Here is a 108,307-nt window from a genome sequence, read left to right as displayed (position 1 = left end):
GGAGTTTTAGTGCTTTTTGTGTCACTTTGTGTTCATTCTGAAACATTGACAACATATATGAGAGGGTATAACGTTCTCAATGTCACTTAGATAAATATTTTAAAGTACAGAGTACCAGTTCAAAAAACCAGCATGTTTATGTCATATCCAAACCTGCCATCTTCTCATTATTCTATTCTATTCTATTTTTCAACTGTAAGCATTTTCAAAGTGACATGTGACATATAGACAGTGATATTCGCTTATAAATATAGAGGATAACCTTTCCGTACTAGATGATCATTTTAACTCACGAATGCATCCTAGGACAATGTATCCTGGATGAACTCCCGCTGCTTTCTTCCCATTGTTTGAAGGGGTTGGTGATGAAGAAGTAGCTGAAATGTTGGATAAAAACTCCATTCAGTGTTGAGATAAAACAGTTAAATAGTGTATTCTCAATCAATACTTACCATGAATCCAAAGGCAAATGGGGTCAACGTCTTATAGAAAGAAAGACACAGGAAAGTGTTATTTGATTTATAAAACCAGATACTATATATTACAATGTCAAGTACATTTTTTATGAAGATCTGACAACAAATTCACTGTGTAGATGTGTAAATCTGTTAAGGACATACAAACAGACCTGCATCTGTGGTTACTATAAAACTAATTCTACAAAAGTATTGATTCAGAAGGGCTGAACACAAATGCACATTTTCTTTTGGATCATTTGTGAAAATCTTTAATCCACTTTACTTGTGAAATTACCTGTACATTTCTCTGTTGAAATGTATTTGCTCTCCTCCTCAAATTCACACTTGGTCCCTACTGGGGTGGAAACATATGCACGGCCATCATGCTGGCACACTTTATGGGGAAGCGGAGATCCTGAGCAATCGGGAAGGAGGTCATGCTGAAGGAGTGTGTCATTACAAAACACTTTTACCACATTGGCAGCACATCCTGCAAAATTGCAGTAAAAGAGCTCCAGTGAATCCTTGGCACCTGTAAAATCATGTAGAAGACGTTTCACATGAAGATGTTGGTGCATTATCATGAGATAAGTCTGAGTTATAGAGACATTTCTGACCTGTGGTGATTGGAAGACTCATTGAGACTCCAAAAGCAAGCAGCAAAAATATGCTTTTTACTATGGAAACAATAAAATGAAGCAAAAATAAAGGTTGTTAGCAAGTGGCCAATGAGTGAAGTTTAAAGTTGGAAAATTCTCAGACACTTACTTTCCACGGCAAAGGTTGCTGCAGACGACTGGGTGCAAAAACGCATTTTGGCTGAGAAATATTTTTGCTCCACTGCACCTGAAGGAGGATTTCTGTTTTAGCATATACCACAAATTATAGCTTCTCACTATCTGAATGTTAGAAGTTCAGATTATATGAACTTCTAACATTCATATAATGTTACACCTTTTTTAAAAATCTTGTAATAAATGGCAGTTTACTATAATAGCGTCTTCACAACATATTGGTAACGTATCAGTCCAGTGGGGATTCAAGTGACTCTTTTAGTTTTCCAACATCTGACTTCCCTCAAAGCACTTTATGCTTTGTCCTGGAAGGACTTGACAGGAAGTGTCTGCAGGAAGTGTACTGTATGTCTGACATGCTTTTTAGATATCAAATAAGAATTTATCATTATGAGTAACCTTTTTTCAAAATACTTTTTCACTCTTGCTTGAGAAATTTCCTGGATGGCAAAGTTTTACTTTTACTAGAGTAAATACATGTTGACATAGTGCTACTCTTAGTTTAGTTCCCATTTCTCTGATCATCAAAAGTGCACGAAGGAGAAAAGGAGAACCTGTCAGGTCTGGCTGATATGGGCATGATGAGACGTGTCTTCAGCAGCAACAACTTTGGGGGGAAAAAACAAAAAACAAATGTATAATTCGCTCTCCTTATATTTTCCTGACTCCCAGACGAAGGTTCTAATCTATCGGTAGCTGACCGCAGTGAAGTTAGTTTCAAGTTGGATATTCGATATTCGAGCTCCGCGGAGTAAGCGGCGTTTAGCTCAAGGTTGATCCGATTTATGAACGCTACTGTCGGCCAGCGGTTCTCCACCGCTCCCGGCCCGAGCTCCGCGGAGTAACCGACGTTTAGCTGAAAGTTGATCCGATTTCGGAACGCTACTCTCGGCCAGCGGTTCTCCACCGCTCCCGGCCGCAGCGCCCGAAGGTTCACTTAGGGACTATCAACAAATTACTGAACCTAACATTCCTGTCAAAGAAATATAATGTTTTCTTCAATAGCTTCCAGGTCATGTGACCTATTGACTCAAAATCACTTTGGAATAATTATACTAGTCTCTTTAGATGAGGCACAGTCATTTGTTTTCCATTTTAAATCATTTTCAATTTTTAATTAATTTTTTTCATCAAAATTGAGTGTTTTTCTTCAATAGCTTCCAGGTCATGTGACCTATTGACTCAAAATCACTTTGAAATAATTCTAATAGTCCCTTTAATTGAGGCACAGACTTTTGTTTTCCATTTTAAATCATTTTCCATTTTTTAGGAATTTTTTTCTTCAAAATTGAGGGTTTTTATTCAATAGCTTCCAGGTCATTTGACCTATTGACTCAAAATCACTTTGAAATAATTCTAATAGTCTCTTTAGATGAGGCACAGTCATTTGTTTTCCATTTTTAGCCATTTTCCATTTTTTAGGAATTTTTTTCTTCAAAATTGAGTGTTTTTCTTCAATAGCTTCCAGGTCATGTGACCTATTGAGTCAAAATCACTTTGAAATTGTTCTACCAGTCTGTATAGATGAGGCACAGACATTTGTTTGCGATCTAAATTAATTATAAATTTTAAAACACCTTCTCATTGAAAAGCAAAATTGTCAGTAAAAGTAAATACTGACATGTGGGAAAAGATTAATTGCGAGACATGTGCTTAAAGTTTGTCTTTATGTTAACATTTAATTTTTGAACATTTTTAATGCCATTTCAGGTAAACTTTGACAACTATGAAGCAGTTCTGTCATTTGTCCTTGTGAACAACAATCACTAGAAGTTGCTGGTTTGTGATTTTTTGTCTATAATCAATATTTTTTCATTTTATGGTTTGGATAGAGCATGACATATTCACATTAGTTTTAATGAAATTTTTCTTTGTTATGCCCCTTTACTTTGTTGATCTGTTTTAGTACATCAATGCAGAAGCCAGAACTGTATTCCTAATAGATCCTGCACAAGTATCATCTGAGCTTGTGGACTCCCAAAAGGCAGCTAAAAGAATACAGTAAATAAAGCTCTAATAAATTTTTAAAATGTATTAAAAATTAATAAATTTGCAAAGTGACCACATAGAGATTGAGTTAAAAATCTGAATGTATGTGACATTCAGATTTCTGAATATATTATTGAAATATATTATCCATAACATTTTTTCAAAATATATTATGTAAAAAATATTTCTATTAATTTAAATGTTTATGTAAATATTAATTTCAATAAACTTAACATTGTTGTTGTTAACAGAAACTGATAAGAGGAAAGCGTGAGTTGTCTTATGAGTGGAATTACAGAATACAATTGCTCTTACACAAATCATTTTGTTTGTTATCCAGAGAATACTTCAAAATGAGAAGGACATGCCATGGAAAAACAGACTGGGTTGGGATCCAATGGAAAGGGGGGACAATGCGCCACCCTATTCAACAAGACGGAAGCAGCTGTGGAGTTATTGTAGTCAAAGTAAATTAATGAGTTCATGTTTTTTGTTATACAAGTGTGGATACTGTGTAATTATTATAGAGAAAAGTTGTCTATCATCAAATACAGTCTCTCTGGTTAGTTAAAATGGGCTTTCGGAATTGTGGAAAGAGTGTGTATTCACTTGGAGGAATACAGACTCCCCCAACAGTAGCCCATAACTGGGGTCAGTGCAACATGCCACACAGTATTTGTAATTACAGTTCTTTCATCATCTTCTAAATGTTGAAACATTTAGATGTTTCACTACAGGTATCTGTACTAACAAACATACCTGTTTTAGTATATGTGGGTACACTATATATGTCCACATGAATGTTTTAAGTCTGATGCATTATAATGCCATAAAAAAAGTCTTTAAAAACTTTTTTTTTCTTTAGATGGCAAAAGCACTGATGGAAGCCTTCCCTCTGATGCCAGATGTAGATTTTGACACAACAAAAAAGGCAATGAAAAGTGAAAGAAGAACTCTCGCTCTTCAAATCCTTGATGCATCAGGTATACCATGTGCATTTCGACTTACAATACATAAACATACACACATATATATTGCAGAATCTCCCCAGCTCTTACATTACTGAACCAGTCTTGACTGGTGAATTTAAGGTTTTTTATTTTATTTGATTAAGATCAACCACCATCATCAAAGTCACCACAATAACCTCAATAAATGTGAAAACTAAAACATATACAAACATTGTAATACAAAACATGAACTTAACCAATAAAGATAACAAAACTAAACAGACCTCGCTGCTTTCGCTGGGGAACACTAAGTTTTGATTTCTTTGTGACAAGCACATCTTGACAGTTCAATTAATTCACTGTTTCAATGACTCTTTCAACTTATATAGAGTCTGCCCTCATTAGCTCCTGCAGCCCGTGAGGTCAATAAAAAAAAAAAAAAATTACAAAATGCAAATTCCATTTCACAAAATATAAACCACCAACAGTGCCAATCCAAACAGACAAAGATATCTAAACGATATGCAACATTGATAATTTAGAAAATTTACTTTAGTTTACAAATGTATTTTATATAATCTCCAAGTATTAATAATTTTAAATTAATTTTCTGAAATAATTAGCTATTTTGTTATATATATATATATCGATCTATCAATCTATCTTGTTTGAATATGCTGTATATTCTTCTTGATTACAGTATTTGATGACCACTGTTGGTGTGCGATGTGCGCTGCATACAAAGCCCCGGGGTCTGGCCCTGGAATGACAGACTGGGTGAGAAATCAAGAGTTGTCAATGTAAAATTCAGAATTAGACACAGGAAATGACTCTTGGGAGCCATGAAATGTTTTATATAATAAATGACAAGCAATTAAACACCAAACTGTGTGACAGGAGATGAGTAAGTTCAATACTGCTAAACATGTATATTTTCTTGTATTTGTGAACAAATCCAGTGTGACAACTGTGACCGATGGTACCATGCCCTGTGCATAAATATGAAGAGCACAGAATTTCAAAAGAAAAAAACAGGCAGTTGGAAATGTGTATTGTGTAGTTAATCTGAAAACTAGAAACTGTGTTCATTATTGTTCGAAATACGTTTTGAAAATATCTGTGGAAAATGAAAATGTAATATGTTTGTGTGGCATTGATGCTATGTGTGATGTATAAAGTGTACTGGAATCATTTCAAATTGATAAGTAATTTTATGACGTTATCTGAAAGCTATTGAGCAACAATCTTAAACTTTAAGGAAAAGATTCCTAAAAATTATAAAATAAAAACATAAAACATAAATAAATGTCTGTGCCTCATCTATAGGGACTAGTATAATTATTCCAAAGTGATTTTGAGTCAATAGGTCACATGACCTGGAAGCTATTGAAGAAAAACTCTCAATTTTGATGAAATAAATTCTTTAAAAATTGAAAATGATTTAAAATGGAAAACAAATGACTGTGCCTCATCTAAAGAGACTAGTATAATTATTTCAAAGTGATTTTGAGTCAATAGGTCAAATGACCTGGAAGCTATTGAAGAAAACATTATATTATTTAATATTAAAATTATTGAAAATATTGTATATGACTTTAAAATTTTATAGATGCTATTTTGGCTCATGTAAAAGCATGAATTAGCACTGACAATTAGTTAGTTGGTTACAATTCAAGGCATTTATTAACATTTCTTTGACAGGAATGTTTGGTTCGGTAATTTGTTGATAGTCCCTAAGTGAACCTTCGGGCGCTGCGGCCGGGAGCGGTGGAGAACCGCTGGCCGACAGTAGCGTTCATAAATCGGATCACCCTTGAGCTAAACGCCGCTTACTCCGCGGAGCTCGAATATCGAATATCCAACTTGAAACTAACTTCACTGCGGTATGGAACCGCATGGAATCAGAGCTTTTCTGTGTCTGCCTCACATCTCGGCTGACACGCTCTCCTTCGTGCATAACATCCACTGTCCTGTCCAGCTTCCCATTTCATCCTCCCACAGTCAGCTGTTAGTAGATTTTTATAACTCAACATTTCCTTTAATGTAAAATCAAGAGCCTACCTGGTTAACCTCCCGAGTCGAGAGGAGCGCGTTCACCGGCGGATCACTTTGGTCTCTGTGAAGGTAGTTTTAACTTTGATGTTCGACTAATTTTCACCTTATGTGGATAAGATAAACATTAAGAGAAGTAAGTTCAGGGATGGCTTGTCGCACCGTGCCCCGTGACAAGGACAGTGGCTAGCTCTAGTCCGTGTGGTCGCTCCTTCTGAGCTGCACTGTTATCCTTTGCTGTATTTTCTACAGTTAAATACCACAAAATGCCCAGTAAAACTACCATAAGACATCTTTACAAGTAGTTACTGTAATTTGCATTGCATTATGGGTATAGTACATAGTATTACAGTAACTTACTGTATGTTTTGAATTTGCAGTAATTTACTGTTTACACATTACAGTAGTGGTACTGTACTTATAATATACAGTAAGAATTATATTTGATTCCCAACGGTCATCATACACTGTTAGCCTTTGCTGTATTTTTTACAGTTAAATACCACAAAATGCCCAGTAAAACTACCATAAATAGGGTGACCATATTTTCAGTTGGGAAAACCAGGACACGTTGTAGCGAGGGGGGTGGGGGGGTCTGAAAGCGGGGAAACTCTTTTGTAAATAGTAGGTAAACATACATTTGCGCTTTCGTATGTTGTTTTCGTACTGACAGCCACGCTATCTATCTTCTGATTAAGAACAGGGCTGCCCGCACTGACGCGGCTCAGGGATTACGTCACACGCAGGGCCGTGCGCAGTGTCCTAGTGCCTGTAAATATAATGGTCCAATGAAGGTAATTTAAAAAACAGGACATTTCCTCACTTTCTAAAAAAAACCCGGGACGCCCGGGACAGGACGTGAAATACGGACATGTCCCGGGAAATACGGACGTTTGGTCACCCTACCATAAGACATCTTTACAAGTAGTTACTGTAGTTTGCATTGCATTATGGGTATAGTACATAGTATTACAGTAATTTACTGTATGTTTTGAATTTGCAGTAATTTACTGTTTACACATTACAGTAGTGGTACTGTACTTATAATATACAGTAAGAATTATATTTGATTTCCAACGGTCATCATAGCTGCTTCATCGTGGTTCCCTGTTTCTGTATTTTTACTCCTTTAGTGGTTAACATATTTTTAAGGCAGAAAGAGAGCATGTACTTTTGTTTTGTTCACATCCTAGCTAACATTAACATGCAGTTTATCTAGCTACGTCATCAAGCGTGGCTTCGCTTCCAACTGTTTTCTGATGACGTTTGTTTTAAACTCCGAAGCTTTTTCTCTCCAAGTGCAAGTGCAGCTCTGTCTCCGTGCTGTGGGCTCACACTGCTTCAGCTCTTCAAGACAGGTAAAAAACCACTTCTTAGAAAACTGATTGAAGCCAAAGCCTAGTCTGGAAATGTACATTTTAGATGGAGTTAACGTAGCTTATAGCATCATGCTATAATGCTAAGTTATAGAGCTCGTTTGTGCTGGTTAGCCTGGTAACATAACGTTACCTTTACGTTACTAACTCTGGTGTTTTATATATCAGGCATATTGCAACCTTATAAGTTACGTGTCTGTAAATGAGGTGAAATATAGGAAAATATGATGTTGTTATTTTTTGAGCTGGTTCGGAATTAACGTTAGCAAAGGTGCTAATTTTACCGCTGAAGGTTTTAGCTTGACTTTTACCGCTTAATCTTCCTCGGGCGGCTTTGGGTTGAGATGAGCTCAGTGCTGAGTGTCTGTTAGCATTGTTGTTACATCCTTTGTCGAACACTATAACCTTAACTGATAATTGATCCCCCCCCTTCTCTTTTTTTTTTTTTTTTACATCTAATGACTGTTCATTTGTTTAAACCCATGATCTTGCAAATGTTAAAAGTGCAGATTAGCTACGTAGGTCAGCAAGGATGAATTTCTAACTTTGTTCTTTTTTTCTTTTCTTCAGATGACCTTTCTTTTTAACTAGAAAAAGAAAGGTTACATACATTGCTTTTGTAGCAATGTATGTAATTGTTATGGTAGTCTGTACTTTTACTCACTAGCGTTAGCCTGACAAGGGTTTGTCTATTTTAGGAAATAGCTTGATGTCTGCAACCCGGTGGATGGTCAGTATGGAGGAGAAGGTATTTTTCCAGCCTGAGCAACTACATGACTTTGCCAGCGTCCTTGCTGTCTTTTTTGGGTCATATTCTGTCTTCAATCTGGAGTATCAGGAGTCAGCATCCACCACGCTGGAGATGATACAACGGTAAGTACTCTATACCAAGCCATTTATGAATTAAATTTAATGACAGTTTGACTGATGATGAAGAACCATAGCTGATTGCTGTATTGTACGTCTTCATTAACAAATACAATTAATATATTTTATTTCTGTTAAAAGATTCTTTGTGAGGATCAATCCAGATGTTGGTACCAAATGCACAGCCAAAGTCGGTACAAGCCGCAAGACGGGAAGTCTTGTCAAGAGGAAAGTAGTCAGTGTCAACTCCCAGATCACCACCTTCTTCCAACAACTTGCTGAATTTGAATGGAGGACTTCCAACTAGGTAAGTATTTTACCAAATGTAAATGTTTATTATTTTGTTGTCTTTTCCTCCTATCTTGCATGCTCTGACTTTACTTTAGCCTTTTTAATATGATTTTAATGATTATTTATAAATGGCATGTGATTCCTACACAATAGCCCTTTAGAGTAGCCTACATCTTTTCTGTGTCCGTGGTAAAAAGTGGATGTCGCTGCATCTCTTAATAAATCACAGAAATGTATAAGTGTGTAGTCGTTTAAGTGTGGTGTATTTTTATACTATGCAGTTTTCAGTTTATTAGGCACACCTTTGCAGTAATCCATCAGCACCAACAAAATGACTAAAATCTTTTGAATTACTGAAGACTGACTGACTGCTTTTGCCATAAACAATCCAAAAACCTGAAGTGAAGCCAGTCCTGCTCATTCTTTATGCAGCTTCTATTATCACTTCAGTCCAATTGATTTTTTTTTTAAACAAATTATCAACTTAATGCTGCTTTATGACAAAGATTTTATGCATGTGAACATTGTCACTTCAGCTTAATTTGTCAACTTCCTGTCGATTTGAAAATGTAGATAACTTCCTGACCATCTCATGACCTCCCACATTGTCTGTCTTATTCTTTACAGTTCAGCTTCCACAAGATGGATCCCACTGCTTTTGTTTGACGAATGGAATAAAAGTTCTTCTGATGTAGGAAATGTGTTCTATGGTTTTGTTGTTTTACAGCACATTATATTGTATTGTGACATTGTTTTTTATGACATTGCGAATATGTAAATGGATTTTATTTCTACAAATCTGCTGAAAATAAATACCTGTTATTCACAGTACTTGGACTAAAATTTCTTTTATGAAATTTTTCGGTTTATGGTAAAATATTCTTATCTTAAAGAAATGTAAACTTTAATTTGCAGTAAAACTCTGACATTATGTTGTGAAACAAGTTTACAGTAGACCAGCTTTACTATAAAATACAATTACTGTATTATACTATAAACTACATTTACAGTAATGCAGTTATAACTGTAAAGCACACTCACAGTAAAAATTAACTGTGAAATATCATAACAGTAAAGGTACTGTAGAATGGTAATTACAGTAACTTACTGGCAAGTTGCCAGTAAGTTACTGTAATTACCATTCTACAGTACCCTTACTGGCAACAGTGTTGCCAGTAAGGGTACTGTTGCCTTACTGGCAACAGTGTTGCCAGTAAGAGTACTGTAGAATGGTAATTACAGTAACTTACTGGCAACACTGTTGCCAGTAAGAGTACTGTAGAATGGTAATTGCAGTAACTTACTGGCAACACTGTTGCCAGTAAGGGTACTGTGGAATGGTAAATACAGTAACTTGCTGGCAACAGTGTTGCCAGTAAGTTACTGTAAAATTACAATAAAAGGTCTAACAGTGTGGGCTTTACAGCAGGATGGGAGCCCCGCCTCGTCCCGGTGTTATGCCCAGAAATGCATGCCTGCCGAGAATTGCATCCCCTGTCGCGGTCGCGGGAGCGCGCATCTTTCTAAACTCTCGCATTTTAATGAGGAAACGGACTGAAATATGACCGAAGACGAAACTTTTAAAGATATTCGTAACAATATCACGTTTCTTAAACATGTCAGCCTTAAAACGGTGGGTTTTATATCGCAGATTAATTGAAATAAATACGGTTTTTACACATTTATTGAGACAAATGAGTCGAACGTTTTTCAGTCCGTGTCTGAAGAAAATGCTCTCCGCATTTGGTTTGAAATTTCCCGATTTTTCTTTTAACATCATATTAGCTTAAAGTATTACAAAACAGAGGCCCATTATGTAGAACATTTTATATCATGCTTAACTGTCTAGCATATTAATGTAGAGGGGATGCATTTTAATGACTGAGCCTGCCAATATTTGTATCCCCTGTCTATTGTTGATATGAAACGTATAGCAGTTGCACAGAGAATAAGTGTCATTACGTAGAAAAGGTGAAGTCCCTCTTAACTCTTCATTTCTTCAAGTTAGCAGAGGGATGCATTTTCTGGCATAGCAAATTATTACCTTGCCAATATATGTAGGCCTTATATATTTTCCACAAATATAATTCTACTGATACAAAATGTATACCAGCAGTTCATAAAACAAGTGTGATTGTATAGAAAAAGTAATTTCACTCTTGACTCTTTATTTCTCCATGTAAGCAGGGGATGCATGTACAGCAAAGCCTATTATTAGCCTGCCAAAATATGCATGGCCTCTCCATGTTCTTCAAATATTATCCTATCGATATAAAACCCATACCAGTAATTCATAGAACATCTCTGATTATGTAGAAAAAGTTATTTCACTCTAAACTCTTTATTTATCCAAGTTAGCAGGGGATGCATTTTGTGGCAATATGGATGTCGAGCCTGCCAAAATATGCATGCCCTATCTATTTTCCTCAAATTTTATCCTATTGATTTAAAACTTATATCAGCAGTTCATAGAACAAGTGTGATTTTGTAGAAAAAGTTATTTCACTCTAAACTCTTTATTTATCCAAGTTAGCAGGGGATGCATTTTTTGGCAATATGGATGTCGAGCCTGCCAAAATATGCATGCCCTACCTATTTTCCTCAAATTTTATCCTATTGCTATGAAATTCATACCAGCAGTTCATACAACTACTCTGATTATGTAGAAAAAGTTATTTCACTCTAAACTCTTTATTTATCCAAGTTAGCAGGGGATGCATTTTTTGGCAATATGGATGTCGAGCCTGCCAAAATATGCATGCCCTACCTATTTTCCTCAAATTTTATCCTATTGCTATGAAATTCATACCAGCAGTTCATACAACTACTCTGATTATGTAGAAAAAGCTATTTCACTCTAAACTCTTTATTTATCCAAGTTAGCAGGGGATGCATTTTTTGGCAATATGGATGTCGAGCCTGCCAAAATATGCATGCCCTACCTATTTTCCTCAAATTTTATCCTATTGCTATGAAATTCATACCAGCAGTTCATACAACTACTCTGATTATGTAGAAAAAGTTATTTCACTCTAAACTCTTTATTTATCCAAGTTAGCAGGGGATGCATTTTTTGGCAATATGGATGTCGAGCCTGCCAAAATATGCATGCCCTACCTATTTTCCTCAAATTTTATCCTATTGCTATGAAATTCATACCAGCAGTTCATACAACTACTCTGATTATGTAGAAAAAGTTATTTCACTCTAAACTCTTTATTTATCCAAGTTAGCAGGGGATGCATTTTTTGGCAATATGGATGTCGAGCCTGCCAAAATATGCATGCCCTATCTATTTTCCTCAAATTTTATCCTATTGCTATGAAATTCATACCAGAAGTTCATACAACTACTCTTATTGTGTAGAAAAAGCTATTTCACTCTAAACTCTTTATTTATCCAAGTTAGCAGGGGATGCATTTTGTGGCAATATGGATGTCGAGCCTGCCAAAATATGCATGCCCTATCTATTTTCCTCAAATTTTATTCTATTGCTTTGAAATTCATACCAGTAGTTCATACAACTACTCTGATTATGTAGAAAAAGTTATTTCACTCTAAACTCTTTATTTATCCAAGTTAGCAGGGGATGCATTTTTTGGCAATATGGATGTCGAGCCTGCCAAAATATGCATGCCCTATCTATTTTCCTCAAATGTTATCCTATTGCTATGAAATTCATACCAGAAGTTCATACAACTACTCTTATTATGTAGAAAAAGCTATTTCACTCTAAACTCTTTATTTATCCAAGTTAGCAGGGGATGCATTTTTTGGAAAACCTATTATTAGTCTGCCAAAATCTCCATGCCCTACCTATTTTCCTCAAACTTTATCCTATTGATGTGAAACTCATACCAGCAGATGAGGGAACAAATGTGAACATGTAGAAAATGTTATTTCTTTATGATAACCATTAAAAGGATACTGAAGAAAATAAATCTCACATTACAACTTTGCTAAATGTAAAGCATGCACAAACAATTTTTATTTTTGTTTAAGATACAAATTAAATCAATATTTTATTATATTCAACAAAAGAATATTCATAACAGCAATTTTTGGAAAACCAGTTACGTGAAAAAAAATTGTCAAGTTTAAACTACTAATCTACTGAACTGCAGTCATTTATGATGAATATTGCTGCAAACATTAAATCTACAAACACATTTCACAGCAGTAGTCTGTGTTGGTTTGTTTGAAGTTAATGCAGTCTTGGTGGTACCACCAGTTGCATCTGTCACATGCGATCTGTAAATAAAAAAATCAAAATGGTCAAGTAATAACAAAGAATATTCAACATAAAGAATGTTTTTAGGTCCTTATCTTTTTACTGAAGCTATATTGGGTTTTGTCAACATAAAGCTTCTTCTTAATCATCTATATATGCTTGGTAGCCCAATATTTGCGGAGATGACAGCCTGTTCCTGACATGTATGGAGGTAAAGAAATTCTAGGACCATAAGCAACTGTGTTTAATGTTTTATGACTGTACTTAAAAAAAAACTTAAACAACTTTCCACTTACCTTCCTTGGGTGTTTATTTATTTTATTATGATTTTTTTTTTTTTTGTATATATAAATACTTTGCAACTATTTTAAGGATGGTATATGGTTTGCTTGAATTTATTTTTCAATGCATTACATTGTTGTCTTACCCACAAATGATCTTTGTCCTCACTGCCACAGTGTCTGCAGAGGTTCTCCACTGACTCTACAGAAAAACAAACCGCAACTTTAAACCAATGTTATAAAATAAACTTAATGGTATTTTTTTTTATTTTTTTAAATAATTACATTTGTTAGTGCTCTTTAGAAAGTTGAACAACAATAATCCTCTGTGTGTATCTCAGTCGTCTAATCATCCCTTTTTGATAATGTTTGGTCTCATAAAGTAATACAAGTAATAAAAACTGCACATCATATTGGTATATTAGGCAGGCGCACATGGTGTCTGTCTACTCATGAATTGAAACACATGTATTTAAGGTATTTCTGGGATTTATGGTAAAAGAAAGTATAACTTAGTGTTTACTTTTTTATAATTTCCTCCAACTTATGCGACTGAAAGTATAAAAATGGCATTCAGAAAATGTTAATATGTCTACATACATATATATATATATATATATATATATATATATATATATATATATATATATATATATATATATATCTTGTGAAAGTTGTCATTTTGTAAATGTTAATTTTATGAAACACAGTAATGAATATAAGGGTTCACATGATACATCTCATTCCAGTTTTGTACTTTCAAAAACTGCAAATCCTTTTTGCTTTTTATGTTACATTAAAGCTACTCAAGAAAAGTGTAATTGTATCCTAGAACAATTTTAAGTTTGTTAATTATGTTTTTTGCATCAATAGTTTTACATTGGGCATTGTTATGTGTAATTTATTTGATAGAGATCAAGGCCAGGTGTATTGAAATGTTCTTTACTAATTGAATTTGATATAAACACTAACACGATTGTACTTCACACATCTGCAAAGTTCAATATTTTAATATTTCTAGTTAGATAAAATAGCTAACCTAACAATTCTTTGGTGCATGCATGATTTTACACACAACATTTTATCCCACACACATAGGAACTGAATAAAAAAAATTCAAATAGACACCTGATTCAGAAAGAAGTGTGGAAGAAATGTTGAGTCGCATGGTTTTAACAGCTTCTGCTGTCGATGGAAAGTTCAGGTCCTTGTTTTCCAGTATGCACTCTGCAAACTGTAAAGACAAATATGATTTTTGGAAAAAAGAAAGAAGATTAACAGTAGACACACTATAAAGGACAAAATATTTGTCAAAGTATTATACTGTCATATACAGGACATGGCATTTGTGAATATTTAAATATTGTTGCTATACTTATTTCAGACTCTTTCCATTGTCGTTAACATAAATCAACCATGTAATAAAGCAATAGAATTCATTGACTACATTATATTTTAGGCAGAAATGCACAGCTTAAGTTAGCCAAAGCTGTTCATCATCTTAAAAGGTCTACTGATGCAAAATAGCATTAGTTTAATGGTAATGTGATTATTAGACCACCACTTTCATATTAATCTTTATTTCACATCAAAAACATAAACTACCATATAAACAGCACTTACTTTAAGTGCAAACACACCACAAGAAACCATGTCTTGTTGGATGGCATGGGTGACAGTTTCACATTTCCACCTGGAGACTTTCATCCCTTTGCTTCTCATAAATGCCCTTGTTGAGAGGATAAAATGTTAAATTAACATTCTAGTTATCCAGTTATGACATATTTGATTATAATAAACAATAATTGTTCTTGTTTTTTTCACCTTGTTGCTTCCAAGCACCTCTTCACATCCTTTTGGGACTCTCCAAGTGAGTTAAGGAAAACTGTCCTTTTTTCAAGTGGATAAATTACCTAAGGATGAAAAGGTAATGCCCAACTCAGGATTTTTCAGTAACAATATAAATTAAGAAGTGCCCAATTCAATTAATACTTTAAAGAATAAAAATCAGTTGTTGTGACTTTCGGTGTATTTGTGTTATAGTTTTATTGACATTTCCAATCATTTTATATTTCATTTTATAAAAGTCTTTCTTGTTCTCACACAATTACAAAGAAAGACATGTCCTTCAATAAGTAAAAAAATATTTAAAAAGCATTTGCTTCTTACCACTAGCATCCAATGGTGACTTTCATTAACAATACCCACTATTATCTTGAACTTTTCTGGATCAATCTAAGACAAAAAATTACATGGAAAAGTTGAAAAATTAATTATAACACTTCATAATATCAAATGTAATTTCAAATTTAAAAGGTTTTCCACACAAACCTTTAACCTGGAACTTTTTTTGAGCCAAATCCGTGACATTTCAAAGCTGTCAATTACTCTGGCTTTTTCCTGATGATTCCTATTGTAGTTATTAACCATCAGATGTAGGTAGGCATTAATAACCTGAAAAGAGTCATATTTAAAAAGAGCAAGTTTAATGCATAGCTTCTCTAAAAGTTTATTATAAGTGCATTTGAAAGCCTGATCTAGCAGGACAGAGACAGTGATATCCATCCATCCATTGATTTATTGAAATTAAGGTACCTCACTCTCCAGCTCCTGTCCCGGACAAATTCTGGCAAAGTCCGAGCTAAATAATTTGTAGGGTCCAATCTTCGACAGTAGGACATATGTGTCTTTATGTGTTCCTCCCCACACCTTGTTTAAAACTAAGAAATATTTCAGAAATACAAATATTAGTCATAAATACAAAAGAACATGTAAAATATGATGCCAATGTAGATTTTATGATTACTTATTTTATATAAAAATTTGAAAATATCAAAACACATTCTAACACTGATTAAATTATGCAAGGTCAATGTAATTTCCACATGACATTATACCTGTTGAAATCGTGTCAGACATGGTGGTTGGAAGGACTGTAGCAAAGGTGGTCAGAGGGGCTGGAGGAGAGGTGGTCGGAGGGACTGGAGGAGAGGTGATCGGAGGGACTGGAGGAGAGGTGATCGGAGGGGCTGGAGGAGAGGCTGGAGGAGAGGTGGTCGGAGGGGCTGGAGGAGCAGATGTTGGATTTTCTGTTTTTTGTGTGGTCATCTTATGTGGAATTCGTGGATTTTCTGGTTTGAAGTGTTTGAGATGGTCGATACTGATATTTTTAAACAGTGCTCCATTTTCTGAAATAAGGTCAGCACTCTTTCCCTGGAGGGCTGATATTTTGAAAGGTCCAAGAAAGTTGGGCTCCAACTTACCCCCTTTTCTTTGTTGACTCCTCACATTTTGCCTCAAAACCAACTCTCCTACACTGAATGACACGTTTCTGCTGGCTGAGCGCAGCCTTTTTTTTGTCATTGTTGTTGATCTGGTCACATTTGCCTCAATGACCTCTTTAATGGCATCCAAATGCTTTATGCATTCTGTCACAGTCTCTTCCTCCATAACCTGCTCAACAGTGTTGTTGATCTATAACACACATCAATGTCTGACTTGAAGAACATGTGTAATTGACGTGTTATTGTAAGACAATTGAAATTTTACTTTTAATGTTTCAAACCTCATATTTCTCTGGGATCTCAAACGGATATCGAGCTTCACGTCCAAACATAAGAAAAAAAGGGGAAAACTTTGTAGTCATCTGTTTTTTGGTCCTAAGTCCAAACATGACCGGGGGCCCCGATGACCACAGGCACCACTGTGGTCTTCACCTTCCAGGCCCTCTCCAGTTCCTCTCTGAGGCCCTGGTATTTCTCTAGTTTCTCGTGCTCCTTTTTCCTGATGTTGCAGTCGCTTGGTATTGCTACATCTATCACAACGGCTTTCCTCTGTTGTTTATCCACTACGACAATGTCTGGTTGGTTCGCCATTACCATTTTGTCTGTCTGGATCTGGAAGTCCCACAGGATCTTAGCTCTGGCGTTCTCCGCCACCTTTGGGGGTGTTTCCCACTTTGATCTCGGGGTTTCCAGTCCATATTCTGCACAGCCTGCAACTTGGTTATGTCGTTCCATGTACGCTTTCCCTGCCAGTATCTTGCACCCTGCTGTTATGTGCTGGACTGTCTCAGGGGCCTCCTTGCACAACCTACACCTTGGGTCTTGTCTGGTGTGGTATATCTGGGCCTCTATTGCTCTGGTGTTTAGGGCCTGTTCCTGGGCGGCCAGGATGAGGGCCTCTGAGGTCCTTGAGTCCAGCTTTTTCCAGCCATTGGTAGGATTTACTGATATCAGCCACTTGGGTTATTTGCTGGTGGTACATCCCATGTACCACCAGCAAATACCATCCTGCCATGATGGTATCTCTGGCAGGACAACCTCTCTGGCACCTCAACCTCCGTTCCCTGTTGTCTGTTTCGTCCTGGACTGTGGTTCTCACACTCACTAGTCCTCTGCCTCCTTCCTTGCGGCTCGTGTACAGTCTCAGGGTGCTGGATTTGGGATGGAATCCTCCATGCATTGTTAGTAGTTTTCTAGTCTTAATATCAGTGGCTTTTATCTCCTCCTTTGGCCAGCTAATTATTCCAGCAGGGTATCTGATTACTGGCAGGGCATAGCTGTTTATTGCGCGGATTTTGTTCTTCCCATTGAGCTGGCTTCTCAGGACTTGCCTTATTCGTTGCCGTTTGCGGATGTTGGAACACTGAGCTACTAGTTGTTTAGCGCTTAGTGTTGACTGGGGATGTCGAAGTAACCATTCCTTCACCAGTCTTTGCATGTAACCTCTCTGATTAGGGTTACTTGAGTAGTAGCATTCCAACAGATCCACATTTTCATCTCTCGCCCATTTCCGTCTTGTTCCAGTAGCCCATTTGTCATCAAGGTGCTCTGGTTCCCCAACACCTGACACAGGCCGGGCGACGTCTGAGCCGGCATGTTATGCATTTTTGTGTCTCTCATGGTATGAGGTAGGCAGTAGCTTGAAGGCTTGAAGGGTCTTGCCTAAGGACCCAGACTGGATTCGAACCCTGCCCTCTCGGGTGGTATACCGATGCCTTATCTATTGAGCTATCCAGCCAGCTTTCAGGGGCCAGGAGTTCGACCCGTCCATGTTTGACATCCCGCCCAGCGCCGTGCAGTTCTGAGAGGCGGCTCGGGCCGGGCAAAAGACCAACCGACTCACTTTTATCTGCAGGATGCATCGCAGGACGGTCAGACGGCGGACATACAGGATCATCAAATAAGAAGGGTGGAAGGAGAATAATGACAGAGGCGCGTCCTGATGGCAAACACCAGGTTGATGTTTTATCAGAGTGAACGTTTTTCTTTGTTCGGTTATTATTTATTGAGATCCGTTGTGCCTATTTCTTTTGTTTTCTGGTTTGATTTTGTGGAACCAGCTCCCCCTGTTGGTAAACATCTGTACAACAGGTTTCCTGCTAAAGTCTCAACCAAAGTTTCGGGAGATATATATATACATATATATATATATATATATGTATATATATATATATATATATATACATATATATATATATATATACACATTTGATTTAGGCATGTATTCAATTATTTTATATGTGTTTTTACCCATTTGTTTATGTCTGCTGTCATTCCAGGCCAGTAGAAGCGTCTAGCAATGGCATCTCGTGTTTTCTTTTGGCCAGTGTGACCTCCCGAGGCACTTGCATGGAAAGCCAAGAAGATTTCGTTGGCTTTTGTTGCACCACAGACAACTTTTAATTTTAAATCTCTTCCCTGGCCTTTCACATACAACAGTTCTTGTCCTACCACCAACAAATAAGTAACAGAAAACACTTATTTTGGAAAAATGTTATATGTAAATAAGTCTGTTCAAAAAGCTTTTGAAAAAAATTTATTTTAAACACAGAGTATATTTATATGCCATATCAAAGTAACAGTATTCAAAACAAAATATCGACTTAGACATATCCATTCCACTTTAATGCTGCAATTAATGTAAATTCAAAACTTTCATTTGGTTTGTATACTCACAACTAACAAGCCATATAATTCAGTTAAATTTCTTCCCTTAGTAAAAAATGCTTTGAGTAGTTTTAAAAACAAAGATAACACTGTAGACTGTACTGTTAACATTCTATTCACATAACAAAAACAATAAGAATGTATTGAAAGTAATACATTCAGAAAAAGAACAGATACAATTACAGAAGACTTCAGAATAATACTGACCTTCAACTTCGTAGTTTTTCGCTTTGCGACGAATTTCAGCTTTCTGTGCCTTTGAAAAACCACTCTTGTAAGAACCATGAACTTTGTATTTAAAAATGGTTTCAAAAAGCTTAGGGTCCATATTTTCTAATGAAAATAACAAGAACTCCGACCACCAGGACCAACCAGAATGAACAGAGTCAAACTGAATAGTTTGATATGCTCCACTATGGTTAACTATGCTCTTAATTGGATAATTAAGCCCCGCCTCCTTCGTGGTCTACAGATCTCTTTATGCTGAAGTTTGCATTTGTATTACATATATATATATTGTATTTATATTGAAAATGATGCAAACAGTGTGGTTTTTCAAGTCACATCTACACTTCAAAAGAAAAATTTCACTTGTAGAAAAGAAGTATCTCACTTTCTTCGCAGACTTGATTTTCAGAATATTTATATTTATTTTTCACTTGTATTGTGGAATAATGAAGTGAGTTTTGGGGTTAAAAATAGAGAGGCGGTGCAAGTATAGTGGAATATGGATGGGCAATATGGACTTATAGGTTTATCAAAATTCCTTGATTATCTATTTCTTTAACAATAAATGTAACAAAACTAACGATTTCTTAATACTTTCTGATACAATATTATGTCTGTGATATTTTGTTTCAGCAATCATAGCATGAAAAAGCAAACAGTGCTAAAGAATAACATAAATGTGTGCAATATGCATAAGTAGGACACTGGTTATATAGACAAGTGTGACTTTTAAGTGCACACAATAACTGTATCGAACAATAAATAGAAATTTGTTCATATAAAATGATGCTCTCAATAATTTAAATTTTTTAGAAAAGGAATCATTTACAATTACAAAACAGACAATTGGAATTGTAAATGGTTATTACGACATTAAATCCAAATGTTGAACATGACATTTTTAACGATATCATAACTGACCATGCTACATAATAATAAAACGTAATATGTAAATTTCATATATAGATCAAAATAAATAAGGCATGCATATTTTGGCAGGCTCGACATCCATATTGCCACAAAATGCATCCCCTGCTAACTTGGATAAATAAAGAGTTTAGAGTGAAATAACTTTTTCTACATAATCAGAGATGTTCTATGAATTACTGGTATGGGTTTTATATCGATAGGATAATATTTGAAGAACATGGAGAGGCCATGCATATTTTGGCAGGCTAATAATAGGCTTTGCTGTACATGCATCCCCTGCTTACATGGAGAAATAAAGAGTCAAGAGTGAAATTACTTTTTCTATACAATCACACTTGTTTTATGAACTGCTGGTATACATTTTGTATCAGTAGAATTATATTTGTGGAAAATATATAAGGCCTACATATATTGGCAAGGTAATAATTTGCTATGCCAGAAAATGCATCCCTCTGCTAACTTGAAGAAATGAAGAGTTAAGAGGGACTTCACCTTTTCTACGTAATGACACTTATTCTCTGTGCAACTGCTATACGTTTCATATCAACAATAGACAGGGGATACAAATATTGGCAGGCTCAGTCATTAAAATGCATCCCCTCTACATTAATATGCTAGACAGTTAAGCATGATATAAAATGTTCTACATAATGGGCCTCTGTTTTGTAATACTTTAAGCTAATATGATGTTAAAAGAAAAATCGGGAAATTTCAAACCAAATGCGGAGAGCATTTTCTTCAGACACGGACTGAAAAACGTTCGACTCATTTGTCTCAATAAATGTGTAAAAACCGTATTTATTTCAATTAATCTGCGATATAAAACCCACCGTTTTAAGGCTGACATGTTTAAGAAACGTGATATTGTTACGAATATCTTTAAAAGTTTCGTCTTCGGTCATATTTCAGTCCGTTTCCTCATTAAAATGCGAGAGTTTAGAAAGATGCGCGCTCCCGCGACCGCGACAGGGGATGCAATTCTCGGCAGGCATGCATTTCTGGGCATAACACCTGTTACAATCGTCCCGGATTGGAACCGCCAATGCACCCCCTACAGTTTCCCCATGGCGTTGGTGATAAGCAGCAAACACCTGCTTCAGCAAACCCACTGTTATCTGACTGGAGGATCACATGAGGATCATATTCTTTGATTTCTCCAGTTAAGTGTATTTAGGACAGGTGGAGGCCTCAATAAACACCTGGACTACCTGACCAACAGACCAGTTACCATTCTTTTTCTCGTTGTACATCTCAATCTTCCAGTACAAAACAGACAATCCTTTTATTTACATTGTTCAGATGTTTATGTTTTCCTTTCTGTATTAATGATAGGTGTTTGAATATTGTCACTTAACTCATTATTACACCATTATAACATTTGGTGGTACTAAACACATGGTTTTGTTATGAACACGATGTGCAATGCGTTCTAAAACTACTATTTTGTTTAGATTGGGCTGGAGATCCATGCTTTGTGCTAATGCTAATATCTCCAGATTGTCAGGTTGAATAAACGGAAACCGCCTCCGAATCCAGAGTTGGTGTCTTGTGGTTTGTCTGATCACCACACAAAATCACACAATGTAGAAGTCCACCAGGTTATCTTGTCTGATCTTTTTATGATCTTAAACGTTTATGTGACAGACTGGAAAAAATAAAATACAAAAGTCACAGCAGTGTAGGTGCTGTTTATTCGACATATATTTAATTAACGTGAAACCTAAATTACACAAACAAGTCAGTTTAAAAAAGATAAAGCCAAGTTACAAATCAGCACTAACAAATAATTTCACCAACGCAAGCACAGAGAAATGTAAGAAAAGAAGCTGCACACTGGAAAACAGTTTCTCACTATGAGCTAACTAAAAACAATAATTATAGAAAACAAAACAGCTGTCTTTTATTTTAGAGGAACATATTTAGATATTTAGCTGCAGACTGATGCGTACTTAAACTATCTGAACAAATAGTCTCTTTCTGAGGAAGTAAATAAGTTAAGAAATAAAAACATTTTTGCTGTTGTTTGAGCCATTTTTTATTTTTGCTTATGAAGGACTTGTGAAGGGCTTGATGAGACCGAGATCCATGGCTTTGACCAGACATGTGCGTGCCACGTCAATAGGATCCTGCCTCTTGGGATTGTCCTCTGCTTTGCCAATCACAGTGAGGATTTCCAGGATCTCACTCTCGATCAGTTTCTTAGCCAACTCGAAGTCGTCAGAGTTTAGCATGTTGTACAGAATCACCAGGCCTCTGTGCTGGATGCTAGGGTTGGTATGGAGACATAACCTCTGCAGGATCTCCAGCCACTGTACTGTCTGATTGGGAGAAAATGAACACTCAGTCATTGTCTGACCCTCTTCATAAATAAATAGGAGCGAAAATAGATTCTAGTAGTGCATACCACACGAGTCATTTTGGTGCAAAGCTTTTTCTCAGCAGCAGTGATCATGGCCAGACCTCCAGCTGCAGCTATCTGAAGTTTTTCATCATCTTCTCCACAGAGCAATACCAGCAGCTTCAACTTATCGTTGCCATCCTCAAGGTAACGAGCTTGGACCTACAACGCATAGGATCGATTTTCTTGTCAACCTTTGCTCATCTGCATTTGGCATGCATTATCTGTGCATAAACAACCTCAGCGTTATCCTATTTGTTCTCACCTCTTTGCATATTACAAGATTGCACATGCATTCAGTGGCGGCCAGTCTGATCTTTTCATTCTCTTCAAACATGTGGTTCTCGATCTCTGGCAAAGCTTTCTCCTTCACCAGTTTTATCCTGCAAGAGAATCAAGTGGAAACATTTAAACAAAGCAGTTGAGGCACTTTAGGGAAGTGATTTTTGTTTACGTTTTTCTGTAGTGCAACCGCAGCATCACAAGACATTAAAAATGCTACCTTAGTTTTTCACTGAAACCAGCCATGTTGGTGAGTCCTCGGAGAGCCTCGTAGTTCTCTGCTCCCTCTTTGTCTGTGTGCAGCAGGCTGATTAGAGGTCGTATCACTTCATATATCTGTTAAAAAAGAAAGAGTCCCAGAAGAACTGAAGTTTTAACAGCAGAGAACTGTTTCTACTGTGCAGGTGAAACTTAACAGGATGAAGAAAAAGAAAATAGTCGAATACAATGCTAAGTAAATAATCTAACATCTCTTGTCAAATGAACAGGAAAAAATAAAGTTCAAATTAAAATGTGAGAAGATAGGAAGTTAAGACGTAGGAATGAATCTGATGGCCACTGAATGAAGAAAACAGCTAAAGTTTAGAATTTTACCCTTTCTCCAGGGAAGGCAATCTCTGGGTTGGAAACAGCGGCTATTTTGGCGAGTGCAAAGCTTGCTTTCACCTTTCCCTTTTCTGTACCTTCAAGGGCAAGAGGTATCAGAGCCTGAGGGCGCAAGAGATTAAATTATAATATATTCAAGAACAATGAGAAGAAGGAGGGAGGCACAGTAGGCTTGCAAAAAAAGGAAACAAAACAGGTTTTTCTAAGACAGTTTCAGTTTGGAAACACTTTCCATTACAATTGACGTGTTTATCTCATGTGAGCATGACTCACCTTTCCCCCTCCATGCGCCACTATCGTGCCACGGTCTTTTGGATCCTCTGTCAGTGCCAAGAAAACCCTGCAGATTTGTTTAGAAAATAATTTCACAAGTCCCAGGAGGTGCATTGCCTTAATCACATCACTTGAACTTTTGCACATTTTGCAGCCACCAGCTTCACTTCATAATTTATATGTTAGAGGAAGCAACACACAGTACTACTATGAAGTGGAAGGAAAATGATGCATGGTTCAAAGCATGTTTGCAAATAAAAGTCTGAATGGTGTGTACACTGTGTGTGTTCAGCTGATACATGTTGCTCTATCACATAAAATCAGAACAGTATACATTGAGGTTTTACCATAACAAACTATGGAAAGTTTCAAGTAGCATTTATACTTTAACAAGGTACTGCACCACTGTAAGCACTGTAACCAAAAATAATTAGTCAAAAATGAATACAAATTACAAAACAGCAAAGAGAAGTGGGCTGATGAGAGACACAGGAAAGACAGGTTTAGCTGGGTGAGGATGGAGATGGGGGTATTATTTGTGCTACATGAAGACGTCAAGAAATTTTTAAAAGGAATTCCACATGTATTTCCTACCGTGCCAACATCTCTTTCGTCTGATCAGTCAAGATAGCGCTGTCTGCTTTGACCATGACAGCAAGAGCTGAAATGACTCCAGCCTTCAGCAGCCTTTTTACTCTCTTCTCAATAAAGTCTTTCTTGTCCTGAGGAAAGAGAACAAAAACTGTTTGCAAGGTTTGTGCAGACATGTCAGCATGCACATGGTGTTTCCTGTGACTCATGAACAGCGGGCTGAGTTTTCTCTCATGGTCTTACCTTGGGGTGTTGCTCAGGGACATGCTGCTTAGAGAACTTGGCCAGCTGAACCAGCTCAGGGATGATTTCCTTCTTATCATAGCTGTTGGTGCAGTTTACCAGAGTGCAAGCAACTGCATATACAATTGTCTTATCCCTAGACTAAAAATCAGAGAGGAAAAGCAGTGGAAATTAATTATGCTGTCAATATATTTTGCTTGCAGCTATGCTAGCTGTTTCAAATTAAAGTTTCAAACAATTTACTTCATAATTTGTGGAACATTCTGAGATAATTAATGTAATTATTACACAGTTTAAGCATAGTGGAGTGCACATACATTATAAGCAGGAAGAATTTATATCACATGCATTTTGTAATGCTTTCTTTTGGTAGAAAACAATGCATCTTCAACTATCATGTCTAAAACATGTACTTAAAATGACAAACTTGTTTATTACCAATACATACAGGAAGTATACCCCTCCCCCCCCCAACTGACACATAATGACTCATTGGGGGGTTTTGAACAGGATGCACAATATACAACAATATAATCTAACGTCTTTACCTTTGCCAGCTCAAACATGGCTTTCATTGCAAGCTCATCTTCCACGAAGTCATCTTTAACATCAGCATCATTAGTCAGATAGGCAAGACCCTCTATAGCCCACTTCCTTGTTTTGGAATCAATCTGGGGATTACAAAGCCACCTGGCAAAACAAATAATGAGATATGAGACAGTAATACTTGCAGTAGTTGCATTTCAACTGTTTATACATAATTTATGCTTAATATTATATTAAATCCAAGTGTTGAGTACTGACTTTCTGCACTGCTTGGCCAGTTTCTCAGTGGAACCTTCAGCAAACTGCCTTAAGCCGTAATCATCACCTCCAGCTGAACCCAGTTTACAGAGACCCTGCAGGGTAGATGGACATATTTAGCTTCAAAGTTTACAAGACAAAACAAAACAAAATGAGATGATGTGTTTTGCTCCATCACTTTAAAATTTTTGCTGGAATTACTATTTTTCCTGCAAAAACCCCCCCAAAAAACTGTATTCTGCAAAAGTGTGTACACCTATGGAATCTTTACCCAGTTTTGTCAAATGACAACCACAAACCTCTGTGTATTTTATATGGTACTTTGTGTGACCAACAAGTAATGCATATTTGCGAAGTGGAAGGAAAGTTATTCATGTGACAAATCATGTCAAGCTCAGTCAGATTGGATTGAGAAAACTTCAGATTATTTGTACATCTGGATTCAGCTTCTCAATTATATTTCAATCTGGTGTCTTTGATTTGTGTCACTCTGTTAATGCTGGGCTCATTCTTATGTGCATTGTCAGTTTTCTACCACACATAAAGCTTCCCATAGTTTCCCATAACCACCTTCTTCTCCATGTTTGCTGTGTTCCCTACATGAGTAAGGGTAAATCTCAAGCAAAACTTCTCATAGTTTTCTTCTTTTTAGTCTTTAAGAAAGGGTAAACGTGTCAAGTGTTATGAGCATTTTTAACTTTTTCAGATTTTTAAAATACCAGTGCACTGATATCAATGGTTGAAATGTGACAAAATAAATCTTATTGCAAAGCACGGTGAAAAGTTGACTCTGCTCTGGTTTTGGTTCACTCACCACCAGGGCACGAATTTTAATCTTCTCATTCTTCGTCTTCTTGTAGATGTCCTTAAGCAGCGACACGCCGTTGGTGATGAAGAAGCTGGCGCGACTCATCTTCGTGGAGGCGTGGATCAGCGCCTCGACGGTGACCATCTGGTCCACGTCCCGCTCTGAGCCACACAGCGCCACCATCATCTCCATGACGCCCTGCTGTCCCACCAGAGAGTTGCCGACCTCAAAGGGACCCTGCAGCAGCCCTGAGATGGTGTTGATGGCATGAAGAGTCTTATCCATGTTGTTGGGATCAATTTTAGATCTGCAGCAAAGAAGTGGAGAAGGTGAGAAATGGTGCACAATAGCAAATCAGTGTCTGTTTAATTGAAGTTTCTTAATGAGCATACTTCTAAATTAAGATTGTTGGTACTTCTGGTAAAGATGTGTCAGAAGTGTTTAAATACTATTTTATTACAACAGGCTTACCTCACACTTAAGCATTTAGAAAAATTACATTTTTAATTTTTGCAGATTCATTCAACTGTAAAAATTCTTATGATAAAATCTGATCTTACCAGAATCACTGGTGCTACAATCATTATGTTAACCTATAACTTTCACTTTTTGAGTTGGTCTTAAATATGAACCAGTTGCTCTATTTTCTTGGGGTAAGAATGTATAAAGGTATATGGAGAAAGGACCCTCTTTGCAGAGTGAATAGCATGCTAGGGGAGGTTTAAAAAAATGCCTTCAACTGCGTCAATAAGGGGGATCTTGTGGTTATTCAATCTACATAAAAGCTAGAGAAAATAATTTTGTGTCCTGTCATAGCATGCATAAACCTGTGGAGTTCACTAAACTCTACCAGGACCTTAACTAGAGCCATGGTTTTGGTCATATATGAGTGAAAGGTGGAGCTGTAATGAGTGAAAAAAAGAGTATTAGAGAGGACGGAGTACTTTTGACAATCAGGAGAGATTGTGGAAAGATAAATGGTCACAGATCCCCGTCTGTATGCTCTACTTATATAAGATATCATAGAAGAAGACAAAGTGCTGTCCTATTGATTAAAGGGGATCACAAGAGACTTTCTGTAAAAATAGCATGTTTAAAGTTGGAACTTGTTTTATGATTATGTTAATATATTTTAAGGCTTTTCACACATTTTTACCCAGAGGTTCAAAATTTGGCCCACATCTTCACACATACTTGATATATTCATTGCAGATCTCCCTGAAGTTGGCTCTCTCCGGGTCGCACTTCAGGTCGTCGTAGAGTTTGTTGAGAAGCACGCTGGCGATCAGCTGTGTGTTCTCTGTCAGAGGGAGCTGATCCGGCAGCTCGGGAACCTGACCGCAGACCTTCAGGATCTTCTTCAGACCTGGCAAATAAAGACATGCATCTCATTATGAAACCTGAGCTTCCGCCAGAAACTCAGAGGATCTCATATGGAGAGGCCTGGCTCACCGTGATCAATGGTGAAAAGGGTCCTGGAGTGGTCTCTGTCTTTCTTGTCTCTACAAGGGACGTTTTTGGTGAGGAGGTTCAGTGCCTGGTCTCTGCCATGACCTGATACCTTCTTATTGGATATCATCTCCAGGAGGGCAAGGAGAATGGTTCTCAAATCTTTAGATGCATCTGTAGGTAAAAATAAAAATATATTTCTATAATAAAAATAAATATGAACAACAAAATGGCTTCATTCGTTTTCATATAGCTGTAGATCAAAAGCTGGATATTTGATTTAAATGTTGTAAGTTTTTCTCTTACCCAAAACTAAAGATGCTTCCTTCCCATAATCCCTTGTGTCTCCACCAGTGAGAGAGTCGTTGATGCATTGGAAGAGGTTACATGTTGCCAGTGCAATTTCTTCATTGTCCAGTGCCATAATGCTGCAAATCTTATCAACACCCACCATGTTGACAATGGCCATGGCCTGTTAAGTGGAGAGCGATGTGGATTACAGAACTTTAGTTGCTCCAGCCTCTATTGTAATTTTGTATTTTTCCTCCCATTTCGTCCTTTAGCTTGACTAACCCGAGCTTTGTGGCCAGTGCACATTCCAGACAGAGTTCGGACTGCAGCCAGGATCATTTCTGGCTTCCCAGTCTCAACCATGTTGAGCAGCAGAGTCACCCCGTTGTTCTGGAAGATTCTCTCTGCTCCAGCATCTTCTCTCGACAACACAATCAGGTTGTTGGCCGCCTAGGTGTAAACAGGAACAATAGATCATACAAAAATCCCAATGAATTTTCATAAGCTAAAATACCCACACCAAGCTTTTAAAGTTCCTTAATCTACAAACCACTGAAAGAACCAACCTTTTCCTTCTTTTCTTTGTCCATTTCCTCATCAAGAAGAATATCAAACATGTTCTGTACTCTCGAATCTGTGGAAAATGTTGTCTTGAGCTGAAGAGATAAAAATAAATCTTGAATTGAAGGAGATCTGCATGTAAAAGTGTCTTGCAAAAGTATTCACGCTCCTTCCCACATTTCAGCACATCAAAACCACAAACTTGTGACACTGGTGTTTTGTGGCTGTGATGTTACACAGTTCAAGCTCAGGGGGTTTGGATGGAAAGCTTCTATGAAAAACAGTTTTTAATTATACCACAGCTTCTCAGTTGGATTTAGGTCTGACCTTTGACTAGGCCATTCTAATTTATGAATGTATTTTGATCTAAACCACGCAAGCTCTGCCTATATGTTCAGGGTCATTAAAGCAGGGCAAAGAGCTTTTATTTCTTTTACAGATTTTTTTTTTTCTAACAACAATTCAAAAGAGTTATAAAAGTATAAATACTTTTGCAAGGTGGTTTAGGTTAAATGTTGTTTTTTGCCAGCATTTGTTGTCTTTTTTTCTATTCTGTCCACAACAAATATGGACAAACCTTGGCCTGAATTTCTGCTCCCAGCCTGTGGAGAGTCTCTAGGAAGGTCTTGTTCTTTGGCTCCAGGGTGGCGCATCGCTGCACATCTTTGAAAGCCATGTCCAGCTTTCCCAGCTTCTCCAGAGCTTGACAGCGGCGATACAAGGCTTTAATATCAGATGCATCGTCATCAATTGCTGTGAACCAGTATGGCAGAAGTAAAGGTCAACTCTAGAACAAGTGGTTTGCACTGAATTGCTATGCTAAATGTCTAATTTTGGCTGCTTAAATTTCCTAATGAACTACTTTACCTTTTGATGCATCAGAAACTGCATTTGAATAGCTTTCCTGCAACAAGTAGAATAGATGGAATAAAATATGGCAAAATTTTTCCTTTAAGTTCAAATATTTGTATGCGTTTTCTCCAATTGCGTTACCTTTTTCAGGTAGCATGCACATCTGTTCCTGTAAATCACGGCCTGCATTTTTTTGTCTGTGCACTCCTTCAGGGCGTTGGTGTAGCATTCAATGGCCTTGTCGATGTCACCAGCCTGAAAGTGTTTGTTTCCTTCATCTTTTAATGTGATTGGATCACCCATCTGACAGAAATCATAATTCATAGATAAGAAAAAAAAATAATAATAATGATGAAAGTTATGTCATATTTTGAGTCTGGTTATGTCAGATCGGTGCTTAATTGATACGTTAACTGTTCTGCCTATAAAATGTTGTATTTCAAAGCAACGGAAAATGTTAACCTTTAACAGAGCTAAATTATCCATACAACTTCTAGATGAGAACAGATGACTTAAAGGAGCTAAACACATATTTTCCTAAATTTATAGAAAATATCAATAATAAGTAGCTTTTAGCAGTGCAACATTTATCCAAGGCTCATTCAATACCATCCCTTATACCTCATATACAGATGAAGACTAAATAATAACCATCTCTTATTATGACAATATTCAATAAATGTTGTGTCGTATTGTTCTCACGGTTGCGCTGCTCTGTCCTGACCTGGGGGTCCAGAAGCAAATGGCCCCACACGTGTTATCTCCAACTTTAAATGGCCTCCCTTCAAACCTTATTTGGGCATCATTTTAACCCACCAGTGTGAGCCTCATGATTCTCTGTCATTTCTAAATGAAAGACACACTCCTGATTCTGTAACACTCTCACTACCCTGAATACCTTCCATTCACTTCGCTACAAGTAAAAACAAAAAACAAAAAAACAAAGTCTTTGCAGATGCTACTGTACCTTCAGCTTGTTCTCTTGGTCTAACCTTTCCTCCGTTTAGGTTTTTTTTTTTTTTTACCCAATGGAGATGATCTAAACTCGTGGTCTTGAGTAGTTTTATCAGCTTTCTTCTGTCTTTTCAAACCTAAACACCACTAATGCTGCAATTTATATTGCATCTTAGTGAGGTGGGGCAGAGCTGAGGTGGATCACGCAAAACACAAGGGGTACTTTCCAAAACATACAAAGCTTTATGGAAAATAGCTCTGCATTCAGGTCTGTATAAATCATTACACATTAAAGTGTACTACATTTTCTATTGAAACCAATGTTTGATTGATGACTCAGTGAGGAAAAACTTTTTTGAAACAGGAACTTAAGTTTGTGTGACCCCTTAAAGTTGGTTTGCTCCTGATAAGGTCTATTTAGGGAGCAGACAGCTGAGAACTCACCAGCAAATGCTTGATGGGTTTGGAGGGGGAGTGGGGGGTGTTCAAGAGTGGGTGGTGGGGAGCTGGCAGCTGTGGCACCAGGAGAGACTGGTACCTTCTGGAAAGAACATGATCTCACCACAGCACCAGGTGGAAATAAAAAATAAATGTTTGACAATTAAGAGAAAAGTGCTATAAATCAGGTGGGTCTAAAGGTGGGTCTCAGGAGTGTCTGTTTGGACAATTTTATTGTAAAATGTAAACAAGCTGTAGTTTTTAAAGATCCTGCTTCCCTCTGAAGTCTAAAGCAATGCATGTTTCATAAACACAGCATAAGTAGAAAATAATAGATGGGGTTTAGTGTGAGATTTCTTTTTTATTCAATTTCATCATTGGCGAGAACTGACTGATTTTGAACTTTTAATGATGAATTTGAATCAAAAAGCATTGTGTCAATGTCTTGTAGAACGACCCTGTTATATTGAAGTTTAAAACCATGTAACTCAAACGAAAGAAAATTGTTCATATTGCTTTAGGTACAAGCCAAGAATCTCCAAGGCTTAAATTGATCGTCAACTGGAAGATGTCACTTTCCACAGTGAAACGAGTTTAACATCCGTTTGGACTTAAGAGTTTGTTAATCAAGAAGGATGTGCTGCTCAAAACAAAATTTGCAATATGGAAAGTCTGGCAACCTGGCCATTAGGTGATTGTTGCTGACTGTTACTGATAGGCAATAAATCCCAATAAATTGCAAATGCCCACATGAAGAATGTTAAAGATGTGTCTCAGAGCTACTTCTCACAAAGTCTAATGTAACTCAAAAGGTTGAACTAATATCCTCTCAACATGTTTAAAATGTGCAAGAGGTCTTTGGTTGGAAACATTTCAGTCATTGAATAAAAGTACTTTTTATTGAAAACACAAATTTAAGATAAGCCCTTTGTTTTACATCTTATTCATTGAAGCTGCTATTAGCCACCACTAGAGGGAGCTTAATGCTCATTCTTCTTCTCGGATGTCTTTAGACTGAAATTATCTGAAAATATTCTTCTCATTGGTATTGTCTCCCATTCTTCCTGATTCAGTCGCGCAGTAACTAAAGCTTCATAAGGGATAATGAAATGTCAATAAGAGGTTCGCTGTTCATTTCTTCAGTTCATAACCAAGTATTGCATCCATATGTGATATAGCTATATACAAAAAAGTGGAATTGACATTATCTAGCTTTTTCATAAGAAAGTGGAGGTAGAAGAAGGCGTCCCCTCTGAGAAACCTGCGAGTGTTAACAACTTTATTTTTCCGGATCACGGCAGTAAGCCCGTATTGCATCATATTGCATGGGTGCATGATGTGTGTGAATAATTAAACATAATATTCTTATTCAAAATGGAACAGTGTTTGGTTGTGAGTGAGAAGATGTTTATTTTCCACTTAGACTTGTTATTTTTGATAACTAAATTTTCATCCCTGCAATGACCTCACCACTAACCTCCAAATCTCCACATCTGAACAGGACTTCTTGTCTGTAGTGACAAACTACAGACTATTTAACTGGATGTTTTGTGATAGGCTAATACAATGTTGTACATAATTGCAAAACTGACAGAGTGTATGTGGCTTTAATCTTTTCTTAAATAAAAATCTGAAAAGTGTGATGTGCTTTGCATTCTGCTCTGAGTCAATGCTTTGCTTGGATATCTTAGGAGTATATATCTGTCATATTTGGAGACTGACACTTTTACCCATTCTTGTTTGCAAAATATCTCAAGAGATTGAAAGATCTGTGAATATTGAATTTCAAGTACTGCATTCTCAGCTAAATTTAGGACTTTGATAGGGCCACTCTAATATACAAATATGCTCTGAGCTAAATACACATTTTTAAACAATCCTGTCATTCTTTCATAAAAGTCAATTATAGAGCCCAAGCCTGAATATTCACCTACTTCAGTTGTTTCTTTGCAGCTCCTTCAGATTTACCGCAGGCTTCTTTGGTGTTTTTCTGATCAATGATCTCCCTCGTTTAAAAAACTGGCTAATCTACCTTGTGATGGTCTGTTACATAAAATGCAATAATATACGCTGTAGTTTGTTGTTATGCAGTGACAAAAGTGAAAATTCTATAAGTATAGTGTATAATACTTTACTACAATCATTAGAACAGAGACCAGTTCTGATGTGAGATTTTTATTTTGAAAATAAGCCGGAAATAATGCAGCACTCCTGGTAGCTACGTCATCTTATTGCCTGCCCCTGCATCTTCCTCCCAAACCTAAAACACCGAAAGGCGCCGCATTCTCCCGGCTTACATTAAGTCTGTAGTCTTGTGTTTGTTATTTTTAAGTGATGTAGAATGGCGTCAGGCTTTGGGAAGATAGTCGTCGGTACTTACGTGGAGATTAAGCGGAGTGATGGTAAGTTGTCACCCTGTCCGCTCTTTTTTTTTCTTCTTCTTCTTGTCGGACTTAGTTGTTTGGGGGATCTTTGTTGCTGTGGGTCTGTTGAATATAGCAACCGTTGTTCCCCAGCCTCGGCCGCAGAGCCTAACGTTTGCTTTAGCATTAGCCACATCCAGACGGAAACATAAGCCGCCAGGACAGGTTGGGCGGCGAGTTTCAGCTCGGCCTTGGCATTTGAATGGAGTAGGCTTATCTTTGTTTGCAAACGTCTGGATCAGTTTAGAACATTTTTGCCGCACCTGTGAAATGTTATCGTTTGATAACATCAATAGAAGAAGTAAAAAAATCATAATATATCTGTAAATTACGTGCATTTTTTGAGCCATAGTAATGTATTTTGACAAATATTTATATTTAGGCAAGCTAGGCTAGCTAACTTATTACCGTTGCTGAGAGCGGCTTTAGCTAGTTGTTAGCCCAACGGCTAACTGGGCTGTTTCCCGGCTTCATCAGTTACTGGAGTCAAACTTAAACTCTTATTTTATAAAATCATCTCCCATTTTGGGGTGTCGTATTTATGTAACGTTTTCTCTTTAGGTCGAAAATGATCCTGTAAGCGTGCGAATTCGTTGTTATTGGAAACATTATTGATCAAAAGTAAAACATGGCATTCCCTAAACGTTGCCATGCCATGTTCAGCACTGACGAGACAATAGACAGGCGTATTCTCAGGACACACCTGCTTTTAACATCTAGATCAAAAGTGACGACAGTGCCTTTGTAAAAAGCTGCATTGAGTAAGATGTTTCTTTTAAATAAGGAGATCCAAGTCTTGCCATAACACCAAGCTGAAATCAAACAAAAACTTGATGCAGCCAGTGAACGGAACACCCTGGGCAAACTTTGTTTTCACAATTGAAGTCTTTATTTCCCCATTCATCTAAGACATTTTCTCTTTTCTGATAGGATTTGAAGAGAAGGGTTAGTATATTTGGCTGTTTTCTGCTAGTAGCTGTTGTGTCCAGAGCAGGGATTGCCCTCTCTCTGAGGGTTTGTGGCAGGGTTGGTCCAGACTAGAGCCAGATTCAGGCTATTAGCCACCACCCCATCTGTTCCTGTTTCTGCCAGGACTCTCGCTTATCCACCCCTACTTTATTTTCCATCTCATGATGATTCCTCATATAAGATTGAAAAAAAAAAAACACATTTGAAGTAACTATTTGTTAGTTTATTAGTTGGTTTATATATACATTTTTAAATAAATGTTAAAGTACATTACATGATCTTATCAAGTATTGGCCATTCTTTTATTATTATTTAAATTTTCAGTCTATATCAGCAAACAGGTTCCACTTTTAAGCACTTTTTTCAATTTGATGAAAATCAAATAAAGGAAGACGTGCAGCAATTGTAGATGGCATATTTTGATAATATCACTTTGTATACAAATTAATCTTAGTGAACTCTGAACTCAACGTTCACCTGAATACGTTTTGTCTCGTTTTCTACACGGGGATGTGATCTTTCAGTTTTCTTTCTTCCCATTGCTGTCGACTGGAATGGATACTGCAGGTACCTCAGTGCTAACTGGTAGCGCTGGGCTCATCAAGTCTGTCTGGCTGGCACTGATTCCCAGCAACAGTTCTGTGTCCTGGCAGATATATCGTTGTTTCCAGGCCAGCTTCATAGTGGAATATCGACTAGGCTGTGTGATTTATTTTTATAAAACAACAACTTTGTTCATCGTTGCCAAACTTTAAAAATCTATGTCACACTGCTAGAGCTCAGATGCTTCCCAGAAGCTGTACAGAATACAAATAAGCACTATTTGTATTCAGTACAAATGGAATACAATCATTTTCTCTTAAAATGAATAGAAATGACACTAATGCAAAATAAAAATGACTCTGCAACTCATATCAAACAAACTACTTTATGCGACACCAAAAGAGATGTAAAAACCAGTTTTTGAATGGGTAGATTTAGATACAAATGAGGGACAAGTTACAGCAGAATAACAAAACCAATTAACCAGCACCAATATTTTCTGTTTTCTTAGTCACAGAAAATACATGTAAAGGGTTTGATTATATTCAAGCTCTGGGTCTTTAGCTTAAATAGAAACAGGTTGAAGATTTTAAAATTTATCATGTGCTGCTTCCTAGCAGTGTGTCCGGACCATGCAGGTGTACAGTGTCGCTCAAAGAGCATATGCTGCGCGCTTGATTCTCTTCACATGGTGACCAGATGAATAATAAAGCAGCACCGATATACAATCAGGTCACAAAGGTGGAAAATGATGTCACTGGTTATAGATCAAATACTTTATATGTCTACTTTTCAAACTAATTCTGCATGTATTCACTACATTGTTGTGGTTATATTGCCTTCCTCATAATAATTGTGTTAGAATTTCTTTAGTCTCTTAATTTTTTTTTTATTAACAATACACAATAACAAAAGGAATGCCCTTAAACACACACATGAATAAATATAACAATATTTGGGGTTGTAGATATACTAAAAATAATGAGACGCGAAGAACAAAACAAGCAACGTTGTTTTGTTCTTCCATTCTAAGGAGAAAGAAGAAATTATTCTGTTTAGGGCTGTTGTAAATGAATATTTTAGTAATCGAGTAATCTATCGATTATTTTTACGATTAATCGAGTAATCGGATTAAAAATATTTATAAAATAAAATATTAGTAAATCTGGCATCACACCAGTGTTACTATCGGATATCAACATCAGTCCAATTTTTCATATTTAAGCATCCTTAGGGACAAAAAAGTAACTGTTAGCAGTTACAAAAAAGTAACTGTTAGCAGTTACTTTTTTGTAGTTTAGAAAACTAACCTGTAACAATAATCGCTCACTTTCTAAGTTAACCTGAAGAAAAGTAGTACAAAGATCTGAAATTCTATTCAATTTAATAATAAAGAGGCAGGCTCACAAATACCCTTATAAAAATATGTCTATGATCCAGCCTTTAGTTTATGTAGTCATCTTCAGTGAGTTTAATAGATTAATCTTCACCTTACCCCATACCTGTCAAACTTTGGGTTTGAGAATACGGGAAATGTCGACCTGGAGTGGCGGGTTTGGGGTGGGAGTGGGGAAGCTTGCCCTCCAAACTCCCACTGCCTGGGTGGGGGGCAGGAGAACGAACGTAAGATGGGGGTGAAAGGGAGGAAATGGACCAGGGGACAGACGAACCTAAGTCCGGGGACCGGCAGACCAGGGGACGAAAGTAAGAACGAGGGGGGGGAGCAATACAGGATATTTACGGCACCTTCGTTCGTCACACTCAGAAACTCATCTACCAGCCATGTACCGCCACGATACTTTCCGCCACCCGTTTGTTGAGACCGGGGTGATATGAAATTTATTGTGCGGTTCGTCCGTAAAGCTACACTTACACTGTAACCATCAGCTACTCAGCCGCCCGCCGTCTTCAGTCCATCCGCTCACCTGTATCAATACTCCTGCAGCGCTCTTCTCGCCGTTCGCTTTCAACCAGCAAAAGGCTGCCGTACTCCAGGCATCGCGCCAGTCATTTTAAGGATGCCTATTGGTCCCCCAAAAACGATGAAAATCCGGCCATTATCGTTAGTCAATAAAATCCCCACGGGCCGAACTTGAAAATTGGACGTTATACCGCTAACACTTAGCTTTCGTCAAGAACTCAGGCGGAAGTGAGAGCTCCGTGCAACGCAAATAATGTTCCGGCCGGAACACGGTGCGCTAAATAATAAAACATGAAATTAACGAAGCTTCGAGGCAGGTGAATTTTCCTCGAGGAATTGCAATAATCGAGGTACTCAAATCATTCGAGGAATCGTTTCAGCCCTAATTCTGTTCTTGTTCTCGATTTACTGGTCTATCTTTTCCTCCTGCCCTCATCTATAGTTATAGAACCGATATGTTAAAAATGGACTAATATTGGCCAATAACAATGTAAATGGTGACATTATGCATCCCTAGTGATGGGTTCACTGGATGCTTTGAAGACAAAATGTTTCTCAGTCACTACAGATTTGAGAGTAAAAAAAACAAAAAACATCTTGAAACATTTCTGCTAACAGGTTAGACCAGGGGTGGGCAACTCCAGGCCTCCAGGGCCGGTCTCCTGCAACTTTTAGATGTATCTCCACTTCAACACACCTGAGTCAAATAATGAGGTTATTAGCAGGACTCTGGAGAACTTGATTGCACTTAGGAGGTGATTCAACTGTTGGATTCAAGTGTGTTGGAACAGGGAGACGTCCAAGAGTTGCAGGACAGCTCATTGAGGACCAGGATTGCCCACCCCTGGGCTAGACAGACCTCTTGAGTGCATCGTTTGCCCATTCTCTGTTCCATTTTTGGCTGAGTTAAGTTTTCTTCTAAATGTTTGTTATGACAATCACCAGGCTTTGGGTTTGCTTTATATATACATTGTGTCTTAAACATGTAGAACTCTTATTATAAATGAAGAGAATTGACCCCATCTTTGTTTAACAAAGAGATGAAGTTCTGTCAGAGTAAGGGCAGCACTTCTTGATGGCTGTTCAAGCAAGTGCTGAGTTTGGAGGAGACACATTGATTTGTGGGAAGTTTATGTAAATAAACTTCTTATCTATCTAATCCAAAGGGTAGCATCATATATTGGTTAAAGTATTTTAGATTTTGATGCATGAATGTTTCAGTAAATATTATGACAGAACACTCACCATCATTGGTAATAAAATGCATCGATATTATAGTTGTATGGTCTGATTTACAGAAGAAAATAAATAAAATCATGTCTACAAACAGCTTTGGAGAAAAAACCAGGCAACAAGTATTTATTTTATATTGTAAAATGGAAAAGCTGAGTGAGTCAATCTTTTTTTATTTATTTATTTTTTTTCAGCTTTTGCCAAACTCTTATCCATTTTCAGGCATCGCAGTGGCTAATTGTTGAAAAACTCTTCAAAGTATTAAACATTTAGGTCAGCTAAACTGCCTCCTCTTCCAGGTGACCTTGGCAAAAGGAAATATGAAAAATCTGAGTATTTGAATCAGAATATTTAAGTCAATGTCAACTTAATTTAATAAAACACTTAATATAGAAAAAGTGCTATTCAGTGATGATTGAACACAACCAAGAGCAAAAAAACCAACCAAATTACTACTTTATGTAACAATAATAAAAAAAAAAACTGAGGGAGAAATCTGAGCATAAAATAAATACATTTATTATACAAAGAGTGATAAATATAAAAAGATACAGAAAATGAAATGCTGATTCCAGCTTCTGCCAAGTCAAAAGTTTGACCTCGGTGTTATACAGTCAACTAACTGTTGTTAAGGATCCTGCTGATAATATGGGCCAGACAATTAGGAACCTTTAAAACAGCAATAAAATCCTAATCAATCCTGTAGCAGACAGGAAGCGGGTGGAGCGAGTCCAACATGGGGTTTATATGTTCTTACTTCCTGTAAGTTGCCTCATTAAAAAATGACTAATCAATGTTTCTATTCAGAGAATTACAGGAGTCTAAGCATGTGATAAAGGTACGAGCAAAAACCACTGGCAGGACTTTTCAGACTGCTTGAACTTGATTATATATATTTTTTTGTTGTGCTTATTATTATTTGTTACACTTATTAAAAGTTTACATTACTCAAGATTATATTTGAAGCAGGTCTGTTGGTCCTCACTACCACACACTTTGTTTTTACAGCATCCAAAGTTTTAGGAAAGTGTGTTTTTCAAGGAAAGTGTCCAGGTTGACACTACCTTAAAGTGTCTACCTTAAGGTAGAACCTCCTGCTACGGTTATTCGCATCTTCCCCGGTTTGTTTCATTGGTATGCAGGAATTGTATTTAGAAAGCAGATTTCTAGTCTCCAGTAAACAGAAACGGGGGATTACAAGGAGATCAATTTATATATATATATATTTTTATTTATTTTATTTTTTTACTGTTTTGAGGGGGGAAAACGAGGGCATGTTAAATCAGTCGAATCTACAAGAATTAGGAACACCGAAAACATCTTTGCTTGGTAGCTTCTGAGCTTTATCTGAATAATAAATACTGGAACACGGTGTTTCCTGGGGCTGAGAGGGGGAGCTTACAGCATGCTGTCAAATCCACAGAGGCGAGGAGCAAAGCGGCTCTTTACAGCTGTTCCTGTTCCACTGCAGACAGGGGGGCGGAGAGAAGCCTGTGGCCCGGCAGCAGCTGGGCTCTGCTCCGTTATCTGTGGCTCTAATTGTTGTTAATCAGACATTCATAAGCTGAAAGAACTGAAATTAGCCCCAGCTTGTTTTCCTGCTCTCACATGACAGCGGCCCGCGCATAAAACGCATTCCGCTGTCTGTCTTTTATTAGGTTAAGAATAATTATTAAACTTGTCTCAGGATGAAATTTGTTTCACTTCACACTCTCGTTATTTTCACTGCCCGTAACTTCGGACTTTCCTGGTAATAAAATTCGCAGAAGCACATCTGTCCAGAGGTATTAAACTTAGTGTAGATTTATAATGATACTTGACAGCAAAGGAAATAAAGGTAAATGCTTTACCTTTAACCCAACTTAAACCTTAAGCCTGACTTTGTCTTATGATTCTTATTTTCTTTCCCATTTTTCCAGGACGTATACATCAGGCAATGGTGACGTCTATGAATGAGGACTAATGAGAGCGTCACGGTGGAATGGATAGAAAATGGGGACACAAAAGGGAAGGAGGTAAAAGTACCACTTTACCAGCCATTTATTGCCTTTCAGAGTCGGGTCCCCAGCAGCAGGCATGTTGCTGTTGTTACTTTCCATTGCGATGAATATTGCATCCTGAGGCATTCCAGTGCTGCCAGGATTATGCAACTTTCTTGCATGTCCTGAGATCCCACCAGACGTCACCTTCTACATGTAAACCTGCAAATCCTGTTTTTAGTTTTTAAATTACAGATCAATCATTTTTAACTGGAGGGCTGTTCTCTGTTCGTCAAGGAGCTTGTGATGTTTATCGCAGTGAAAACATTTCTAGTGCTTTGAAAAATGTGTTCATTTAAGTGTAATTTCACAACTAACATTTTTATTGTGCTTGTCTTTTGTTTTTCCTCTTTATTTCTCTTTTTTTCATAATCATTTAACTCTTATAAAGAGTTAAATTATATCAATCCATGCAAATAAAGTAGTTGAGTATGTTAGTATTCATGTGTGTGTTCTGTGAAGAGAAGGGTTTGTTATGTCTGTGGAAATGTGTCCAAACACATCAGATGTTTTATTTTTCTAGTGACACGACTCGCACAATCACACTGAGGTCCATTTCTTACATTTGGCTTAGTTTTAATTTTAGTTCTATTTTTGTGTTTTTATGTGTATTGTATTAAAGTAATGTTTTATTGTAAACTGTCAAAAAAATAAAATAATTGGCATGTGCTCGTCTAGGTTAAATATGTACTGTTTTTTTTTTTTTTTTGGTACTATAGATCGACTTGGAGAGTATTTTTGCACTTAATCCAGACGTAGCACCAGATGAGGAGATTGCCCCCAGCCCAGAGACTCCTCCCCCTCCCACACCCACATCTGTGAAAGTCAGCAAAATTGCAAAGGTAAATATTGTAACACCAACTCCAAATAACAAACAAAAAGACAACTTTAGTACAAAATATTCTTATTTTCTGTTAAAATACTCTTTTTGCAGCTTTGTAGTCACTGTTGCAGGGCCTAACAACACTTGTTTGTGGATATCCAAGTGTCATTTGGATAATTTTGTGTAGTCTTGTTTTGGATCATTTTGGAAATACTCCTTTATGTTACAATGCTAAATGAATCAGATTGATGTTTCTTTGAAATCAGAATTAATACAGAAGATCCATTCAGAGCTGAATTAGATGCAAGTTGTTTACTGACTTTAACATTTAAGGCCTTGAAATGCTGTCAGTCATTTGTACCAGGAGCAGAGATGCTGTGTTCTAAACCAATCTGACTCTTGGAGGTCAAAAACAGATTTCCATTATAAAAGCAGAGGATTATTTCCCAGTATCTAATTTATTTATTTTATTTTTTACAGAACCGGCGGACGATAGCACCTACTAAAAATGAAACTCCTTCCAAGGACAACAGAGGTTTACTTCAGACCGTTACACTTCATATATATATAACTAGTGGAAATACTTTACCGCATCTCAAACTGTATTTTAAGGAGTCACAATAAAGTTTTAACTTGTTGTATACATGTATAACTCGTAGCTCAAAATGTTGTCAATTTCAGACCATTTGAAAGTGCAGATGTTGCTTTTTGGGTTTTTTTTTTTTAGTCACAGAATAAGTTTTGGATTGAATCAAGTGATTGGAATAACACATTTTTTTAACACAAGGAGTGTAAATGCATAGATGTATAGATTTATTTTGTGGCTTTTTGCTCTTAGCAATTCCGACTCGGACCAGACCTCTACAGCCTCAGCAGCCGGATCCGGCTCCACCTCCTCCGGTCCAGCAGCCCACTCAGCTTCAGACGCAGCAGCAGCAACAGAACGGTAAACGGACAAAGCAAAACGGTTTTCAATCCAGCACAGCTACGATTTTCTTTTGTTTTCTCTCATTTTGCCAAAAGCACTTAATCACTTCTGCAAATGAAATGTGTTGTATCCATTTATATTTTTTATTTAATCAAAAACGTTAGACGTTTTCTGGTTATTTGACAAAGCTTAATTTTTCATATTTTATCGATCACATTTATCACAGAATCCTCACTTGATGTCCAGAAAGGAGCTTGGACAGTTGTGTATGTATCGCCTGCTTGTCACCCCGGCCCTCAGTGCTTCATGGTGATTCTGTTAGTTTTCCCACTAGAACCTGAGCGCCCTAGACGAGTTACGCTGTGGTGCGGCGATGAAGCAGCACCACCCAATCCGTGCCTCAGTTAAGCTTTCTGGGTATTAGAGAGCAAAACGAGGACATCAGTGCTGCTGTTTGGCTGCGCTGATTTCTGCTGAGTCACACACACACACATGCATATGCATGCATGGAGAAGATGCTTGTGTCGCACTGTTACACTTCAAAAACACAAAATTTTACCAATTATTTTCGGTCTAGTTTCTAGTGCAAATATCTTAGTACAAGTAACTTTTTGTCAAGTAATAGGAGGTTGTTTTAGGTCAATAATTCCTTAATATTGATGAGAAAGTACTGGTCATGTGTGACATAATCTGCCTGTGAAACATGACAATTCTGTCATGGAACTTAAAATAAGCTCCTATATTTTGCTAAAAAGATACTTGGAAGTTACTTTTGTCTTATTTCCAGTGTACTAAGATATTTGCAGTAGAAACTAGACCAAAAAGCTTTGAGATTTAGTGTTTTTGCTAAATCTTAAAGCACTGAACGTGCTCACTGTTTGGACTCAGAGGAAGACTGGACTCCCCTCCTTCGTTTTGCTTCTTTACCCATCAGCCTCTTTTCTATTGGTCTGAATAACTGGGCGATGCGTGGTGCTGCACTCCTCTCCGACTTTATGTCCTGGTTCTGACCCAGCTCATCATCTTCTCACAGATTAAAGCGGATTATTAATCCTCCTGCTCTGATAGTCTAGGTTTGGTGGGACTGGAGCCAGCAGGGGGCCAGCGCAGTATCACTGGGTTTTGTCAGGCTTTGCAGTGGGATGCTTGAGCCAACCAGATAATCACAAACAGTTTCTTTTTTTTGTCAAATCTGAAGTGTTTTTTACTCACATTCCTCTAACATGTATCCTGTAGTTGTTACTAATCCTTTCTGATTGAGTTGAAGCAACACTAATCAGCGGGTGTGATGGGCGTTTTGGGTAACACTCAGGTTGGTCTCTGGTTTATTGAGACAATCGTATTTAGCAGAAGTAATAAAGGAATGGAATAGAAATGAGACATTCTTGTTTCCAGTTCTTTTGTGCCTGATAGAACAGATTAAAGGCAGACATAACAAGAGAAGGCTTTGGACTCTCTAATGGCCTTTTGTTGGCTACGAAGAGAAAGCAGCTAGTGTTTAATGGTGGAAACACAGTGTGCCAGCCACTGCACTACCACTCTTCAGCTTTGTTGTGTAGGGTTTCCCTTTAGGTTTGGGAATACCACCAGTGTGAAACATGTGGTGAATTAAAACAAGGTACTGATGCGTCGTTTTAAAACTGGAGGTGCTGCTGTTTCTTCTTTCCCAATGGCAGCGAGAAGGAAGTCGAACTGCGTGAAGGAGGTGGAGAAACTGCAGGAGAAGAGAGAAAGGCGCCGGCTTCAGCAGCAGGAGCTCAGAGAGAAACGAGCTCAGGTGCAGCAGCGTTCAATCATTTTTTCCTGCAGACAAAAAGGACATTTCATGTATAAAGCTTTTTTGTTTTTTTTTTTAAATTCCTGATCTCCATGTTGTTTTCCAGGAGGTGGATACCACCATCCCCAACTATGAGATCATGTACATGATCCGAGATTTCCGGGCCAGCCTGGATTACCGGCCCCTGACCACTGCTGATGTGGTGAGCAGAAGCCAGAGCTGCTGCTGCTGCTGCTTTTTTGTTTGAAAGTTGCAGGTTGTTGATAACTCATTTAAAATCTTTATCTGTTCCTCTTTGTAGATCGAAGAGCACAGAATATGTGTTTGTGTGAGGAAACGTCCACTCAACAAGAAAGGTAACAACATATTTTAGAGCCAACCAGTCCATTTCTTCCACATTACCATTGCAAACTTCAGTGAGCTTTATTGGAGTTTGATCCAATAAAATCTGCAGACAGGACAACTACTAGCTGTCCACTCATAAAGTCTTTATGGAAAAGTGGGAAGAAGAAGTTGCTGTGGTCAGATGAGACTGAAGTGCAACTTTTTCCCTTCCTGAATCCAAATTAAATCCATAGACTTAGCAGCCGTGTTGGGATGTTCTCATTTTTAATATATATATTTTTTGTGTGTGAAAACCATTATCATCTTATCAATTATTCCCTATTTTGTGTTAATTCCAACAAAACACCCGTAGAAGTGAGAATCTCTGATGGATGTTGATACTTCTGCAAGGCGCCGTTCATGTTGCTGCTTTCTGCTGGCTTCCAGAGCTGACCATGAAGGATCTAGACGTGATCACCATCCCCAGTAAGGACGTGGTGATGGTTCATGAACCCAAGCAGAAAGTGGACCTCACCCGCTACTTAGAGAACCAGACGTTCCGCTTTGACTACGCCTTTGACGACAGCACCAGCAATGAGATGGTGTACAGGTTTGTGAAGAAGTGTGACGTCCAGCTTTTCGTGTGGTTGTGTGTGTCCTAAAAGCTGCTCGCCTTCACTGATGTACACCACGACGTCTCGTCCTGAAGGTTTACTGCCAGACCTTTAGTGGAGACCATTTTTGAGCGCGGCATGGCCACCTGCTTTGCTTATGGTCAGACAGGGCAGCGGTAAAACACACGTGAGTTTGAAACAGCGAGCGCTTGTTCGAAAATGAAACGTTTAGAAGGACTTGGATGGGACATTTAAGTGAGATTTGTTAAAATGTTTACCGTGTTTTAGACTATGGGAGGAGACTTCTCTGGGAAGAACCAAGACTGCTCTAAAGGAATTTACGCATTAGCAGGTAAACATGAGGCATCTTTAAGCACTCGTTTTAATCTTTTAATTGATTGAATGAAACAAACTTGGATTGTTTTGACAAAGAACGGATTTAAATGTCGCGTTTCCTTTTGCGCAGCCCGAGATGTCTTCCAAATGCTGAAGAAAGCCAACTACAAGAAGTTGGATCTACAAGTTTATGCAACCTTTTTTGAAATCTACAGTGGAAAAGTAAGAGCTGTCTAACGGTTTGCTGGACCGTCCGCTGTCCTGCACTGCCCAAAGCTGACTGTTGCGTTTGTATCTCCAGGTGTTTGACCTCCTGAATCGTAAAGCTAAGTTGAGGGTGCTGGAGGACGGGAAGCAACAGGTGCAGGTGGTGGGGCTCCAGGAGAAGGAAGTCAAGTGCACAGAAGACGTCCTAAAACTTATTGAAGTGGGAAACAGCTGCAGGTAGAGCTGGGCTGGGTTGTCAGAGGTGGAGGCTGATGCATTATGGTCTGTTAAAGGCTCCTGCAGTAAATGCATACATACTCGGGTTTACAACCACAAACATCAATGCGTTTTTATTGGAGTTTAGTTTAAAGAGCAACATAATCATAATTATGAAGTGGAAGAAATGTTTTAAGTTGTTTTTTCAAGTAAAAATCTGAAAGTGTGGAGTCAATACGTATTCACACCACCTTACATTGATACTTTCAGAAGTTAACTGACTAGGAGTTGTAGGAGACGAAGAGTTAGAGCAGGGTCATGTGATAAAATGACACCCAAAGCTTTCTATCCACAGCTCTGTTTAACCCAACATCTGAAAATGAAAAAAAACAAAACATCGGGACATGGCTTTACACGTGAAAGATTAATCAGCGAAGCAGCCAATAGAAACTCTGGACATTGGAGAATCAGTTGGCAGGACGACTATAAGCTGTAACTCTTCAAATCTGGATTTTATGGAAGAGAAGGCAAGAAGGCGGCCAGCACTGAAACGGCCATAAACCTGTAGATACTATTGTGAAAACATGGCAGTGGCAGCATGATGCTGCAGTGAAAAAGACACGGCAAAACACTTTTTAGAGTTTTTGACAATTTAGCAAACTATGCTTTATTTTCTAACTTACAGTTATGCACCACTATACTGGTTTATCCCAATAAAACACATTGAGCTTCTTGGTTGTAACAAACCTGACCTGAAACTTGAAGGGGCAACATTTCCTTGATCCTTTCTCGGTTTGTTTCCTAGCAGCTGATCTGATGATTATCCCTAAACTTTTCTTCCCGTTTCCTCCTAGAACATCTGGGCAGACGTCGGCCAACGCTCACTCATCGCGGAGCCACGCCGTATTCCAGATCATCCTTCGAAGGAAGGGGAAGATGCACGGGAAGTTCTCGCTCATCGACCTCGCAGGGAACGAGAGAGGCGCCGACACATCGAGTGCCGACCGGCAGACTCGTCTGGAGGGAGCCGAGATAAACAAAAGCCTGCTGGCCCTCAAGGTCCGTGGCCTGTGTGACCGTGATGCAGTCATGCGTGAAATATGTTGAAAGGCTCATGCAGTTTGTTTGTTTTTTTCCCGAACGGTATTCTTCTCGCCACATTTCTTCTCATCGTTTTCGTTTTGTTTCAGGAGTGCATCCGAGCTCTTGGCCGTAACAAACCGCACACTCCTTTCAGAGCCAGTAAGCTCACCCAGGTCCTCAGAGACTCCTTCATCGGGGAGAACTCTCGCACATGCATGGTCAGCTCATCATCTGCAGAGGAAGTCTGTGTCCATGTTGGCCGTTCTCTATAATCCCCGTTAATCTAAATGTACCGTATTGCCGCAGATTGCAACAATCTCTCCTGGAATGACGTCCTGTGAAAACACGCTCAACACACTGCGCTACGCCAACAGGTGGGGGGATTTTAGCCTGATTAGCACTTCTACCCTCTTTACATAGTCCAGACTGCCGGTGTGTTTTCTATGGTCGGTTTGATCTGCAACTCTCTCTCTTACTCCTCTCCTTTCCTGCTTTCTCTCCTTCCTTCCTTTCCGCCTCCCTCGCTCTGCTCCTTCGGGCGCCGCCACTCAGAGTGAAGGAGTTTGGGATTAGTCCGTCAGACATCCCCTTCTCCCAGGGCGGTCAGGGGAGTCGCCCTGACCACTCGCCCACCAATACCTTTGAGTTCGATGACTTTGCTGCGACCTCTCCCAGCAGGTCAAATACCGCACGCTCCTCCTCCCAATAAAATCACAACTCCTCATCTGTCGCTTCATCAGCCCATCACTTTTTTTTCCCCCTTCCATTTACGTTTGCACTTTCACTATTATTTCCAACCAGTGATTTCTGAACGTCATCACATTCATCTGGTCTTTTGGTTTTTGTTCAGTGTTGTCAGTAGTTGTGACATCTGCATGGCTTGCTGAAAGCTGTGAAGTCAGAATGAAAACGTGGGTCAAAGCTTCACCGTTAGCCGTTGGTAATGCAGCCAGGATGAGCTTTTTGTTTGAGCCAGCTCTCAGCAGATAATCCTGCTCTCAGTCCTGATTAATTAACTGGGTACTTATCGGTCAGGGACATGGCAGTAGTCCCTCATTACCTCCATGACTCCTCGTTGGACTCTTATTAGCTTTCAAACTCTTGTTATGAAGACTGAGACTTTATATATATGTACATATATATATATATATATATACCAAAAGTTTGGACACACTTTCTCATTGAATTCAATGAGAAAGTGTGTCCAAACATTTGGTCTGTACTGTATATATATATATATATATATATATTGTTGCATGGCTTTGCTGCTGTAATAACCCTGTAATAATAAGCAAATAATAAATGCTTTCAACCCATAATTATCTCCATAAACCACATGAAACAGAAGCTGACCTCAGAGCAGAACTGGACCTGATGAGTTGTCTGTTTTTGCTCCAGGGTGAAGGAGCTCACAGTTGACCCCAACCAGGTGATGGAGGGAGGAAGACCCAACATCCACGCCGTCAACCAGCTGGACATTTTGGACGAGGAGTGGCTGAGCATCTCTCCGCAGAGAGACGACCTCAAACTGCTCTGTGAGCAGAATGTAAGTCCTGCAGGGAAGATCAGAGCGGCAGCAAAGACGATGCGAATTCTCTAGGTTTCACTTATGAAACAAACTCGACGTGTTCAGCTTCTAGACGGCCTGAGAAGTTGCACGAACATTTCTGAAAATGGAATTTCCTAAATTATTTGTTGTCGCACCAAACGGTCCTACAGCACCTAAACTGTCATGTTTGTTCCATGTTGTCAGGTTAAAACCACAAACTCCAGTCTAATTTGGTTTGTTTTAGGTGATAAACCAACACAAAAGTCGTATACATTTGTGAAAGGGAATTAGATTAGTTTTTGTTTTAAATGAGAGATGAAGGTTTTTAGGTTGAACTGCAAGGTTAAGTTACTGAAATATCTCCATCTTTGGAAATTTCACAGAGAACTGTTCGATATAACCGTAAACCTAAAAAGTAGCTAACAGGTCAGGGAGTTAGAAGTTTCAGCAAGCTGAGGTTTTCAGATTGAGCTTTGTTGAATTTAAACTGTCATCCAAAAAGGATTAAGTGGCCTTCAACCTAAACTGACAGTAACCATGGGAAAACTGCACATCCGCCTGAACACAGTGACACATGGTGGTGGCAGCATCATTCTGTGGTACAATGGAGTGGTTTAGATCAAAACAAACACATTATGCCAAATTAAAATCTCTGGCAACAAATTGACAGTTACAGTCCGAGCTGTTGCTGGTGGATAATCCTCATCCGGTATGACTGAGCATGGGCAAATATTGAGACACAACAACCGGCCTCCATTTAAAGCTTCGTCTTATGAAATCCTAAAAAGATACATTGTAGATGATGGTTGTAATCTGGCAAAATGGGAATAAGTTTAAGGGGAGTCGGTATTATTTGTGATGACTAATTTTAATGTTTTCATATGTAATTGTTAATGATGCTTTAATGTCCCAGGAGGAAGAGGTTTCTCCGCAGCTCTTCACGTTCCATGAAGCCGTTTCCCAGTTGGTTGAGATGGAGGAGCAGGTTCTGGAGGACCACAGAGCGGTCTTCCAGGTGAAAGCAAGAACAAACAATCTGATTCAGCTGATCATGTTTTGGTCCCTCACTTAAAAACGCTCCCGAGACTGAGCCGTGTGTCTCTGCCTGGGGTCAGGAATCCATCCGGTGGCTGGAGGACGAGAAGGTGCTGCTGGAGATGACCGAGGAGGTGGACTACGACGTGGAGTCTTACGCCACACAGCTGGAGCAGATCCTCGACCAGAAAATAGATATCCTCACCGAGCTCAGAGGTGTGACTGCAGCATGAACACTGAAGGGGGGAAGAAGAGGGGAAAAAAGAAAAAAGCTGACTCAAGTTGTCTTCTTTTTTTTTCTCCTCTGAAAACAGACAAAGTGAAGTCATTCCGCTCTACACTCCAGGAGGAAGAGCAAGCCAGTAAGCAGATCAACCCCAAGAGACCGCGAGCTCTGTAGAGGCAGAGGATGCTTAGGTGGCGCGTTCAGAAGCAGCACCACTAGATGTTTGGCACAACTCTGGCTGTCTCCAGCAGCTGCGAAAACAAATAAAAGGACTATTTAACACAGCAACAGGCTCAACAAACTGTATCTGTCTCCTAACAGGACTGACCGCTCTTACTCGGTTTAGATATTTCAGGAAGGGAATCGTTTTTCCTTCCGTTTTAGATGTTTGTTTTTTTCCATGAAGAATGTTTAGTTTCCTTCTGTGTACTTAAATTATTTTTTTTTTCTTTTATACTTCTTTATACTTTTAGCTAAATTCTTTTGACTGGATATATGAAGAAATTCTAATCGAACTCGGAAGTTTTAACACAAAACCAGCGTTTCTGGTTCTGGCTGACATGTCTGCATGCTGCGCTCTATGCTCGCTTATCTATCCTCTGCTTAACAGTCCTTGGTTCGCATTGTGACGTCGTATGTTATTGTACGTGATCTCTTCTGTTTAACTGGGTTTTTAGCGGTTGAGGAGAAATCTTGAAGCTCTCGTTTGTCTTCGTTTCCTCCGAGGTTTTTAACTGTAGCTTGCATCGCTCTGTCTGTGCCATGTTGTCCTAATACGTGGCGACGGCTGCCTCTGACATTTTCCACCCATTTACCTGTGTTTACAAAAAGGAACTAAGATGAACTGTTAATAAATGTATAGTGAAGACCACTGACCTACCACTGGTTCGTGTTTCTCAGAGTTTGCACTGGATGTAATGCTGGATGGAAAAAAAAAAAAGAGAGAGAAAATCCTGTTTCATTTGAATGACTTTTCTGTGACATGTTCTCCAAATAAACTGAGCAACTTCCATTTTATTAAAAAGGACCCTCTGAAACGTGGTCTCTGCTGCACAACATCCTATTTGGTCTTGGTACATTTTTATTATATTTTTGCCAAAGCTGCATGAGAAAATGAAACACATTTTATGGCAAATTATAATAAAAACATTTTTGCATCTAAACTCATTCGGGTGCCTGATTTCCAACTCTTTCAACGGAATTAATACTTTTACATGTCGACTTTTGTTCGGAAATGGAACTGGTGAGTCCAAACTTTACGGCATTCTAGTCATGACTCTTTCGCCCCCTACTGTCCATTTTACGTATTCGCTGCCAAATATTTGCGAATACCATCTATATGGGATCTTATCAGTTTTCTAGGTTAGGCAACTAATTACTAGGTGTGAATGTGGCTCAGTCAGAGAGAGATCTTTCAATTGGAAGGTTGTAGGTTTGATTCGAGTTCCCCCTCAATGGTACCCCTGAGCAAGGCACTTATAACCCAGAGTTGCTTACCAATCTGCATATGTGTAGGTTTGACTGGGTGAAAGTAGCTGTAGTTTGAAGCGTTTTAAAACCTGCTCTGTAGAAATATCTGCCGCAAACTCGCATTGAACTTTTTATGCTTTAAAATGGTCAAAATATCTACTTAAAATCTCCAGAAATGTGTCTACAAAAGTATTTTTGGATGTTTTTGTTTTTGAATGATTGGATGATTTACAGGATAAAATCGTTTTGAACCTCTATTCTAATTTTGGTATTTTAACATAAAAAAAATTATATTTTCTATATTGTACTTTCACTTTTCTATATTTATCCAGATAATCGACAGAACCTGTGTGTTTGATCCTTGTCTTCTTTAAAATAATACAACTCCTTGCATGTAATATTTTCTGGGAGCATAAAAAACCCTAGTTTGTTTAAAAAAAATGATGGGTGCAGATTTTATTTTAAAAACTTCACACTGAGGAAAATGAGGAAGGTGATGCTTATGGTTTCCATAACACTCTACGAATTGCAATCAGCCAAACACACTCACACACTTCCTTCAAAATAACAAAAAGGAACCTATGCATCTTTATACATGATTTTAATGGTGCTCAATATGAGCTGTTTGACTACATTATGTTTTTATCCAAACATTCACAATCCTATGGCAAATTCAGTCATCTGCCAAGAGTTTGGATGAGTCAGACTATTTCCATCTCCATTTATAGTTCTGTCTCAGCTCTTCATGAAAAGTGGATTCCTGCAGAGTTGAACGCGTGTAGCAGCCTGAGGATAAAAGAAAAACAAAAAAACAACAGAATTTAAAGATGAATCTTGGATCACGTACTTAAAAAGAAAAATCCAGTGCAGATTTGGATCATGCAGCTTACACCATGAAGTCATCGATATCCATGGACCTGGCCCTCTTCTCGTTGAAATCCGCCTCCTGCAGAACGCTCTCGATCTTCTTGCTGATGCTGAAGTCAGCTGGGACTTCCTGTTAAGATGGAGGAAAGACTTTTGAACCGGATAAATGAATGAAGCCAGATCTTTACTCGTTTTTTTTTTTTTTTACTCACCATGTTGTGTAATGAGCAGTGGATTCTGTAGTTCTTCTCTAGCAGCTGTTCCACTGCGGTAGACCTGGTAAATGAAAACGCCTGTTAGATCCTCCACTTCGGCCGACCAGCTCAGGTTTTCTGCTTAAAGCAGGTTGTCACTTACTTAAAAGCTGCACTGAGGGTTTTGTTCTTACGTACGAAGGCGATTCTCACCAGACCGTCCCACTCCTGTTACATTAAGAAGAAATGGCTTGCATTCATGACCAATGTCTTTTTCCTTAAGGACCAACCAGAGGCAGTAGGAGCTCACCTGGAAATTAACAGGAGGAGGAGGATTTTTCGGCTCAATCCTGACGACACTCGACTCAACTTTCGGCGGCGGACGGAAGTTATTTTTCCCCACCTGGGAGGATCGACAGATTCTTCCAACATTGCATACATTGAATAACTGAAAAGCGTCGCCAGTGATCTGAAGAGTTTCCTAGCTGACCTTCATGAGGTGATCCACACGCGCCAGCAGCTGTGTGTTGATGGACAGCCTGCAGTACAGCTTGTCTCCAGGTTGGGCAACCAGTCGCATCGCAAACTCTCTCTGGAACATCAGAACAGCACATCTGCAAAAAACAACACAAAGAGGAACCTTAACACTCGGCGTGGACTAGACAGCTGCATCTCAGCGAGTTTCCAGTCATCCTGACCTGAAGAACGGTCGGTGAAGCAGCAGCTTGAAGACGAACGGTGAAGAAATCTGCACAAGCGAGTAAGAAAAGTTACACTGAGATAAGAATAAGGAAATCTGGATCTTAAGCAGGAAATAAAGCATTTACCTGATAAGGCAAGTTAGCGACACAAACATCGAAGAAAGGGAGATCTGTTTTTAAGACGTCGCCGACTAATATCTGAAGTTTGTTCTGCAAAGGCCTGTCAAAGGAAACAAAGCTTCACTTTTGTCTCCTAATGGTCATGAATCTGACGACTTCTACTCTACACAGAGTAGACTTCCGCACAGACTGCCGTCCTCACTCACGTGCACTGCACTCTTTTCTGGAGTTCAGCCACCAGTCTGCAGTCCAACTCACAGGCCACCACCTGCACAAGGAGGAAATCAGAGTAGGAATTTTATGGGCATGACATCATAAACAGAATCACAACATAAAACCTTTTGCACGTCGGTCAAATTTGTTGAGTGCATAACTAATAGTTCCACCATTGACAGTTTCACACCTGAGCTCTCCTTAAAGGCTTAAAAACCTTGTGTAGTGGGTCAATGTCTTTGCAGTTGTGAAATACATTGGATGATGAACTGCTTTTTCCCCACTCCATTCTGCTTTAAACTTCTCCACGACTTTTTATCTGACCCGTCTGCTGTGTTCCTCTGTCTTCTTGATGTCGTTTGTTCACTAATACTCTCCAACAAACCTCAGAGGCCTTCACAGAACAGCTGGAGTTATGCCGAGGTTATATATAGATTTTAAAGATGAATATACTGACAGTCTGGAATCGCTATCGACAGCAACAGCTTTACAGAACTAAAAAAAAAAACCCCCCGTAGTTTTAGTTGTGTATACGGCACATAAACGTGCACTGCTGTATTTGATATCTGATTCATTTTACACATTCCTAGTCCGAACGGAGTGGGAAAAAACTCTCGAGATGCTCACCTTCTTTGCTTTCTCCAGCAGTTTCACCGTCATGTTACCCGTACCGGGTCCAACCTCCAGAACCACGTCCGTTGGCCTGAGAGCAGCCTGAAAAATAAGTTGCATTATAAATCACCTCCAATCAATTACAAAAGAAGCATGTTTATGAAGACAGTTGAGTAGATCCATTTGCTTTAGGTTCAAACATTGGGATAGGGACACAGTGCTACTAAATTTAGTCGCTATCAAAATCAGAATAATCTCATGGTTGAATAATGTACAGACATGTATGTCTAAAAAATAATTCAAATATGGTGGAAATTTTCAAAGGTTTCCTGGCAAATGGTTACATTGACTGGACTTCAGAAAACACAGTGGACAAACACCAGGAGATGACATGGCAACCTGAATCCATCACCGACCACGGAAACATCACACTGGATTTCAACCAACATTATGTCCCTTTCAACTCTTCCTTTATTTTCATCTAAACATAAGACTTTGGACGACTGAACAATTGTCCAGTTCTATTTCTTTTTAGCCCAAGTAAGACACCAGTAGCCGATTCGTTGTGCTTAGTGGATCTTGATGCGCCCACTCCAGCCTTAGCGGACTTCTTCTGAAGATCCCCTAAACTCTTGAATGGATTCTTTGAAGCTTCTTTAGGTCAGTCGTTTTTGACAAGGTGAAGTCAGACAAAGGGGGGCATCAAGGAAATCATAAACTGACTTTCAATATGTCCTAAAATACCCGAATTCACACAAGTACTCTTTTATAAGTCAGTTTTTAATATCCTTTGCCTCAGCCTAAGTTTTGCCTTCAATATTCAGATTTAGACAGACTTGTGGCTTCAGTTCATTTTGCTCAGCAGCTAAAACACCCAACAGTAGAAGTGTGTGGTTTCCTTCCACCAGGCTGCTGTGACACTCATACCTTCTCAATTATCCCGTTGACGATCAACGGATTCTTCAAGATGTGCTGACCAATGCCAGTGTTGAACATGATCCCTGCAACAGACACCAAATATTTATTTCAATGTGGGCTCATTAAGGACTCATCTGCCACACCAGGGTGTTTACACGATTACTGACTCAAACTGTCAGAGGTCTCAGTCAGTTTTAAGGTGACTGACAGATGGATATAAGGATGCACAGACTGACAGGTGAATGAAGGGAAGGACAAACTGCCCATTGGATGGATGATGTGTGAATAGAGAGATTTATAGATGGACAGAAAGACTATTACACATACAAATAGACAGAAAAATAAACGGAGCCAAGGATGTACAGGTGGACAGGTTAAATGAAGTATAATAGATGGACACGCTTAGAGAATGCAGGACAAAATAAAAGATGCTCAAACATCCATGTGAACCTGGTTTGAGCAATTTAACTTCAGTACCCTCAGACATTGAGAAATCTGAGCTTTAAAACTGTCAAATGACAAATTTCAGCTCCGTGATCAGATGTGACTGAGTGTCCTCACAACATGACTGAACCCCTAAACTAAGAACTCGGCATCCAAACATTAGGTAACATTTCAGTTCATTCGGGCATTCATTATGATCATGTAAATATCACAATTAAAGTTCTGGAAAGGAACCACCGTGCCATATGTTGGTGTCCTTCAATAAACTGACACGAATCTGTCCTGTACTGACATAACCCCTATACTGGTCAACAGCTGACAGACCACTGTTTGCTAACATGCACAAGCTAACAAGCTACTGCTCGGACAAACCTACCTTGGCTTTTAACATCTTGGTGCTGCCTGCTCTTCTTCTCCGCTTTAACCTTTGGCATTTCCTTCTTTAACTCTATTCAAAGAGCTTTAAAAATGTTTCCTGTGTGTTTTTTTAATCCAAATGTCTAAATACTGAGTGAATTTAAACACTCAGGCCACACGTGTCTTCCTTTCTTCTTCTTCTATGACAGAATAGCTAAAAGTCCCGAAGCTCCTTGCTGCCCTCTAGTGGGAGCTAGTGTACACTGTTTAAAAAACAAGGAAACCAAACGGGGTTTGACACATTTTTATTAAATAACACAATACTAAAAACATACAATTGAGATAAATTAACGTTTGCTCTAGTCAGAGATAGGAAAGTCCTCCAACGTCATTACAATTTCACGGAGGTTGGGCTCATCCAGCCAGTTAACTTTACACGCCAACAGGATGCCCTGAGGAAAGAAACAGATTTATAAACTAGATGTTAATGTTACTAATGAGCTGTTCAGTGATTTTTGTGTGTGTGTGTAACTTACCCTGAGGACATTCTGTGCCATTATGATCATCTTCTTATAAGTCTCCACGTTCACTTGGCCTTTCTCCAGCACCGCTTTGTACTTTTCTGAGTCTGGCTGCTCTTTGTTGGACAATAACTCCTGCGTCTCTTTCATTTTTTCATGTGTGAGTCGTTTAATCTCTACACACACACACACACACACACAAATATAAATGTAATTTAAAGTAAGCTATCAGCAACATAAACAAAACCTGCCAGAGAACTTTAGATAAAATTTTAAGTCATTGGTAATTATGCAAAACTTCAAATGAACCTCTTACACGGGTACAATGCTGCAAATAATTGAACCTGTGAAAAACCACAGTTTGTAAAGACTGGCTGACCAAATGGACAAACATAGGAATAAGCAAATGATTGAATAAACAAATTAATAAATGATGAATGAATGAATGAATGGATGGATGGGTGAATGCCACAACATACCCAGTCTCTCCTTCTGTATTTCTGTAATTTCATCTTGCAGATTTCTGGTCTCCTATTGAAAAGCATGAAAAACTGAGATATGAAATTCATTTTTTCAGGAAGTCTTTGCCACCAAACTGCTATGAAATAAGCCAGAACTTACTATCTGGAGCCGTTTTATCTGCGAACACAGAGCCATGCAGCGAGCACTCACAGCCTTCAGGTCTCTAAGAAAAGCAGATGTACGTTACAAACAAAAACATCTGGGGAAAAAAAAATTAAACAGTGGAGATTTCGTCAAGTTATGAAGGTACTTGCGTTGCATCTGGATCCGTCTGCTTCATTTTTTCTCCTATAGCGTTCCACATCTGGATTCTGAGGAACAAAACGAAAACAAGTCGTCTTCAGAGGTTTGCCTACAATTTAAAGCTGGACGCTGGAAGATTAGTCTCACCTGTGCAGAGCCAGGGTGCTGTTGAAATGGACCGTCTTCACATGTTCAAGCTCCGAGACGCAGTCTGGCCTGAAATGTTGGCAGTCTTTAGTTTCCTCCTAATGTTGCATCTGATTTAACTACCAGACCCAAACAAAAGAGGCTTTTTTTAAAATACTCACAGCTCTCTTTCTGCCTGAGAAGTGCTGCAGGGCCGCTTGCTTTTTCCTACGATGGTAAGTTTCAAATCAGCTCTTTGTGAACTTGACAACATAGCAATTCAATAAAACAGAAAAATGTCTCGTCGTATACCTGCGTTGAGCTGCACAGTCATCTCAAAACACTGGTTCGCCATCTGCTGCTTGATTCTGAAATTATTAGAATAGATCAGCAAGGTTTGAATTGAGTAAAATGTTGAAATGTTCGGTAAGAAGAGGATACAAACCTCAGCATGTCTGCTGGTGAGGTGTCTTCTTGTGCTGGGTAATCCTCAGCAGCCGGACCCTCATTCTGCCCCACAGTCTCCACCGTCTGATCTAAACTGGTGTTGTCCATGTGCGGGATGTCAAACCAGCACTAATCCCAAAGACTGATAAAAAAAAAAAATCACCTGGATTTAAATCAGAGAATAGATTTTAAATATATTTCTAGTAGAATCGGCTAGTAAACTACAAACCAGGTTGTAATTTTTAGTAGGATAATGATGCGGGGCAAATCTGTCAACGCAGAAACAAACCTCAGCCATGACCAACTCAGTATGTACACTGTAAAACATTTCAGCTGCATTTAGTTGTGTCTACTACTTTCCACTCTTTAAGTCACATAAATTTAGCGAGTTTTAGATTTTGAACCTAAATGTGTGAGTTTGAGAAAGATAAACTTGTAAGAGTAAGTCGTGTTCACTTTTTATTAATTTTGTCAAGAGTTGAATAAACTACAGTTTTTAGGTTGGCACTTTAAAAAAATCGAAAGAACAAGAAATGGAGTGGGAACTATTTACCAGGGTGCTTAGCGGCATGTTTTTATATCCTGTGTTGCACCGTGAGATTGAACTACGTCGCATTGATATGATTCTTGTGTGAATTAAGGTATATTTTAATGCAATTGAGTTTGCAAAGCTTGATGATAATGTCCTGTTCCTGTTTATTTGCAAAGAACTAATAAAAATCTTTAAGAAATTGTCCTGTTCACACTAAATGTTTTACAGCGTACAGAAAGCTTATCTACAAAATCTATTTTACACACAATTTACCACTGGTTAAAAAGTAGGGTTGGAGCTACGTATGTCACTAATATCCTTTAAATAAAACAGACTAGTACATCATGAAATGTTTGCATGTAAAAATCCTCGAGAAATGTTCTGTTAGACATAAAAATGGGGAACTATTCCCCGATATCTGAATATGACACCATCATTACTACGATTAATTATTGTTACTTTAGCTTACATATCTCACCTTAACTTTACAAGTATCCCGAGTTGACGTTAAAACAGAGTGCAAATCTCACTCCGGCTTCACAATATGCCAAGCTATTATATTACAACTTAGGAATTAATAAGGTTTTACTGAAGTTATTTTAAGAATTTAATTACATAAAATTAAAAAACGCTTTAAGGGAGTGCTTGCTAGCTATAAATAGTTTATCTTAGTTACTAACACATGCTCTTGTCCGTCACAAATTCGCAGTTAAAATGTCGCGGATTCTGTTTGCATGATGTCCCCTTCAAGGTCCGTCGGATATATGAACAATTCAACACTTTTAACTATATCCTCAAACAATTTCTGCCCCGAGTTTTTATTCGGTGCTTATGATTATAACATCATTCGTTTTATTTGCAATAATGCAAAAAATTTCGGAGGTCTCCTTTTTCATATTTGTTACTTAATTCTAAAATTCCCGTGCTCATTTAAAGCAGCTTGCTGTTTGAATCCCGCCAGGAAGTGAGTGTTGTTTTGTTTGGTTTCTGATGAGTCTCGAGCAAATCCTAGAGCGCCCTCTCCAGGCTATCTAGGACAGAGTACAGATTTCCTCATCTCCACACTCAAAACACTTCATCACACCTAAGCTGGCATAATCCATATAATAACCCTGATTGTGTTTAACACGGAAAGAGATATCTAAGCACCTGAGTTTAGAATCCAAGTACATAAACACTTGAACGTGTTTAAGTTTGGAATCCCTGCAACCCAAACTGACAGTCCTGAACCCACGTCATACGAGAAGCTAATGCAATATTTCCGTGGCCCACTTTGTCTCCAACTGCCAACAGCACCTGCTCCACAGAGGCATTCAGCTGTGGCATCACTCTCATTCTGTGTCCCTGCAGAGAAAAACACAACCAGTCACAAACAAACACTATTATTTAAGCCAAACCACCAAAAATACCAATCTCTAACAATTTAAACGTTAAAAGGAACATAAATAAGAGAAAGTAATCATAAATGTTAGTCCCAATAACACTAAACCCCCCCGCATGAAGTGCAATAGAAAGGTAGAAAGAAAGAAAAATAAAGCCTTTAAATGTAGACCACACTGTTTAGATTTAAAAAAATGAAAATGGAGGATCATTTGTCCCTCCACTTCACACTAATACATCTCTTTATATTAGTCCATCACATAAAACATCAGTAAAATACATAGAGGTTCAAAACTGGAACATGACAAAATGTAAAAGACGAAGAAGAGAAAATGCAAAACATAAAACAATGTCAGAATTAAAGGCTGGAGAGATAAGAACACATGTTGTAAAATTAACCCAAATCTAGGGTTAATGATTCTATCTTTTTGACATAGAAACATTTTCATATAGTTCAAAGAAATGATGTTAACATGACTACATAAAATAGCTGCACCAGTTGGTAACACTGTTGCCTTGCAGCAAGCAAGGTTCTGGGTTCGCTTCCTGGCCTGGGGTCTTTCTACATGGAGTTTGCATGTTCTCCCTGTGCATGCGTGGGTTCTGTCCTGTCCGTCTCTGTGTTGCCCTGCAATGGACTGGCGACCTGTCCAGGGTGACCCCGCCTCTCGCCCGTTGACAACTGGAGATAGGCACCAGTGCCCCTCCCAACCCCAATGGGATAAAGGTGTAAGAAAGTGGATGGATACATAAAATATACATGGAGTTTGCATGTATTTTTAGTACATAAAATACTACAGATACTAATATTACTTGATTAGACTAGTAATCAAGTCTAAGGGGCAATTCTTGTTAACAAGAATGCAGAAAAAGAGAAAGCTTAACAAATAACAAACAGTTTTATTAATAAAAATTATTTTAAATTAATTTTTTAAATTGTATTTCTTTGGAGAGTAACCGAAGAACTTTCTCTTAATGTTTTATGACTCACAGTGTTGTTCCCACCCCAGTTAGGGAATATGATCTGCAAATCCAATCCAGGACGTCAGCGCGTCTACGTGCACTGGATACGTCGAGAATCCATTGTTGCGTTCAAATGCTTCCTATAGAAGCCGTCTTTAATTTTAAGACGTATACTGTCACTCAGATTCGTTGACTATAGCAACATAAATAGAACAGATGTATTGTTTTTTATAAGAAATCGATAGAAAACTACTAACTTCTGGCTTGGTATTGTATATGAACGACCATTTTTTTAAAAGTCAAGTCGTTCATTCCGGAGAGCACTTTAATGCAGCATCATTCTGTGCAAATAATGAGGAATAACTCTGGACTCGCTGTCAGTTTGGAGAAGATGCTGGCCTTTCAGTTTGGCAAACCCATTCATCCCACTCATGCATGTCCTCGGCGTGGTGTTTCTGAACGATGTGCCCTTCTGTTTCAGCTCCCCGCTGGCGCTTTGTGATAAGGAGGGAGGTCTGGAGCCGAGGGACTGAGGATAACGGGACGCAGCTCGGAGGCTGCGGCGGCTCTAACGTTGGACTGGTGGTAAACACAAATACACTGCCGCCTGCTGTTGCCGTGTGTCCGTGTATGGAGCTAAAAACAAGGCTAGCGGCTGCAGGAGGCTGAAACTAGGCAGGAAGACATCCGAGTTAGAGGCAGGTGGGCCAGAGATGGGAAATGACACCGCGCTGCTCCGAATCCATCCGCCCAAACGAAGGAGGGTAGCCCCGCAGGAAAACAAGTATCCCCGGAGAGAAACGGTTCATTTTGTTTCAGCGCTGTGATGCTCTCCGTTTAACTGCGCTCCGGGTTTTCCGCAGTTTCTGGAAGTCTGCTTTTAATTACTCGGCAGAAATGTCCTTCACTATGGAGGATAATTTAGAGTCGGGATGGGTAGCAGTCCGCCCCAACGCGTTTGAGGAAAAGGAGAAGCACAAATTTGTTTTTATCGTCGCCTGGAATGAGGTGGAGGGGAAATTTGCCATTACGTGTCACGATAGGACCGGTTCAGAGGAGAAGCTTCGGCAGGGATCCTCTGGCGGAACTGGCCAGCCTGGATGGGAACAAAACAAGATGGCCTGAAAGTCCCACCAGGGATAAAGTGTCTCGGAGTCCAAGTAAAGGATGCAACCCTAAAACCAAGTCCGTCATAGCGACTAAACCGAGTCCAGTTAAGATTCAGACGGATGCAGAGATGCTGGGAGAGGACGAGCTGTCCCCTTCATTGGACTCTCTGGAGCTGCAGGAGCTGGACAGCCTGAGCAGAGAGGACTGCAGCTGGGCAGGACTCTTCTCCTTCCAGGACCTGCGGGCGATCCACCTGCAGCTCTGCTCCGTGAACTCCGTCCTGGAGCCCTGCCTGCCGGAGTTTCCGGAGGAGCCAGCCGGGATGTGGACGGTCCTGTTCGGCCCGCCGGGGGTGTCTGAGACCAAAATGGACGAGCTGTGCCACGGCTTACAGGTGTACCTCGGCCACTGCGCTCGATACGTGCGGGTGGAAGATCCTGTCGCAGGTTCTGTTCACGGAGAACGACGACCCAGATGAGTACTATGAGAGTCTGAGTGAGCTGAGGCAGTCCGGATATGAAGAGGCTGTCAACCGGGCAACGAAACATCTGCAGGAGGTGAAAAAGTGTTTTTACTCTAAATCTAACTGTATGCGACACATGACCAAAAATATCCATCCATCCATTCATTTTCTGTTCACCCTTGTCCCTAATGGGGTCGGGAGGGTTGCTGGTGCCTAGCTCCAGCTACGTTCCAGGCGAGAGGCAGGGTACACCCTGGACAGGTCGCCAGTCTGTCGCAGGGCAACACAGAGACATACAGGACAAACAACCATGCACACACGCACACCTAGGGAGAATTTAAAAAGGCCAATTAACCTGACAGTCATGTTTTTGGACTGTGGGAGGAAGCCGGAGTACCCAGAGAGAACATGCGAACTCCACGCAGAAAGACCCCGGCCGGGAATCGAACCCAGGACCTTCTTGCTGCAAGGCAACAGTGCTACCAACTGCGCCACTGTGCAGCCCTGACCAAAAAAAAAAATATATATATATATATATATATATATATATATATATATATATATATATATATATATATATATATATATATATATATATATATATATATATATATATATAAAATTAACATGTCTCATTTCATATCCATCTGCTTTAGGGTTTTATATTGAAATATATGTATATATAAATATATTTATATTATGTTTTTAAAAAGTGAGATGGGCAGTGGCGTCACAGTGGTCCTACCCGGTTCTGTGGGTTTACCCACTAAGGCAATCATGTCAGTCAAGTATAAGATTATATATTTTTTATCATTATGGAAGATCCAGTCATAACACCTTTTTTAGCAGTCTCCAATGAAATAAACGATTGATCATAAAAATAACACACGCATTAAAGTTAGTTTGTGTACATATGGTCTAGAAAGGTACTTCTAATACTAAGAAGTACCACCGTACTGTTAGACATTATAATGTCGATACTGAACTCATTTTAAAAAATGTAACTATTGACACCACATTACTTGGTGCATTGTATTTGAACTCAGAAGTCGACATTTTGTTAATTCAAGCTGGAAAGTTGAACTGAAAGTTGGAAATATGAGTGTGAAAGTTGGTTTCTTACCTTCCCCAATCTCAAAATCAAACATGGCTACCCTGGAGTTTAAATTAGTGAGTGCTTTGGTTTAAAAAAAAAAAAAAGTTTATTTGCTCTACTAACAATTTGTGTCTGAAATTTGGTGCACACATTTCTGTTCTGCCTTTATTTAGTGAACAAGTTGGTACACACTGTTTGGAAGTACAAAGTGCAATGATAAAAGCACAGTGTTACCAGTTTCTATTTCTTGTAGTAATTAACCGATTTTGGAGCATATCAGTCAGGAAAACCCACTGGTTTTTAAACCAGCTCTTCCCACGTCCTATTTCTGGTATTTCAGTTCAGACAAGGATTCTCAAAAGTGTTTCCAATACACAGTTTTTCGAGTACCTTCCAATGAAGGGCAGTGTACTTGAACAGGCCTTCTGGCTGTTTGAGCTTATTACCCACACATCATAAGTAGCTACTTTTTTCTAGCTTGCCTTGCACTGATACCAGACCTCCTTCAGAATACCACCAAATGTAGCTCATGTCATTCCAGCAGTATTGTCTCCAAGCTCTGCTCAGGTATGCCCAGTGTCTTGACTCCAAAATTTGAAACTACTGATCCAGAAGAATAAAAGAGAACCAAACTGATTAAAGCCCAACAAGAAAGATTATAATTACAAGAACAGTATAAGTTTGAGCTAAATACAGTAAAGTATATGAGATTTAGAATATACCTAACAAAAAGTGCCAGATTCACAGTGCTAGTGGATTGCGCGAGTCAGCTGGACAGTCAGTAAGGGGAGATTTAGTAAAACTGGGCTGCACCTGTAAGCATGTCGACTTTGAGATATTGCGCTCTCAGCGTGGCTGCTGCTGGCTGCTTACACAGCTGACAGAGTCAATAGCATCCACATACACAAACCCATGAACCACACACACCACACTTAAACAGAGAGGCACAATTAGTCCATTTCACTTTTCAGAATTAGCTTTTTGAAATAAAGTAGAGTCGTCTTCGGTGATGGAACGTCTGATGCTACTCTTTCATTTAATAGCAGCATTTACAGTGATTGCAGTGTCCTGATCTAGATGATGGTTGACATGGTCAGCAATCATCCACAACATGAAGACCACTGACAGGTAAAGTGAGGGACATTAATAATCTCTGGAAAGCACCACGCTCTGCTTTAAGATCCTGGGTGTCTCTATGACTTTACTTCAGTAACTTAAGTATTGTTGCTGACTCAATCCTACCTATGACAAGCTGCACACCCTGGTGGCCCCCTGAATAACCGCTCACCAATAGCTTGCTCAGTATGAAAACGGGTCCAAGCATCTGTCGCGTAAAACCTGAACGACTGTAGATCAGATTCTGATAAAGAATCTCTGCAATATGTGGTGGAACGAGTCTGAAATGTGCACATGAACCCAAAGGCGGTTCTGCTAATATCATATTACCAGGTAACATAGAGGTTGCTGGTTATTATGAAATTATATGTGGTGTTCATGTTGTGCCGTTAAGTCCCCATGTGATTATCATCACACAAAAAAAAAGATTGCAAAGAAAGAGTTATAAAAAGTGGACTTAGGTCTTGTAAATAATAATTGAACATGATTCAGTACATTTTGTGTAGGCAATTGTAACTTGTCAATCAGCTGTGTTGATTTTAAGCTTGTGTATTTAGCCTCTGTAGCCGCAGTCCACTTCTGATTCTACCCAAACCTCTTGAGTGGGTTTTTACCAGGCTGTACTTAACCCTATTGGTTGTGTATCTTTTTAGTCAGTTTTTCATTCCACTCATCTTGTTAATAACTACTGTCGGAAACGGCACTCCTTAATAACCAGCATGTTTAGTAATTGTCACTTACCCTCAAAGTCTGCTGGACTGCTGTGATCACTACATTTTTGTAAAAAAAAAATCTGACATAATAATCATTTTTTTGTTCTGATATAATAAAATTTTCTCCAAAATTGTAATGATCAAAAATAACAGATATAACGTCTGAGAATAGAATTTATCTCTGTTTTTTTAAATAGAGATGAGGTAAACTTTTAAAAATTATTTAAATAACTTTTCATTTATATTTTAGATCATTGAGATGCAGCTGTATGATTGCTATTATGGTTTCTTTCTGCTCCTATGAACTTTTATAAATTGTGTGGTAATATCTGTGATAAGTTATAAAAATGATCAGAAATGATAAAATATAAAAAATTGTCTTATATTGTTTAACATGGATCTTTAACACTGACTAAAACCTTGCACTAAATAAAGATGTCATGTTCCTGACTCTTGATTCTAACTGTGCTGCAGACAAAATACAAACTCCTGACCTGCTCAAGTTACATCCCAGCAGCAGCTGCTGATTGATTAGCTGCTCTTAATATAAACAGACATTATATTTATGCACACTGGCTTTCATTTTGTCTCTCTAATCAATGGAGGTAGGTTAATGCATTCTTGAGTGGTGGAGCCAGAACAACATGTCCTCAGAGAGATAAGGTGAGAGTGATATTAATGTTTCCGTTATTTATTTCACAGCATTGCAGTTCTTCTCCTTGTGTGACTTCCTTGTGTCGTGTAGCTGTTGCTAGAGAAAAGTGCATATTTATGAAAGTATGCTAATGTGCTCATCAAGGGCATTTTCTTTCTGCTCTACTTTTGGCATCGAAAAAGAGTCTGAGTCGCATTAAGATACGATCCACGTCATTTCACCCAGTCAACTTAGACACAGTTACGTAGAAAAATAATAACAAAAACAACAACAACAAAAAAAACAGATAAAGCAGCAGATTTAGCCAGTCATTGACTCACAGGTTGTGATTAGGTCGTCAGTCCCCTGCAACTCATCCACACAGTACAGCTGGTCGCTGTGTAGCCGGGTTTCACACATACACACTGGATTATTGATCCTCTCACTCCATTTGAGGGCCAAGTTAATGGCTGTTTTAGTGTTGCTGGTAACCAGCAGGCCTGTTCAGCCTTACAAATGTGTGTGTGCATTGATCTTTTTTTTCCCCAGCAGCTCCAGATATGACTTTTGCTTATTTAGCCTTTTACTCTGTATTAAAAGACTTCTATTATTTACAGCTACAGAGAAGCTTCACAGTGAAGTTAAAGTCTATTCAATTAGAGCCGACTGTCCTTTGAATATGTTATATAGTTATTCTTCCTGCACACAGTTGATCATGGGATTTGGAAAAAAGTGCTACAAGCCTGACCAAATGACATTATAAACTGAATTTTGCTGCGTTGCCGCAATATGGATAAACAGACTTAAGCTGAATAGAACTTGCAACTACACTACGTTATATTTATGTTTGCCCTCCATGCCCGCCATTCAGTCGAAAGGCACTTAAATCAAGCCAAAACACCTGGCTGTTAACATGTAATGGAGACATAAACTTTAACAACTACAGCAAAGATAAAATCCAGAAGTAAATTTAGCCAACAGCTACCTAACATTTGCAGAATAAAGGGTTTCCTATCACGACAGTTATCCATTTTCTCAGACCAAGAAAATGGATCACGTTCCACCAGTCCTCTAAACACTGCACTGACTTTTTCTTTGTAAAGGACAGAATTTAAGATATTATATATTATATTTGTTCTCTAAGGACTTGAATGGTCTTTTATCTGAATGCATGTCAAAGTTGCTGGTCAGACAGGAAACATGCAGACCCACTCATGTCATCAGAGACCCGTTCACTCTCTGAACGGGTCTCTGATGAACTAAACAATGGGAGGTTGTTTGCATCACAGAAGCATTACTGTTTACCCATGAAGGTCAAAGAGTACTTTATCATTCCTGTCATGTCTTAGCTCTTCAATTTAATGAAATTTAGTCATTTAATCAATGGTTTTAAGGTTTGTGATTATGTCTCATAATTTGATGTTTCCATCTATTGTTCAGTTCGTGGAAGGTGATTTATTCTAAATCTCTGTTGAAGTTTTCATGTAAAGCACTTTGAATTACCCATTGTATGTCTGGTACTGTACAAGTAGCGCACATAGTTACTAATGAGTAAAACACTGTTTTTGATGCAGCTGCTTGAGAAGCACAAATCCATGGACAGCATGGTGGAGCTGCTGGAGTTATATGAGGAAGAAGACCAGGCCTACGGAGGTCTGCTGGACGCTTCCACACAGCTGTACCAGTACCTGCTGCAACCCTTCAGGGACATGAGGGAACTAGCAATGCTACGCAGACAGCAGATAAAGGTAGACTTTAACAACTGGAATCCTGTTCACTTATTTACTCATTTACTTTTGAAGCTTTTCTACTTTCAAAAGTTGCAACCCAATTTAATCTCAAAGTGGCGATGAGAAGAAATGCTAAAAACAAAGCTAGTGTGGTCCAGAATGTGTTGAGACACTGTGTTGTGTACATGTAAAGCTGGCTAAATGTAGATGGGCCTGATTTGACTGCATCGCTGTGGTTTTCAGCAGGCATTGATGTGAAAAGGTCATCAAAAACAATTGACGGTCACAGGAAGTTCTCATGTTTCTTAAAATAATTTGAGTTTTTTTGTACATTTATTAAAAATAGAAAACCAAGAAATCCCAAAATCCCAAACCATCAATGTTTTTGTTATGATTTATATGACTAGAAGTACAAAAAAAAAAAGAAAATGGCAATAAATAAATGTTTTTCAATATTGATGTCACAAATAAAATCTGGAAAGTTTTATGTTCAAACGTTTTCAAGCCCCCTCCCGAGTCATTGTAGCTGTTACAGCTGCTGGTCTTTTTTTTTTTTTTTTTTTTGGTATGTATCTACTAGCATTTTACATCCAGAGGCAAAAGGTTTTGCTTCTTCTTCTTTGCAGAACAGTTGAAGCTCCAACAGATTTTATGTGTCAGTTTCCAAGTTTTGGCCCAGATGTTCAATTGGATTTGGGTCTGGACTTTGACTGGGCTAACCCTTTCCATTGTAGTTTTGGCTGTATGTTTAGTGTTGTTGTTTTGATGTTGTTCTGCAATGGACCCTCTTAAGTTTTCTTCCAGGATTTGTGTTGCACTTCACATCTACTATGACCAACTTTCTTTTCCCTTCAGTCATCTGCAAAGCTTTCCTACAGCATCATACTACCACTACCTTGAGTCACTGTGGAGATGACATTATCCAGGCTGCAGTACAATGTTAGTTTTGCATGTTGACCAGCGTTAACTGACCAGAGCAGTTTATTGCATGTATTTGCTTTGTAACCTATATGACTTCTGAAGGCTTTCTTTCAAACAAAGGGATTTTTCTTGCCACTCTTCCCTGCTTGCTGCCTGAATTGTGTCCTTCTTGCTTGTCCTGTCAGTTTAGATAAGCTTTAGCAGCACTGCTTAGAGATGACATACTTTCCATTTACAGACAATGGACTAAACTGTGCTCTGCTGAGATGTTCAAACCTGGACATGTTTTATAATCTAACATTGTCTTAAACTTGATCTGTGGCCAATTTGTTGCTGTTTGTTCCCTAAAGATTGCTAACAAATCTCTGCTGGACTTCACTGTACAACTGACCTTGTACTAAGAAGTAAATATGCACATATGAACCCTATAAATTGATTAAACTCTGAGAGCTTAAGAGTTTTATTTAGGAATGACATATAAAGGGCTTTGAATGCATAGGTTATTTGTCAAAAACTGAGAACCATGCATCATTTTCTTTCCAGGTCAGAACTACACACTATCTTGTGTTGGCCGTTCATGCAAAATCTCACTAATATGCGTAGAGGTTTGTGGTCGTATTCTTCTTCAAGTCATGTCTTTCACTCCCACGTCACACTTTTGTAGACATAACATTCAATTTATACTACAACATCAATAAATCATCCATCCATTCTGCAACATTGCTTTGAGGTTAGTCCATTTTTGCTCTGTATTAGGAAAAGTAACAGGATGTGGCTTCAGTGACGTGCAGTCAGCTGGAGTGGCTCTCTAGTTTCTTATAGTCTCAGAGAAACATAAATAAATCATGTGTTGTGTGGTCCTATAGGCTTACTGCAGGTTCAGCTTTATGCTGACAGGGTAACATCAGCAAAAAAGTGTCAGAAATGAAAAGACGGCGAGCAAAGTTAAGCTTCCAGTTAAGGTGTTGTTTATTTCCTGAACTCCAGCACCTTAGAAGGATATAGTGCAGTTTTTTTGTAGTCATATTTGAGAATTTTAACATATTTAATTCATATGAAGGATTGTTTCATTCAAGATGAAAAAAAAGATTCTCACAACAGACTTTTGATGAGCATTCATGTAGATGGCCAAAAATAAAATTCAGCTGTGCATTTGTCCTTACATAGGAAACACTTTTTTACTAGTGAGCTGTTTTTACTGAGCAACGCTCGTCCTTTCTACCTCCTTGCTGTTACAGAAACTCTTTGTTGTTTCACTGCGGTGCATTAAGTGAGCACTGCAGTGAACAGATCTTTACAAAGGTCACAAAATACGAAGGTCCCACCGAGATTTGAACTCGGATCGCTGGATTCAGAGTCCAGAGTGCTAACCATTACACCATGGAACCCCTTCTGGGGGAGGGGTAGGTTTGAGTGAGCATCGTACTGCTGCGTGTATTTATATCCTGCAGAGTGTGTGAGCATGTTTAGGCTTTTACTGAAACACCTTTTTGGAGCATGTCCTTTTACATTTCAATTACTGTACAGGCGACATAAACTGTATGCTAACTCTCAATTGAATATTTCTACCTTGTGGCTAAAGTTAAGCCCAAAATTATTCATACTGTTGGCTTGAATTGGACAGACAATCTGTCAAGGGAGATAAAGATTTGGACGATGACAGGGAGACGTTCCAACAACCAAAACCTGGAGCTCATCTAGAGTGTTAAAAATACTACTTATTGGTAAAATGTAAGATACATTTTAAGTTTTCTAAGTTGATGCTTTACTTGTTTGCATAGTTATAGCATTATAAATGGTAAATATTAGCCTCTTTTTGTGTTCCTTTAAGAAAATAGACCAACTCTGCAAACCTAAAATGCGCTAATGGTGAAGGAGGGGAATGACCAGCAGCTGCTATAATCTCGCTCACGTGTAGCCATGTAGCTTAGTACAAGAAATATAAGCAATACATCAATACCAGCTCCTAATTTTGAAGCTGCTAATTCTTTATATTGCTTTTTGTAATTTGTCTTTTGGAAATGTACACAGGTGTGTAATATCTAAAGACATTCCTGCAGATTGCTCAAATGCCAGTAGATCTGAAGTGGGACAGATTTAATATGTGACCCTGACATTAATACTTGTGATAAATGTGGTAATATCCTTCTGTTAAATAAATGTGCATTTCACTTTCCTGTATTCTAAGTGTTACTATTCAGAGATGTGTTAATATTGGCGGTGTTAGGCTGAGAAAAGCCTAGCAGCAACTTATAAGGCTTTACTTATGAAAAAGTTAGCAGAAGCAAAAACTTTGAATAAAATTTTTAAATTTTGTTCAAAATGTTGTGGTTGAACTGAAGAGACTGGTGGTCTTAGAAACACCAAAGCTCTGCAGAAACCCTTAATGATTATTATCAACAATATCCACAAATGTTTATCTTTAGAGCCTTTTAAGAGATTGAAAGGGAAATGATAAAACTATTTTATGAAACCAACTCATCGCAGTCCGGGTGGATTTTGAATAAAATCAAGAGGCGGTGGAAACTTTTTGTTTACGAAAACAGGAAAACCTAATGGCTTCATAAAACCTAATGGATTCATTTCAAATTGAATTTTTTTGTACTCAAATGTCCAAACTGGGATGAATGTGACTCGATTGAGCTAATCTCCCTCTGGTGTTGAAAAAACTTCTATTAAAGCAGATTTTTCTTTTTAAATAAATTTTTTGTTTTACCTTTACAGATGCATAACTTGAATGTCAGTTTTAAGCTATTGGACTGTTACCATTGTTATCATTGAACTGCGTTTTTCACTCAGTTTTGTTCCCCAAAGGCAAATTTGACTGTTTTAATTGTGCTATTGATATATTTCTTTACTTCTTGTGATTATAATACATATTCAATTTCAGGTAATATTTTTAATATGAGTCCTATAGTATAGAGCTTTATCTTTTATCTACACAGTCAAAAAATTATTTTTGAAAAATATCTTAACATGCATTTCTACCAGCTTAATGTTAGATTTTTTTTTTTTTCACTAAATACATCTTTGAATCTTTCACTGAGGGGGATAAATATGTTGAACCTCTTTCATCAGATTTCCATGGACAATGACTATTTGGGTCCCAGGCGGATTGAGGCACTAAAGAAGGAGGACACTGACTGGCAGAAGAAAGCTCAAGAGGCAGTCCTCAACATCCAGGAGTTCACTGTAAAATACTTTGAGATCACTGCCAGAGCCCAGAAAGGTAATACACCCTCACTGTTGCTGATAGTGTCCTGCCAAACGCCGCAGAGCAGTTGAGATTTTGTTGCCTCATATGAGTCACACTCAGCTAATGGGGTTCTTGGTAACGAGGCGTTTCAAGCAGACATACAGTGAGAAGAATCAGGAGGAGACTTGTTGATCCAGTCTGTATTTGTGAGAGCCCACACCTCCATTCACATATTTTCTGTATTATCTGAGTCTCTGTATTTTAAATATTCTTTAAGATGGAGGCTTCGACTGCAAGAAGAAAATAATTACCAAATGTGGCCAATAGATGTCTCTCTTTGGTTAAGCATGAAACACTTCTAAGACATTATTTACTCTAGTAATAAAAGCTGTCTGACTCATCTGCTTACTGGCTTCATTCACATAAGCATCATGTTAAATTCTTTAAAAGTTTCTGTCCTATCTTGGTTTCCTTTTTCTGTGCAGGAGTTTATGAGAGAATGAAGGTGGATCAGCGGAAATTTGGGAAATCCTCTTGGACGGCGGCAGTGGAGCGCATGGAGAGGCTGCGCTACTCTGTGGCCAAGGAAACCCTGCAGCTTCAGAGGGCCCGGGAGATCTGTCTGGAGCAGAGGAAGCACACACTTCGAGAGGAGGTGTGCTGCACTCAGCTCCTCGTGAGACGAAATGGCTTCATCAAGACATGTTGTCGACTTTTAAAATTCTTGTGATTGTTCGTCCGTCTCCTCAGATGCAGAGCCTGTGTAGCAGTGAGGATGCGATGGCCCTCTTGGACCACATGGAGACACGATACTATGAGCTTCAGCTCCAGCTGTATGACATTCAGGCTGAGATACTGCAGTGTGAGGAGCTGCTGCTCACTGCACAACTAGACAGCATCCGCAGACAGATGGCAGGTATGATTACTAGATTTGTTTTTTTGAACTTGTGAAACAAGATTTAATTACCAGCTAATGTGCTGACAGAAAGTCAGAAAAACTTTTCTAATGAGTCAAATATAAAACTTGTTTTTTTTCCCTTAACAGTTTGTATTTCACCACAAAATGACTAAGATGAGCCACATATTTCAAATCCTGAAACATTGAAATATTCAATTTACATAAAAAGTTTAAATTCTTTGTTATGATACTTGAAGATTAGCCCAGGTGGACCGCATGTCAATCTATGATGAATAGTATTAATGATGGCAATAATAATGATAAAAGTTTAAGAGGTATTCAAAAATAACAGTTCAGTATTCGAGTTTTAATGATTGTGGAACTAGATTATTTTCCCTTCTTTTACCCACATTAGTAAACAAAGAATTATTTTAAAACTCTGAAATAAGTTTGGTTTTATTTTGTTCTAAACTTTAAAAAATTGGGAAGTATAGAACTGAATGGAGATTTTGTTAATGAATAAATTAACACATTCAGGCATAGCCAATGCCTGGATAGATTATTCAACAATACATCAACTTGAAAATGATCATCTTTAATGCTTAGAAATATTAAAATCAGACTGGACATATTTGACCATGAGAAATATTTTATACCCTTACATTTTTTTCACATCTTGTTATGCTATAAACTCAAATTTCCTTCTTGTGTTGGTCTTTCACCTGAAACGTGTGAGTTACTTACCTACATCAAAGTGGTCTACAGGTACAATGAAACAAAACGGACGAAATATTTAGTAAAACACATTTCTTTTCTGTCCAGATATGACTATGCCTGTGCTGTATGTGTGTGCTTCCAGAGCGTCAGGATGAGGTTGTCTATTATGACACCTTTGAAAGTGCAGACGATATAACGCAGAATGATACTGGAGAGAAAGAAGAGCTGCGCAGACTTCAGGTCAGCGCTCGACAGCTGGAAGCCAGAAGGGGGCGCATCACTACCAAGCGCTCCTATCTGCGCAACAAAAAGGTGTGTGTTCCTGAAACTCTCTTTTTTTTAATTCATGAAGTGAACCTTGAACTCTACATCTGTTAGCTTAAGTCGGCTTCCACTATGCGGCTTTTATTCAAACCAACATAATTTATGTTTTAAATTGTAGAAAATGAAGAATGACTCAATCAGGTTTTACATTATTTGTGTAAACGTTTTAATTTGGTCCAGTTTATTGCCGTCTTTCTGCAGGAAATCTGTGTATCCAACCACACCCAGAAACAGCAGAGACGCCACACCATCCTGAAGGACACATTCTCCCACCCTGTCTTACAGGTACAAACTCTCTTAGAGTTATTTAACACTTTTAGAGCAAACAATTTGGTCAGCTGCTAATTATCCACAAATGTTTGTAATTTGAGTCTCTCTGTGTTTTGTTGTGCTGTTCAAATGAGCTAATATGCATCTAAAATTTTATCTGGGTCCCAAATAATCACAAAAATCAACAACAAGAAACAGTTTTTTTGTTTGTTTAAATTATTGTCCACGTTTTCTTTTGCGAGTAAACTCATATTTTCTTGTGAAGTGCAATATGTTTCTAAACTCTAGAGTGTTAATTAATCCTGATTTCAGTATTTACCAAAATGACTATGTGTTTTTCCACAGCCAGGAAGCCCAAATATCCAGTTTGATTTCCTCCTTTTAAGGCTAGTTGATGTTTAAGGAACACATCTCACTCAGGTTTACAGGTTTCTGACAGGTCAAGGTGAAGCCACAGTTAGTTTTCTCCACAGTGCAAAGCTTTGTTGGAGCCAGGGACTGAAGAATACACAAAAAACAGATCTATATAATACCCGTGTTTGTAATTGTAGAAAGATTTGAACAAATTATGAAATTATTTTTCTGAATTGTAAAACACATTGTCTACATTATCAGTAGCCCATACATTTTCTAATCCTCAAAATGTCCCAGCTTGGAAATGAGGAGGAGGAAGATGAGGAGCTGAAGAACAGCAGAGTAAGTCAGGAGAGGCAACGGACTCTGGACAGACTGCGCTCCTTCAAACAGGTACTTACACCTTCATTTACAGGCTGCTTTTTATCGGATTTAGTATCTTTCTTACTGTGCTCTACCTGCTTGCTGCTCTGCCCAGCGGTACCCGGGCCAGGTGATTCTGAAGTCTACTCGTCTCCGAGCGTCCCACAGCAGACGAAGGGAGCGAGGCAGAGCCACCGAGCTGAGCAGCGTTAGCGGGAGGGACGAGTGCGTGGACTCGGTCAGCGTCCAGACTCAGGACCAGCCGCTGTGCCTGAGCACCGGCGTGCAGACGGACCCCAGCGCCACCCTCACCACTCAGCCCGTTGCGACTCTGACGGCGCCCGTTCCTCCTCTGCCCGTCACCAGCCCCGCAGATTCCTCCTGCTCCCCCTGCTCCCTCTCCTCTCTGCTGGCGTCCCCCATCTCCCCTCCTCCACCGCCGCCCCCGCCGCCTCCACCACCAACGAAGGAGGAGTTCTCTCCATCCGGCAGCATGGGTCAATATCGCCAAATCGCTGAAGGGAGGAGCGTGGAGGAGGAGCTCATGCTGTCACCACTCGGTCCGTTCATCCCTCGCTTTTTTGACAGCAGCCAGCTGGTGAGCGCACGCAAGAACCTGAGGAAGACTCCAGAGTTTGACTCCCACAACAGAAGAGGTAATGGTTAAATTGGAGTCTGAAAGCTCTTTATGTTTAACTAAGCATGATTACCAATCATATTTATGTCTGTAATACAGGAATATCTAATAACACCATACGAAATTTCTTTTCTTGATTTCCAGCTGTGAGTGATCATTAATTATTTATATTAGGACTAGATGCGTTTTTTTAGCATCTCATTTTAGCGATTTGTGCCAAATAAAACAGGACACTTTCTGTATTTTCCATACAGGATGTAGATCTTTGAGATTTCCAAACAACATTTCCGAATCCAGCATGTTTCATTCCAGTCCGAGGCTGAAAACTCTAAGAAGGATAAAACAGATTCATTTTGCTTGTTCCTGGTTGTTGCGCTCACTTGCTCTCTTTCTGCCTGAATCAGCTGCAGGCATGTCTGAACTTAGCAAAATTGTCAACTCCAAAAAGTATTGTTATGGAAAAGTTGGTAGGTTTTACATATGTTCAATGATTGGGAAAAGAAAATATGTTTGAGTTTCCCGCCGTCTGATCTCTGGTCAGTGCGAGTCAAGCGTAACATTTTCTGCATCGGGTCACCAAGTTCACTAATCAGCCATGTTGTGTCTTTTCTGCCGTCAGTGAGCTCACCTATGGACGAAGTGCTTGCATCACTAAAGAGAGGAAGCTTCCACCTGAAGAAGGTCGACCAGCGCTCTCTGCCTCCTGTCAAGGGCGACGATGACCCCAATAGCATCCTGGCTCAGATACGCAAGGGGGTCAAACTCAGACGCGTCCCCTCGAAGGACAGAAAAGACCAGGGAGAGCTCCCTGCATCCACCGATCCGCTGACCAGGAGCATCCATGAGGCGCTGCGCCGCATCAAGGAGGCGTCGCCAGAGTCTGACTCAGACGATGACGGACTGACAGCCCCTGATTGGGAAAACTAGGGTTCAGATAAGGCGGCCACAGAAAACTGCACACAGACAACACTCAGACTGTTCTGCACTGTAGAGTTCAGCGGCGTACTGTAAACACACACGTTCACTCATCACCTGGTGATTAAGCCAACCCCAGGGTCACAGGCCTTATCACCATATGCTCCAGAGGCCTACGATCAGCTTTACTTTGGATTTTTACACAACATGACGGAGAGATGGTCTTGTTTTTATGGTTTTTACCTGTCTAATCACTCTGAACGGTTGCCATGTTTATTTTTTCATGTTTCTATCACTTGTACTGTCAGAGGTCTGCACTTAACACTGGTCACCAACCCACTGAACTGACTGCTGGCGGACTGACATGCTTTGTATGGGAAGTTCACAGAACTGAGAGAGCTTTTATTGCTGTACTCATCCAGGGAGCTTCATGAACGAGAGACAGTGAGTGCAGGAAAAAATATGTTAGGAGTGCGCAGGGTAATCTGGGGGCTTTGTAGGAGATTTAAAAAATGAATACATGATTAGACAAAGACTCAGACTGGGATTACTGGATTTACTGTCCAGATTGGAAACCATTACACCATCAAACATCACTCTGTTTTTTGTTTTTGGACACTCTAAAAACTGCTGGGTGAAAATCATCTTATTTTGCTAAACCGGTCCTGGGTTATGGGTTAGTCGCAACATACTGGTTTAGGATTAATAGGGCTATGAATGTTGCTACCAAAGAGCGGATTGAAAAGAATAAACAATAAACTAGATTACTAAACAATTTAAGTCTGAATAAAAAGGACTTTGGCGGTTCTTCCACAACCGGCAAATCTTGCAGGCTCATGTCCGCGCTGGTGCCTGTCAACAATAAAAAAGCCAACCCCATAATGTCAAAGGACACTTGATCGACAATCAGTTCAGTTTGGATAACCAAATCTATACTCAGTACATAAAATGTTTCCTTTGTATTATATCTACCATATTATATCCCCTGCTAAATACTCAGGAATACAGTTTATCTCAAGTAAACAAGCTCTCTGGCGTAACGTTTTACTGACTAAGGCGTAACAAATAGTTGGTGTCAAGGATCTCTTCCACTGTTACTTTCTGGGTTAAAAGCTAAAGCTGCTTCCCTATGTGAGTGGAAGTTATCAACACAACCCACTGACATTAACATTATTATACAGCATAAATCATGCATTCACCATCTTGCCATTTCTTACTTTATTCTGCGGAAGAGACTCAGGGACGTTTGTTCAGGTCGTACAAGAAATACAGTGAGGCTCCTTCTAATCTCTTCTCTAACCAAGCGGACTGGGTCACATGTTTGGTTAAAAACTATCCAGATTCCATCCCAACAGCACAAACTCATCATCCGGGGGTATATCAGCAACCGCTTCGGCTGAGCCTCGTTCTCTGCTGTGGGAATGTCAGGCTGTTCAACTACTGCTGCTGCTTTCGTAATTAAAATGCTTTTGTTGGCGACACCAGATTTTCCTCTAGTATTCCTCTCTGGACTCCTCACCAGTGAGTTTTACTGTTCCCTGGTCTCGGATCTGAGGCTGTTAACTTTAAGAAGAAGACGACTGAAGGTGCTGGTTACAGCTGAAGATGACGAGGGTCCTGATTAGTGGATGTGTTCTCTGTGTTGAGAAGTGAACATTTCTGCTGGTGATTCCCAAACTGTGTGTGGGATTGTAGAAGCTGATCTAGTTACACGACTTCCAGTGACGGATGTTCAGTGGGAGGCCAGATTGCCCCACCGTGGGCTCATGATTTATGCTCTTCCTCCTGCTTTCTTATTCATTTACTCTCTGGTCCTTCATCACATCTTCTCTTCCCTCTCACTTTGTAGGCAGTAGCACAAAGACAGGGGGTTATTACTCTTAGACGTGAGAATATACACACGCACACACAGACATCTATTTCACAGCCAATATGTATAAAGATATTTCAGCAGCGACTTGAGGTATATGTTTCTCAGAGACAGTTTCAACCCTTTTATGTCCGATAAAAGTTTTCTGGTTTAAATAAACGCTGAGGCATATATCGCATCTTTAGTAGTTTAAAAACACCAAGCAGCTTTAATCAGACCCCAATATGTGCAACATGATCACTCAGACGCCGAGCAGCACAATAAGACTCACAAATGTGAATTCACAAACGGAAGCTCAAACACTGAAATAACTCCATTTTGCACTGTGTTGAACAGCTCTGATGCAACGTATTATACTTTGTCTTTTAAAATTCATTCATTCATAAATTCAGATAATAGTAAAAAAAAGTAGCCCAAGTTATTCAGGACTTTTCTGGATACGTTGCCAGTGTGTTGAGTCCATTTTTTATTTATCACTGTTATTTTATTTATTCCAGCTTAATTGTTGAGGCTCGAAATCTTTTGAGACGCCAATACTGTCTCCAAAGTGTTGTCACTTTGGAGACAGTATTGGCTGTACACTACACCATTAATAAAATTGGTGTAGTGTACAGCCTTGTCTCTGGACATTAGTCATCCCAGCCCTGAATGAGTGAAGCTGTTCTAGCCCTTCATCTGGAGGGTCCTTCACTAAGATACTTTGTTTTTCCATCAGTCTCTCACCTGTGGAGCCAATTAGATGCATGTTACATATGGCACCATCTGTTCCTGTTACTTTCCTGGCAAAGCAAACTTGAAGAACTGCTGCATCTCTGTTTTAGCTGTGAATACTATGTTCTTCCACCCTTATCATGTAGCATGAGACAAAGCTCTAATCCCTGTCCTGAATCTTTATCCTTAGCTTCAGTTAAATCTTACCAGGCTTAATAATGGCAGCATATATTTTCCCCATGTGAGTGTTAATGTTTAGGTTGCTCTTTAGCTGTGGAGAAAGTTGCCCCAGAAGGCGTCAGCGTCCCTAACTTGCCTCAACTAATGTTCCCGTCACTTACCTTCACCCGTAACTAACCTTAAAACTGCTTCTTTATCAGCAGACTGTTTTTTCTTTTGCTGAAATTGTTTCCAGCCAAATTGTTTCGTGATTGCTTTTCTTACGAATATTTTCCGTAAGCACTTGTTATCCATGCGGGCTGCGTATCCTTTGTTGTTCCTTTGAGACGATGTGCAATATAACAATATGGAAGAAAAAAAGGGATGAAAAAAAAAAATTGTACGGTTGATAATTAGATTGATTGTCTTAAACAATGACTTAGTAAATCTATCGGTTGCTTTTACACCTTATGAAGTGTTCACAAATTGATCCAAATGTACCTTTTTGCCTTTTTTTTGTTGTTGTGTCATTTTTATGTTTTCAAGTCTTTTTTATTCTTATTTCACATCTTCACCCTTGCATTGGAATAAATCCTTGTAAAGAAGCAGAGATGGTCTCGAATCATTCACTGAGCCTTGCATAAATATCCATGCTCCCTTAAATTGTTCATATTTTGGAACAATTCAATGAATGCATTCTTTAATTGAAGAACATTTTAATGTACTCTGTCTGATTGACAAACCCAAAGTAGTGCAGAACTGTGAAGTGGAAGGAAAAGTCAGCCTGGCTGTCAACATCATTTGCATATAAAAACCTCTGTCATTTACTAAACACATTGCACCTTCATGTAATGTAGTATAAATCCAGTTCTTCTGTGTAGGCCTGGGAAAAAGACGTAACATTGCACATGACAAACTACTCACACATGGTGGACGCTAGCATCATGCTGTGGAGATGCTTTTCTTGATCAGGGTCAGGGAAGCTACAAAACTTTTGAGACTGCAGGACAGCAGCACGTAACAAGCAGCCAGAGCGACGATGGTGCTGGTTTAGATCAGGGTCTGCAAACCCTTACAATCCACAGAGCCATTTTTTTCCCCTCACTCCAGGAAAATGACACTTGATTAGAAATGCAAATGTTACCTGCCCTTTGAATAAAAACACAACCAACATTTTTCGATAAATGTCTTCTATATGATTTTTTTTTGTTTTGTTTTGTTCTTAAACAGCATTTTATTTTTGGCCACTGAAATAAAGAAAAATATATTTGCATAAAGAGCCTGGATAGGTTTTGATATTGGTTTTCAAGAAACATCAATTTCAACCTAATGACAAGAAAAACACATCTCAAAATGTTACTGGTACTTGAAGTCATTCTGTTGAAATTAATTGCAGTTATCCCATACAAAACTAACCAACTATCAATTATTTTTATATCTATATCTAAAAACATTAGTTGTTTCTTTATCAGTAGCCCAAGTTATTAGGGGCTATAGTGGGAAGTCGAAAGAGCCAGTTGTGGCTCTGGAGCCACAGGGTGCGGACCCCTGGTTTAGATCAAAGCGTATAAGTATGATAGAATGTCCTAGTCAAATTCCAGACCTAAATCCAATTGAGATTGTTTTCCTTCCAATGCACACTTATGCACTTTTGTTGTGTCCACGTCATAAAATCCTTATAAAATGTATTTATCTTTACGACAGCAATCCTGATAAAATAGAAAAATGAAAAGCCTGGTAGTAAATATGTGTTCAAAATATTCATGAGCCTGATGTGGTGAGAGCTGGATTCTGAATGAATGTTGAAAGAAAACTCATAATCTCCAAGTTTTAGATTTTACAAGAGAAAATAAGGTTTTGGAAATCAAATTTGTGTTTTAAAATTAAATGAACAATGTAGAACAATTTATTCCAGTGGTTTTCAAACTCATCTAAGGTGGTCCTGAAGAGGTTTTGCAAACACAATAAAAGGTTAAATAATCTCAATATATTTATTAATCGATATCTGACCAGTTCAGGTTTGCTCAGTTCAAGTAATTCTAAATGTGAAAGTCCTTTAATTTAGCTCCAAATGGGAATCCTTGACTCAGATGCTAAATACAACATGACAGGCAGGCATCAGTGTAAACCCTCAGCTTGTTTGGGGTGCGACGGAGCGATAGCTACCCAAACCCCTCATCCTGGGCTCGTGCTGCCCCTGGACAAAATGCTGCCCTGAGCAGTGAACTGCATCTACCATTTCATCACAGCTTTAATTAACCAGGTGGGCCTCTTGACCTGTTTTCAACCATAACGTTTAACAAAACCTCTTTACCTGCAAACGACCAAATATCACCAATCTGAGAAATCTCGTAAGCCTGAGGTACCTCTTTAATGTCATGAGTTCAAAATTACTTTAAATAGTCAAAAATATTGCCAGTCTTCTCATACCTCTAAATACAATGTTAATACCTACACTGAAATACCATAAGTTACAAAAACAGGAGAATGAAAAGCATTTTATCCACTACTGTACAAAGGCATTCATTAACAATAGCATTAATATTAAAGTATTTCATCTCTGTCACTCCACTCTACACATACATCAGACAGAAAATAAGTAACATTCCCCGTTTTACATGAGTCTTATTCCAGTGTATTAACCTGTGTAACTAACTACAGAAGGTTTCTTAACTACATAATTATACTGTGCTAATGCTAAATGCAAGTCTGTCGGCATATAATGGAGTTACAACGGTGTCATAACAGTGCAAACAGGGAGCTCAGATAGATATAAGACCAGCAGCACCTTGTCGAGATACAGCTTCTGTAAAAAAAAAAAAAAAAATACAATTTTGCTGACTTTGGAGGGAGAGAACTGAAGATTTCACAGGGCTTCAGAGCTGCTTTTATACAGTAAGAGTATAAAACTTGTAACACGGTGTTATTACATGGTGTTACAGAGAAAAAGCTTTCAGCCGTGGGTTAATACACAACAATAAGTCACCGCAGGGTGTTACTGCATTTTGATTTGTCCATCCATTCATTTACAATGCCAGCAAGAGTAAGACAGTTGTGTTGTACAGTTTTATATTTATATCACCAGTGTTATATCTTCACTTAAAAAAAAAGAAGAGAAAAAGAATATAAACTGAGAACGGTTGAATAGTCACCTCTGAGGCGTGACAATCGGTGGCCAGTTTCACTGAGGGTGGAGATTTACAGACATGAGGATGACGCTCTGTAAGCCCTTCGGTTTGCACTACTCGGACCACGCAGGGCTGCCACACAGTAATGCGGTCAGTGGTACACTTTCTGTTGGAGAGGGGGCGCATCAGCTTAATCATGTTTGACCCTTCAGGACGGGCCCACTGAGTAGAGTACCTGATAGAGTTGGTGTTGTATAGAGCCTGTCTTATATTGCTCAGTGTGTGTGTGTGTGTTTGCGTGTGGGTGTGAGGGTGTGTGCAGACCTCTCTAACAGCACAACGTGCCCAAGTACAGATTCATCTAAACAAATTAGCATACCACTGAAAAAGTCATTTGTTTCATTAAAAGGTGATATATTTCAAGCTTTTATTTCTAATTTTGATGATTATGGCTCACAGTTTGTAATAATACAAAATTCTTGAGAAATTTGGATTGTTATACAAGACAATAAAAGAAAAACGTTTTTTAATGTAAAAGTCTCAGCAGGGAACCCTTCACAAAGAGAGAAAGACAGTTTGCTGAAGAAGCTGGCTGTTCAGAGCCCTGTATCCAAGAATTCTAATGAAAAGTTAAGTGGAAGGAAAAAGTTTGGTAGAAACAGAAGCATAATGCATTGTAAATTTGCCTCATGAGCTCAAGCTCGGTGCCACAAGTTTGTGTTTGCTATTAGTTGATAACTACAGTTAGCACGATGAAAACAATGTGTTGCTAAATATGTTCAAGCACTAAATGAACATCTACATTACTAAGCATTATTCTGGTTTAACGAGATACACACTATCAGGAGTGGAAGTAAATGCTTTACAATTAAAACTCTTGCTCTGTTTTTGACGTGCAGCAGCAGCCATATTGGTTTCTGATCTTGAGGTTGCCGTGGAACTTGAGGCTTTCCCACTCAAGAAACAATCCCACGGTCGCACTCAGCAACTTCCAAATTTACTAGTTAAAAATCCAACTTGAGGGGAGGTTGCATTTTACACATGGACCTCAGAAAGTTAAACTTTTGAGTACAAAGATAAAGCAGCGTGATAAACAGGAATGAGCTCTGAATTGCAAAGAAAAGTCTATTCAAGAATTTATCGAACTATCTAAATACATTATCAGTATGCGTGCTTGGGGGAGTGAATGCAGTACACTTGAAATATGGTATCCTACAAAATATTTCTTCCGAGTGAAGCTTTAAGGTTGCAGTATAACTCTCTCTGGCTTTGCATTTTCAGTTGTGGTTCAGTATGTTTTGCAGATCTTTTGCAGAGAACTTAATTGGTCAGCAAACCCTCCTAAGAATCTATCAATCTCAGACCCAAGAAAGGAGGCAAAATGAAGGCCATTATTAAAGCAACCTGGGCTTCCTTAACACCTCAGCAGATCTATAGGCTGATTACATCCATGTCACGCAGCTCTAATGCAGTAATTTGTGCAAATGAAAAGAAGAAACCCTCAACCAGTTAGTGAATGCATATTAGACGCAGCATATGGACAAAATATTTATGTATTTAGATTATTTTTTATTGGTCTTATGTAATATAGTTTTAACAGAATTTTAAGGGTCCCATTTGCTGTAAGCCATAATAATCAAAGTAAAATAAATAAACACTTAAAAAACATAATTCTCTGTGTAACCAAGCTAAATAATAATAAATTCCAGTTTAAATTTTTTTTTTACTAGTTTAAAATAACTTTTTGTTGATGCAGTTTATTTAGATGCATCTATACGAGTGCACATGATCATATCAAACCTCAGGACACACACGCCACACTGAGTTTGGCAGGAAGACAGGTCATGTCTACTGTGATAGTGGAAGCTGTCTGGATACGAGATTTCTCATTTCAGCTATAGCACTCAAATTTTTGTGTTGCATGAAAAAAGGCCATCTGGAAGATTCATTGCTTATCTGTCATATAGGTTTTTGTAATAAGGTGGGGGGGGGGCATACAGAAGCTAAAAGAAAAAACTATATATGTATATTTGTCAGACTCCATTTCCCAGCAGCCTCGTAAATCCAGGCTGGGGATGTTCAGCGATGCGGTTGCGTTCCTCGGCAGCCCGGGCTCAAACATGGGTTCTTCTGTTCAAAACTTCCCTGTACAGTGAGTCACTTTGGATCAAAGCATCTGCTAGTTAGAGGACAACATTTTTTTGGTGGGGGTGGAGGGGGGTTTGGCAGCTTTGGCGCAGTTCTTTTAAGTCTTAACAGCAATTATTTCCACATGACTTTCAACATTTTCCCCTGGAGGGCCGCTTTAAAGAGGAGTAATGTGTGTTTGAGTGAATGTTCCGCACTACGGTGCAGCTCTCCCATTCAGACAGCAGATGGCGCCGAGGCACAGTTTGTTTTTATGTGTGTGGCATCTCTACAACTGAGCTTGACCGGTTTGACCGAGTGTACGACAGCCAATCAGAAGGCAAGCTGAGGTAGTCCCTGCATCGTGTTCAACTACAGGAGTGCTTGCAGAAGATAGGAACCTGATGCCTTCAAGGTAAAAATCAGGGATCAGCTGCCCCTTGTGTTTAAACTGTGAGTGTGGGCAGTGCATTGTCTCAGATTTCTGTGGGTGAGGGTACACGAGGAGTTATGGAGGGTGGGATTGGTCTGTGTGCTGGGCTGTAAATAAATCATCATATGGCTCTGTCTGTGAAGGTCGACACCCTCTGTCTCTAGCTGGCTTCCTCTATGAGACGAGCCAAGGTGTCTCTGAGCTCCGTCAGCTCAAAGATCTTGCCGTCTAGCAGCTCCAGCAGCGTCCGCAGGCTCTTCCTGAAACTCTCCTGCTCTTCCTGGTTCTCCTCCAGTCGTTGCTCAGCTCCCGCTAGCTGCTCCTCCAGCACCCGACTGCGCAGCTCCGTCTCCTGCAGAAGACGAAACTGAGTTATCGGTGTGTGGGCGTGTGTGTGTGTAACGAGGTAGATGTTTGCTTTTGAAGACACAGTGCTTCATGACATGATTTACATCTCTTGAAATTTTCCACATCCAATTGTGTCTGATGTTACAACCAGTAGTCTGAGGTTTTATGTGACAGACCAACTCGAAGTAGTACAGACAGATTGGTAGAACTGAAGAATCTTTCTTCACAGGTATCCACTAACTTGTGTTGGTTTATCACTCAAAATCTCAGGAAAATATATAATTCCTGCTGTTCTTACTGGACAAAATGTGAAAAAGTTCAACAAGTGTAAACAGTTTTGCCAGGTACTGCATGATACAAAGGGAAGAGAGGTTTACTTCAAGCTTCTGAGTCAGAGTGTCTTTCTGCTCCATGAGGTCATTCATGTTTTCCAGTTCTTCTTTTAACTTCTCCATTTCCTGAAGAGGCACAAACATGGATGTGTGATGTTAACTGTAGCTACATGGTGCATTACTTCTCCCTTCTTTACTCTTGCAGAAACTCACCTCTTCTTTATCCCGCAGCACATTCTCCAGCTCCTCTATGGTTTGGTTGAGTTCTGTCTTTTGGGATTTGATCACCGGGGTTTGGTTACTCTGGCACTCAAGCTCTGTCACCTGCAAACATAGGGATAAGATGGGTATTTTGATTTAGTCACCAAACTCCTGATCTCAATCTGTCTCCCAGTATGCCTTTTTCTTTACTCCCCCCACCCACTGATCTGTTTCTTGCTTTCATCTCGACTTCACAGTGTCCCTCCTAAACGAGTGCTCCTATTTGATCAGAATGATTTAATCACACATGAAAACAAACACGCTCTCCCGCGCTCCCTTTGCTCACCCGTTTGTGTAGTCTCTCTGCCTCCTCTTGGTAGGCAGCCAGTTGCTGTTTCCACTGTTTGACGTTGGCCGTGGATTCCAGCAGAGCCGCCGTCAGCTTGGCGTTGTTCCCCTTTAGCGCCTCCAGCTCAGCCTCCCAGTGTTTTGTCATGGCCGGGCTGAAGAACACAGACATGTACAGACCGTGTTTTCAATTAGGCAACATTAGCTGCTTGTGGATGCCAGCGGTAAGCATTGTAGGCAATGAAAAACTTGAACTTCATGGTACGTGGTATGAGTACGCAAAATGAGGTGGAGTGGGATATGAAGATGAATATGTTTGAAAGTGGCTGAGTTTTTCTACAGAGGTGTAAAACATAATTTTGTGACACCTTTTTCTTCATTCTTAAACTAGCATTGCCTGTATGAGCACTGCCCAATAGTCCAGGTTATCTCCTGTAGTCAAAAAAAACTTCTCTTTTAGCTGAGATCAGCTGATTATTGTGCTGAAAATGTCTTAACAGAGTTTCCCTCTTTTGAAAAAACAGACTATTCACACTGAACATCACAACACATTAAGGAGCCCCATGTGGGATCTGTCGATTTGAACCCATATGATCTCATTTCTTTGAACACCCACACTGTAAAAAAAGTCACTGTAGAATTTACAGTAACTGGCTGGCAGCAGGGTTGCCAGCCAGTTACTGAAATTTTTACGGTAAAGAAATTACAGTAACTTTAGAGTAACCTTGCTGTAATTTATTTTTACAATAGCCTTACTGTAATTCTATTACAGTTTTACTGTGATTTTATTGCAGTTTTACTGTAATTTTTATTACAATCTTACTGTAATTTGATTAGTTTAACTGTGATTTCTTTAAAATAGCACAGTAATTATATAACATGGTATCTAAATAAAATTACAGTAGTCCTGTAGTACAATTACAAAACAGTTGTCATTTTACAGTAGTTCGTGAAAATGCATACTTTGCTAGCTTTTAAAAGTTTAAATGTGAACTTGCAACTTCATTTACCAAACTCTCAAAAAATCAAATTATTTTCTAGTTAAAAAAATATACATATGTGTTTTAAAATCGCTTTATTTTATTGTCAATTTAAATCTGACAAATTGAAGCAAAACAAAATATAGCATTTTGCAGCAGCAATATTTGCTTGTTACATAGAAGTCAAAGTATTGCAACCAAAGTGAAAAATACTCTGATCTAAAAACATAACTGATACGTTTACCCTCATGGTAATATTACATTGAATGCAATGAATTAAATAATCTTTACTAAAACAAAAGTACCCAAATGTCAAAGTTTCCAAGCAAACTGCATGTCAGAGTCATAAAAACAATGTTTTACCAGCTTTTCATGTAAAACTTGCAGTAAAAATTCTAAATGTCACATAACATGCGATTTTCTGCCAAAGATAGATACACTTTATTTTCAAAAGAACACTAAACACTGGAACTGATAAACAAAATAAACAAAACAACCAAAAACGAAAATAAAATGGTCTCCATTAACAAAAAACGCACTTGAAAAAAAAAACTAAACAACATAAAGCCAAAGTGGAAATAAATACTGCATTCAACCAAAAGAGTGCAGATTATGAAGTCTGTATATTATGTTGCCCTTCAGTAATAATTAGATTTAAATAGAGAAGATGGGCACATCGACTACATGATGCAATAATTCACACTACATGATTTTTTGCTCCTATTTTTCCCCTTACAACAATCTTAAAACGTTGGTCTTTCTAAGATTGTGTGGTGTGTTACGGTAGATCATCGTTGCCGCTCCGATCCAAATCAGGGTTTTCCCCGACTGGGCGCTTTAAAGCAGCCTGTTGAATGTGACAGGTAGCCAATCAGAAAGCACGGATTCTCCTCCGCGCTTTCTGATCTGTTTTCTTCCTTTGAAGGAAGGATGGGATCCAGCAATGTCAAATATGGAAGTTACATATTTTTCAAAACTTTATTGGAACCCCAACAGCACATCTCAAACATTTGGGCAAGTTTAAGACTTAGTGAACAGCCAAACAAAACCAACATGGATGAGTTCTGAGTTGGTCTCAGTCCTGAACCTCTCCAGAAATTATTAAACGGTTGCTGGAAGATAAAGAAAGAAAAACATGTTTTAATACATGAGATAAACAGAACATTAAACTGCATTTATGTCAGTTAAAGACAGACAGGATGAAAGGGACAGATTTAGTGGACAGACACTCTGATCTTCCTTCATTGTAGCTGTCCTGTCTGTCTATTAGAAATGGACAGGACAGATACAGAGAGACAGGCAGAGAAAACGACAGACAGGGAGAGAAATGGAGTAAGAGAACTGATTGTGTGTAAATGTGTAATTTTACCATTTTAAAAGTTCCACTGGTTCATAAAGGAGGAGAATGGAGACACACAGGTTCACTGTTGTCCAAAGTTTTGCATTACTGAAATAGTTCTCAGCCTATGAAACAATACTCTAGGTGGCAAACGGCATTGCTGGACCCGCTTGTGCCCTTGATGCTGTTTCCTGAAAAATAACAATGTTCAGTGATATTAGTTTTAATTTTAACTTAATACTCAGGTACAGAGACATTTCCATAGACAGATACATTCTGATGTCTCTATCCATATACTATGTTTGCAGACAGAGACATCTTCTGTAAATGAAGGTATAAATAAATAAATTTTATTTTATGGTGTAAATAAGCACCTTCTGTGCCTCTATCTGTAGACCTAAGGATGGAAATACAGTGAGATGGCAATATCTCATTATGTCTTCCATCCATTAGTCTATGGACAGAAGGATGGAAGTTACAGTGAGACACAGACAATTGGCAGTATCTGGAGCGGTGAGAGGGGTGAAGGGTCGGTCTTGTCACCCCCCACCAGATGCTGCCCTGGGCGGTCACCCATAGCAGAATCTGGCTCTGGCTAATTAATCACAATTAATCACTATGCCTAACTGTGTAAGTTTGAAATATAAATATGCACACAGCTGTGCAAACCCCTCTTGCTGCACGCCAACAATTTAAAATCCAAGCATTTATCTTGCATTTGTAATCTCCCATACTCAACAGCAACTAAGAGAAATTTACTCCAGAACACATGGATACAAGTGATAGTAAACTTGTTCAGGAGCCAACTGATAGATAAGATCTATTGTATTAGATCTATTTTAATTTCTAGTTCTTGGATGCCCCACCTTTTAATAATACCGCCAAGGGCAACATGAAGCCCATATCAAACATGTACATTCTCAAAAAAATGTTTTGTTGTCTCAAACCAACCATGTCTAAAGATTCTTAGTTTTCCAGGTTTTTATATTTAGGAAGGTTTATAGAAACTCTGTTTGTTTTAAACGTTGGTTTAGAAATGTTGCTCTACATTCATTTCCTGTGATGAGGCGGCACTATATTGTCCTCATCCAGCCAGTGAAGACCGGTGTAATTGCGGGCTAGTAAACTAGATGTGCACAAAGTTGGCTAAAGACCCAACACAAGAAAGCTGAAACTGTTCAACTCTAGTTGCTGTCGCGGAAAAAGTATTTCGCTGTTCGTAGCTCCCCGTGTGTAACGCGCTGCTGTTAATTAGATAACCCTCCGCGGGAGAGAGACTCTGATGTCAAAATAGATGGTTCAATTAATCTGTGTTATGTAATATTAACGCCTTAAAATGTTCTGGCTAATCGTGTGCGCTAACGCGTTAACGTTGACAGTCCTGTGTGCGAGAGAAAATATATATATATAAAAAAACAAAAACAGTTGAGGCATCCTACTCTCAAACTACTTCCGCAAAAAGACCAGAATACAGAAATCTGCATATTCTAGGTGAACTAAAAAGCACTTGCGTTTCACAAAATGCTAGCTGAGAAATAACCGAAGTTAGCTTTAGCAAACAAGCGAGAGTAGCTCAGTATAACCACATAAAATATATTTTCGTACACAAACACAAAACTGCAATACAATGTTTTTTTTAAAACTACTTACCCGGTGAAAGTCTTTGTTGGCCCGCCCTCTAGCCTGTGAACGGTAGCCTCCAGCCGGTAAAAATCCCACAATGCAACTGTACATTAAAAATTTACAGTACAGGTGTAAATGTCCGCACGTGATCCAGCGGTCCAATCACGTTCCATATACTTTCCATACGCATTTCAGAACACAGTAAAGAGCTGTATTTTCAAAACCCAGCCACCTTACTGTATTTTCAGGCTGCAGTTTTTACAGCCATTTGTTACAGTGCATGCCATGCCCAGACTAGGCACTGACAGTGACAGGAACAGCAGGATCAATTTGGGATTTGAGTCTGTGTTCATTTACTGTGGTTATTTCCTCCAGACTTTCGTTCCATCAAGGTAAGGATAAACACCAGAACAATTTACCTCTCTGCTGCTTCTGTTTTATTCTTTGACATTTATTTACATTTACATGCTGTGCTCTCTCCAAAGCTCTAAATGGCTTCAGAGTGCTTCTTGTGTGATTGTTTATTATTATCAATAAACAGTCACAGCATTATTGCAATTATATGGAGCAAGCTGTTTGGGGATTACTTTAAAAAATCAACTAAAGCTGGGTCGGATCAGAGAAATCATACTAGCTATCAACAGTGAGAGAGTCAAATGTCTCTCTTTTGGTCACTTTTCAGATTTTTTTTGGCTGTGAATCTCATGGGTTGATTATAATCCCAGACTGTTTGCAGATGTACAGATTATGCGATAAATGAGACACTGAATAAATTTATTGAGACAAAGTCAGGTAAGTAATAAAATATTCTTAGTTGAATGCACCAACATAGTGCTGCAGAGTTTAACTGTATGTTAACGCTTGTTGTATTATAGTAATAAATCGAGCTGGGATTAGAGGAACATAATGTGTAACATTATTTAAATAACAGCTGATAAACGTTGTTATCTGTGAATAGTTGCATTATATCTAAGTAGGAAGTAGAGTGTGATAATTCACACTTGTACAGTCAAATCAGTTTAATGTTGTAATTTAAACAAATCTAGGCTCAAAGGAAGAAACAACCAAAAGTTAAACAAAACAAACAGACAGATGCAATAAAGAATATTCAAAAGCAGTTTAAACTTCAAATATGTTGACATAAAACATACACTACAGACCAAAAGTTTGGACACAACTGTGTGTCCAAACTTTTGGTCTGTACTGTATATAATTTTAGAAAAATAATGGCGTCTGATTTTAGTTTTTTTATTTAGTAGAGATCAAACTTGGTGAGGAATAACTATTTATTACAAATTCGCGATATCCAAGAAGGTATAAAATTCAGCAAAACTTTCCTTTTGTCTCTATTGTTATCACAATAAGAGGAAAAACGCACAACAGGTAAATTATTATTATCGGTTACAATAATATTTCAGAGAAACAAATTCCTGAATATGACTCTAAGGCAAAGGTGTCCAAAGTACGGTAGATGGGCCATTTGTGGCCCTCACAATGATTCTGTGTGGCCTTCAAGTGCAATTCAAGAATGGAACAAATTTGGTTAGTACGGATGTCTATGGTGCAGAGATTCAAGTAGATACTCTTTCTTATCTTTAATGTAGGAATTTTCACTGACAAAATCTTAAAATGATGAATACAACACAAAGCATTGGATTTTTATGGGCCATGTTTCTTGCTTTCGTTTTGACTTCAGTAAATAGGACTGAAAGATCCAGTGGCTTTTACTGAAACACTGACTCCATCTCACTCATTAATTAAACTTGGCTAAATACAGCAATGTTTAAAGAAACAGATCTCTGTCTCTGCTCCTATTGCTCCTACACTGAGGAGAGACAAAAAAAAATCTAGATCAAGGAAATAGGAAACAAACAACCTGAAACATTTAGGAAATTGTATGTCTTTTTTTTTTTACAGGGCAGACTGCCAGCCTCCTTTTTATATTTCAGATCCCCAATGATTTTCATATTCCATTTATATAAAAAATTATGTAGCTTTGTTAATTTAGAAGGTTGAATATTTTGACCCTTAAAGCAAAAAGACATTTAATTTATTGAAAGGATAGGTTCAATTTGTCCCAAAGTCACTGTAACAGATCAGAATTTGAAATTCACTCATTAAAATGCAGCTCACTAAATATCTGATCTTGCCAGTATTTGCAAAACTCGAACTTTTTAGAGGCTCGTATACTAACTTGTGTATAAAAAAAGAGACTCCAGGACAGATGGAGGCGGCTATATTCTCAGTTTCACTCCATCCTTTCTCTTAACACACGCACACACACCCCGTATATCCTCTCACACTGCAGCATTCCTCTGCCGAGCCACAACACCCACTCTGTGAGGTGTGAAAGATGGAGAAAACCCTGATATAATTCCCACTGAACTCCTACAGCTCGCCTTCAGTCCTTACGCAACATCCACCCCGCTCTGCAAGCGTGTCTGCATGTGTGACGCATACGAGGGAGACGACACCTCGTCCTACACATGCACATGCAAAACTGACACTCAGCCGTACGCTCACACACACACACACACACACACACCACCACACACACACACACACACACGCACACACCCCGAGCGGCGCTGTCACCGCTCCCGCCAATGTATAAACCTCACACAGCAGCTCGGAGAGGCAGAGAGCGGGCGAGACGTCAAGATGTGAGGATGGAGACAGACGGAGGGAGCGCAGGGACATCAGCGGAGGGAGACAGAGACAAAGGACAAGACGCTGAGACGCTTTATTAGAGGCTGAAAAGGTTGGAGATGGTGGGGGTCGCCTGAGACCATTTCTGGCTGAGGACAGAGACAGAGACACGTGGTGGGTAAGTTAGAAACTGCTATGTTGTTGAACTACTGATTGAAGATGATTTATCATTGCAAAAATAAAAAATAATAAAAATCTGTGCTACTAGGCAGTTTTCTGTTTAATTTTCTGTGTTGCTAAACAAAATTACATGATTATATGTTGTTGTTGTTTTTTTGCTGATTTTGTACATTTGTATACAAAGCAAAAATATTTTATGGACATTTTTTTTTTACATTTTCAGGACCGAATTGTGTGATTTTTCTCAGAAGGTACAGAAATTTAACATGTCCAAAAACAAGTTGTGCTTTAAACTTTTTCTCATTTCTGAATGTAATTGTTGCTACTTGTACATTTTACCAGTATTTCCTCAGCTGTTAATAAACTCTTAACTCTTTGTTTTGTGTTTTACTACATAAAAACATCTTTAAAAGTTTCCTCTAATTCTGAATAAAAAGACTAAAGAGCAAAGTGTAAATGTGTGACACGCGCAGGTTTTTTCGCAGCCCTCCCGGGTGTCCTGACCACTGTTGGTATTCAGGTAGGTTCTTCCTCCTCACACAGCAATTCAAGACAAAAAATAAATAAATAAATAAAACAGCGAGGCACAGCAGTTGCCATGGCAGCAGAGGAGGAACGGTGGAGACGTCGCAGCGATCTCCTTTCACCCAAACCCACAGCCTGACGCCTACATCCTCCAACACCAGAGGACCATTCACGTGCAACCCAGGAAATCCAAACCGAAAAGGTCCTATAATATCAATAAAAAACATTCAAAACCACTCCAGCGAAGGACCTGCCAAACGCGCCCACATCCTGATTTAAGAAACTCGTCTTTCATCCACTTCTCTCCTCATCTGTTCTCTGCTCCCACATACACCTGCCCACACAGAGCGCTGCGCTGCAGTCCCGCAGAGACGAGCGCACATCCAACTCCAGATGTGCCAAGACTGCTCGGGAGGTCTGGAAAATTGACAAAAGTAGCGCTGCAAACACCTGCATTTTTGAGGGTTTGGCTCTGCATACAAAGGGACACACTCAAAATTCATTCAATGTACGTTTCAACAAGTAGAAATAACACGTGATGAACCTTCTTGTGCAGCTGGTGCATGTAGGAAGATGTGAGTCAGAGAAATAAAAGCAGCAAAGCTTTATGATTCTCACATCCACTGTTGCGGCATATCTGTGAAAATGTGAGTGAGGTTAGCTTGTTACATGCACACTTGCAGAGTCGACCCCGTCTCCCACGCACGCAGCATTAATAGAAACACCAGCAAGGCTGCAGCAGGCAGTGGGTGTCCTCTCCACATCCAGATATCTCTCTCTCTCCCCCCTCTCTCTCTCTCGCTGCACTGATCTGTGCAGCTTTACATAATGGTAGGGTACTTCAACAACAACCAGAAATCTGTCTGATAATCTCTGGATGTTTATGTTTTTCTACATGGTCAGGAGTTTGCAAAAGCCTCACTGTGGGCTTTAATGTCGTAATATTTTGATTTTGATAAGCATTCAAAGCGTTTGTTCTTAACAGTCAAATGATGATACAACAAACACCTGGACATGAATTTGGTGTTCAGTTTTGAAATTATACATGAGCTTTCTTTAATCCTCACAAAGTCGCAGGAATACGATCAGGTTCAAATATACAGATACACTGTCATCAATACTTGTTTACATATCCTGAAGTGACCTGCAGAAACATCAGGTACTTTTTGTAGACATAAAAAAGCTTCTCCTGTAGTTCTGGACATATATATATATATATATATATATTTTACCACTTGTCTTTGTAGAGATAAAGTTCATTGCCTCAGACTTCAATAGAGTTTTGCATCATTCCAAGAGCTCCTTAAATCCTAATTTATCAATTTTAAGACCAAGTTTGATGATTGTTTGGGATCATTGCTCTCTTGGAACACCTAATTGGCATTAAGTTTCAACCATCGAACCCAAACTTACAGAAGATTAAAATGTTCAGGAAAAACTTAGGAACAAACACGGTAAAAAGCTTATCATGAACAGCAAAGGAAGTTTCATTTTAACATGGCCTGAGGGGCTGCAAACTGTGAAAAAAGGCCAAAATGACGCTTTCATATTATCTCAAATTTGCCACTTTTACTTTTAATGACCATCCTCTCTTATGGAGAAAAACTTCACGGTCAAATGAGTAAAGTTTAGACTTTCAAACTATAGGAGCACTGTATCAACTGTGGAGCATAGTGGTGGCAGAGTCATGCTGGGGGGTTTATTAGTTGACAGTGACACTGGCCATTGCACAAAATAGATGGAATAAGGATAAGGAAGTGGGATTCCAAACAAATTCTTCAAGTTTTATATAAAATAAACAGATGGCTGAAACTTAAACACAAACCAATAACCTCAAAAACACTCTCAAAATGGTATTAAATTGGATGAAACAAGCTTACATTAAGGTTTTCTGGAAAGCCCCCGATCTCAGCTGTACGCAAAGTGGGTGAGAAGCTTTGACCCACTCAAGAAAACGAAACAATTTAGATAAAATCTGGTAATTCTGCATAGAAAGGTAGTCATCCAGCCAAAAATTACACCTGAAGTTTGATTAGGGTAAAAGAAAGTGTGTAGTTTCCCTACAACGTGCTGAAGAACATATAGTGAAAACGTATTTATACATTTGAATCTGTACGTACAATTTCGACCCTGTGTGGTTTAAAAGAAATCCACGAGCAAATGCAAACTTTTCCCTCAAGTTCTTGTTAAAAATCACTCATGTACCGTCCTCCAACCCTGAAAGAGGAAACTGTTCGAATGCATCATTTGGGACCTAAAATGAAAGACATTCATGCCAGGAGTGAGTGTATGCAAACCTTTGACTAGAGCTGTATTTAAAAACACACTAAGCTTCGTCACTCAAACACCAGAACAACCATATTTTAAGTCAGGAATTGACATCTTTAATTAAAATGAATCCCAGCTACAGACAATAATAGAAGTGGCACAAAGTTACAGATATTTCACAAAAAGGAAAAGCCTGTGGTGTACATTTCACGACAAAATAAGACTTTACTCTTTTAAACAACTCAAACTGATGCCCCGCCCTCTTTCTCTCTCTCTCTTCACTTTATTTACTTCAGCGATGCACTGTGCGCTGATCCTGGACATTTAGGTATCGGTGACTCACGTACAGACTTTATACAAATCAAGTTCCTCTCTGACACACACAATCTGTGTGTCTGTCTTGCTCTTTCCATGCCTCCCACTACCCACATTGTGTTATATAAGTCTTACATAAACACTTCGTCGACACATTTTTGGCGACGAACCCCGCAGCCGCACCTTTCGGAGCCATTTCACACCACAGTGAGCCCGAGCGACGTCTTACAGAGGCAGGTGCACATCAGCAAAGGTTGGAAATCACATTTTAGTTTGCAGTTTGCTCACAAGACTCGGAGGAATGTGTACAGCGGTAATTGTGCATGCATAGGTGTCACAGCAACACCGACTCAGACAAGAGATTTGAATTTGCATTCATGTTATTGCACTGCAGTAGCCATACAAATACGCGAGCGCGTTCGTACCCCTTGAAACTTTTCCACACGGTTTGTCACGTTACGATCACAATTACCAAAAGTGATGGACCAACACAAGATTTTCTTTTCTCCAATAAAAACTTGATTAATGGAAGAAGTTCTTGGCTTATAACAACATGTCAACATTCGGGACTAAATTCAATTTGGAAAACAAGAATGGGCACAAATATTAACCTCTAAATGTCCAAGATACACCCCAAAAAACACAAATGATGTTTTCACAAATTATTGACCCAGATAGTTTGAATACAAATGCACACCACACTTTTTAGATTTTTATTTATAAAAAAAAGATGTCCTTCTACATTAAGAAACTACCTTGTTGCAACAAATAAATGCATCAAAATGCATTGAATTTTGTGATTGTAACGTGACAAAATATGAAACCAATCCAAGAGGGCGTATGTGTATTAGCAAGGCTCTGCAGCTAGACACTGTGTGAGGTTCCTCAGAGAGCATGCTCAGATTAGACAAAAAAAGAAAAAGTGGATAATGGTTCTTCAGTGCTGAGAAACAATCTAAGTTACATTGCTTGCTGGTTGGAACAATTGAACAGTATGGAAATGCTATAATTCCAGTAAAAAATGTCTTATGACCCATTTCATTGCATCGCTCCTTATAGGAGTTTCAGTGTTTTATTCTTATGTTTGAGTAATAAATATTCAGTGCATGATGTATTGTAAAACAGCACCCACCCTTCTGCAAACCTGAAGTCAGGCTCTTATTGTAGAAAAACATTACATCTAAAACTGTTGTGATTTGTGTGGGTGTGTGTGTGTGTGTGTGTGTGTGTGTGTGTTTAGAGAAGTCACGGTGTCGCAGCAGTCGGGACTATCAGAAAGAGCAGACCCGACAAGTCTTAAGCTGCTCCCTAAAGAGGAAAAACACGAGAAAGCAGCGGTGAATACAGGGACTTCACTCTTCTGTGCTCACATGGAACGGATATAGAGGTGAACGCAGACACAAAGGAGAGCGACAGAGAGGACTTGTTACGTCTGTACCGCAGACGACGGACAAGAGGACAAAAACTCACAACCATCATTGCTTGGGTGAAATAATAAAAGTGACCCTGGTGCTAATCTTTTGCCGATGAGCACTGCGGGATATACCTGTGTGCGAAAGCCAGAGCGTTCTGCGCCGGCTCCGGACGGCTGTCCGAGTTGGGAGTCGTGTCGCAGATCTCATCCGTGCCGTTGATGTTTTCCATGGGGGGAGTCAAAGGGGTGAGGGGGGAGGCGAGCTCACCGGCCGGAGACTCCTACAGGTGGGAGAACGTTTACAGCGTTATTATCTGCACTAATATAGAAGCCAGCTGTGATTATACTGCGTGATGTCAACTTCATCCAGCTTGAGCTACAATCTGCTTACACAAGAAAATCAGTCATTTATTAAGGGCTCATTTCAAATCTAATTAACAAGAAATTGAATAAGAATTAGGTGGACAAGTCGAAGTCTGTGGTAAATTTTCTTTTATGTACACATAAGAGTCAAACTCAAATTACACAAAGACTGATGTTAAACCTTTATTTAAATATGATTATTTGCCTCTTACAGCTAATTAATAATCTAACAAATAAAAACTTTTAATGCAGAAATGTTAATATTCAATGATAATGATATTTTCAAAAGTTACTTTTAATCTGATCAACAAGCCTCATGGAACTGTACACCCACAGCCTCTCTATTATTAGGCAAAATGTCTTTTAGCAAGTTGAAGAGAAAATATGTGCAATATTTTTAGCCATCAAGAAGCTTCTGGTATAATTTGGTGAGGTTTTTTGATTACTACCAATTGGTAGAGCAGGTTGAGCTCTTTAAAGTTCTTGGTTTCCAGGCACAGAATAAACCTTTTCACATGTTCAAACATTTTTAACAGGACTGAGGTCACACCAGTCCAACAGCCTGATGTTTGGCTCCTGTATTCAATCCTAAACTAGTATTAGATGTTTCTTTGTTTTTTTTTTTGTTTTTTTGCATAATTGCCTATTTCTCAGCCACCTGACACAAACTGTCCTAGGCTAGAATAAGAACAACTAATGAACTTGCAAAGCTCAAAGCTATCACACACTAAGAGCTACAAGAACAGCAGTGTGAGCATCCACAGGAAAGTCGGCTGGACATCACTGTAGACTGAAAATCTGCTGACCAAAAAAGAAGCATCAGCTCCAAAGCCGAGTCTTTCTATGCCCACATGGACAGCAGCACAAATGCTTTCTACAAAACCCCCCCAAAAACACTCAGTTATGGTCAGATGAATGCAAAAGTTGAAATACTTGGCCACATTGGCAAAAACGTCTTTAGAGGAGTTTTAGACCAGATAACCCTGTACCACCTGCCAAAACAAGTGGTGGCAGCATCATGATATGGGCTCTGTTAAGCAGCAAAAAATTCAGTAAAATACTGAGGAAGGAAAATTTTCAACTTCATCTCAAATTAAAAGCCAGAATCAAACACAGGTGCTCTAACATCGATCAAAACACAATTTACATTTTACCAAACTGAAATATATTTGAGTCTGTGTGTATAAATCTACAATAAATCCAACCTTGTGCTCTAATTCTGTTTTTTTATATATATATATTAACTGAATTTGTATGCAATTCAATCAAAACACTTTTGGAAAAAACATGGATGATTAAACCTGTCAATACTGTAGGTATTAATCCGAAATTGAAACGTTTCAATCTTACTGACAAAATAAACTGCATCTCACTTCACTTGTATCTTTAAAAAACCCTTTTTGCCCTTGATGAATTCTTATTCTGAACTGGAAACAGCAAATTAACCTGCAGACAAAGATGTAGAAAGGCAGAGCTGTGTGATGGTCAGGGAGCTGAAGGTCCTCTAAGCTCGTAGAAATTGTGGCGCAACAAATTTAGTCCATCTTAGTGAACAATTCCACATTCCCACAGGCGATTAAACTAGCTTGCTTTAGCGCAGGGAAATTATAGAAGTACAGATTAATTCTTATCTTTATATCCCATACAAGAACAGAATTATACGAGAGACAAACCATTTAGTTGCTGCACTCACATAAAACAAAGCTGTTAGGACTCTGGGCCGGAGCTCAATACAGCAGCACAATGACACAGAACCTGCACGCCTCTGACGGCCAAGAAGGCGGAGAGAGATAAGAGGACGATTATGGCTGGTTTTACATTCTGCGCTCCAAGTTCATTAGCGCTTTATAAAGTATTTGTTTGTGATGTATTTCCACTGGAGCTTGGCCTGTTGGGACCAGCGCGATGGCTTTGGGTCCGTGTCTTCTCTTCCTTGTCTTTTTTAGCAAAAAAGTTTCTCCTCCAGCTTTAAGTTGATTTGGAGTGGAGAAGAGAGAAGGATCTGAGTGCCAGCTGGCCCGTGGGTGAAGCTCTGACTCTCAGCGATGGAGAAGCTTAAGCAGACCTCTGCAGGCTCCTATCAGCCAGGCTGCAGCCTTCACACTTACGGCCTGTCTCTGACTTGCAGCGCTGCTCTGTCGTGTGGCACATGCAGCCCTCAGCTCCCGGCGAGCGCGAAGCTGTCTCATTAAGAGACATGCGAGAAGCAAAGGCTGCAGCACAGCTCGGGGCTTTCCACCTTGCCTCCATATTGAAAAGATGCAGGATGTGAAGCCGGGTAATGGTCTTTGGATTAAAATCCAGATGTCTCCAGGGATTCCCTCCTCCTGAAACAAGTTAATTTTCTCTCACAGACACGACTGAAAGTCCCTTGAAATGTGTTGATTGCCACACTTTGTGTGCACACTAATGCCTTATCTAAAGCAAACTGTATTCTCTGATGTAGAGTCAATCCCCAGCTCTGCATATTAAGCTTTAGGTTGGTCATGCAGAGAGATGATGCGTCATGTTTGTAAAATTAGAGTATTTAAGACTGATAAGTACCTAAATGATGAATTAAGTAGATGGATTAAGTATAATACAGTTCATTATTTACTACTACTTGTTCATTAATTCTTTTGAAATTACAAGTTGACATTGGGAAATGTCATCTTTTCATCAAAATGCTACTTTGCTTTCCAAGTGAGAAGTCTGGGCATGAAACCGTCAGGTTACCATAAAGACCAAAAAGTTGATAAATGTCAGTGATTTTCTGAGTTTCTAGTCAGGAGAAACACAAGTTGGGTTTCCTACAAGAAAACATCGAGGCGGCATCACAGCCCCAAGTTCAGCATCCAATTCAGACTCTGCGCATTTCGTGCACTGGTTGTTGTTTATGTTTTATTAAACCATTACTTGTAAGGTAAAGGTAATTTTATTTATATTGCACATTTTCAGCAACAAGGCAATACAAAATGCTTTACGCGAATTACAAGGAAATACAAACAAAATAACAAACCAAAGGAAAGAGCAAAAGAAGAAAAATAATTTAATGTTGATCAAAAGTATGTAAACTAGGTGCTCCTGTTCAGAGTTGCTAAGTATCCTCTGGTCTAACTCCATTTCTGGGTTGGAAGAACAGGAGTCTAAAAAGTACTCTAATAAATGAGTACTTGATCAAATGTTGATCAAAAGTATATAAACTAGATACTCCTATTCAGGGTTGGTAGATAAGTATAAGTATCCTCTGGTCTAATTGTCTAGCAGACACAACAATATACAACTTCAACAAATTCAAAATGGAAAATGGTTTTTTTGGGGTTTTTTTTATGAATGTGGTGAGAAATAAGTCATCTTATTAAACTACTACCATGGTAACGAGACACAACAGTTACCAACCTCCCTGCCCCCCGTTTGTTTTATTAACAAATCTAAGAAGCTCTACTCGACTGTAAAGTCATTTCCAGTTCTAAGCTCCAACTTCAGAAACAAATTGAACCCAGTGTTGCATCTATCACTACAAGTACTACTGGGAGTTAATTTTGTGCATGGAAACTAGATTTTCAAGTTTCCAATTGTAAATGTGAATAGGATTACATTCTGAACTGAAATGTCGGATGTTGCTGAGCTGCTCTGAGCTCAGTAAGTATCCAATATGGCTGCCATGCAAATAAAATGTTGTGAAAGTTGTAGGTACACAGGTGTTACTTGGTGATGCACCTGACCTGTCCAGGGTGTCCCCGACTGGACGGACGAATGGATCTTCTCTTTTTCCTCTTGCTCTTATTCTAAAATATGCATAAGAGGCTACCTGGTCAGGGGGAGTCGGTGGGATGGCCAACTAGATTTTAGAGGTAGTTATTGCCTCATTGGCACCTCTTTTTGGTGAAGCCACAACCATCAATGTGGGCACAAAACTTTATATATTTTTGACCTGTCAGTTTTACAATAAGTTTAACAATCCAAAAAGTCTAAACACTGCAGGGATTTCTTTCCCCTTCATCTTTGAGCTTTGACTCATTTTCAGCACAAAGGCGCGACTTCAAAAACTTGTGAAGATCTAAGTGAGAATTGGATTGAGATCCTGAATCTCAGTGACATCACACACACATATATATATTCAGTAATATATATATAAAGAGAGAGAGAGAGAGGTAAAATAAAATAATATAATGGTCATAATGGTGAAACTGAACCAGTTAACTGCTACACAGTTCCTATAGTGTTCCTATAGGTTACTACTGAAATCTACAGTGTTTAGATTTCAAATATTCATAATTTCCAGACTCAACTTTCTTGCATTTCTTTCCATCCATTTTTACCACTTCAATACTGTGAAGCAAAACTACACATACAAGCTGTGGGAAGCATTTTTGGCCTTTGCAGTAACATCATTATTTTTATATAAATGACGAATCTGAACACTTCTCTTACCAATACTAGGCACAATGAATTTTATTGTCCTTTCTTGTTTAACCCTTCAGATTGGAGTGATTGTGTAGAACAGAGTGCGCTGAACTTACTTGAGAGGGAGACGTGGCCATCTCCATCTTCTCCTGGCTCTTCTCCTTCGCAAGCCGCGCTGCTTCTTTGTACTCTGCAAACTTCTCTGCAAACTGGACAAGAAAGACAGCCATTAATATTGGCTCTAAATCCTACACTGTGGTTTAATCTGCTCAGCACAGTCCTTCATAAGAGAAGAGGTCAGCATCCAATAGGGCACATTTGAAGGATATGGAAAAGCTGCTTCCAGTAACAATCAGAGCTGGACCAATACCCACAACCAGCCATTGCTCCTGCAACCCTGCCTTCAGCGACATTTGCCTGAAATCAATGTTGAATAATGTCGATCTCTGGTTATTTTTCGTCCTGTCATGTCCAGTCGATCCAAAGTGGAAAGGTAACCTCAGCTGAGGTACTTTAAGCAAATATTAACACCATGTTTCACAGACACGTCCCAGGTTTACCATAAGGGTGAGGTTCATCACTCACACGGCTACCGCTGAGTAATTTAGTGTAAATGCAGTAGCAAGCTGAGTGCTGAGGAGGAAATTCAAGACTCCTCTCCAGCTGGTCCTGTGTCGGCCATTAGTCCAGTTACAAAAACTAACCTGATATCATTTCACTTTGCTGTAACATAAGAGTTGTGCTGCGGTGATCTAAATGTAGTGGTTCTCAGTTTAAGTGCTTCAGAGTCGTTCTCACAACAGACACCTGAGAACGAAAGCTTCTTCCTAAAATTTTGATTCAGAGGAAATGCTTCCTAATTGGCAGTCCAGACTGTCTACTGACCAATTCCTGGTAACTGTTTTTCACTCCAACCCTCCACTTTTGTCAGAGTCTGGCCAAGGTCATATCTTTTTAAAATTATTTTTATTTGTCTGTTCTTCTTTGATGTGATGAAGAGAGCTTATAATAGAACTTTAACTGGATTTTTTTCTAACAAGAGCTACAGCCAGAGAGGATAAAAATGATATTTCATCATTTAACAACATCTAAAAACATATCTTTATAGATTACTCCTATATAAATCCAGATTAGTTGGTCTGGGAGGATGAAACTAGGTGGAAATCTACAATTTTAAAATAAAATAACTAAAGTGAGAGTCCACTTTGACATTGGCCCACCTTGGATTAGCTATTTCAGCCTCCAGGTGCAATAAATCTGGATTTATATTAAATACAGACACAAAAACTCATTAAGGCCTAATAACTTTTACAGAGTCTCCTCTAATTTTACCGAAAATTGTGGAAAACCTTTCTGCTCTCCCCAGATTTGTTTCCTCTCACTGTTTGTAGATAAAGATGAGATTTTATCACTTTTTTCCACTAATTAACGTCCCACTCAGTCAAACTGAAGGAACTGAAGGACTGTATTGATACAAAACAATCTCTCAGGCAGCAAAGATAATCAAACCATCCAGCAAAAAGGCTTAGAAGCAATAGATTACACATGGCCTGTCATGTTTGTGGAAGTGTTTGTTTTAGCAGCGGTACCTTTGACAGATGATGCTCAGGTGGAGAAACCCAGTCCGTAGACAGTGTTCGCTCGACTGTCCGCCCACTGGCCAAACTTCTGTGACGTCTTTGTGAACGTCATGTTCGGACTGATGGTGCTGTTGATTATTGCCTGCAAAGAAGAAAAAAATCCCATAAAACTTAATGAGCAGAATATATTGCAATACACCCTATGGCACCAAAAGTATATAGTTTATGATAGCAAGTATTCATCACACAACTAGTTCTTTGCTAAGTTAGTTCTGTCTTCTAAAACCTGGTGTACATAGAAATTATGTTGCTAAAACGTTTTTTCGCATTCTTTATAAAAATGCTGAATATATGGAAAAAACTCTATCTTATTGATTATGGAATATGCATGACAGAGAAAGCCTAATGTATCCAATATGACACAAAAGATAACTAAGAAAGCAGGGAATGCTTTTTTATGTTACAAAAGTTAAAGAAATAGGTCCCAAGAAATAACCTGAAATATTAAATAAACATTTAATAAACTGACCAAAAATCTGTTTTTTTAAGACAATTAAATTAAAAAATGACCTCTTGTGAAAAAGCATCAAATAATTAAGGAATCAAATTTTTTTCCCATTGCTGTTCAATTTCTTATTTCTGTTAAATTGATGTTAAACAGTCTACTCTTCCAATAAACAGGTCAATTAGATTTTTTTCCCCTGACAATTACCTCTTCAATCAGGTTGTAAAGATCACAGATGTTCTTGTTAGAAGATTATCGGTCATCCAGTGGGTTGTTCAGAAACGTTGTAATTTTAGGAAATAAAACCAGTCAGCGGTTTCAGATGAAAATTTGTAACAACTTTTTTTTTCCAACATACCAGATTTTAATAGCAACTTTAAAGAGTTTTCTGTCATTTTACAAGCTGATTATTTGCATTTACAGTGTTACTTTCTATTATGGGCAATATGGATTTAAAGTATTTTGTGACACTATTGTGATAATGATAAAAGTGACAACAATCTCTGTCAGCCAGCTTCTTCATAACCCTTTATTTATGTATTGAGCGAGCAAATTCTTGTGGAGAATAAAACAGATTTAATCGTTTCAATTGTAAAAACTGAAACAGAAAAATCCAGACTGATGTGCAACGATGTCCTTCTTCAGGAGAAGCAAAACGCATTAAACTGAAGCCAGTTTTAGTTCAACCAAAAACAGAAACTGTAATGCAGCTTTACTCAGAAATGTGGTTTACTTCTAATTCCTGGGTAAATTATGCCACCTTTACAGAACATTACTAATAAAGACAAGAATTGGCTGCCTTATCGGCAGGATTATGTAATGGATGGCGTTCCTGTTGGCAGTCGAGAAACGAATTTGAAACAGATAGCAGCAAGCCAAGGTGTTTTTCACACAACTTAGAGGTCCAATATTTTCTCACCAATATGAGATGATAGTTAAGCTTGAGTCTCAAAACATATCTACAAAAATCAGTGGCAATAATTGATTGCCACTGAAATAATTTTTTTTCATTTATAAAATAAAAGAAGCAGAAATAGAGGAGGAAACACAAAAGAATTCAATGCAGCATTTTAAAAAGCAAACAAACAAAAGAAGCACTTTAGAAAATTTCAGAAAAAATGCAAGTGTCAACCGAAACGATAAAAATTTGTTTGCGTTAACCCACAAAAATAAAAATAAAAAGTGTTGTCTTTTTATAAAAAGTTTTCATGCTTTCTGAAACGTTGTATTTGGGCCCTTTCTGATCACCACATTCACATTTTTGGATCATGTTGTCCACCTGGCTACCTGCCAGTTTCTTCACTCTCTGTCTTGTCTGCTTCTAGTAAACCCTGCTACCTAAATAAAACCCAACAGGACTGAGTTCTTAGCTCTTAGATCCTCTAATCATGATCTACTCAAGACTTTCAAGTTCAGACAAAGAAACAGACAAAATGAATAATGAGCCCACTGGCCCCGGAACGTCCTGCAAACCTGAGCTCTTTTATGAAGCGTCTCTGCGTTACTGTTTATTGCAGAGATTATTAACAGAGTTATTTACACTGGATATCAACCAAGACACACTAACAGTATCCGGTGATGATGTGAGGCGTCGGCCCACCTTGGTTCCGTCCAGGCTGATGATCCGGTAGACATTGCGCGTGCTGTCGTAGAAGTAGGACACAGTGACGGCGTGCTTGCTTGCGGGGAGCCAGTTCTTCTTGGTGTTGGGGTCGATCTGGAAGACGTGGGCCCTCGTGCTGTAGATGGGCTGCTCCCTGAAGGGGACAAAGAAGAAGTGGTGAACCTCTTTGTGCCTCAGCACCAGGGTCTCGCCTACCCCACCAGAACCCCTGCTGCCCAGTGGGGAGTCGGATCGCCCAGGGAGCCTGATCACCAGCTCGCCGTCCTCCATGGTTACACCTCAGACAGCGGTCCCTGCTCTCATTGTTTGGGTCCTAACTTAAACTAGATTCACTTTTCACACACTTATTCTCGTACTTCTGGCTGAAAAAGAACCTGCACTGTGAATGCAGCAGAACCCCCCGCCCCGTCTGTCCGCGTTTCTCTGTTTCAGGCAGCACTGTCTCTGTGCTCAGATATGGGAATGCCTGCAACTCTAAGTGAGGGTCACACGGGGGAACTCGGAGGGTGTCAAGCTAAATATAGACAGTAGGCCAATGTTAACTACAGTAGACACACCCCACAGAGATGCAGTTTCCACATAAACTCATACACATCATGCATAAACAGCAACAACTTTTCCACGGTTTACAAATGCAAATGTAATTGAATAAGGTTTTAGGTGGCAGAAGCGTGATTAGTGTCACTGAACTGCACACAGTGGCCGCATTTAATCATGTCTTCAAATTTATTCATGTTTATTGATACTAATTGATCAAACAGTGAAGAAAATAGCAATTTCGACAATATGGATAGATTTGGGGATTAAATTATTTATCATAATAAATGATAAATAATATGATAAATGCTCACCCCTAACTCAGAAGTCACCAAATGGATAAAGAGTTCCCATGCCTGTTATCTATTCCCAATGTAAATCCAGATGTTCTGTGAAGACTTCAGGCTTTTTTTTTAGAGAATATTAGTGAACAAACAGTATCATGAGGATCAGAGGCGGCCCTAGCCTGTTTGCCACCCTGGGTGGACAATCCAAAGCAGGAAGCTGCAGAAAATTTGAGACACCATCCAGTAGGACATCAACCTTGAACATCCAGCCAGGGCTACAATGGAAAGCTTTAAATCAAGGGTGTCAAATGGCAGCTCGCATTAAAGAGTTTTATTCTGGGTTCAACACACTGTGATAAAGAAAGTGCTAAATTCCCCCTCAGCATCCAGTCAAGGTCTACAGAACTGATGATCTGGTTGTTTGATTCAGGTGTGTTGGAGCTGCGACGCATCATGAAGCTGCAGGACGCTGTCATAAGGACCTGTGGTTTTGCTCGATCACTCCAAATCTTAATCCAGCTGAGAATCCAGGGAGAACTTCAACATTTATGTTCACCAACACGCTCAATAAAGTTGCATTTCACAAATTACAATAAACATGTGTGTATAGCTGGCAGAGACACCCAAATGAGTGTGTCCTGAAATATTAAAAAGTGGGTATATGAAGGGAAGTTGAATGTAAATGCATGCCGCACTTTTAAGATTTTGAAAAGCATAAATCATTTTTCATCAGTTTCACATATATGCACTTCTTTATGTTGATCTGTCACAATGAAATTACAATAAAATACGACATGTAGAAAATTTTGCTTTAGCAATGACATCACTGCACGAGAGTTTGAGATCTGCCTTGGGGCGTGTGTGTGTGTGTGTGTGGGGCTGTGTACGTGCGTGTATGGGGTGTGTGTTTAAGCAAACTCGTTGTTTATAGTTTAGGTGCATTAATTCCTGCCTGACCTCTGTCTGGCTGTTGCTGCGCTCTAATAGGACGAGTTATCTCCTGACCTTGCTTTCATCAATCTGCTCACTTTGCTCTTCCTGTATTGCTGCATTGTTGGGGCTTTCTTGGGCATATATCTACAGTCGCTACACACACTCGGAGCGCAGGGTGCTGAGGGAGATATTCTGGGCTGGCAGCGCTGGCAGAACACGAGATAGAGAAGTGCTTACACTGCACTGTGGGGGTGACGGGGAGTGGAGGTGGGGGGCATCAAAGGCTGGCCGTATAGATGAATATTAAAATTCAACGGCAGCGCCCTTCCTGTGTGTGATTAGCCAAGAAAGAAAGAAAGAAAGAGACGAGGGGACAGAGAAGACAGGGAAACCGAGAGGTGTGTTGGACAGGGAGACAAAGAAGATGATTGGGAAGGGAAGAGCATAGCGAGTCAGAGAGTGAATCTGGGATGATTAATGCCGCTCCACAAAGCTGCTTGTGGAGTGCTGCGCACGAATTATCATAATCATCAACAGCAGTGTAAGTGGCAGTACTGTGAGTCATTTCAGCTCTCTCTCTCTCTCTCTCCATCACACATCACGCTAAAGCACGGCCTGTTCGTATGATCCCTGCTGTAGCCGCTTGACAACTGCCAGTATTTTTCCTTCTTCCTCCTCTTTTTTTCCCATTTGATTGCATAATTTTGACAGAGCCGAGGCAATTATATTTTATTTTACTTTATTTTATTTTTTTTGCGGTTCTTGTGATCGTACCGACCGCAGCAGTGTTGTTCTGCGTGTTCAGGCCTGTGCCAAGCAGTTTTGTTTCAAATCGCCACCCACCAGCTGTCAAAGAAGCAATAATTACTCCCACAACACAACTTGGAAAAGAGAGGGAAACAAATGAAGGACTGAATAGCGCTGCTTTCTTTCATTTCCTCAGAAAGTGTCTGATAAAACAGGCCTGCCATCAAATCGAGGATGCCGAGGGCCTAGTATAGCGTGGCGCTCGCTTCCTGTCTTTTCCAAGCTCTATTTAAAAAAAAAAAAAAAAAAAAAGTTTAAGCTCATCAACGCGTGACAGGAGAGAAAGTGCCTGGTCACCTCTTTCTACTTTAACAGACTGAAAGAAAGAATGAGTGAGTGAGGGAGAAAAAAGAGAGGAAGAAGAGGAGGAGAGGTGTTTGGTGAGTGCAACACACAACACAAGGGCAGCTGAGAGTGGAGGCCGGGGGGTGGCGATAAAGGAAGGAAAGATGGACGATGTGAGAAAAGAAGAGAGAGAGAAAGAGAGAGCTGAAATGAGGGAAATGTGGAGGAGGTGATGAATGTAAGAGAAGAAGCTGGAGTGATGAAGAATCCTCCCATCTCCTGGGAGAAGGAGAAGAAGAAGAAGAGGATGAAGGCGGTGGGAAGCTTTAAACTGCAACTCTGTGTGGTGAAAGAAATTATGGGGAACTTTGAGGAAATGCAAAGTGAGAGTTTTAAGAAGGTTATTGGGAGTTATGTACAGTGTTGTCCATAATGATTGGCTCCTCTCTCGGAGAGATGTAAGAAGCCATAAAATCAACCCGTCTTCAGCAGGACGTTCTCACATTCAGAGCAGTGAAGTTAGTCGGGTTTTCTTTTCCTCCCTGATCTCCTCGATGTGAGGATACCAGATTCTTTCATCCGTTTCCAGGGTTATCTGTCCCACTGTCAGCTTGTTTTTAGCGATTTAGTTTGTAAATACAGGAGGGGATAGGTGTGTTATTTTCTTTAAAAGTAATCCATAACTTACTTGCTTGATCGTGATGTTCTCTTGGAAATTATATACTTATTAAAAGTTTCTAGACATAAACATATATATCGAAGATTGTTT

At 39.0% G+C, this 108,307-nt stretch overlaps 7 protein-coding genes, 1 long non-coding RNA gene and 1 other non-coding gene across 15 annotated transcripts; 3 read left to right on the top strand and 6 right to left on the bottom strand.

Annotated features, from left to right (window-relative positions):
* Nucleotides 1-2,786: 2,786 nt before the first annotated feature.
* LOC116729103 (uncharacterized) lies at nt 2,787-5,003 on the top strand. Of its 2 annotated transcripts, XR_004341068.1 has the most exons (5): nt 2,787-3,031; nt 3,159-3,253; nt 3,582-3,708; nt 4,107-4,224; nt 4,892-5,003. It is a non-coding gene; the product is annotated as an uncharacterized LOC116729103 (long non-coding RNA). The 2 variants fall into 2 exon arrangements; XR_004341067.1 differs by lacking the exon at nt 2,787-3,031 and having other exon boundaries at nt 3,038-3,253.
* A 9,097-nt stretch (nt 5,004-14,100) lies between these two features.
* On the bottom strand, nt 14,101-16,961 carry LOC116730458 (uncharacterized). Its single transcript, XM_032579706.1, has 8 exons — nt 16,855-16,961; nt 16,187-16,763; nt 15,885-16,009; nt 15,621-15,743; nt 15,459-15,524; nt 15,114-15,202; nt 14,913-15,018; nt 14,101-14,523 (listed from the first exon to the last, which is right to left on the bottom strand). Exons 1-8 carry the CDS (start codon nt 16,933-16,935, stop codon nt 14,371-14,373), a joined length of 1,320 nt encoding a protein of 439 aa, XP_032435597.1. The 5' UTR covers nt 16,936-16,961; the 3' UTR covers nt 14,101-14,370.
* A 5,105-nt stretch (nt 16,962-22,066) lies between these two features.
* unc45b (unc-45 myosin chaperone B) lies at nt 22,067-30,660 on the bottom strand. The gene is made up of 20 exons (XM_032579705.1): nt 30,524-30,660; nt 29,698-29,859; nt 29,572-29,608; nt 29,282-29,457; nt 28,710-28,799; nt 28,426-28,593; nt 28,159-28,324; nt 27,856-28,026; nt 27,598-27,769; nt 26,410-26,710; nt 25,596-25,690; nt 25,340-25,481; nt 24,792-24,932; nt 24,552-24,679; nt 23,958-24,024; nt 23,673-23,786; nt 23,299-23,414; nt 23,062-23,179; nt 22,803-22,958; nt 22,067-22,716 (listed from the first exon to the last, which is right to left on the bottom strand). Exons 2-20 carry the CDS (start codon nt 29,857-29,859, stop codon nt 22,444-22,446), a joined length of 2,793 nt encoding a protein of 930 aa, XP_032435596.1. The 5' UTR covers nt 30,524-30,660; the 3' UTR covers nt 22,067-22,443.
* Nucleotides 30,661-33,162: 2,502 nt separating this feature from the next.
* Nucleotides 33,163-50,357, top strand: LOC116729921 (kinesin-like protein KIF2A). The gene is given in 25 exon segments (XM_032578806.1): nt 33,163-33,350; nt 39,957-39,997; nt 39,999-40,052; nt 40,796-40,918; nt 41,380-41,434; nt 41,738-41,845; nt 42,054-42,061; nt 42,063-42,093; nt 43,504-43,604; nt 43,711-43,806; nt 43,906-43,960; nt 44,376-44,538; nt 44,638-44,710; nt 44,712-44,729; nt 44,831-44,894; nt 45,009-45,100; nt 45,180-45,322; nt 46,156-46,360; nt 46,492-46,602; nt 46,691-46,758; nt 46,937-47,062; nt 47,783-47,930; nt 48,847-48,948; nt 49,049-49,184; nt 49,283-50,357. Coding segments are annotated over 25 exon segments (2,268 nt in total). The 5' UTR covers nt 33,163-33,289; the 3' UTR covers nt 49,369-50,357.
* An 891-nt stretch (nt 50,358-51,248) lies between these two features.
* On the bottom strand, nt 51,249-55,307 carry dimt1l (DIM1 dimethyladenosine transferase 1-like (S. cerevisiae)). Its single transcript, XM_032578808.1, has 12 exons — nt 55,110-55,307; nt 54,299-54,372; nt 53,387-53,473; nt 52,753-52,814; nt 52,553-52,646; nt 52,424-52,473; nt 52,216-52,339; nt 52,036-52,128; nt 51,889-51,953; nt 51,744-51,807; nt 51,555-51,661; nt 51,249-51,450 (listed from the first exon to the last, which is right to left on the bottom strand). Exons 1-12 carry the CDS (start codon nt 55,165-55,167, stop codon nt 51,408-51,410), a joined length of 921 nt encoding a protein of 306 aa, XP_032434699.1. The 5' UTR covers nt 55,168-55,307; the 3' UTR covers nt 51,249-51,407.
* Nucleotides 55,308-55,379: 72 nt separating this feature from the next.
* On the bottom strand, nt 55,380-60,194 carry cenph (centromere protein H). Of its 6 annotated transcripts, none has more exons than XM_032578812.1 (11): nt 60,082-60,194; nt 58,778-58,825; nt 56,948-57,091; nt 56,815-56,870; nt 56,685-56,730; nt 56,524-56,592; nt 56,388-56,444; nt 56,233-56,296; nt 56,091-56,142; nt 55,627-55,787; nt 55,380-55,542 (listed from the first exon to the last, which is right to left on the bottom strand). In XM_032578812.1, the coding sequence occupies exons 3-11, from the start codon at nt 57,055-57,057 to the stop codon at nt 55,450-55,452; spliced, it is 708 nt and encodes a 235-aa protein (XP_032434703.1). In that variant the 5' UTR covers nt 57,058-57,091; nt 58,778-58,825; nt 60,082-60,194; the 3' UTR covers nt 55,380-55,449. The 6 variants fall into 6 exon arrangements, with proteins under 6 accessions (XP_032434703.1, XP_032434701.1, XP_032434704.1 ...); XM_032578810.1 differs by lacking the exon at nt 60,082-60,194 and adding an exon at nt 59,853-59,965; XM_032578813.1 differs by lacking the exon at nt 60,082-60,194 and having other exon boundaries at nt 58,778-58,930.
* Nucleotides 60,195-60,465: 271 nt separating this feature from the next.
* LOC116729920 (junction-mediating and -regulatory protein-like) lies at nt 60,466-78,631 on the top strand. The gene is given in 12 exon segments (XM_032578805.1): nt 60,466-60,871; nt 60,873-61,343; nt 61,345-61,491; nt 66,531-66,704; nt 70,686-70,836; nt 71,289-71,458; nt 71,554-71,719; nt 72,561-72,730; nt 72,944-73,027; nt 73,664-73,759; nt 73,845-74,385; nt 74,986-78,631. Coding segments are annotated over 12 exon segments (2,628 nt in total). The 5' UTR covers nt 60,466-60,721; the 3' UTR covers nt 75,294-78,631.
* On the bottom strand, nt 68,924-68,995 carry trnaq-cug (transfer RNA glutamine (anticodon CUG)). The gene has a single exon. It is a non-coding gene; the product is annotated as a tRNA-Gln (tRNA).
* A 1,367-nt stretch (nt 78,632-79,998) lies between the features above and the next one.
* Nucleotides 79,999-104,959, bottom strand: homer1b (homer scaffold protein 1b). Its single transcript, XM_032578807.1, is given in 9 exon segments — nt 79,999-84,061; nt 84,435-84,515; nt 84,603-84,713; nt 84,937-85,093; nt 96,364-96,512; nt 101,097-101,189; nt 102,570-102,587; nt 102,589-102,702; nt 104,666-104,959. Coding segments are annotated over 9 exon segments (1,209 nt in total). The 3' UTR covers nt 79,999-83,869.
* Nucleotides 104,960-108,307: the final 3,348 nt, after the last annotated feature.

The sequence above is a fragment of the Xiphophorus hellerii genome, chromosome 12 (assembly GCF_003331165.1).
Source record: "Xiphophorus hellerii strain 12219 chromosome 12, Xiphophorus_hellerii-4.1, whole genome shotgun sequence".
Lineage (NCBI taxonomy): Eukaryota > Metazoa > Chordata > Actinopteri > Cyprinodontiformes > Poeciliidae > Xiphophorus > Xiphophorus hellerii.
The sequence above is the reverse complement of the archived record's forward strand: the minus strand, read 5'-3'. Positions and strand labels throughout refer to the sequence as shown.

Coding starts and splice junctions, on each gene's coding strand:
- LOC116730458 (XM_032579706.1), bottom strand. CDS start 16,935: ATGACTACAAAGTTTTCCCCTTTTTTTCTTATGTTTGGACGTGAAGCT. Junction 16,764..16,854: donor AGATCCCAGAGAAATATGAG/GTTTGAAACATT, acceptor TGTGTGTTATAG/ATCAACAACACTGTTGAGCA. Junction 15,203..15,458: donor GTCACCATTGGATGCTAGTG/GTAAGAAGCAAA, acceptor TTTCATCCTTAG/GTAATTTATCCACTTGAAAA.
- unc45b (XM_032579705.1), bottom strand. CDS start 29,859: ATGGGTGATCCAATCACATTAAAAGATGAAGGAAACAAACACTTTCAG. Junction 27,770..27,855: donor CCTTTTCACCATTGATCACG/GTGAGCCAGGCC, acceptor TTTATTTGCCAG/GTCTGAAGAAGATCCTGAAG. Junction 25,482..25,595: donor CTGGCCAAGCAGTGCAGAAA/GTCAGTACTCAA, acceptor TTGTTTTGCCAG/GTGGCTTTGTAATCCCCAGA.
- dimt1l (XM_032578808.1), bottom strand. CDS start 55,167: ATGCCAAAGGTTAAAGCGGAGAAGAAGAGCAGGCAGCACCAAGATGTT. Junction 52,815..53,386: donor TGCTGGAGAAAGCAAAGAAG/GTGAGCATCTCG, acceptor CTCCTTGTGCAG/GTGGTGGCCTGTGAGTTGGA. Junction 51,808..51,888: donor ACCCTCAGTGCAGCTTTTAA/GTAAGTGACAAC, acceptor TTCATTTACCAG/GTCTACCGCAGTGGAACAGC.
- cenph (XM_032578812.1), bottom strand. CDS start 57,057: ATGGACAACACCAGTTTAGATCAGACGGTGGAGACTGTGGGGCAGAAT. Junction 56,445..56,523: donor AGCACCCTGGCTCTGCACAG/GTGAGACTAATC, acceptor TTTGTTCCTCAG/AATCCAGATGTGGAACGCTA. Junction 55,788..56,090: donor AATACAGAAGGAGAGACTGG/GTATGTTGTGGC, acceptor GTGTGTGTGTAG/AGATTAAACGACTCACACAT.